We start from the raw sequence: 144,179 nt of genomic DNA, 5'->3' as shown, positions 1-144,179 counted from the left end.
CACTCGAAGCTGAGCTTGTGCAAGCTGCTGACGCAAGCCCCTTTCAGCATGGTCCTGCACGGCACTTATGGCACGGTGCCTATCTCATTCTATTCTTGCTACAGCGACACGGTTGTTTGCTGCGTCCCACTAGAGCATAGCTGTGGACGCCTCAGCATGGGCGGCCTCCAGCTGCTCCTGCAGTCCTGCAAGCAATGCTTGATCATCAGCTCTTGCTTCTTGGGCTGCTGCTCTCTGTTGATCCACTTGCTCCATTTGAGTATGGAGATTGCCCAAAGCTGCATAGGCTTGGTCAGATTCCCATCGGGCTTCACTTGCTGCTTTCTTATGCTTGCGCACATGCTTCTTGAGCTTACGTTGTGCGGCTTCAGCTCTCATGAGCTTGTCCAAGCAAGTGGTGTATGATTCCTGCTAGAAATTTCTGGTGTCCTAGCGTGTACAAAACATCTTCATCACTGCAAACATGGCACTCATAGCGGGACTAGAGCTATTTGCCCACTCATCCTGATCTCGGATCAATGCATTATGGCTGCGTTGTTCCCATATTGCTGTGGATGGATCCACCCGAGGAAACATACCAACGGCACTACCGGTAAGTGCATCCCCATGCTACTGACAGATCTGACTCAAAATCTCAAAGGCCACTACTTGGGTAGCCTCCCAAGGAGTTTTCCCTTCGGATTCCACCTTCCACTCCTGCCAGAAGGGTGCTTGTGTGCGCGCTGGTATGGTTAGCCTCACTTCATACCATGGCTGTCCCTCCAGGTACTCTTCATTCCAATGATAGAGGGGTGGTTCATGATACCCTGCAAAGTGCAAGACTGTCCAAAGCAAAGCAGGAGTTCCGAACACCATCAGGAAATTCTCACATCCAACTAGTGCTGCCATCTATACCATCAACATGTACAACTTTTGTGAGACAAGGCCATAATGGATAAGAGTTACATAACCGAGTAAGAAATTTATAAGGGGAGGAACAATGCAAGTACTGAATAATTATTATCATGATGCATGCACGTTTCGTACGTCCTCACAAACTTAGGAAAAAAATATTTCTAACGACATACACGGTGGCATACATATGTTCTCTCATATATAGTGTAACTAGTCGAGCTACACATTTCGTTGTTAGTGTACCTGCATAAGAGTTTCATTTTAGCCCAAACCCCACAATTATATATGCATAATGTAAATCTAAATACTTCCATATATGTATACCCATACATATACTTTCGTATCAAAGCTACCCGATGATAGTTTATACCCACAATTAAATACGCACCATATACACATGCAAGCATGCATACATAGCCGTACCAAAGCTAACTCTCCCCAACCGCACGCTCACCTCTTACGGTCATGCCACTCATCAACTTACCTTCTTACCTTGGCGTAGAGGCATTTGATCCATACATTACCATTCAAGTGAATGGCATCCATACAACAGCACGTCATATGGACGACAAAAATAAAAACCCCCAAGTTAGTACTTAAATAGCCACCTAATAGTCCTTAATTTGGGCATAATGAAAGTGATCACTAGCACACTTTAGATTTCAAATACCTATTTATATAGCTATTAGTTGCTAGAAAAGGGTTTTGGAAAACAAAAACCTTTGTTTTAAATACACATGTGGCAATTAATGTTGAATCTTGCTCTGATGCCAGCTATCATAGAACCGACCAATTTATAAGAGCACAAGTACAATGGCGGCCTGCAAGCGATCGCACTGTCATACTTGAGCCCATATAAACCCGGTAGTCTATCGAGTACCACGACGGGTCTCGATAAACGATCCACCAACAACCAAGATCGTACATGATTCAACATACATGTCACATATTACATAAAGTTCGTAGATACATTTCCATCATCAGAGTATGAAACAAAGTTATTACAAACCAAGTTTGATAGATAATAGCGGAAGCAAATTAAGTTCGAAATTAGCATTTGCCAACATAGTTTAAGACAGTGCCAACATACAATCACAGTCCATAAAAGCATATAGAGGGATTAGTAAAGAAGATTGCCCAAGGCTTACTCCTCATCCACAGCGGGATAGAAGCAACTCTTGCAATACCCATGATATACTGTGCCATCTGCAACAATGGGAATAAAACCCTAAGTACGAGAAGGTACTCAGTTAGACTTACCTATCATAAACCAGAAATAAATTGACTCCAAGGATTATGCAAGGCTGTATAAGTGGAGGTAGCTTGACAACATTTTGCATAAAAAGCAATTAACTCAGTTATACAATTATAATTCTGTTATCAAGTTAATTATAACTATCCATCTCTAATTTAGCACCTATCCTGTGCCAAACATGTGATACATCATTTTAAGAGCATACAATAGTAACCATAGTAGGTATAGTAATTCCATGTTTACCCAAACCATCAAATTCCATAATACAATTACTATGATGTTGGGACTAGCCAAGTTTCTCACTATTCAGGAGAGACGGTAATTCGAATCGATTTCAACCAGCTAGGAATTTATTCCTAACACAAACCTAGGCAGACCAGATCAATGGTCACCTTTGGTACAACTCAAGTACACATTTCGTGGGTTCGCCCAGCGCTGCACAATCAGGGACAACCAACTGCTAGGACGTTCAGGCCCAGCCTGCCTTTGGGCTCATGTCTAGCTCCCCGCACATTCTTACTACCATCTAGAGTGCACACTTTGACAGAGCGAGGCTCGACCTGAGTTGAGCTACTCGGCTTTATGGCTGGAATGAGTTATCCGGCTAGCTAAGTGTTAGGCATGCGTTCAATCTTGTCAGAAGTGCCAACAACGGTACGGTCCTTAATCAGCACAGACGGAATCATATGAGTCAACCTACACATAGACCCCGCCTAGCCTCGATTTACCTTACCCCATGGTTCTTTTGAACGATAGCAAATATAGTCAACCGTGCTTCGGTATCCACCTATATCTTGCAGGTGACAGGAAATCACCCGACTTCAACCAGTCTAAGCAGGGCTAAGCATATTTTTGATCCTAGGCCTACACAGGGTTAAAGGGATATGTTTGGACAAGGAAATTATATGCATCAAGTGGTTCCAATCAACTCTTATAACCTAATGCATTAATCATAAAGGACTCGAGTAATATTTTATAAAACACTGGGAGATTTATAATGCTCCGGGGCTTGTCTTTCAGAAAAGAAGTGGGGCGGTGGTCAGGGCACTCCAGAAGTTCTTCTAGGGTCTACTTCTCTTCTTTAGGAGCTGTAGCTTGAGGAATCTCCTGCTGGTCCCCTTCCTCTCCTTCGTTGAACTCTAGCAACGTTATTTCCTCTGTCGATCCTATATGCATGAATATGGCATAAGATATTGCGAATGCATATATGCTGACAAGTATAGTATGATGACACATGATGAATGCATTCTTGTAAGTATTCTTAATAGCATGGTGTTAAAGTAATAACAAGTGCATCACATTTTACTGAGTAGGTGCATATCTCTTTTGATTACTTAATCAAATACTTCAACAATTTATTTACTGCACCACAAAATAGTAGCTAATTGTTTTACTCATAACTAAAGTTCTACATGTCCAAATGCTGTGATCTTGGACTTTCTGAAAAGCTTATAAAATTGTCTACAACTCTTATTTAATAACCAAAAGCTAATTCACAATCTATGCTAACCAAAACAGGCAATCAATCCAGTGCTATCTAGAAATTCCAGAGAGCAAGTATTTCGAAATACTAACTTTAAATAGCTATAACTCCTAAACCCTTTGGCCTATTGCCCTGAAATTTTAACATAAGATATATGAAGAAGTTAACTACAACTTTGTTATTAACCATTTTTACTATGCAACATACCAAACCATAGAATCTGTCCGAAAACCCTTCTCACCGAATTATAAAGCAACGATATTTTTTTACTACATATAAACATTCCAAATTTGACCTCACCAAGCATACCAATAGTTCAAGGACATCAAATAAATTCAAGAAAACATAATGTCCAATCCCAAACTATTCATTTAAATGCCTTTATCAATTTAACTAGATAATTAGGTTAAATAATAAACATATACCCAATTTGCATAATAAATTCTCAGAAAATTACAGTGGACTCCTAATGCTCACAATAGGCTACTGTAAAAATTTCATACCATTTACACATGTATAACTTCCTATGCAAAAATGATAAGCTAGCAAGGGTTAATTTAGTGAAAATAGTAAACCCTATAGAAAAGTGTCAAGCAACAGATTATATATTTTTCCTTGCTTCATATTAGTGCCATACCACTGTACAAAAAGTTTTATAGCAATATATTACATATTTTTATCCCTACAAATTTCCTTATAAAATGCCATTTATTAATAAATAAATAGAAAGACCATATTTAAATCACGTTTATAGCAAGCTTATTATTTTTCCTAGCTAGAGAATGTCAATACAACACCCACAAAATTGGAATCACAATTTTTAGAGTTTTCTAGCTCAAGATATCTAATTTACAAAATTGTAAACATACAAAAAGCATTTATCTAAATGCATTTTAATCCTTAATAAAAACATCAGAAACTGTACCTATCATATTTTTATAAAATACTACACTTCCTAAGGAACACTACAAAATTTGGTTCACAAGATTTGGATCTGTATAGCTCAACTTATCATTTTTCAAAGTTGCACCCAAAACTGAAAATAAATGAGCTATCTTTCATGACTGAGTCATTGACAGGCGGTACCCACGCATTAGACGGGCCCATGTGTCAGCGATGGCAAAAACAGAGGAGCGCACAGGACGGCACTATCTCACCAGCGGCAACATCTTCGGCAATGGCACCGGCACTACAGTGACCCCCACAACCTTGCGCACACGATAAGGTATCTAGGTGGACGGATTATCGAAGCGAAGGACGACGGCGACGGTCATGGCAGTGCAGCGGATGCGGTCGACAGCGATATGCCGGAGGTGACCACGATGACTCAAACTAAGGCTCGGCCAAGCGTCTATAGGATATGGTGAACCTATTGTGCCCTCAAACATGGCACTCGGTGGTCGGAGTTGGCCGGATCATGATGACGGACTACGGCGGTGAAGCACCGGCAAAGCTGAATGTGGCATGGAAGCCTCACCGTGTGCGGAGAGCGAGCAAAAGTGGTTGCGGTGGTGCATTGGGAGTACATTGAAGTTACTGCGGTGGTGAACGAGCGAGGTGGAGGGAGCTAGTGTCGGTAATGGCGATGGCGGCACTACTGAGCTGTTGCGGCTGCTGCGCTGCTGCGGACGGCGAAGGAGGAGGCAGGGAAAATGAAAATGTGAGCACGGGGAGGGAGCGGGCGAGTGCTGGGGATGTTGAAGGCGCGCTCTAGCTCGGCGTGGCCTGGCTGGTTAGGGCAACGGCGACGTGCGGCTTCACTTCCTCCACGCGGCGGCCAGCGTCTGTGCGCCGGTCGGCCACCGAAGCCAAGCCGATTCAGTCATCAGCGTTCAACAGCCCGACTGACCATGCAACTTGACAGCGTTCAAACTCCTAATCCAAGGCATATTAGCAAAAACTTCCTAAACTAAAATCATAGACCTATATACCAGCTACAATTCTTATTTAAGGGTCTTGTTCTAAATCTCAACCAATACCGAGTAATATCATCCCAAAGTCGGCACGACAAAACTATAAAAGCATAAAGACTTAGAAATTTTCTAAGTGTTGGAAATCAGTGAATTGTTGATTTTTGTGAGCTCAAAAAGACTAAGCTATGCACATAATTAGTTCATGACCCAAAAATAAAAGTTGTTGCTCTACTCAAATACTACAACTTTGCTTTAGTGACCACATACATGCAAAGTCTCTATCATATGGTTCAAACTAGGTCAAACCTACTACATTCGAATGATGACTAACACTTGAACTATGACTTAGTGACCAAATTACCCCCAGTCATGAATACCAAAGTTGTTCATAATGACATTATAAACCTGTTTGAGCTATGCATAGGGTCACACAAACATTTCCTACATTGGTTACACAATTTACTTTCTAGGTCAACATACATAGCATTACTTAAGAGCTGAATCATGCAAAGTGATCTTCATGAACTGTCGGTGCGGGACCCACAGGATACCCCACAAGGAAGGGAGAAGATCTAGTCTAACTAGGATTCTTCCCCTGTAATCTTAGTAGTAGTATTATTCTATAATCCTACTAGGAACTCTCATTGTAAACCGATTAGAATTCTAACCTCCTGACTATATAAAGGAGGGCAGGGTTCCTATAGACATAATTTTGATGACACAACACTTTACAATCAATCCAACGCAAAGGCTAACGCCGACTGGACGTAGGGCTATTACTCGATCAATGATCAAGGGTCCGAACTAGGATAAATCGACTATCTCTTGCATTAACTATCGAGTTCTGCATACGCTAAAGCCCGAACATACTACCCTAGGTACCCTCGTGGCAGGCTATCGGTGGTCAAACATCGACAGCTGGCACGCCAGGTAGGGGCTTTCGGTGACTTTGCATCCGAGAGCTCGATGGACCTCAACAACATGATCTTCTCGACGGGATCAACCTTCATCTTTGACTCATGGATCTGTGAGGCGGACAACAATGGCAAGCTCCAAGGCCATCTCCTCGAAGATTCGAATCACCAGAAAGACCATTCTATTTCGGCGACTACGATAGGTCAACTCACTGGAAGATTCACGCAACTCACGATGTCCAATTCGATCCAGATCTCGCGACTTTGCGCATCTGACTCAAACTCAGGTTCCACGTCCAAAATGGAGTCTTATCTGAGTTCTTCTGAGAAACCGAGTTCTTATCCGATGGGGCTTAAGAACGCGGCCTTGGTCTATCAAGACTACAACTTGGGGTGCACTCAAAGTCTTTTCAAGAAGTCGGGTCCTCTTCTGTTTGGACTCCATAACATGGCAACATCTTATCAGACATGGCCCAAAGGATCCATCAATCTGGTGCTTAGAATGCCACTGAAAGGAGCCCAGGAAGGTCTCGTGTTAACTATAACATCTCAAGACTACATCGTCCACTGGCCAGGTTCTGTTTCTGAGGATAGCGGCACCCAAATAGTCAACAATGCGACAACAGCATTTCTACCCTACCAAGAAGGAGACTCGATCTGCGACCTTGAAGCCTCTACTAAAGTTATCAACTACTCCGACAGTGTGGAAACCGATGCTGATAGCGGAGCAATTCACACACGAGAAGTATTCATGGTTTGCCGTCCTCGATCACCATTGGTCCCCCTAGAAGCGCCCAACGTCAGGTCATCAAATGAATCTGAGTCCAACATATCACCATTTACCCAAGGGCACGATGGTGAGACCGAGTCAAACAACCAAGAAAAGCCAGAAGCAAAGCACCTACTCGGACAGCCACGCAAAACTACTCTCACCAAGACAACAGTTGGCAAGAAGGGGGCACTGAATCAGAACACACAGAAGCCAGAACGCACAATAGATTCTCCCGTTTTGCAAACAGAATTGCTTCAATACGACTGCCTCACAAGTTCAAGCTGTCCAACCACTCCAAGTATGATGGCAAGACCGAACCAAGGTAGTGGCTCAAGATTTACTCGCAATCGATTGAATTGGTCGGAGGAGACAATGACATCAAGACCTTGTTCTTTCCCATGGCCCTAGAAACCATGGACCTTCAATGGTTTAACAAATTGAATCTAGGATCAATCAGAAATTGGGAGGACTTGCAAAGAGCTTTCTGTGAAAATTTCATAGGTATCATTACACACCCAATCACCCACGCAGAGTTAAAAGGACTCAAGCAGAAAGGAGGTGAATGTCTCAGAAATTACTATCGACGATTTGGCAAACTACGAGCTCAAGTACATGACATCACCCAACAAGAAGTAATCAAAGCTTTCTCTCACGAAATCATGGCTAGGTGGCAATTTTAAGACTTTTGCAAAGAAAACCCAAGAAACAATGAAGAATTCAGACGAACAGTGGAAAAGATGTTTACTGCAGAGGAAAAGACACGAGAAAGGTTCCCAGATAGAAACAACCGAGACAACCTGAACAAGCAAAATCATTGAAACAACAGATATCAGGAAAGAAAACATGGACCAGACATCATAGCAGTGACTAACAAATCAAGGAAGTTTTCCAAGCCCAGAAGGTATGATGACATTGAAAACATGCGTTGCATCTTGCACCCAAAAGGAAATCACACCATCGAAGATTGCTACACCTTCAAAGATCGATACACAAGAAAAGATAGTAAGGAGAATACCAAAGAAGGCAATTAGAAAAAAGAAGACAACCATGAAGACAAGGGATTCCAAAAATCTAGGGGGACAGTAGCAGTAATCTTTGCCAGGGTTCTAGATTCTAGAAGCAAACATCAAGAAAAGCTAGCGTTACAAACCATCATGGCAGCAGAACCGGCTACACCAAGATATCTCAATTGGTCACAATATCCAATCCAATTTTCAAGAGAAGACCAATGGACTAGTGTAGGAAACATAGGCCATTACCCACTGGTTCTAGATCCAACTATTGTTGGTATGACTGTCACAAAAGTACTAATCGACGGGGGAGCCAGACTCAACATCATTTTTTAGAAACTCTAAGGAAGATGGGACTACAACTTGCCGGGATGATTACACCAACAAGCATGCCTTTTTATGGCATAGTACCTAGCAAGGCAGCAATGCCACTTGGACAAATCACTCTACTAGTTACTTTTGGGACTCCCTCGAACTACCATACAGAGTTCATCAAGTTTGAAGTTGCGGACTTCGATTCATCATATCACGCAATCCTCGAGCGCCCAGCACTAGCAAAATTCATGGCGATACCACATTATTCGTACCTATTGCTTCAAATGACAGGGCCTAATGGTGTCCTTTCTCTTCGGAGTGATTAGAAGCATGCTTTTGACTGCGATGTTCAGGCGATCCAAATTGCAGCAAAAGCATAGGCCGCCGATGGAAGAAAAGAAATAGCCACTGTTGCAGCAAAAATGAGCCCAGAAGAGCTAGAGATACCAGCTAAAAAACCAAGCATCCTAGCACCACCAAAAGAAGCCGACGTCGAGCAAATCGACCTGGGCACCGGTGATCCCTCCAAAACGGCAACCATCAGTGTGCACCTCTCGGCAAAATAGGAACTCACACTCACCAACTTTCTTTGGGACAACAAAGATATCTTCGCTTGGAAGCCGGCCGACATGCCAGGTGTCCCAAGAGAGTTGGCTGAGCACACAATTGATATCAATGAAGGCTCCAAGCCTATGAAGCAATGACTATGACGATTCTCACCCGACAAGAAGGCTGCAATTAAAAAAGAAATCACAAAGCTAATGGTAGCCGGATTCATCAGAGAAATACTTCATCCAGGTTGGCTAGCAAACCCAGTTCTAGTACAGAAAAAGAATACGGACGAGTGGCGCATGTGTGTCGACTACACTGATCTCAACAAACACTGGCCGAAAGATCTGTTTGGACTACCATGCATTGATCAGATAGTTGATTCAATAGCAGGATCGGCCCTATTATCCTTCCTTGATTGCTATTCAGGATATCACCAGATTGCATTAAAGGAACAAGACTAGAGCAAGACATCTTTCGTCACTCCATTCAGTGCCTACTGCTACAAAACCATGTCATTTGGACTCAAGAATGTTGGTGCCACTTACAAAGAGCTATCCAAACGTGCCTTGGTGATCAGATCGGTGAAAACGTAGAGGCATATGTGGATGATGTAGTAGTAAAGACAAAGAACCTAGATACACTAATTGAAGACTTAAAGCAAACCTTCGAAAACCTGAAAAGATGGAGGTGGAAATTGAACCCAAACAAGTGTGTATTTGGAGTTCCTTCAGGACAACTACTCGGATTCTTGGTCAGTCATCATAGAATCGAAGCAAGCGCCAAGCAAATTCGAGCCATAACAGAGATGGGCCCTCCTCGAAGTGTCAAAGATGTGCAGAAGCTAACAGGCTACATGGCCGCCCTAAATCATTTCATATCAAGACTCGGCGAAAAAGGGTTACCTTTCTTTAAACTGCTAAAGAAGACAGACAAGTTTGAGTGGATAGAAGAAGCCAATGAAGCTTTCAAGAAGCTCAAGGAATACCTCACTTCCTCGCCTGTTCTCACACCTCCAAAGAAATACGAAGACATTATGCTGTACACTGCGGCAACTTCTACTGTGATCAGCACAGCGATTGTCGTAGAAAGAGAAGAAGAAGGGAGTGTATATAAAGTACAACACCCCGTATACTACATCAGTGAAGTACTATCAGAATAAAAAATCTGGTACCCACATGTGCAAAAACTACTCTACGCCCTCCTGATCACTTCACGCAAGCTTTGCCACTATTTTGAAAGCCACAAGATTACTGTGGTGACAGGTTTCCCACTTGGAGACATCCTACACAACAGAGACGCAATAGGGCGCATATCTAAGTGGGCAGTTGAACTTGGTGCCCTCAATATCGATTTCATCCCACAGAAGGCAATTAAATCTCAAGCCCTGGCCGATTTTGTTGCCGAGTGGATAGAAATTCAACAACCTATGTCAAATACCATCCTTGATCATTGGAAGATGTACTTTAATGGATCACTCAAGCTAGGCAGAGCCGGTGCAGGCGTTCTCCTCATTTCTCCAGATGGAAAACAACTCAAGTACGTCCTTCAGATATTATGGCAAGCTACAAACAATGAAGCAGAATACGAAGCCCTCATCCACGGGCTACGAGTGGCAATTACCCTCGGAATCAAGCGCTTACTCATATACGGTGATTTGGCAGTAGTCATCAATCAAGTCAACAAAGATTGGGACTGCACCAAAGAAAACATGGGCGCTTACTGTGCAGAAATATGAAAGCTCGAAAAACATTTTCAAGGATTATAAATTCTACATGTCCTACGTGATTCTAATATTGCGGCAGACGTCCTCGCCAAGCTCGGATCGGACAGGGCAAAGGTCCCACTCGGTGTATTCATAGAGGAGTTATCAGCTCCCTCTATCAAATAACCCGGTGAGATAACCCCTAAAATCTCAGCTAAAGGCACCCAAATTTTGGTAATCACCACTTCATGGACCTAGGTTTTTATTGATTACATCAAAGAGAATAAGTTGCCAGCGGAAAAAGAGGAAGCTACCTGAGTTGTTCGCAGAAGCAAGAACTACGTCCTAGTGGGAGACAAGCTCTACAGAAGAGCTGCATCATCAGGAGTACTCCTAAAATGTGTCTCATTTGAAGAGGGCAAAGAGATCCTAGACAAAATACACTCAGGTTGCTGTAGAAATCATGCCGCCTCAAGAACACTGGTCGGCAAGGCATTCCACACCGGGTTCTACTAGCCAACTGCTTTGAAAGACGCAGAAGAACATGTCAGAAGATGCAAAGGTTGTCAAATGTTCGCAAGATAAGCTCATGTGCTAGCTCACAATCTCATCTACATCCCACCTGCTTAGCCTTTCTCCTGCTGGGGCTAGATCAAGTAGGACCTCTCAAGAAAGCAAAAGGCGGTTTCGAGTACATCTTCGTAGCAATTGACAAGTTCACCAAGTGGATTGAATACAAACCACTCGCAAAATACAGCGCAGCCAAAGCAATCGAGTTCATCCAAGACATCATGCACCGCTTCGGCATGCCCAATCGAATCATCACAGATTTGGGTTCTCCCTTCATAGCCACAGAATTCCAAAGTTGGGCACAGGACTATGGCTTCAGCATAGATTACGCATTAGTCGCACATCCAGAAGCCAACGGACAGGTAGAAAGGGCTAATGGACTCATACTAGCAGGATTAAAACCAAGACTGTATGAAGAACTAGTGGACTATGGATCAAAATGGATTGAAGAATTACCCAAGGTCGTATGGGGGCTATGGACTCAAATAAGCAAAGCCACCGGATACTCACCTTTCTTCCTAGTTTATGGATCAGAAGCCATACTACCTGCCGACTTGATCTAGACGTCACCAAGGATAGAACAATATGATGAAGGAGAAGCAAAACACACCCGAGCTCGATAGTACAAAAGAAGTCAGAGTAAATGCTACCCTTCAATCAGTGAGATACCTCCAAGGATTAAGATGCCACTACAACAAGAATACACAGCCTCGATCACTACAATTCGGAGACCTAGTACTAAGAAGAATACAAAAAACTGACAGACGCCATAAACTACTCAGTCCATGGGAAGGTCCTTTTATTATCACAAAAGTCACCGGACCAAGCACATACAAGTTGATAACTGAAGACGGAAAAGAAGTCAACAATACATGGCACATTAGCCAGCTAAGAAGATTCTACGCATGAAAACAACTCAAGAAAGAATATATATACAAGCCATAAGAGATCAATGTTCATGATCAATAAAGATGGTGCCCCTCGACAACATATGTACTATTATGACTTATCAATGTTCATGATCAATAAAGATGGTTCATTCTCGACAACATATGTCTTATTATGGCTTTCCCCGAGTTGTTTCCAATGAGCATACCGGCCGAGAGCAAAAGAGCTGAAAAGATGCTTGAGCCCACAGATGAGGGTAGCTAACAAGCTAACATCCGAACCAAAAACCAAAATGGCTAAAAATACGCCTGAGCATACCGGCCGAGAGCAAAAGAGCTAAAAAGATGCTTGAGCCCGCCGATGAGGGTAGCTAACAAGCTAACACCCGAACCAAAAAGCAAAATGGCTAAAAATACGCCTAAGCATACCGGCCGAGAGCAAAAGAGCTGAAAAGATGCTTGAGCCCGCCGATGAGGGTAGCTAATAAGCTAACACCCGAACCAAAAAGTAAAATGGCTAAAATTATGCCTGAGCATACCGGCTGAGAGCAAAAGAGCTGAAAAGATGCTTGAGTCCGCCAATGAGGGTAGCTAACAAGCTAACACCCGAAACAAAAAGCAAAATGGCTAAAAATACGCCTGAACATACCGGCCGAGAGCAAAAGAGCTGAAAAGATGCTTGAGCCCACCGATGAGGGTAGCTAATAAGCTAACACCCGAACCAAAAAGCAAAATGGTTGAAATTATGCCTGAGCATACTGGCTGAGAGCAAAAGAGCTGCAAAGATGCTTGAGCCCGCCAATGAGGGTAGCTAACAAGCTAACACCTGAAACAAAAAGCAAAATGGCTAAAAATACGCCTGAGCATACCAGTCGAGAGCAAAAGAGCTAAAAAGATGCTTAAGCCCGCCGATGAGGGTAGCTAATAAGCTAACACCCGAACCAAAAAGCAAAAGGGCTGAAAATATGCCTGAGCATACCGGCCGAGAGCAAAAGAGCTAAAAAGACGCTTGAGCCCACCGATGAGGGTAGCTAATAGGCTAACACCCAAACCAACAAGCAAAACAACTAAAACTAAGCCTGAGCCTAAATCAGAGCAATTTCAAGACAAGACCCTCTAGCTCCTTGTGCCAAATAGCAAGAGGCTCGAGGGCTACACTCAGAAGATCCTAAGAAGCGCTACATGGTTTTGCTCAGGAAAGCACTTGGACGATGCTTGTTCCTGCTCGGCAGGACCTAAAGGAACAAGACGAGGCTTCTAGAGCTCTACCATGAAGTGCTCGGGGGCATGTCGATCCTAGGATATTTTTGCAACTAGGGAAAGGACCAGATGCTGACCACATCCCAAGTTAAGCTAAAAAGAAGAAGCTGAAGATACTTGAGATCATCGGTGCTAAGTCCTTTCAGTACTAGCAAGAACAGAAAGTCTGTCAAAACAATGATCTACATATACCGAGTTGTTTACATGGCACAAATGAAAGCTAGAAAAGCACTCGACAAATCAAGAAAGTTTGTCAAGACAACAATCTACCTAAACCGGGTTGTTTACAAGACGAAGAAATACAGGCAAAGAAGACATCAACAAAAAATAAAGAATCTTCATTCAATCTTCATTCAAAAAGAAGTTTAGTGTTCTATTATAGAAGCTGGAGCACAAAGGACAATTACATCAAGCATTGTCATCAGGAGAAGAAATATCAATGTTAAGATTATCAACGATCCTTCTGGCTAAATCTTCGACCTCGGGCTCCACCTTCTCAACAGCATCCAGATATTCTTGACTCTCGGCTTCATCAGCAACCTTGGACAAAGGAAACTCTAGAGAAAGAACCCGGACCTGGGCAAGAACATTTCTGGTACACAGTTGGGCGCACCTCTTCATGAACTCCTAGAAACGGGTCGGCACTTGGGGAATAAACTGAGCCCAAGATTGACCATCATCCGCTGAAGTCCAGAGAAGACCGGCTACTGACCGAAAGGATTTCCACAAAGCATTCCAGTTCTCAGTAGCCATCACCAACTTGCCAGTTAGGACTTCGATAGTTTTTTGGGCCTGCACAAGATCCCTGTCAGCTCCATGCCTAATCAACTTAGCAAGCGCGAGTTCTTCTTTAGCTCGAGTAATTACCTCCTCAGCCTTATTGTGGTTAGTACGAATAAGTGTTTTCATCTCCTCGATACCCTCCGAGAGCTTCTGCTTTTTCAACTCGGAGAGCTAGACCAGGCAACAAAAAACAAGTCAGCAAAAAAACAAATTTGAATACAAAAGGAAACGAAAAAGAACTCGTAATACCATGGCACTCTTTCTTTATGGCCTCCACATTTTTCAAGGCCCCCTGGGTAGCTGCATCCCTCTGCTTTTATGCCTCAACCACCCGAGCACGGAGAGCTTTCTCCTCATTCTGATGTGTCTGACGCTCGGTCTCCAACTCAGCCTGACAGAGGTCAAGCTATGCCTTTAGGGTACTCACCTCAGAAGACAACTTTTTCTCAGTTTTAGATGAGAAAAAGAAGCCGGTATGATCATGAGAAAAAGACTGAACAAAGAGAGAGAGAGAGAGAAAACAAGACATAAGGATAGAAGAAAGATGAACATCCAAAGAAAGAACTTCAGAAAAACTTACCTGGAGCTTTTCCCCAAAAGAAGTCACAAAGGTCGACAAGTTTCCACAGGCGGCGGTTAGCTCTAACAACCGATGAGTAGCATCAAATTGATGCAACACATCATCATCCAAACGCGGAGCACCGGTACCAAGAGAGGTAGAAGGAGAAGCCAACGCAGACAAAGAAGGCAAAACTAGGGCCATATCCTAGGAAGCCCCAGCTACCTCCTCAGATGGATCCACTCCCACGGCCACGGTCACCCCCCGAGTTAGTAGATCCGAAGCAGCATGATCACCAGGGGGGCCCATCTCCCTCATAGCCACCTCACCGATCGTACTTTCTGAGTCCTTTGACTCAGTACGCGGGGGCGCACCAGAGGACTGACAAGAGGGCGGCTGAGGAATAAGAGAAGGCAAGGGTCTGCAACATGATAAGAAAACTCAATGATAAGAATATGAGTCAGGAAAAAGAAAATAGAAGCATAACAAGGAATCACTCACTCAACTACCCTCTTCTTTAGAAAACCAACAGAGGACCTAAGAGGGGGAACTATAGCGGCAAAGACATCACCGCCACCCTATGACAGGAGCGGCGTGGCCGGTATTGGAGCCCCAGAAGAACTCAAACCCGATGACTGTAACACCTCTAGTGTTTTGACCTAATACTAAAATTTGACATATCATCATGTGCATTGCAAAGCATTCATATAGTATAAAGTTTTGAATGCATTCACTAAATAAGGTTTATTTCATAATGTTGTTATTTCATGTAATGTGTTTCAAAAACCCTAAATATAGATCATGACCACAAGGGTCAAATTTCATGTGTTCATGTGATGTCATGTGTCATTTGACTCAAATAACCATAATGGGCCATGTTACTGGTCAAAAATCAAAATCTAAGTAAAAGGAAGACAAATCAAATTTGAATTCACATTCAAATTATAAAAGTCCTTTTTGCCCCTTTTAACTAATTCAAAATCCATGAGGAATTTGGGGTTGAGGCAAAAAGCAAAGTTGGAGATTATTTTATAAGGATCAACTTTGGTATTTAAAGTTTTTCAAGTTCACATATAAAATTTGGAGTAATTTTGAAATGATTCAAATGCTCAAATGCACCCCAAATTCAAATTTCAAAATGGAGGCAGAATTTGAAAATATTTCTAGAAGCAAAGTTGTAGAGTTTGAAAAATTGAACAACTTTCATTTTTGGAGATTTTCAACTTCTTTAGAAAATTTGGGAGTAATTTGAAAAATGGAAGCAGTGGCAGTTCTGTAATTATTTCAAAAAAAATCAACTCCACCTCACTGCTTGCCGCCGGCGCCACGTGGGGGTCACCGCCGATCAAATTTCGCCGCTTTCACGCATAGTGACACGCTGCCATCTCCGTGGCGAGCTCACCTGTGTGCTGTCGACACCGCACACCTTCCTTCTCTCTATAAATAGGAACGAGCCACCGTCATTTCGCTGTTTCCTATCGACTGTTCGCCGCCGGTGACATTGCTGCGATCGTCAAATTCATCCTCGTCGGACCACCTCAGGCCAATTGCATTGGCCAGTAGCTCTGCCTCACCTTGCCGCTCATTCCCGACCTGCTCGCCTCGCTTCTAGCCGATCAGCACCACCACGCGACGTCATCTTCTTCGGAGCCGGCCGAAGCTCCACCGCAACCCACCTCACCGTGGTCAGGGCGATTCAGTACGTCTCCGCCTGCACCAAGTACATCATCGTGATCACGGTGAGCTCCTAAGCGTGATGCTCACTCTTCTTTTGACTCTACTGCACCGTAGCCCTAGCTACATCGACCGCCATCGGGTCCGAGCCGCCATGGCCGGAGTAGAGTTCCATCCGGTGTGCCCTTTGTTATTTAGAGGATTGGGATAGATTCGCGACATGGTGTAGATCATGTAGGTGCAGTCCGTCTCACCAGAGAGTCACCACCGACACGTTTTGCTGGCCGGACCTGGCCGTGCCGCCGTGTCTTGTTCCCTGTCGCTGACGCGTGGGGTCAGTCTGTCAGTGAGAAGGGAGAAGAAGAACAGTGAAAATTGTTATTTTCTGATTTTTGAATAGTGCAGCAATTTTTCAATTTTGTAGGAATTTATTTACACATCCAAAAATTCTGAAAATTTGTGGATAGCTTCTGTACATGATCTAGTATGGTTTAAAAATTTGAAACATGAAATTTGAATAAATTTTTAATGATTCAAATATTCAGTCCATTAATTAATAAATGCAATTTCCATGATTTTTGTAAGTCACTATATAACTCCAAAAATTTTGAAATTTGTTTTGGTACACTAATTTGTCATGAGGAAGCTTACATAAAAATTTGAGCTTAATTGGACAAAGTTTATTTTATACCTAATGTAGACTTAATTATTTAATTAATTATTCATTTAATTAATGTTTAATCAATTAGGATTTGTTTGACTTTAGGATTGATTGTTGACCTTGGGTCATTAACTTATAATGATCCTTAGTACCTTAATTAATATTTGAACTCATACCTAATTTGTAATTAGTAAATCTTAATGACATTTCATGTGATAACAAAGGTCATTAACAAGTTAACTCGTCGAAACCCTAAGTGTTTGATTAGTGTTGGATCTTGTTTTGGTCATATTTTGTGACTAGTAGGGTTCCAAGATCCATTTGGTCAAGTCACATGTGTGGTTCTTAATGATAGTGTTGCAGGTTGGTTTTGTTGGCTTGCAACTGTACCATGAAATAAAATCATTTGCGGGTGTTTTTACATTTCATGTACCGTGAAAGCATCATATTTATATTATCATCATGTTAAAGCATATGTTATCATTTTGTGTAGAACCCGAGAATGAAACGATTCTAGTTGAACAAGTTCTGGAAGAATCCCCGGTTGTCGCGGGATTTGATAATTGTGGTACTAACCCGGAACCTAAGATCGTCAACGAAGGCAAGCCCCGGTTTATGCATTAAGCCATTACCTTGTTACTTTGAAAAGTTTATCACCTATGTTACTTATTGCATTAAGTTGATTACTTCAAATGTTACCTACTTGATGCATTACCTACCTTGTTACTTGTTTACCATCCTTGAAGATGTTTTTATTTACAAAGGTGTAGAATGCTTAGTATGCTTTATAGTAGGCTTTCAAAGTAAAAGTTTCAATACAATCAAAGATGGCATACTGGCCAAAGAAAGAAAGAAGGAAGAATGAACTAGAGACTAGTCGGGTGACTTATCTTGAATGTTGGGTAATGTTGCCGACTATGTCGCTTAAAGGCCACTCATTGTGGATCTTCTGAATGAGACACTTTGAAGTACTAGTCACATACTCCGGTAAGCCTACTTTGGCAAATCTGATACTAAGACGAATGCCCACGCACTGGGAGTGGAGAGATGGCGGGAGTAGCGTGTACCCTCATGACTGGAATGTGGCCGAATTTGAGGTGTGCTGTGCTCTCGGGTGGCATGGAGATGGCTTAGTATAGGAGGATCTGGTAGCAAGGTTGATATATGCAAGATTAAGTTCTACATATATCGTGTGATAAGGAATCCCTAGCTGGGACTTGAATCAATTCGAATTGCCGGTGCTCCATGGATATAGAGACTCGATTCATTACAGAAGCAATGCAGGACTGGTGAATTACTAAAATATGAGAAAAAGAATGGAATGAGAAGGAATGGAATATGGGAAATGTATATTTAGTCGAGATAATGAACTAAAAGAACTTAGTGGTAAACTTGAAATTAGAATGAAGAATAGTAAGCTTTTGGCAAAGAACTTTTGAATCTTGCTACATCCTTACCTTGCCCCAAACCCCTGCATCTCTAAAGTCTTACACCCCATTACGTCGGGTTAGTCTTGTTGAGTACTTTCATACTCAGGGTTTGTTAACCCTTGTTGCAGGTGAGTCGCATGCGCAGGCTTGTTTTGGTCCCTGCTGCATGTCTGTGTTTGAAGTCAATGACGATGAGGAGTGATGAATGGCCTTTAGACAAGGCACTAGTTTGTATGATAAATAAAGTTAATGTAATATTATCCCGCTACTATGGTTGTATGACACTTTTTGGTATTGTAAGTTTGAAAACAACTGGTTTGTAACTATGTTATCTTAAGACTTCCGCTATCTTTTACTCTGGTATATATTTGAATAAACTGTTGTAATCTGCAATGACTGTGATTGGGATCCTGTTTGAAAAGAGAAACGTGGATGATTCGGGTCTCCTGAGGACACCCGACAGACCTATTGAGTTGTTGGAAACTCGTGTACGCTATCCGAGGTCTGTTAAGACAACGATAGGTGCATGTGGGCTCGATTCCTTAGGAGGTTCTACCATAGCTGGTATCAGAGCAGTTCCCATCTAAGATCATTGTAGGTTACTTTGGAAAACCTTCAAAATGATTTGGATCAAGGAAAGTAAACATGATATTTTGAAAGTTCAATTTCTTTCTTCTTACCTTTGATCTAGACTCAATCCTGACTTATTTGAAAAGTTTGTGGCGGATAATATGATTAGGTTTGTCCTATGTATTAAAAATCTAGTACTCATGATTATATTAATCTTTTGTACTTAGATTCGTAAGATCGATTCATGCATCATGCTTGAGCACATTGCATAATAATTCCCCTTAATAGTGGTTGGGTAAGTAATGTCAATCCCATTCTTGCTAACCTCCGTTATCCTCAAGCTATTCTTATAGTCCTACCCTAAATTCTTCAGGCTATGGCAAAGACCAAGAAAACCGCACGCAAGTCCACCGGACCTCATGGAGTCCCTCGTCACCAATTGGCACCAAGAAATCACGAGCTTGGTGAAGGAAGTTCCAAGAACCTAGGAGAGGAAGGATCTTCGAGCAACCCCGCCAACATCGAGAACCTTAACAAGGAGCTCAACACTCTTCGTCAAGCTCATGCCAAAGACTAAGAAGAGCTGGCAGAAATGCAAAGGGGCATCACCATGACCATGGAGCTACGGAATGAAGCCTGAACATGAGAAGATGCGGCCAATGAACGCGTCAATGAGTTGGAGTTCTATGTAGAGGACCTAGAGATGGACAATGCCATTCTTCACGAGAATGTCCATATGCTGTATGCTCAACTTCATCCTCCTCATGGGGATGGTGAAGTTACCGATGAAGAAATGATTGTAGCTCCAGGAGAAGTCGAGAATGAAGAAGAGGAGGATCCTAAGGAGTTAATGTACTTCTTAGATGAAGATGAGGTTTCGTCCGATACGGGCACGGATGCCGAAGACTGAAAACTTGGAGTAGTAGTAGTTCCTTTACTGCTTTCCTAGAAAACCAGGGTCATCTTGTGGGATACAAGACATGTAATATAAATAAGAACCCTTTGTAGCATGCAACCTTTTAAAAGCTTTCAATAAAGAATAATGTAAGTAAATGTGTTTCTCTAACAGATGCCTCATCCTATCACCTGAACTGGTGCTAGTGGCTCACATGATGATGATGAGTGCCCAAATCCTCTACCAATGCCCTCGACTATGGCAGATGCCATAGCTGCACTCGTCAACGCAACGGCAGAGAATGCTAGGCTGTTAAGGGAGTTGGCGTAGAACCAGCAGGCACCATACCCTAATCGTGGCCGTCGTAATAATGGAAATGACGAGTCAACCTATGTGGATTTTACTGACACACGTCCACCTGTGTTCTCAAAGGCAGACGAACCTTTAGAAGCAGATAATTGGCTTAGGACAATAGAGCAAAAGTTCGAGCTGATCCACTGTACTGAGGTTCAAAAACCAAGGTTTGCGGCACAGCAACTCCGAGGAGCTACTGGTGCCTGGTGGGCAAATTTGGTAGCAGTACAGCCCGCTGGTCACCAAATCAACTAGAGGGAGTTCAAGGATGCCTTCAGGGCACATTATATTTCGGACGGAGTGATGACCATGAAGTTGGAAGAGTTCTTGGCTCTTAAGCAAGGGGAGCACCCGGTGATGCAGTATGTTGGGTGTTTCAACCACCTGTCGCAGTATGCTATTGAGTATGTGAATACTGACAGGAAGAAAAAGAATCATTTTCTTAGAGGCTTGAACACTAAACTTCAGATAATGATGGCAGCCTGTGGTAATGCAACTTACTATGAGACAATCAACATTGCTATTGCTTCGGAAGAGAATTACCACCGACATAAGGAGGCGAAGAAGAAGAAAATATTTGCTTTTGGATCATCAAGTGGCAAGCATCAGAAGATAGTATACCATCCTCAAAATCATGGCCGTACGCCATTCCGCCCACAACAAGGCCAAAGCAGGCAGCAAATCTTCATTCGCCCTGCCGCTAATATGCCTTATACTCATCAAGCACCGCAGCAGCAGAATAATACAAATAATGCAAACCGCAATGCTACTCCCCAGAATCACAATTTTCCATGCTATAATTGTGGTAAACCCAGACATTTTTCCCGAGAATGTCCGTATCCTAGGAAGAACAGTCCTGATGCACCCAAAGCCCCTGTTAATCAATCTCAGAATCAGTACAAGGGCAATGTTCAGAACCATCAAAAGGGTCTAGCTGAGAAGAAAACTAGAAGGGTATTCTATACGCAAGTGGAATCTATTCCAGATGGAGAACCAGTTATGATGGGTATGTTTCCCATTGCTAAGCATCCTGCAATTACCTTATTTGATTCTGGTGCATCCCATACATTCATCAATCATACATTTGTTATGAAGCATGGGATAGCTATTGGGGAAACAAAAGAACCCTATCATATACAGTCGCCTAGGGGACAAATCTGTACAAGGGAGGTAGTTCAGCATGTACCTATTGATTTGGGAGGTTATGAGTTCCCTACCAATATGCTGATATTAAAGGATCAAGATATAGATGTGATCCTTGGTATGAATTGGTTAACTCAACATGGGGCTATCATAGATGTCCTACGTAGAACCATAAGGGTAAATGCACCTGACAGCAAAACCCAACTTCTCATCCAACTTCCCTTTCCTAAGAGTACAGTGGAGACAGTCTGTGCAACTATTGTTGAAGGAGCCGAGGAAATTTCAGTGGTATGTGAGTTTACGGATGTCTTTCCCGATGACCTGCCTGGTCTGCCACCAGACCGAGACGTAGAGTTCAGAATTGATCTGAAACCAGGGACAGCACCAGTGTCCAGCAGAGCATATAGGATGCCACCGAAAGAATTAGCAGAATTAAAAATGCAACTACAAGAGTTGTTAGACAAGGGTTTCATTCAACCCAGTTCATCACCTTAGGGATGTCCTGCTATTTTCATGAAGAAGGACCAAACCTTAAGGTTATGTGTTGACTATAGGCCCTTAAATGAAGTCACCATCAAGAACAAATACCCCTTACCCTGAATTGATTTACTTTTTGATCAACTTGCGGGAGCTAAGGTATTCTCAAAGATAGACTTAAGATCAGGCTACCACCAGATTAAGATCAGACGTGAAGATGTGCCGAAGACAGCATTTACTACCCGATATGGTTTATATGAGTATCTAGTCATGTCTTTTGGGCTAACCAATGCCCTGGCACATTTCATGTACCTGATGAACTCAGTTTTCATGCCTGAGTTAGATAAGTTTGTCGTGGTGTTCATAGATGACATTCTTATCTATTCCAAGAGCAAAGAGGAACATGCGGAACATCTCCGTATTGTTCTACAAAGGTTAAGAGATCACCAACTATATGCCAAATTCAGCAAATGTGCATTTTGGTTAGAGGAAGTACAATTTCTGGGTCATGTACTATCTGCTGAAGGTATATCTATTGATCCGAGCAAGGTAGAAGAAGTCCTTAACTGGACAGCACCTACAACTATTCATCAAGTTCGTAGTTTCCTAGGGTTGGCAGGGTATTATCATCGGGTTATTCCTGACTTCTCTAGAATTTTGAAGCCAATTACTGGACTGTTGAAAAATCAAACTAAGTTTGTATGGTCAACAGAATGTGAAGAGGCCTTTCAGACATTGAAGAAGTTGCTGACAACTGCACCAGTATTAGCACAACCTAATATCGAGAGGCCATTTGATATCTATTGTGATGCATCTGGAATTGGTATTGGCTGTGTTCTTATGCAAGAAGGCAGAGTCAAAGCATATGCTTCCAGACAACTCAAGAAGCATGAAGAACATTATCCCACCCATGATCTTGAATTAGCTGCTGTTGTCCATTCACTCAAGATTTGGCGACATTATTTATTGGGCAATATATGTCATATCTATACGGACCATAAGAGTCTGAAATACATCTTCACTCAGTCAGAGCTGAATATGAGGCAAAGGAGATGGTTAGAACTTATCAAAGATTATGACTTAGAAGTGCATTATCATCCGGGCAAGGCTAATGTGGTTGCCGATGCCCTGAGTCGCAAGAGTCATTGTCATTACCTAATTGTAGAACCTATGCAGCGAACATTGTGTCAAGAGATGGAGCATCTGGATTTACAAATCATAGAACAAGGTTCCCTGTCCAATATTGTAGTTGAGTCCACTATCAAAGATCAGATCATTGCTGCTCAATAGAAAAGTAAGGGCATAGCCCATATTAAGGATAAAGTCAAATTTGGAAAACCAACATGTTTCAAGATTAATGAATTAGATGTCGTATGGTTCAAGGATAGGTTGGTAGTACCCAAAAATCCGGGGCTACGAAAGCAGATTCTTGATGAAGCTCATTCTACAAGATACTCCATTCATCCGGGTAGCAACAAAATGTATCATGATCGGAGAAAGAGATATTGGTGGACCAAAATGAAAATAGAAATAGCTCAATATGTAGCCAAGTGTGATATTTGTCAAAGAGTCAAAGTAGTTCATATGAAGACTGCAAGTCCATTACATTCGTTGCCAGTTCCATCTTGGAAGTGGGAAGATATTTGTATGGACTTCATCGTGGGATTGCCCAAGACATCTGCAGGCTATAATTCAATATGGGTTATTGTTGATCGTCTAACCAAGATAGCTCATTTCTTACCAGTTAGAGATAAATATCGAGCGGAGCAGTATGCAAAGATTTATCTTGATAGAATCTTCAGTCTGCATGGGGCACCCAAGACCATTGTCTCTGACAGAGGATCATTGTTCATATCCAAGTTTTGGAAAAGTCTACATGAGTCTTTGGGAACTAAACTTATCCGTAGTTCTACTTATCATTCGCAAATAGACGGACAGACTGAAAGGGTAAATCAAATTCTTGAAGATATGTTAAGAGCATGTGTCCTTTCCTTTGGTGCTAAATGGGATGAATGCCTTCCCTTAGCTGAATTCTCGTATAACAATAGCCATCAAGAGAGCATTAAAATGGCACCCTTCGAAGCACTATATGGCCGTAGGTGCCAAACACCTTTAAATTGGTCAGAAGCTAGAGAACGTTGGTTCTTTGGACCGGATGTGGTCAAGAAAGCTGAAGAGAAAGTTAAACTCATACAAGCTAATATGAAGATAGCTCAATCCCGACAAAAAAGCTATGCTGATAAGAGGAGAAGACCGCTAGAATTCAAAGTGGGAGATTATGTCTACCTCAAGGTATCACCGATGAAAGGAGTTCATCGATTTGGGATTCGGGGAAAGTTGGCGCCCCGTTATGTCGGTCCTTTTCAGATCCAACAACGATGTGGACCAGTCGCCTATCGCGTCAAGCTACCAGATCACATGTCAGCGGTGCATGATATCTTTCATATATCTTAGTTAAAGAAGTGTCTTCAAGTACTTGACCAGGAGATTGACTTTGGTGGTGTAGAACTAGAACCTAATTTGACTTATGCCGAGTACCCCATTAGAGTCTTAGATCAGAAAGACCGAGTCACTCGGAGATGTACGATCAAGTTCTACAAAGTACAATGGAATCAACACATTGAAGATGAAGCTACTTGGGAGTCCGAGGATTACTTAGAGGAGAATTTTCCTGACTTCTTCGCTTCTATCTAGTTGCAATACCTTGTCTATATTGTAACTTGTCTCGTTTGTCAGCAAAATGGAAAACCCCCTCGCTCGCCTTTTTGAATAAAGTTCTAATGTGTTAGCTTGACACATTTCCTTTTCCATTACTTAGCCTTAAGTTTTAAATCTTGGGACGAGATTTCTTTAAGGGGGAAGGGTTGTAACACCTCTGGTGTTTTGACCTAATACTAAAATTTGACATATCATCATGTGCATTGCAAAGCATTCATATAGTATAAAGTTTTGAATGCATTCACTAAATAAGGTTTATTTCATAATGTTGTTATTTCATGTAATGTGTTTCAAAAACCCTAAATATAGATCATGACCACAAGGGTCAAATTTCATGTGTTCATGTGATGTCATGTGTCATTTGACTCAAATAACCATAATGGGCCATGTTACTGGTCAAAAATCAAAATCTAAGTAAAAGGAAGACAAATCAAATTTGAATTCACATTCAAATTATAAAAGTCCTTTTTGCCCCTTTTAACTAATTCAAAATCCATGAGGAATTTGGGGTTGAGGCAAAAAGCAAAGTTGGAGATTATTTTATAAGGATCAACTTTGGTATTTAAAGTTTTTCAAGTTTACATATAAAATTTGGAGTAATTTTGAAATGATTCAAATGCTCAAATGCACCCCAAATTCAAATTTCAAAATGGAGGCAGAATTTGAAAATATTTCTAGAAGCAAAGTTGTAGAGTTTGAAAAATTGAACAACTTTCATTTTTGGAGATTTTCAACTTCTTTAGAAAATTTGGGAGTAATTTGAAAAATGAAAGCAGTGGCAGTTCTGTAATTATTTCAAAAAAAATCAACTCCACCTCACTCCTTGCCGCCGGCGTCACGCGGGGGTCACCGCCGATCAAATTTCGCCGCTTTCACGCGTAGTGACACGCTGCCATCTCCGTGGCGAGCTCGCCTGTGTGCTGTCGACACCTCACACCTTGCTTCTCTCTATAAAGAGGAACGAGCCACCGTCATTTCGCTGTTTCTTGTCGACTGTTCGCCGCCGGTGACATTGCCGCGATCGTCAAATTCAACCTCGTCGGACCACCTCAGGCCAACTGCGTTGGCCAGCAGCTCCGCCTCACCTTGCCGCTCATTCCCGACCTGCTCGCCTCGCTTCTAGCCGATCAGCACCACCGCGCGACGTCGTCTTCTTCGGAACCGGCCGAAGCTCCACCGCGACCCACCTCACCGTGGCCAGGGCGATTCAGTACGTCTCCGCCTGCACCAAGTACATCATCGTGATCACGGTGAGCTCCTGAGCGTGATGCTCACTCTTCTTTTGACTCTACTGCACCGTAGCCCTAGCTACATCGACCGCCGTCGGGTCCGAGCCGCCATGGCTGGCGTAGAGTTCCATCCGGTGTGCCCTTTGCTGTTCAGAGGATTGGGATAGATTCACGACATGGTGTAGATCATGTAGGTGCAGTCCGTCTCACCGGAGAGTCACCACCGGCGCGTTTTGCTGGCCGGACCTGGCCGCGCCGCCATGTCTTGTTCCCTATCGCTGACGCGTGGGGTCAGTCTGTCAGTGAGAAGGGAGAAGAAGAACAGTGAAAATTGTTATTTTCTGATTTTTGAATAGTGCAGCAATTTTTCAATTTTGTAGGAATTTATTTACACATCCAAAAATTCTGAAAATTTTTGGATAGCTTCTGTACATGATCTAGTATGGTTTAAAAATTTGAAAGATGAAATTTGAATAAATTTTTAATGATTCAAATATTCAGTCCATTAATTAATAAATGCAATTTCCATGATTTTTGTAAGTCACTATATAACTCCAAAAATTATGAAATTTGTTTTGGTACACTAATTTGTAATGAGGAAGCTTACATAAAAATTTGAGCTTAATTGGACAAAGTTTATTTTATACCTAATGTAGACTTAATTATTTAATTAATTATTCATTTAATTAATGTTTAATCAATTAGGATTTGTTTGACTTTAGGATTAATTGTTGACCTTGGGTCATTAACTTATAATGATCCTTAGTACCTTAATTAGTATTTGAACTCATACCTAATTTGTAATTAGTAAATCTTAATGACATTTCATGTGATAACAAAGGTCATTAACAAGTTAACTCGTCGAAACCCTAAGTGTTTGATTAGTGTTGGATCTTGTTTTGGTCATGTTTTGTGACTAGTAGGGTTCCAAGATCCATTTGGTCAAGTCACATGTGTGGTTCTTAATGATAGTGTTGCAGGTTGGTTTTGTTGGCTTGCAACTGTACCGTGAAATAAAATCGTTTGCGGGTGTTTTTACATTTCATGTACCGTGAAAGCATCATATTTATATTATCATCATGTTAAAGCATATGTTATCATTTCGTGTAGAACCTGAGAACGAAACGATTCTAGTTGAACAAGTTCTGGAAGAATCCTCGGTTGTCGTGGGATTTGATAATTGTGGTACTAACCCGGAACCTGAGATCGTCAACGAAGGCAAGCCCCGATTTATGCATTAAGCCATTACCTTGTTACTTTGAAAAGTTTATCACCTATGTTACTTACTGCATTAAGTTGATTACAGCAAATGTTACCTACTTGATGCATTACCTACCTTGTTACTTGTTTACCATCCTTGAAGATGTTTTTATTTACAAAGGCGTAGAATGCTTAGTATGCTTTATAGTAGGCTTTCAAAGTAAAAGTTTCGATACAATCAAAGATGGCATACTGGCCAAAGAAAGAAAGAAGGGAGAATGAACTAGAGACTAGTCGGGTGACTTATCCTGAATGTTGGGTAATGTTGCCGACTATGTCGCTTAAAGGCCACTCATTGTGGATCTTCTGAACGAGACACTTTGAAGTACTGGTCACATACTCCGGTAAGCCTACTTCGGCAAATTCGATACTAAGACGAATGCCCACGCACTGGGAGTGGAGAGATGGCGGGAGTAGCGTGTACCCTCATGACTGGAATGTGGCCAGATTTGAGGTGTGCTGTGCTCTCGGGTGGCATGGAGACGGCTTAGTATAGGAGGATCCGGTAGCGAGGTTGATATATGCAAGATTAAGTTCTACATATATCGTGTGATAAGGAATCCCCAGCTGGGACTTGAATCAATTCGAATTGCCGGTGCTCCATGGATATGGAGACTCGATTCATTACAGAAGCAATGCAGGACTGGTGAATTACTAAAATATGAGAAAAAGAATGGAATGAGAAGGAATGGAGTATGGGAAATGTATATTTAGTCGAGATAATGAACTAAAAGAACTTAGTGGTAAACTTGAAATTAGAATGAAGAATAGTAAGCTTTTGGCAAAGAACTTTTGAATCTTGCTACATCCTTACCCCCCAAACCCCTGCATCTCTAAAGTCTTACACCCCGTTATGTCGGGTTAGTCTTGTTGAGTACTTTCGTACTCAGGGTTTGTTAACCCTTGTTGCAGGTGAGTTGCATGCGCAGGCTTGTTTTGGTCCCTGCTGCATGTCTGTGTTTGAAGTCAATGACGATGAGGAGTGATGAATGGCCTTTGGACAAGGCACTAGTTTGTATGATAAATAAAGTTAATGTAATATTATCCCGCTACTATGGTTGTATGACACTTTTTGGTATTGTAAGTTTGAAAACAACTGGTTTGTAACTATGTTATCTTAAGACTTCCGCTATCTTTTACTCTGGTATATATTTGAATAAACTGTTGTAATCTGTAATGACTGTGATTGGGATCCTGTTTGAAAAGAGAAACGTGGATGATTTGGGTCTCCCGAGGACACCCGACAGACCTATTGAGTTGTTAGGAACTCGTGTACGCTATCCGAGGTCTGTTAAGACAACGATAGGTGCATGTGGGCCCAATTCCTTAGGAGGTTCTGCCATAATGACCGCTTACTATAAGAGAACAAGACCAAAGTTAAAACAAAGAGAGGGTTTCAACAATAGGAAAACAAGAAAACAACTCACCGACGAGTAACAAGGGCGGCATCGTCATCCTCTTCCTCCTCACTCTCAACCAAGGCCACCATAGCACCAGCTGAAAAAGGACAAAAGTACTCAGCCAAAGATAAAAACAAACAACAAAAGGATAGAGCGTATTAATATGCTCACCTAGGAGCATGCTAGCTACAACTGGAGTACCTGGACGAGTACTCGACTGGCGAGACTTCTTGGCAGCAAGAGCAGAAGAGGAACTATCCGCTCGCCCCCTCTTTCCAAAAGTACAAGGAGCTCGAGGAACTAGATGAGGAACATACTCTACATATACATCAAGGTTTGCAGAAGAAACGCCAGGAAATATTATGGTGGTCTAAAACTTACTGGTCAAGGATGCCACAGCAAGACTACCCCCAGCCTCCACATTTGTAGGGAAATTATCAAGGGGAATTGGATCAGTGAAATTATGCCCTACTTCCTATAAAAGAGTAAAACAACAAGACAAGGAAGATTAAGCAAAAAGTGGATACAACAAAAGACACATAAAAGTACCCGCATAAGAAAAGAACAACTCACAGTAGGGGGTGGGTTGTTAGCACTATAATCAAGGACAGCAAGTGGGACAATGCTTACTCCTTTCAGCATCTTCTGAAGATGCTCGAGCACCTCCTCATCAATCAACTCAAGGGCAGGGACCATACGAGAAGGGTCCTCTGCCCCAGAGTACTCAAAGCCGTAATTTTCTCGCTCCTTCAGAGGTTGAACTCGATGGCGAAGAAAACTATAAATAATCCCGAAGCCGGTCAAGCCTTGCTGTTTCAGAGTACAAATCCTCTCAAGAAATGGCTTGATCGCCTAGACTTCAGCCGTCATCATAGGATTCTTTTCCCATCAGTCATTAACCAAGGGACCAGATCCAGAATGAACAAAAAGAGGAGGAATCAAATTGGTGGCATAAAACCAGTCGGCACGCCAATCCCTCACAAAATCAACTAGGTCATAGTCAAAGAATTTGCTCTTAAGACCCTAGCAAAACTGAATCCCATAGCCACCAAGAACATTGGTGTCATCGCGGCAGGGTTGTGGCTTCAGACAAAAGAAGTAATGAAAGAGAGAAAGAGAAGGAGGAATTCCAAGAAAAGTTTCACAAAGATGAACAAAAATAGATAGATGAAGGACATCATTGGGGGCAAGATGGTTAAGGCCAATCCCAAAATAGCTAAGAAATTGGTGAAGAAAAGCAAAAGCAGGAAGGCAGAGTCTGGCACGGATAAAGGAGACGAAAAGAATAATCTCACTAGGACCTGGAGTAGGGACCCGATGCTCGCCTAGAGCTCTCCAATCAGCAATATCCTTGCTCTGAATCAGACCATCGCTAACGAGCTCGTGAAGCTGATCTTCAGTCGTTGTTGGAGCCGACCAAATCTTCTAAGCAGCCCTCATGGCCATAAACTCTTGATTCTCAATCACGGAAAGTGATGCCTCCTCGTCTACAAAGGCCGACTGGGACTTGCTCACTGATTTCTTCCTACCCATATACTAGTGGGAGCAATAAGGAACTTGGAGGCAATGATGATTTGGACGGCGACACTCAGATGACGGCAACAATGGTGGCAGCGGAAGTTTGAAGACTAGGGTTTCAAGGGAAAATCAGAGCAGTCAAGAAAAAGAAGAGGAATGGCCCTTAAATAGATACACCAGTAAAAATGCGGCCCACCAGACCCGTTTTAACACGGCATGAGGATGCAACGGTCCATTTACTGACACAGCTAAAATGACGGATGGCACAAATCCACACAACGGTACAGTTCAACGGGCAGATTTCAGACTTATCCATCCAGCACCACGATGGAGTTATCATATTACTACAAAAAGAACTCATCAATAATGAAGCAATGAAGGGTTATCCCACAAGGAACGCAACAACTCGGTCCTTATAGAAAGAACTCGGGAATCTCATCAACAACCGAGACATCAAGAGAATAAAGAATGACAACTCAGAAGACAAGATTCTTCCCATTATAAATGGTTTCAAAAAATAGAAGATTACATATCTTACAAGACCCAACGAACTCGGTACTACAACAAGCAAGGTAGCAAAGAGGAACCCGGACACGGCTAGGCTCTGGAATGACTATGTGTTCCAAATTGCTACTCGGTAGAACAAACCGCCCTTGGCTACACTATTTTCTTCAAAGGATGGACGCAGTGCATCCAAGGCAGAAATCAGCAGCATGGCGAGACAACATGGAGCAGAGAAGGCCGGCAGGCATCTGTCTACCCAAGTCCGATGTGATGCTGGATATGGTGTTGATCTGCATCGGACAGTCTCAGGGCAGGCGACGAGGATCAACCCAGAACTACCAGATGAAGGAACGCATCCCACATCACAAGACTCCCTCACTCTACCGCCACGTACTTCCAAGTACAATGCTGCTGCGGGATTAGCCTACCTCTAATCCCTATCACAAGACTCCCTCCAGCTACGGCAACATACACAAGAAATGCAAAATACGCCCAGAGGCTGCTCTACTTCACAAACTACAATATTCATGACTATGGAGACTTCAGACCACGTAACAAAATACTCAATGAATCAAAACAGCACGCAAGGAGGATATTTATAGGCCAAAGAAGCGGTGCACCTGGACCAAGAGCACCAATGGAATAAACCTAACAAATGACACAGTGAAAAGACAGAATTCAATGAAAGAGGACTCGGGCATGAAGGAGCAGTACTCAAGAACGAGCATATTTGGAAGAATATACCAACACTGTACAACTTGTGAACAAACAACATTTACTATCACCCACCACCATACAACTACATCTGACAATAGCAGACTACCAGAGAACATGCCAAGAACCTGTATCCAAGTTCTTTTTGGATAAAAGAACCCAGCAAGAGGCTCAGGGGCTACACTCAGAGAGTGCATTTTTTCCTTCAAAAAAGCGCACATCACACAGAAGACTTCCTCAAGACAGCAGTTTTTCAAACAACATAAGATTCAAGACCCTCCAACTTTTTGTTCCAAATAGCAAGAGGCTCGGGGGCTACACTTAGTGAGTGCACTTTTTCCTTCAAAAAAGCACACATCACTCAGAAGACTTCTTCAAGATAGACCACTTCAAGGCCACACGACAAAAAGAACCCAGGCATAGCTATATCCGAGCTCTTTTTGACAAAGAACCCGGGTATATGCTCAGGAGCCCTTCGATGAAGAATTAGAGCAATTTCAAGAGAAGACCCTCCAGCTCCTTGTGCCAAACAGCAAGAGGCTCAAGGGCTACACCCAAATGGGAGTACTTTTTTCTTCAAAAAGGTACACACCACGCGAAGATCTCATGAAGCGCTACACGGTTTCGCTCAAGAAAGCACTCGGACGATGCTTGTTCTTGCTCGACAAGACCTGAAGGAACAAGATGAGGCTTCCAGAGCTCAACCATGAAGTGCTCGGGGGCTTGTCGATGTGGGACCCACGGGATACCCCGCATGGAAGGGAGAAGATCTAGTCTAACTAAGATTCTTCCCCTGTAATCTTAGTAGTAGTAGTATTCTGTAATCCTACTAGGAACTCTCATTGTAAACCGACTAGGATTCTGACCTCCTGACTATATAAAGGAGAGCAGGGTTCCCAGAGACACGATTTTGACGACACAACACTTTACAATCAATCCAACGCAAAGGCTAATGCCGATGGGACGTAGGGCTATTACTCGATCAACGATCGAGGGTCCGAACCAAGATAAATCGATTGTCTCTTGCGTTAACCGTTGAGTTCCGCATACGCTGAAGCCCGAACATACTGCCCTGGGTACCCCCGTGGTAGGCTATCAGTGGTCAAACATCGACATGAACCATGTTCCATTAGTCATCCTAAGTGTAGCTAAGATGTTTTAGTGACTAACATCAACTATTTACATGTATTCACTCATGATCATATGCATATATACAAGGAAACATAAAATAACAAGCATGTTGCATATGTTTCATTCATATGTTTCAAATGTAAAAGCTTAAATATGAATGCTTGATGCTCATGCTCATGAAATGCAAGTCAAATTATGCAAGCTTAACACCTAGGGTGTTACATGTATATTCCACTCTACATATGTGAGTAAGAATGATTAGTTTCTCCTTTGTTGAAACGATGAATAGTTGCTTTGTCTTATAATTCATCTATGCCTAGTTTATAACTTATTATTCCCCAAAATTTAAGTTTGTTGGCTAAAAAAGTCTCATCCTAAAAACTTGAAAACTTGTGGGTTGCAAACGCGTGATCTTTTCCTAAAGTTGTTGCGAGTTATGATATGGTACAAATGAAATTTGCTATGATTTTATTCTAAGAGAAACTTCACACCCGGAGTTTTATTTTCAAAATGCTAAAAAATGAAAAGTTCCTCAATGATTATAAATTCCTACCAAGGTCATATGACACGATAGAAATGCAAAACCTTAGTCATATGCTGCTTGTATTCACATTGAGCTTTGTCAAACTGTTGTGACCCTTGTTGAGATTCTCGTCATGCACCCATGATCAAGATTCACGTACACCCACAAATAATATGTTGACTCTTACACTGAGAGTTACGCAAAAACATGCTTTTTCCGTCCACCAAAATAAATACTCCATCCATGTATCATGAGTCTCTCTCTCTCTAAAGTTTTTGTATGCCAAAAAGAAAAGTATGGGCTATGCTAAAAAAAGAAAAAAGAAGAAGAGAAAATATCCATGCCAAAAGAACATGAGAGAAAAAAATCCATGCTAAAGAGCATGAATAATCCCATGCTAAAAAGAATGAATAAAAGAAAAAAAAAAGAGAAACATAGCCCATACTTTCAAAATAAAAGGCAATCATCAAAAGAGAGAGAGTCATGTTCAAAGGAGTATAAAAATATTAGGAAGATTTAAAAATTCCACACTTGCACTTCTTGATCAAAGTGTATGACTTGCATCTCCTTGGATCCGGTTTTTGACTTAGCAATACTATGTGATGAAAGTATGCCTCTCTTTCATACCTACCCAAAACTCCACAAAAAGCCTTTAGAAGGAGGATGAAAAGAAAGGCAACCTCAAAAAGCTTTTGGTGAGGAACATACACATTTAAGCGATCGAGTGAATCATTTGAGGAACTTACTTTTTATTTTGCAAAACTCTCAAAACCTCCAAAAGAAAAATTGATTAAGGAGTGAATGATTAGTAATTCTATTATAACCATTCTATCTTGCAACTGCCCAAGAACTTGGAAAAGCAACAAGCCCCACAGGGATCAAGGTAAAGGGTGGATAAAAATGCCAACTTATTTGAATCAAGGAAGAATACTTTGTTATAGACATGGTACTTTAGAATTATAATCAGCATTGTAGCAACTCCTGATCAACAACCAATGACTTAGCTGTTTGCTCAGGACGAGCAAAGGTTAAGCTTGGGGGATCTTGTTGGTGGTGCTTAATCACCAAATCCGATCGCCAATTAGAATGCAAAAACAGGAGAAACTAGCAAAACTTACACGCGTATGTTATTTACATTAACAAAGTTCCACATGTATTTGGAAGACCAATGTTTTGCAGGACATATACACAAATATAGTGGAAAAGAAACCAAAAGGCGCAATCCAGGGAAGCGTAAACATAGATCTACTCAAACAAATAGACGAGAGGCCCACCTATCCTACAAATCTAGCCCCAAACCTACGTGGTTGTGCTCCTGGCCCAATAACAAACTACCATGCGGAAGGCGGTCGTGGGGAGGCCACACCTGGGTGTGGCCGCACCCCTAGGCGCACCGCCCTCCTCCTTCCATGTGGCAACTCCAGGTGGCTCCACCATGACGGTTGCAAGTGGACATGCATGGAATATCTCTCCAAACTGATGTTTCCATGGCTACAAATAGAAGAGGAGGCCTCCCCGCTCACACACACACACACACCATTCAAGAGCCTCTCTCCCTCCACTTGTATTCTTTTTACTGTTTTTAGTAGTTGGAGCTAGGAGAAGCTACCTTGGAGAGCTTGATAACTTGAGCCTTTTGGTATGAATAATATCAAGAGTTTCGTTTTGTACTTGCTCTCATATTATCAATATAGCTATGCTTATGAAATAGAGCTAAGTTCTTATGTTATTAGATTAGCATATAGCACTTTATGCTTAATCTTTCATACAACATACATGTTTAGACCAAGACCTAAGTTGAGGTGGTGAGTTCTACTCTAAGTTAGTTTTGGTCATTATTTTCTTGTAGGTTTGTCGTCCGTCCCCATGGCGGATGCTCTAGTAGAGGATTCTAGATAAAGACAAAAGTTCCTGGCCAACGCTAGAGTAGTAACTAATAGCGTAGACGTGGTGTCTGAGCTAGAAGTTACCTTCGTTTGCCTCATTCCCTACGGTTGAGGGGGTAGATGGCAGGTGGTGATAGCCATGTCCGTCCCATGTAATCCTCCATGTCCAGATTCGGCGTAGAGCCATAGGCCGGCTTGGCAGACCAAGTGTTATCCTGTGCCCGAAGTAAATTTATAGTGACCAAAGCAATCTTAACTTAGAATCTCTAACCTTAGAAACTCATGTATTTGTATGATCATCTGCTCATCTTTGCATAGCTATATAAGATAAGCTTGCTCCAATTTAGGTACATTCTTTTATTCTTTATTCTTTCTTTTATCTTTATCCTTGAGATTGGCTTGAGTGTGTGTGTCACACTATCTAACATTTATCTTGGCTTACCCCTGTCATGAACTTTGGTCCATAAGACAATCATGTTATCTTGACTGTCCCTACTAGAGACTTTTACACAATGCCTTCCTTTGGGAAAATATAAATAAATGATACCTGAATACTTCCAGGTAAAACGCCACAACGATATATCCACGTGCTTGCGGAATATTTTTGTATACGTTCAGAAATATCGTCAAGCTATTTCTGGTGCCATTACTAGGAAACACAAATCCTAGTGGTGACGCTAAGAAATGCCAACAAGCATTTCTGGTGCCGTTGCCAGGGAAGGCACTAGTTAAAAGAATCTATTAGGATATGTTCATGATAATATGCATGTGTAGTAGCCATTGCTCATAATAGGATAACTTTGCTTGTTTCCTCCTATTATGGATGAAAACATGATAGTGTTAGACTAGTTTCGACTTGCCGATGAACTTCACCAAAAACCTAGAGTCATTTCTAAAGAAGGCCCAACTTTGCTGCTCTACCGACAATCGAACCCATCATCCAAGCGCCATCCATACCGAACACCATGGCCAACAAGATGTTGTGCGAGTACTCTGTCCCCACTATTGCCAATGTTCCTGCTAGGCCCGCTGTCAACATGGGCGACACAAACTTTGAACTAAAGACCGGCCTAATCACGATGGTGCGGGCAAATCCGTTCTGTGGATTGCCTAGCGAGGATGCCAACACCCACCTCCGACACTTCCCAAAGCTGTGCAACACCGTCATCATGAAGGATGTCGCACCGGAGATAATCAGACTCCGCTTGTTCCTGTTCTGCCTCCTAGGAAGGGCGAAACAGTGGTCTAGATTCAATACACTCTAATGGACTGCACAGATATCACAGTAGGGCCATAATGTGAACCGACGGTGATAATCTGCTTCACCGCCGGATCTAATGGTGGCCCGCCCATCCATCTAGGCACCGGCGGTGAAAAGCTTGTTATGTCTGCTAGCTTCTTCGCATGTTGGGCATTGGATGAGGAGCCGGCGGTGATAAACGGTCTACCACTTGGCCGGCACACGATCCGGTGGTGAAACCCGGCAATTTGATCACCGCCAGATCATACACTGAGCCGATGGCAAAAACTCTCATTGCCGCTGATTATCGGACCAAAAGGGGGCCCTTAGCCCATGAGCCGGCGGTGATACGTACCACCGCCAGTTGTCTAAAAACCATTGGTGAAAGTTCTAGTGGTGAATAAACTTTTTGTAGTAGTGCAACTTGCTTCCCCTCTTACTTAGATCTATAACCTAGAGACATGTGTTCTTGTATTAATCGATTTTTGTTAGTGAAGGCATGTGGTGCTACGGCTAGCATAAAGGAGCACTTCATTGCGACTCATACATTTACCAAGAAACCTGAAAGAGAGAAATTCCTCACAATGGGAAAACCTGTAGAACACTTCCAGTGGCTAACAATGAAGTATGAATGGATGAACCTTCACATATGTGACAATAGGGTGTCCTTGATCTTTCGGTGAGTGGGGATAAACTCGATTTGGGTGGATTTGACGTTGTGCTGCCCGACTACAACGACCAATAGGAAGTCGATGTAACTATCGCTAAGGCACAGCATCCCTATTGGTCGTTGTAGTCAGGAAACATCGTTTGACTAGGAGCATGGCCCTTGCGAGGACATCGCTTTGCAGGGCTCCATTGAGTATGGATGATCTTCTCGATATCTCAGGAAAAAGATGATGAGGGGCTCCATCGAGTAAGCAGAGCTTCTCGATACCTTGGAAAAACATGACGTGGGAGTTTGCACTCTCTAACCCTTTAATTTTTCACGCTAACTTGTATTCCTTGGTAGCGTGGTTACCTTTCCTAGTCAAGCTTGCTAGGTTTGTTGATAGGATTAGAACCTAATAAGCAAAACACTTTCTAATCCCAATAGTTCAACACATAATAATAAAGATGTCCAAAAAGAAAGAAACCCTAAACCACTGTCTTGAAAGCTGAAGTTGATTATGTTCTAGCAGTTTCTTGCAAAAGGGCCATTCAGGAGGATTATTCCCTCTTACCCATCCGTGCAGAGAACACATTTGTAAATGAGTAAAATGCATCGTAGGTCCATTAACTTTTGGAGAGGTGTCATCTAGGTCAATCAACTTTCAAAGTGTATTTTCGGGTCCTTAAACTTTCTATGTTGTGCATTGCAGGTCCATAACCATTCAGTTGCTTGGTAATTTTTCATTGAACCCCTTCACTTGAATAACTCTGTCTCAAAATAGCCCTCACGAAGAACATCGGTGCCGGCAACCACGCTGTCGCTCAGTGAGTGTGTGGGGCCAGCCACGTCGCCGCGTAGGTCAAGAATGCCATAGCGCCGCAGGCAAGCAGGATGGCGATCGTGCGGGGCCAACCACGCCACCGCCGTTTAAGCGGGACGGGCGGGTAGCTACGAAGCCACGTCGCCGCTGGGTGGGCGGGCAACCACACAGGGCCCGCCACGCCACCGATGGGCCACCACCCTATCCTTTGAGTCACGGATCCTCACACAGAGGAGTACGCACGTGGATGCCCCGAGGAGCGCCTCCATGTTTCACTTGGCGCTCTTCCTCATGTCGTCGTGCAGCGTTGCCTCGAGCGCATTCTGCATAGCCTCACCTCTGCTTGGCGTTCTTCAGCGTGTTCTGCATCCACGACGTCACCTGATCACGAGCGTTCGAATCCTTGTGCGGCTATGCCACTGCCTCCGCCTGTGCATCGTCTCCGCCTGGCACCTCTGCTTTGCGTCGATGAGTCGCATGAAGTAGATAGGGTAGACAACACGTACCGCTACGCTGATATGAACATTCGGGATAGACGGTGTCATTGTTGATGGATGCGTTTGGATACTATCCGCATCGACAAAGTCAGCGTGTCCCCTAGTAGGTCGAGGTCCCCCGTCCCCATGTATGCCACTCCGCCATCGAGGCTGCCTAAGAAGCTGCTGCACTGCTGCAGTAATGTGGATCAAAAAAGCAATCAGCTTGTTGGTTCTAGCGACGGGAAGCAATTAGCTTCAGGGCTGCATACATACGGTGTCATTGTCGCTGGTGATGAGGACATCACCACGCTGGACACACCGACGCCATGGTCTTCCCCAAGATGCAATTCGTTCCCAACTCAGCTGCCACGTCGCCCTCGGATTCAGCAGACACGTCGTCACTATTTCGGTCATAACTTTCTCATACGACATCGAAACGGGCCGTTCTTGGATGCGTTGGAAAGGGGACGACGACGCCGTCGTTTTGGATCTGGTCCCAGCTCCAGAAGATCCATGGATCATTCTGTGTGACCACGGCAAGGTGCTGCGTCACCTATTTGGGCCAACTTGGCCATGTATCGTGTCGGGCCTTAAGCCCAAGTTGTGGGCGCCCAACCCCTGGCCGTCCCCAACCCTAGGTCGAGTCTTAGACTATAAACACAGCCACCGCCGCTGCTACACAATTGGGTTTTGTTTAGAGTTTAGTTTTCCATCGAGAAACTGAATCGTTCATTGTAACTGTGGTGACAAATCCTTTTACAGTGATCTAGGGCCCCCGTTCTTGATCTCCTCCACTGTGTCGATTAGTCCTTTGGAACCGAGTTCTTGAATCCTCTATTGATATTCGCGTCATTCATATTTGCAATTTCAGATTACGTGTTTTACCTTCTTGCTTGTGCTCTTCGATTTGCTTGCAGGAAAAGCCTTCTTGGTGAGGTCAATCAAGTTGTGCTTGGTTGATAACCAACGGAGCAGTGGTGTAACGGTTGCAGGGTTCGAATTGCGTCTGATTTGAAGCCGAATCGCCAACATCGAGATCTCCACAAAATCGAACTTACCGGCTACCTCTCGGAAGATCGGGCCTGTACTCATCAATTGGTATCAGATATTTCAGGTTTACCGCGAGGTATAATCTCGTTTGCCTTAGATTCATATTTGTTCATTACCTAGAGTCCACAAAAAGCCCAAAAATATTTTAATTTCCGCTGTCCTATCGCCCTTTGTGCCTTTGCAATTTTGTTTCAGATTCGTGTTGTTGAGTTTGTGTCCGTGGTCGAGTCTTGTTGCTGGTTTAGGATTGTGTTCGTGGTCGTAGTTCAATCGCCCGTTGATGTGATTTTTGTTTTCCGCCGCTATCCCATCCATCGTTCCCAAACAACAAGTCGAAGCCACCACATTACTCGACATGCCCCGCTAGGCGCCTTGTGTAACTTCTCGCCGCCACGCAAACCCTAGATAGGTTGCCAGCCGCTCTTATTTTGCCTGCATCGCAGCCCTCCTTACATCATCAGGCAAATACCTACTGCTGTTAGTCATAGTGACGATCCTGTGATCGGTGTTAGAGTTTAGGGACACTTTGCCCTAACTGCCGCCGCCATGTTGTGCCTTCCGGAAAACATACCTTGAGATACCTTCGGTAAAACAGGCATAACTTTTCGCTCGTTTATCAGAAAAATCTGAAATTTTTTCAGCAGCTTCTTGACACCATTTGGAGCCAACCCAAACTTGGCTATGCCCTATTTGGTTTCATCAGAATTGCCAAAAAAATTCGGGAAAATATAGAAAAAAAAATTGTCAAAGTTTTTGCACGCTTTTCAGAGAACGTGCTGAATTTCTGTAGACCACATCCCACCTCAATTGTAGGTGCCAATTTTTGTGGTTGCATCTTTTGTGATCCTTGTTCAGAGAAAAGTATATAAAAATAGTGAAAAAAATAAAAAAAAAGTTTGTTTTCTACTAGTGCCTTTTGGAAGAATCTGGTTACATATCTTACAAGACCCAACGAACTCGGTACTACAACAAGCAAGGTAGCAAAGAGGAACCCGGACACGGCTAGGCTCTGGAAACTATGTGTTCCAAATTGCTACTCGGTAGAACAAACCGCCCTTGGCTACACTATTTTCTTCAAAGGATGGACGCAGTGCATCCAAGGCAGAAATCAGCAGCATGGCGAGACAACATGGAGCAGAGAGGCCGGCAGGCATCTGTCTACCCAAGTCCGATGTGATGCTGGATATGGTGTTGATCTGCATCGGACAGTCTCAGGGCAGGCGACGAGGATCAACCCAGAACTACCAGATGAAGGAACGCATCCCACATCACAAGACTCCCTCACTCTACCGCCACGCCACGTACTTCCAAGTACAATGCTGCTGCGGGATTAGCCTACCTCTAATCCCTATCACAAGACTCCCTCCAGCTACGGCAACATACACAAGAAATGCAAATACGCCCAGAGGCTGCTCTACTTCACAAACTACAATATTCATGACTATGGAGACTTCAGACCACGTAACAAAATACTCAATGAATCAAAACAGCACGCAAGGAGGATATTTATAGGCCAAAGAAGCGGTGCACCTGGACCAAGAGCACCAATGGAATAAACCTAACAAATGACACAGTGAAAAGACAGAATTCAATGAAAGAGGACTCGGGCATGAAGGAGCAGTACTCAAGAACGAGCATATTTGGAAGAATATACCAACACTGTACAACTTGTGAACAAACAACATTTACTATCACCCACCACCATACAACTACATCTGACAATAGCAGACTACCAGAGAACATGCCAAGAACCTGTATCCAAGTTCTTTTGGATAAAAGAACCCAGCAAGAGGCTCAGGGGCTACACTCAGAGAGTGCATTTTTTCCTTCAAAAAAGCGCACATCACACAGAAGACTTCCTCAAGACAGCAGTTTTTCAAACAACATAAGATTCAAGACCCTCCAACTTTTTGTTCCAAATAGCAAGAGGCTCGGGGCTACACTTAGTGAGTGCACTTTTTCCTTCAAAAAAGCACACATCACTCAGAAGACTTCTTCAAGATAGACCACTTCAAGGCCACACGACAAAAAGAACCCGGCATAGCTATATCCGAGCTCTTTTTGACAAATGAACCCGGGTATATGCTCAGGAGCCCTTCGATGAAGAATTAGAGCAATTTCAAGAGAAGACCCTCCAGCTCCTTATGCCAAACAGCAAGAGGCTCAAGGGCTACACCCAAATGGGAGTACTTTTTTCTTCAAAAAGGTACACACCACGCGAAGATCTCATGAAGCGCTACACGGTTTCGCTCAAGAAAGCACTCGGACGATGCTTGTTCTTGCTCGACAAGACCTGAAGGAACAAGATGAGGCTTCCAGAGCTCAACCATGAAGTGCTCGGGGGCTTGTCGATGTGGGACCCATGGGATACCCCGCATGGAAGGGAGAAGATCTAGTCTAACTAAGATTCTTCCCCTGTAATCTTAGTAGTAGTAGTATTCTGTAATCCTACTAGGAACTCTCATTGTAAACCGACTAGGATTCTGACCTCCTGACTATATAAAGGAGAGCAGGGTTCCCAGAGACACGATTTTGACGACACAACACTTTACAATCAATCCAACGCAAAGGCTAATGCCGATGGGACGTAGGGCTATTACTCGATCAACGATCGAGGGTCCGAACCAGATAAATCGATTGTCTCTTGCGTTAACCGTTGAGTTCCGCATACGCTGAAGCCCGAACATACTGCCCTGGGTACCCCCGTGGTAGGCTATCAGTGGTCAAACATCGACATGAACCATGTTCCATTAGTCATCCTAAGTGTAGCTAAGATGTTTTAGTGACTAACATCAACTATTTACATGTATTCACTCATGATCATATGCATATATACAAGGAAACATAAAATAACAAGCATGTTGCATATGTTTCATTCATATGTTTCAAATGTAAAAGCTTAAATATGAATGCTTGATGCTCATGCTCATGAAATGCAAGTCAAATTATGCAAGCTTAACACCTAGGGTGTTACATGTATATTCCACTCTACATATGTGAGTAAGAATGATTAGTTTCTCCTTTGTTGAAACGATGAATAGTTGCTTTGTCTTATAATTCATCTATGCCTAGTTTATAACTTATTATTCCCCAAAATTTAAGTTTGTTGGCTAAAAAAGTCTCATCCTAAAAACTTGAAAACTTGTGGGTTGCAAACGCGTGATCTTTTCCTAAAGTTGTTGCGAGTTATGATATGGTACAAATGAAATTTGCTATGATTTTATTCTAAGAGAAACTTCACACCCGGAGTTTTATTTTCAAAATGCTAAAAAATGAAAAGTTCCTCAATGATTATAAATTCCTACCAAGGTCATATGACACGATAGAAATGCAAAACCTTAGTCATATGCTGCTTGTATTCACATTGAGCTTTGTCAAACTGTTGTGACCCTTGTTGAGATTCTCGTCATGCACCCATGATCAAGATTCACGTACACCCACAAATAATATGTTGACTCTTACACTGAGAGTTACGCAAAAACATGCTTTTTCCGTCCACCAAAATAAATACTCCATCCATGTATCATGAGTCTCTCTCTCTCTAAAGTTTTTGTATGCCAAAAAGAAAAGTATGGGCTATGCTAAAAAAAGAAAAAAGAAGAAGAGAAAATATCCATGCCAAAAGAACATGAGAGAAAAAAAATCCATGCTAAAGAGCATGAATAATCCCATGCTAAAAAGAATGAATAAAAGAAAAAAAAAGAGAAACATAGCCCATACTTTCAAAATAAAAGGCAATCATCAAAAGAGAGAGAGTCATGTTCAAAGGAGTATAAAAATATTAGGAAGATTTAAAAATTCCACACTTGCACTTCTTGATCAAAGTGTATGACTTGCATCTCCTTGGATCCGGTTTTTGACTTAGCAATACTATGTGATGAAAGTATGCCTCTCTTTCATACCTACCCAAAACTCCACAAAAAGCCTTTAGAAGGAGGATGAAAAGAAAGGCAACCTCAAAAAGCTTTTGGTGAGGAACATACACATTTAAGCGATCGAGTGAATCATTTGAGGAACTTACTTTTTATTTTGCAAAACTCTCAAAACCTCCAAAAGAAAAATTGATTAAGGAGTGAATGATTAGTAATTCTATTATAACCATTCTATCTTGCAACTGCCCAAGAACTTGGAAAAGCAACAAGCCCCACAGGGATCAAGGTAAAGGGTGGATAAAAATGCCAACTTATTTGAATCAAGGAAGAATACTTGTTATAGACATGGTACTTTAGAATTATAATCAGCATTGTAGCAACTCCTGATCAACAACCAATGACTTAGCTGTTTGCTCAGGACGAGCAAAGGTTAAGCTTGGGGGATCTTGTTGGTGGTGCTTAATCACCAAATCCGATCGCCAATTAGAATGCAAAAACAGGAGAAACTAGCAAAACTTACACGCGTATGTTATTTACATTAACAAAGTTCCACATGTATTTGGAAGACCAATGTTTTGCAGGACATATACACAAATATAGTGGAAAAGAAACCAAAAGGCGCAATCCAGGGAAGCGTAAACATAGATCTACTCAAACAAATAGACGAGAGGCCCACCTATCCTACAAATCTAGCCCCAAACCTACGTGGTTGTGCTCCTGGCCCAATAACAAACTGCCATGCGAAAGGCGGTCGTGGGGAGGCCACACCTGGGTGTGGCCGCACCCCTAGGCGCACCGCCCTCCTCCTTCCATGTGGCAACTCCAGGTGGCTCCACCATGACGGTTGCAAGTGGACATGCATGGAATATCTCTCCAAACTGATGTTTCCATGGCTACAAATAGAAGAGGAGGCCTCCCCGCTCACACACACACACACACCATTCAAGAGCCTCTCTCCCTCCACTTGTATTCTTTTTACTATTTTTAGTAGTTGGAGCTAGGAGAAGCTACCTTGGAGAGCTTGATAACTTGAGCCTTTTGGTATGAATAATATCAAGAGTTTCCTTTTGTACTTGCTCTCATATTATCAATATAGCTATGCTTATGAAATAGAGCTAAGTTCTTATGTTATTAGATTAGCATATAGCACTTTATGCTTAATCTTTCATACAACATACATGTTTAGACCAAAACCTAAGTTGAGGTGGTGAGTTCTACTCTAAGTTAGTTTTGGTCATTATTTTCTTACAGGTTTGTCGTCCGTCCCCATGGCGGATGCTCTAGTAGAGGATTCTAGATAAAGACAGAAGTTCCTGGCCAACGCTAGAGTAGTAACTAATAGCGTAGACGTGGTGTCTGAGCTAGAAGTTACCTTCGTTTGCCTCATTCCCTACGGTTGAGGGGGTAGACGGCAGGTGGTGACAGCCATGTCCGTCCCATGTAATCCTCCATGTCCTGGATTCAGCGTAGAGCCATAGGCCGGCTTGGCAGACCAAGTGTTATCCTGTGCCCGAAGTAAATTTATAGTGATCAAAGCAATCTTAACTTAGAATCTCTAACCTTAGAAACTCATGTATTTGTATGATCATCTGCTCATCTTTGCATAGCTATATAAGATAAGCTTGCTCCAATTTAGGTACATTCTTTTATTCTTTATTCTTTCTTTTATCTTTATCCTTGAGATTGGCTTGAGTGTGTGTGTCACACTATCTAACATTTATCCTGGCTTACCCCTGTCATGAACTTTGGTCCATAAGACAATCATGTTATCTTGACTATGTCCCTACTAGAGACTTTTACACAATGCCTTCCTTTGGGAAAATATAAATAAATGATACCTGAATACTTCCAGGTAAAACGCCACAATGATATATCCACGTGCTTGCGGAATATTTTTGTATATGTTCAGAAATATCATCAAGCTATTTCTGGTGCCATTACTAGGAAACACAAATCCTAGTGGTGACGCTAAGAAATGCCAACAAGCATTTCTGGTGCCGTTGCCAGGGAAGGCACTAGTTAAAAGAATCTATTAGGGATATGTTCATGATAATATGCATGTGTAGTAGCCATTGCTCATAATAGGATAACTTTGCTTATTTCCTCCTATTATGGATGAAAACATGATAGTGTTAGACTGGTTTCGACTTGCCGACGAACTTCACCAAAAACCTAGAGTCATTTCTAAAGAAGGCCCAACTTCGCTGCTCTATCGGCAATCGAACCCATCATCCAAGCGCCATCCATACCGAACACCATGGCCAACAAGATGTTGCGCGAGTACTTTGTCCCCACTATTGCCAATGTTCCTGCTAGGCCCGCTGTCAACATGGGCGACACAAACTTTGAACTAAAGACCGGCCTAATCACGATGGTGCGGGCAAATCCGTTCTGTGGATTGCCTAGCGAGGACTGCCAACACCCACCTCCGACACTTCCCAGAGCTGTGCAACACCGTCATCATGAAGGATGTCGCACCGGAGATAATCAGACTCCGCTTGTTCCTGTTCTGCCTCCTAGGAAGGGCGAAACAGTGGTCTAGATTCAATACACTCTAATGGACCGCACAGATATCACAGTAGGGCCATAATGTGAACCGACGGTGATAATCTGCTTCACCGCTGGATCTAATGGTGGCCTGCCCATCCATCTAGGCACCGACGGTGAAAAGCTTGTTATGTCTGCTAGCTTCTTCATGTGTTGGGCATTGGATGAGGAGCTGGCGGTGATAAACGGTCTACCACTTGGCCAGCACACGATCCGATGGTGAAACCTGGCAATTTGATCCTCGCCAGATCATACACTGAGCCGATGGTGAAAACTCTCATCACCGCTAATTATCGGACCAAAAGGGGCCCCTTAGCCCATGAGCCGGCGATGATACGTACCACCGCCAGTTGTCTAAAAACCATTGGTGAAAGTTCTAGTGGTGAATAAACTTTTTGTAGTAGTGCAACTTGCTTCCCCTCTTACTTAGATCTATAACCTAGAGACATGTGTTCTTGTATTAATCGATTTTTGTTAGTGAAGGCATGTGGTGCTACGGCTAGCACAAAGGAGCACTTCATTGCGACTCATACATTTACCAAGAAACCTGAAAGAGAGAAATTCCTCACAATGGGAAAACCCTGTAGAACACTTCCAGTGGCTAACAATGAAGTATGAATGGATGAACCTTCACATATGTGACAATAGGGTGTCCTTGATCTTTCGGTGAGTGGGGATAAACTCGATGTGGTGGATTTGACGTTGTGCTGCCCGACTACAACGACCAATAGGAAGTCGATGTAACTATCGCTAAGGCACAGCATCCCTATTGGTCGTTGTAGTCAGGAAACATCGTTTGACTAGGAGCATGGCCCTTGCGAGGACATCGCTTTGCAGGGCTCCATTGAGTATGGATGATCTTCTCGATATCTCAGGAAAAAGATGATTAGGGGCTCCATCGAGTAAGCAAGAGCTTCTCGATACCTTGGAAAAACATGACGTGGGAGTTTGCACTCTCTAACCCTTTAATTTTTCACTGCTAACTTGTATTCCTTGGTAGCGTGGTTACCTTTCCTAGTCAAGCTTGCTAGGTTTGTTGATAGGATTAGAACCTAATAAGCAAAACACTTTCTAATCCCAATAGTTCAACACATAATAATAAAGATGTCCAAAAAGAAAGAAACCCTAAACCACTATCTTGAAAGCTAAGTTGATTATGTTCCTAGCAGTTTCTTGCAAAAGGGCCATTCAGGAGGATTATTCCCTCTTACCCATCCGTGCAGAGAACACATTTGTAAATGAGTAAAATGCATCGTAGGTCCATTAACTTTTGGAGAGGTGTCATCTAGGGTCAATCAACTTTCAAAGTGTATTTTGGGTCCTTAAACTTTCTATGTTGTGCATTGCAGGTCCATAACCATTCAGTTGCTTGGTAATTTTTCATTGAACCCCTTCACTTGAATAACTCTGTCTCAAAATAGCCCTCACGAAGAACATCGGTGCCGGCAACCACGTTGTCGCTCAGTGAGTGTGTGGGGCCAGCCACATCGCCGCGTAGGTCAAGAATGCCATAGCGCCGCAGGCAAGCAGGATGGCGGATCGTGCGGGGCCAACCATGCCACCGCCGTTTAAGCGGGACGGGCGGGTAGCTGCGAAGCCACATCGCCGCTGGGTGGGCAGGCAACCACACAGGGGCCCGCCACGCCACCGATGGGCCACCACCCTATCCTTTGAGTCACGGATCCTCACACAGAGGAGTACGCACGTGGATGCCCCGAGGAGCGCCTCCATGTTTCACTTGGCGCTCTTCCTCACTGTCGTCGTGCAGCGTTGCCTCGAGCGCATTCTGCATAGCCTCACCTCTGCTTGGCGTTCTTCAGTGTGTTCTGCATCCACGACGTCACCTGATCATGAGCGTCCGAATCCTTGTGTGGCTATGCCATTGCCTCCGCCTATGCATCGTCTCTGCCTGGCACCTCTGCTTTGCGTCGATGAGCTGCATGAAGTAGATAGGGTAGACAACACGTACCACTACGCTGATATGAACATTCGGGATAGACGGTGTCATTGTTGATGGATGCGTTTGGATACTGTCCGCATTGACAAAGTTGGCATGTCCCCTAGCAGGTCGAGGTCCCCCATCCCCATGTATGCCACTCCGCCATCGAGGCTGCCTAAGAAGCTGCTGCATTGCTGTAGTAATGTGGATCAAAAAAGCAATCAGCTTGTTGGTTCTAGCGACGGGAAGCAATTAGCTTCAGGGCTACATACGGTGTCATTGTCGCTGGTGATGAGGACATCGCCACGCTGGACACACCGACGCCATGGTCTTCCCCAAGATGCAATTCGTTCCCAACTCAGCTGCCACGTCGCCCTTGGATTCAGCAGACACGTCATCACTGTTTCGGTCATAACTTTCTCATACGACATCGAAATGGGCCGTTCTTGGATGCGTTGGAAAGGGGATGACGACGCCGTCGTTTTGGATCTGGTCCTAGCTCCAGAAGGTCCGTGGATCATTCTGTGTGACCACGGCAAGGTGCTGCATCACCTATTTGGGCCAACTTGGCCATGTATCGTGTCGGGCCTTAAGCCCAAGTTGTGGGCGCCCAACCCTGGCCGTCCCCAACCCTAGGTCGAGTCTTAGACTATAAACACAGCCACCGCCGCTGCTACACAATTGGGTTTTATTTAGAGTTTAGTTTTCCATCGAGAAACTGAATCATTCATTGTAACTATGGTGACAAATCCTTTTACAGTGATCTAGGGCCCCCGTTCTTGATCTCCTCCACTATGTCGATTAGTCCTTTGGAACCGAGTTCTTGAATCCTCTATTGATATTCGCGTCATTCATATTTACAATTTCAGATTGTGTGTTTTACCTTCTTGCTTGTGCTCTTCGATTCGCTTGCAGGAAAAGCCTTCTTGGCAAGGTCAATCAAGTTGTGCTTGGTTGATAACCAACGTAGCAGTGGTGTAATGGTTGCAGGGTTCGAATCGCGTCTTATTTGAAGCCGGATCGCCAACGTCGAGATCTCCACAAAATTGAACTTACCGGCTACCTCTCAGAAGATCGGGCCTATACTCATCAATTGGTATCAGATATTTCAGGTTTACCGCGAGGTATAATCTTGTTTGCCTTAGATTCATATTTATTCATTACCTAGAGTCCACAAAAAGCCCAAAAATATTTCAATTTCCGTTGTCCTATCGCCCTTTGTGCCTTTGCAATTTTGTTTCAGATTCATGTTGTTGACTTTGTGTCCGTGGTCGAGTATTGTTGCTGGTTTAGGATTGTGTTCGTGGTCGTAGTTCAATCGCCCGTTGATGTGATTTTTGTTTTCCACCGCTATCCCATCCACCGTTCCCAAACAACAAGTCGAAGCCACCACATTACTCGACTTGCCCCGCTAGCCGCCTTGTGTAACTTCTCACCGCCGCGCAAACCCTAGATAGGTTGCCAGCCGCTCTTATTTTGCCTGCATCGCTGCCCTCCTTACATCATCAGGCAAATACCTACTGTTGTTAGTCACAGTGATGATCCTGTGATCAGTGTTAGAGTTTAGGGATGCTTTGCCCTAACTGCCGCCGCCGTGTTGTGCCTTTCGGAAAACATACCTTGAGATACCTTCGGTAAAACAGGCATAACTTTTCGCTCGTTTATCAGAAAAATCTGAAATTTTTTCAGCAGCTTCTTGACACCATTTGGAGCCGACCCAAACTTGGCTACGCCCTGTTTGGTTTCATCAGAATTGCCAAAAAAATTTGGGAAAATATAGAAAAAAAAATTGTCAAAGTTTTTGCACGCTTTTCAGAGAACGTGCTGAATTTCTGTAGACCACATCCCACCTCAGTTGTAGGTGCCAATTTTTGTGGTTGCATCTTTTGTGATCCTTGTTCAGAGAAAAGTATATAAAAATAGTGAAAAAAAAAATAAAAAAAGAGTTTGTTTCCTACTAGTGCCTTTTGGAAGAATCTGGGAAAAAAATTCAGAAAAAACGGAGAAGTCTGGGCTATTTGCTTGTTCTGTGAGTCCTTTCGATCGTCCTTTGTTTTCACCTTGTTGCGCTATGTCTCAACACGTCTTAGCCAGCACCTGTGATTTGTACTTTGGATCCGGATTGAACAATCGTTACTCTACACTCGTTAATTGCTAATCCTTGCTGTCATATTGTGTGCCTACCCATAGCTCCTACATATTCTTCTGTCAGCACAGGTTCATCATGCAACTGTTACCCACGCTCAACAACAGATTGCTTCGCCACTTTGGTTTTGCTCCTGTTTGGCGTTCGTAAGAATACTGGCAAGACGGTGGTAAGCCGCTTGTGATTTTGCATTCCACTTTCACCACCATCACCACCACCACCACTTCTTTCCTTTCAGTTGATAGGGATAATACTTTGGTGTTGTCTTTTTCTATCTTCTAACCATGGCAGGAACTCCGACGAACTTCAATGAGTGCTGTGTCCAAGGGCGAGCTTACAACCTTCATGACTAAACAACGCAATCTTATGACCGAGCTAATGCGCAACGTGAACAATCTGGTCACCCGCATTGAACAGCTTGAGCAACGCCCTCCACCTTATCAGTGCTGATGATGAAGATATGGATGCTTTTGGTGATGAAGATGCGTATGCTGACGGTGGTGCCCGTCGCCGCCTCAACTTCAATCGTCGCAGTATGGAAGGTAATAATCATGGTAATAATGATCCTTTTGCTAAAATTAAATTTAGTCTACCTCCTTTTGCTGGTAATGTTGATCCAGAGGCATATTTAGATTGGGAGCTTGCTGTTCAACAAAAATTTGATTCTCATAATGTTCCTGCTGAGCATAGAGTTAGACTTGCTACTAGTGAGTTTACTAATTTTGCTTTGTTCTGGTGGAGTGATCTTTGCAATGCCAATAATGCTGCTGCTGTGCCTCAAACTTAGAATGTTTTAAAGCAACGTATGAAATCTCGTTTTGTTCCTCCTTATTACCAACGTGATTTACGTTTGAAACTACAAACTTTAAAACGAGGTGATAAAGGAGTAGAAGCATACTATTAAGAATTGTTTATTGGTTTAGCACGTTGTGGTATAAATGAAGATGATCATGATGCTAGTGCTAGATTTTTTGGTGGTTTAAACCATGATATACAGAACATACTTGATTACAAAGAATGGCGCAATTTTTCCCAATTGTATCATCTTGCTATTAAGGTAGAACGAGAAGTACAGGGATGCAAACAACACCAGCCTTTCAGGTCTAACAATGGGAGGAAATTTTCAGCAGCATTCCGAGCCGGAGACGCCCAAGCTTCCTGTTGCACCACAGCCATCTACACCTCCATTTTCTTCCGGGGTAAGTAAATTGTCTAATGTGCAGTTTCCACAGCTGAAGAAAGGTGGCACTCCGGGTGCTTCTACTAGCTCCTCCTCGTCTAGCTCTAAAATCATTTGCCACCGATGCAAAGGCATGGGACATGTCATGAAGGAATGCCCCAGTCGTCACGCTTTCATTGCTACCGAGGATGGATATGTAAGTGCTAGTGATGTTGAAGATGATTTAGCCCTTGCTGCTAACATTGATGTAGATCCCACCGAGGGCGATCAAGACAAGGAGGCCATCACCATTGACTCCGTGGCTGCTGCCGTGGACTACCCTAGCCTTCTTGTGCAGCGTGTGTTGAGTACACATGTGGGACATGAAGAAGAGATGAAGATCCAACGCCACAATTTGTTCCGCATGTATCTCATTGTGCAGGGTTGTCGTGTTCTCACTATCATTGATAGTGGGAGTTGCAACAACTTGGTGAGTTCAGATTTGGTTGACAAGCTTGGCTTGACCACACGACAACATTCGTATCCATATAAACTTCAATGGTTCAATAATAGTGGTAAGACTAAGGTAACTTAATCAGCACGCATTAGCTTTTTCACAGGCTCTTATCATGATACTGCTGATTTTGATGTTGTCCCTATGCAAGCTTGCTCCATTTTGTTAGGTCGCCCATGGGAATTTGATAATGATGCTTTACACCATGGTAGAACTAATACATACACTATCATACATAAGGACAAGAAAATTACATTGCTGCCTTTGTCTCCTATGGATATTATTGAACATGCTAATGAGATCAAAAATAAACCTCCAACAGACATTGCTAAAAATAATGGGATTAAGTTAAAAGGAGGTGCTTTTCTTGCTACAACTTCTGCTACTGCTGAGTTATGTGATAATCCTGATGCACCATGTTATACTATGTTTTATCAACCTTTTATGTCTGGTGCATTGCCTACTGTCACTAACCTTTTGCAGGAGTTCGCTGATGATGGGATGGAGTCGAGGACGACTCCAAATCTAGAAGGAGGGGATGATGAGGACATCGCCAAGATGGAGTCGAGGATGACTCCAATTCGAGAAGGGGAGGATGATGAGGACATCGCCATGCTAGACACAACGACGCCATGGTCTTCCCCAAGTTGCAATTCATTCCCAACTCAGCTGCCACGTCGCCCTCGGATTCAGCAGACACGTCGTCACTGTTTCGGTCATAACTTTCTCATACGACATCGAAACGGGCCGTTCTTGGACGCATTGGAAAGGGGACGACGACGCCGTCGTTTTGGATCTAGTCCCAGCTCCAAAAGGTCCGTGGATCATTCTGTGTGACCACGGCAAGGTGCTGCGTCACCTATTTGGGACCAACTTGGCCATGTATCGTGTCGGGCCTTAAGCCCAAGTTGTGGGCACCCAACCCCTGGTCGTCCCTAACCCTAGGTCGAGTCTTAGACTATAAACACAGCCGCCGCTGCTGCTACACAATTGGGTTTTGTTTAGAGTTCAGTTTTCCATCGAGAAACTGAATCGTTCATTGTAACTGTGGTGACAAATCCTTTTACAGTGATCCAGGGCCCCCATTCTTGATCTCCTCCACTGTATCGATTAGTCCTTTGGAACCGAGTTCTTGAATCCTCTATTGATATTCGCGTCATTCATATTTGCAATTTCAGATTGCGTGTTTTACCTTCTTGCTTGTGCTCTTCGATTCGCTTGCAGGAAAAGCCTTCTTGGCGAGGTCAATCAAGTTGTGCTTGGTTGATAACCAACGGAGCAGTGGTGTAATGGTTGCAGGGTTCGAATCGCGTCTTATTTGAAGCTGGATCGCCAACGTCGAGATCTCCACAAAATTGAACTTACCGGCTACCTCTTAGAAGATCGGGCCTGTACTCATCAATTGGTATCAGATATTTCAGGTTTACCGCGAGGTATAATCTCGTTTGCCTTAGATTCATATTTGTTCATTACCTAGAGTCCACAAAAAGCCCAAAAATATTTCAATTTCCGCTGTCCTATCGCCCTTTGTGCCTTTGCAATTTTGTTTCAGATTCATGTTGTTGAGTTTGTGTCTGTGGTCGAGTATTGTTGCTGATTTAGGATTGTGTTCGTGGTCGTAGTTCAATCGCCCGTTGATGTGATTTTTGTTTTCCGCCGCTATCCCATCCACCGTTCCCAAACAACAAGTCGAAGCCACCACATTACTCGACTTGCCCCGCTAGCCGCCTTGTGTAACTTCTCGCCGCCGCGCAAACCCTAGATAGGTTGCCAACCGCTCTTATTTTGCCTGCATCGCTGCCCTCCTTACATCATCAGGCAAATACCTACTGCTATTAGTCACAGTGACGATCCTGTGATCGGTGTTAGAGTTTAGGGACGCTTTGCCCTAACTACCGCCGCCATGTTGTGCCTTCCGGAAAACATACCTTGAGATACCTTCGGTAAAACAGGCATAACTTTTCGCTCGTTTATCAGAAAAATCTGAATTTTTTTCAGCAGCTTCTTGACACCATTTGGAGCCAACCCAAACTTGGCTATGCCCTGTTTGGTTTCATCAGAATTGCCAAAAAAATTCAGGAAAATATAGAAAAAAAATTGTTAAAGTTTTTGCACGCTTTTCAGAGAACGTGCTGAATTTTTGTAGACCACATCCCACCTCAGTTGTAGGTGCCAATTTTTGTGGTTGCATCTTTTGTGATCCTTGTTCAGAGAAAAGTATATAAAAATAGTGAAAAAAATAAAAAAAAAAGTTTGTTTCCTACTAGTGCCTTTTGGAAGAATTCGGGAAAAAAATTCAGGAAAAACGGAGAAGTCTGGGCTATTTGCTTGTTCTGAGTCCTTTCGATCGTCCTTTGTTTTCACCTTGTTGCGCTATGTCTCAACACGTCTTAGCCAGCACCTGTGATTTGTACTTTGGATCCGGATTGAACAATCGTTACTCTGCACTCGTTAATTGCTAATCCTTGCTGTCATATTGTGTGCCTACCCATAGCTCCACATATTCTTTTGTCAGCACAGGTTCATCATGCAACTGTTACCCACGCTCAACAATAGATTGCTTCGCCACTTTGGTTTTGCTCCTGTTTGGCGTTCGTAAGAATACTGGCAAGACGGTGGTAAGCCGCTTGTGATTTTGCATTCCACTTTCACCACCATCACCACCACCACCACTTCTTTCCTTTTAGTTGATAGGGATAATACTTTGGTGTTGTCTTTTTCTATCTTCTAACCATGGCAGGAACTCCGACGGACTTCAATGAGTGCGTGTCCAAGGGCGAGCTTACAACGTTCATAACTGAACAATGCAATCTTATGACCGAGCTGACGCGCAACGTGAACAATCTGGTCACCCGCATTGAACAGCTTGAGCAACGCCCTCCACCTTATCGTGCTGATGATGAAGATATGGATGCTTTTGGTGATGAAGATGCGTATGCTGACGGTGGTGCCCGTCGCCGCCTCAACTTCAATCGTCGCGGTATGGAAGGTAATAATCATGGTAATAATGATCCTTTTGCTAAAATTAAATTTAGTCTACCTTCTTTTGCTGGTAATGTTGATCCAGAGGCATATTTAGATTGGGAGCTTGCTGTTCAACAAAAATTTGATTCTCATAATGTTCCTGCTGAGCATAGAGTTAGACTTGCTACTAGTGAGTTTACTAATTTTGCTTTGTTCTGGTGGAGTGATCTTTGCAATGCCAATAATGCTGCTGCTGTGCCTCAAACTTGGAATGTTTTAAAGCAACGTATGAAATCTCGTTTTCTTCCTCCTTATTACCAACGTGATTTACGTTTGAAACTACAAACTTTAAAACAAGGTGATAAAGGAGTAGAAGCATACTATCAAGAATTGCTTATTGGTTTAGCACGTTGTGGTATAAATGAAGATGATCATGATGCTAGTGCTAGATTTTTTGGTGGTTTAAACCATGATATACAGAACATACTTGATTACAAAGAATGGTGCAATTTTTCTCAATTGTATCATCTTGCTATTAAGGCAGAACGAGAAGTATAGGGACGCAAACAACACCAGCCTTTCAGGTCTAACAATGGGAGGAATTTTCAGCAGCGTTTCGAGCCGGAGACGCCAAAGCTTCCTATTGCACCACAGCCATCTACACCTCCATTTTCTTCCGGGGTAAGTACATTGTCTAATGTGCAGTTTCCACAGCTGAAGAAAGGTGGCACTCCGGGTGCTTCTACTAGCTCCTCCTTGTCTAGCTCTAAAATCATTTGCCACCGATGCAAAGGCATGGGACATGTCATGAAGGAATGCCCCAGTCGTCACGCTTTCATTGCTACCGAGGATGGATATGTAAGTGCTAGTGATGTTGAAGATGATTTAGCCCTTGCTGCTAACATTGATGCAGATCCCACCGAGGGCGATCAAGACAAGGAGGCCATCACCATTGACTCCGTGGCTGCTGCCGTGGACTACCCTAGCCTTCTTGTGCAGCGTGTGTTGAGTACACATGTGGGACATGAAGAGATGAAGATCCAACGCCACAATTTGTTCCACATGTATCTCATTGTGCAGGGTTGTCGTGTTCTCACTATCATTGATAGCGGGAGTTGCAACAACTTGGTGAGTTCAGATTTGGTTGACAAGCTTGGCTTGACCACACGACAACATTCGTATCCATATAAACTTCAATGGTTCAATAATAGTGGTAAGACTAAGGTAATTAAATCAGCACGCATTAGCTTTTTCACAGGCTCTTATCATGATACTACTGATTTTGATGTTGTCCCTATGCAAGCTTGCTCCATTTTGTTAGGTCGCCCATGGGAATTTGATAATGATGCTTTACACCATGGTAGAACTAATACATACACTATCATACATAAGGACAAGAAAATTACATTGCTGCCTTTGTCTCCTACGAATATTATTAAACATGTTAATGAGATCAAAAATAAACCTCCAACAGACATTGCTAAAAATAATGGGATTAAGTTAAAAGGAGGTGCTTTTCTTGCTACAACTTCTGCTACTGCTGAGTTATGTGATAATCCTGATGCACCATGTTATACTATGTTTTGTCAACCTTTTATGTCTGGTGCATTGCCTGCTGTCACTAACCTTTTGCAGGAGTTCGCTGATGATGGGATGGAGTCGAGGACGACTCCAAATCTAGAAGGAGGGGATGATGAGGACATCGCCAAGATGGAGTCGAGGACGACTCCAATTCGAGAAGGGGAGGATGATGAGGACATCACCACGCTGGACACACCGACGCCATGGTCTTCCCCAAGTTGCAATTCGTTCCCAACTCAGCTGCCACGTCGCCCTCGGATTCAGCAGACACGTCGTCACTATTTCGGTCATAACTTTCTCATACGACATCAAAACGGGCCGTTCTTGGATGCGTTGGAAAGGGGACGACGACGCCGTCGTTTTGGATCTGGTCCTAGCTCCAGAAGATCCGTGGATCATTCTGTGTGACCACGGCAAGGTGCTGCGTCACCTATTTGGGCCAACTTGGCCATGTATCGTGTCGGGCCTTAAGCCCAAGTTGTGGGCGCCCAACCTAATGGAGATGGGGATCCCGATCTTCCGTCAGGTGATGGTAACTATCATTGTGGCGGAGAATGACACACCGATCCGGCTTCAGATCGAAAGATCGAACCCTGCAATCTTAGCACCACAGCTCCTCTGGTTATCAACCGAGTCATGGACCAGATTGACCTCGCCAAGAAGGCTAATCCCTGCCTGCGCAACGAAGAACACAAGTAAGAACAAGAAAGATCGCAACCAAATTGCAGATGTATGATTAATCTCACGAGTTGGGGTCTCACAAACCGAAGAACGGCGAAACTGTTTCTTGACAGAATAATCTAAGCAAAATCCAAACCCTAAAGTAGGTGGTGGCTACTAATTATATAGCCTAAGGGATGTCCAAGGATCCCTCTTCACGTCCTAAAAGGTGTCCCAACACGTTACAAGGCCCAACGGCCCAAAAGAAGATGTCGCAGCACCCTGATAGATTCTGGATGCTGACTTGTTTCAACGATTCCCGTTGATTCCGAAGAGCTTTTGATGTGAAACCACTTGGATTGGCTTCCTTATCAAATTATCTTTCCATCCATATGTGGATCATCGAAAACGGAGTTCGGATGCGTCTAGAGCATCCATTTTATTGTAGACTGGTCCTCATGGCCGAGACAGACTCGAACTCGGATTAGACTGGGCCTCTGGCTTGGCTTGGACGTCCTTGCTGGCCTCCTAAGGTGGTGGCCAAGGAGGAGGACGTCTCAGGCCATCTCTTAGGTGTTCTCCATCTTCTTGGGGCGTGCTCCAACTTGGGCCAGGGTCCCAAGGATGTCTAACAAGCCCATGACGATAGTGTAGCTCCCACCAGAAATAGCGACAGAATATATTAGTAATTTGGAGGCCTTGCCAACGTGATATTGAGATGGGACCAGATCTATTTGAAAGCTTATCAAACAAGCTTTCCATCAAGTGCTCATTGACCTCGATCGTACTCCGGATGGATGAGTTATGGCCTTCCCAATGAGGCACTGTCGGGCTGCCGACGAACCGAAAGTTCAACTTTGATGAACTTCCATTATGAAACACATTTGAACCTACCATCAAATAGTGACATGTACATGTGGAACCAAGTGAATTATAACCAAAGCCACTATGCAAATGTAGGAATGAGCGCACCTTATAATCATTGTTCGTATCCGAAGGTGCCATGTCCTCATCATCCTCCCCTTCTTGACAACAAACCGTCCTCGGTTTGGGATTAGATGAAGAAAACATTGTTGGTAGTAGCCAACATTGCTCCCCTTCTTGAAATTTAACATGTTTCTTTATAACAAAACTAGGGGAACTCGACATGACAAGATTATAGCAATTGCAATCCTTTGGTTGATCATACTTTTGCACAATATAAGGAGATTTTAGATTTGAACAAATATAGACACGATGCACCATATACTCTCCTTTACAATTATATTTTCCAATAAAATGATATGTATGTCTAGAGAACCATGGCAAATCAGCATATGCATAAAGTTTTTCCTCTAAAGAACTAAGATTACACGGAACATCAAATTCAATGTAACCCAAAGTATTTAAAGAAGACAATAATTTCAGCTCATCAACTTCACTAGCATTATGAATAACAAGTCTATTTTCAGCACAAGTACTCATTTTCAGCACACATATAGCGTGATCATTCTTCAATGATTGCATGGGTATAACATAAATATCATCATGCAAGTTATCTTTGTCACAAGAAATATCACGCAAATCATCTTGTGACAAAGGTAAATCAAGCGAAGGCTCCACTAAAATTTGCTCTATCATAGCATGATTGGTGGAAAAATTTAGCACATCAAGAGAACTCTCACCTTCTATGAGTTTGGCATCATGGGCATTACCTTTGCTCTCATGTTCAGCATGGGTAATAGTTGATGGTTCTGAATTTTCACATGAGGCTGTGAGCTTCTTATTTTCTATCACTTCATCCTTGCTCTTTTCTACATTGTCCTGCAAAAGGTTAGGTATAGTAGGAGGAATAACAACAGACTCTTCCTCTAAATGGTGCACCTCATCATATGAAGTCAAAATAGAAGGTGGATTAACAAAGGTTTCTCGCATAAGAAGTTTCATATCATTCCAAGTTTGAGGCTTATCAGAAGGATCTAAAGACTCCCACCAAGATAAAGCAGAATGTCGCAAAACACTAACTGCATTTTTTACCTTCCTCCTTGGACACATAAAGCGAGTAGTAAATATGTTATCGATGGCAATTTTCCACTCCATGTACTCATCAGCACCTATACCATCATAAGTCGGTGGATATGAACAACCTGTCATTGTAAACACAAAAACAAGGAACAAACAGTGAAGGTTATCCCTAATAATCCTACTACGCAGGTGGAGTGGTGCTGCCTCTCAAGATCACAGCAAAAGGAAATACCTTATCAAGCTCTTACAAGGTTCTTACCAACACAAAGCAGTGGACGGTACAACTGGTGGCTGGTACGTGATACCTATGAGGGTGTGACACCAAGATTGCAAGGGTCTTTTTCTGTACCGATCTGAAGTATATGTGGAGCTTGGGAGGCACATAAAAGAACAAATATGTATATGTGGCACACAAGTCAGTGACAGACAGCAATATTGAATAAATGTCCAGAGCACTTGTCCTAGTTGCTGGCCTATACGTGTTCCTATCACCAGTTGTGATAAACAAGAGAGGAAACAAGGATGAAAGGAAACAAGTATCAAAGGTAGCAACGGATGTGAACAAGGCAAAAGGTACCACAAACAATAGAGCTATTGAGTGTTTCTTATATGCTCCTTTTTGATATCTTCTATTCTCTTTTACTATTTTTTTTCTTTTATTTTTTTTGTCCAATCTTTTTTTTCTTGCTTTTTCTTTTTTGATATTTTTTTCTCAGCAAGGAGCACACAAGAATAAACCACAAAAAATTTGAGCTCAATTGAATAAAAGATGTGGCCTATAGAAAATTAGGACTATGCTCTAAAAAGCATACCAAAACTTGTGGGTCCAGAAACTCAATTTTCCTAATCGAATTTCGCAAATCTAATTTTTGCGAACCCAGCCATGCTGGGATGAAATAGATCTAAAATTTTCTGGCGTTCTCCGTAGATATAAAATTTTTCCCGTTTCGAGTTCGGATGCAAAAGTTATGACTGTTTTAAGGAAGCTGCTCGAATCAGGGATTTAATGGACACAAGATGCAAACCGATGGTGATACGAAATAGCGGCGGGTGAAGGAATCAACACAAACTAGAAAAGAACACAATCTAAACCAGCAACAAGACTTTGACCTAGGACATAAACTCAATAAAGCGAACTCTGAAACTGAAATATGCAAAGGCTATGGCGCGGAAGGTTCTAGGATAGAAAATAAAAGTATGGCACTGGACTATAGGACGAATGCGAAACTCTCAAACTAGGGAATAAAAGTGAACCTGACGGTATACCTTAGCTCTGATTACCACTTAATGGAGACGGGGATCCCTATCTTCCGTCAGGTGATGGTAACTATCGTTGTGACGGAGAATGACACACCGATCCGGCTTCAGATCGAAAGATCGAACCCTGCAATCTTAGCACCACAGCTCCTCTGGTTATCAACCGAGTCACGGACCAGATTGACCTCGCCAAGAAGGCTAATCCCTGCCTGCGCAACGAAGAACACAAGCAAGAACAAGAAAGATCGCAACCAAATTGCAGATGTATGATTAATCTCACGAGTTGGGGTCTCACAAACCGAAGAACGACGAAACTGTTTCTTGACAGAATAATCTAAGCAAAACCCAAACCCTAAAGTAGGTGGTGGCTACTAATTATATAGCCTAAGGGATGTCCAAGGATTCCTCTTCACGTCCTAAAAGGTGTCCCAACACGTTACAAGGCCCAACGGCCCAAAAGAAGATGTCGCAGCACCCTGACAGATTCTGGATGCTGACTTGTTTCAACGATTCCCGTTGATTCCGAAGAGCTTTTGATGTGAAACCACTTGGATTGGCTTCCTTATCAAATTATCTTTCCATCCATATGTGGATCATCGAAAACGGAGTTCGGATGCGTCCGGAGCATCCATTTTATTGTAGACTAGTCCTCATGGCCGAGACAGACTCGAACTTGGATTGGACTGGGCCTCTGGCTTGGCTTGGACGTCCTTGCTGGCCTCCTAAGGTGGTGGCCAAGGAGGAGGACGTCTAAGGCCATCTCTTAGGTGTTCTCCATCTTCTTGGGGCGTGCTCCAACTTGGGCCGGGGTCCCAAGGATGTCTAACAAGCCCATGACGATAGTGTAGCTCCCACCAGAAATAGCGACAGAATATATTAATAATTTGGAGGCCTTGCCGACGTGATATTGAGATGGGACCAGATCTATTTGAAAGCTTATCAAACAAGCTTTCCATCAAGTGCTCATTGACCTCGATCGTACTCCGGATGGATGAGTTATGGCCTTCCCAATGAGGCACTGTCGGGCTGCCGACGAACCGAAAGTTCAACTTTGATGAACTTCCATTATGAAACACATTTGAACCTACCATCAAATAGTGACATGTACATGTGGAACCAAGTGAATTATAACCAAAGCCACTATGCAAATGTAGGAATGAGCGCACCTTATAATCATTGTTCGTATCCGAAGGTGCCATGTCCTCATCACAACCCCTGGCCGTCCCCAACCCTAGGTCGAGTCTTAGACTATAAACACAGCCGCCACCGCTGATACACAATTGGGTTTTGTTTAGAGTTTAGTTTTCCATCAAGAAACTGAATCGTTCATTGTAACTGTGGTGACAAATCCTTTTACAGTGATCCAGGGCCCCCATTCTTGATCTCCTCCACTGTGTCGATTAGTCCTTTGGAACCGAGTTCTTGAATTCTCTATTGATATTCGCGTCATTCATATTTGCAATTTCAGATTGCGTGTTTTACCTTCTTGCTTGTGCTCTTCGATTCGCTTGCAGGAAAAGCCTTCTTGGCGAGGTCAATCAAGTTGTGCTTAGTTGATAACCAACGGAGCAGTGGTGTAACGGTTGCAGGGTTCGAATCGCGTCTGATTTGAAGCCGGATCGCCAACGTCGAGATCTCCACAAAATCGAACTTACCGGCTACCTCTCGGAAGATCGGGCCTGTACTCATCAGCTGGCCACCCATTGGCACTGTTAGTCCTGGAACGGCGGTGAACGCCGACTGCGACGACAGGACGCCAGAGACGAAGGAGTCAAGCTCACAAACTCACACAAACACAACGCGAACTCGTGTAACACTTAGGTGTTTTGGTGCTGCGATGAAGCGGTAGCTTTTCTGTTCTTCTATTCTTCCTTTTATTGGGAATTACAGCAAAGTCATGCCTGGCCAGTGGCGGCGTGGCTGTCCGGCTGAGCAGCCCACCCATCCGGGCTCCCGCTCGCCTAGCTGTGGTGTAGTAGGCCCGGCCTAGTGGCGCGCGTGGCTGGCCGGTGCGAACAACTGCCCGGCCGCTAGCAAGGCAGTGCCGTGGCAGCCCACGCGGCCGGCTGCCCACTTGCCTAGCGGCAGCGTGGCACAAGTGCCTGCCCGGTCCCATGGCGTTGTTGGCCTGGTGCGGCGGTGTGGCTGGCCTGTGCGACCGCCTGCACGCTCACTGAGGAACTGCGTGGCTCCCATCGTCGATGCATGCTCATGTTCCATGAGACTATTTTGGAATAGAGTTATTGAAGTGAAGGGATTCAATGAAAAATTACCAAGCAATTAAACAGTTATGGACCTACAATACACAACATAGAAAGTTTAGGGACCCAAAAATACACTTTGAAAATTGATGGATCTAGATGACACCCCTGCACAAGTTAATGGACTTATGGTGCATTTTACTCTTTGTTTCTTGTATTTAGTCAATCTTTTAACAACCAAAGAAAGGATTTGTGCTTGCACTGAGACGATTTCAAAAGCCAAATGAAAGCCAAGCATTGTCGGTTAATTTATAAGCTGCTTATGGCTAAAATAAAAGGAGATTGAAAGCCAAACGACATACTTTTTTACTTTTTATAGCCACGCTTCTTCCACAACACCCATTTCTACTAGTGCGCTGAAGCTAGGCCCAGCTTATTTTGACCACTCTTTTGCTCTATTTGTGTAGCTTTTTAGAGAAACGCCTTTTTGACTGATCTACCAAATAGGGCCAAAGATTCTTCTAGCTCCTGCTGTTGCGTGAAGGCCTCCCCCCCAAGATTGCAAGATTAAAGAGTTCACTGAGAGAGTCCAAGGAGCAAGCATTTCCAACTGAAATAGATGGGTTTTTTAGTAAAGGAGTAAAGCTCTGGGTACTGCAGTTTAGGAATACATCCGTTCAACAGATCATTGAAATCAGAGCTCTCTTAAAAATAGAAAGGAAAGTGGGAAGCAAAGGAAAGACTGTAAACACGACTAATACAAGCAAAACGGAACGCCTTGTCATCAGCACGGCAAACATTTTTTTCTCTACATTGCAGTTGAGTACTCTAAGATACGATGAAATACATTAAAAAATCACTGCCACAGACATGTTGTCAAAATACCAATTTATTCAATGTTTTTCATCTAGTAAGTAGGGGAGTTAAAGGACACCAGTACATGTAAAACTAACCAAGAAACGGCTGTAACAAAAGTACAGCCACATGTATATACTGCCCGGTGCATGTGACAGCTTAGTTTTGCTCGCTGTAACGCATGATCCCATAGACATCAACGATGCCAGGAGGAAACACCGGATCTGTCGCTGCTCTCACAGCGACCTTCCCCACGGAAGCAACACTCACAGGAGGAGTCAATAGCGGCCCAATAAGTGGTAATCTAGTCAATGGTTTTGCATTTTGGAGCACCTGCAGAGATAGATCACTTTCATTCTAAATCAAGTCACATGGGAAGAAATTGATAACCAAATATATCATATAATACTATGCCAATAATAGTCTGCATAAAGCTTTACAAAAGAATAACCACAATAATCAATAGTTTCTGCCAGTAATCTCTAATTAGCAATAAATCAAAAAGAGCCCAGTTAGATTGGACGAGTGAAAGAGTTAATATATAATAAATCATAGATGTAATAATTCAGATAATGAAATAAAAAATAACCATGAAAGTTGCCACCAATTTCCTTCGGGGTATAAGGCACGAAAGTTACATTTCTGTATGGCAGTAAATCAATGGATTGTATGTGAACTGTGTAGACTTTGAGAAACCTTTGATGCCAACTAAATCCACCCATTATCTTTTGGAAAGGAAAATAGGGAGTGAAGGAGGGTGGTCTGGGTCAATGACCTTGCTCAATTAAGTGGATTGGAAACTTCATTTTTCCAATGAAGTTCACTAGACCAATAAACATGTGGGGAAAATTGCAAATTTTCTGCCCTTTAGGTCCATTCTGCTGTAATGGATGCATCCAACTTCGCCCTCGAACCAAACGCACCCTAAATCATCATGCGACCAAGACCAAATTATATCTCCAACAGATTACCAAAAGCCTCCCCAATACCAAAAAAACTGCCATTTAGGAGATTTGGAATGCTCCAACAGATTCCCTAAGCCATCACCAATACCTAAATTTTTTGAGTAATCACCAAAACACACCCCGTCCCCGTCAAATGAAGGGGATGGATGCATCTCCCCTATCCAGCGGTTATAGCTGGCGCCACAAAATTTCACGTGTACAACAGAGACCATCCCTTGCCGGCGGCATCGATGGCATTGACGAGCAGCACCAGCGGTCAAACAGATCTGGACAAGCCAAACTAGAAATATGTACCAATGAGCAGCGGGGAAGAGGGGGACAAGCCGAGGGCAGAACTGGAGCTACCGGCGAGGTGTGCGTGGCCGCCTCCGTTGAGCCCGCCCCCTCCAGCACCGCCTCCACCGAGCCTGCCATCTAGACTGCAGTCTACAGCGGCAGTGATGCAGCCTAGAGGAGCGGTGGCGGTGATGCAACCGAGGTCCTCGTCATGGAGCACCAGGGCTGGGGCAGGGGCAGGGGCGGGGGCGGGCACCTAGTCAGGCCGGGACAAGGGAGAAAATCAAAGTTGGAGAAAATAGGAAATAACTGCTAAACAGCATGTATGGTTCACAGATTGAGCTCATTTGGCACGAGTTCCTCCAGCGTGCAAGTGGAATGTGTTCGTCCGTCTCTTTTCTCGGAACGGACCAATCCCGCTGAATCGCCTAGTCATTGCCTCGTGGAAGCAATGTGAGGAACAGATCAAACTCGTACTCCAAACCAAATATCACAGCAAGGTTCGGTCTCTGCATCGGATGATTCCGAATGGAGTCATGTCATGAACAAAATGCACTGTAAATAAATATGGTGCTGACAGGTGGGCCCACATGTAAGGACGGATATAGATTGGTTATGGTAGTCTGTTGGAGAAGGAACAAAACTAGATTGAGTTACTTATACAACCTATAGAGGATTGGGGAAAGGTAATCTAGTACATCCAGTTCATGCCAAATGGTAAAATCTAGGGTGCGTTTGGTTAGATCGGTATCCCTGGATAGGATATGGCCATCAATTGATAGGTGCTATTTGGTTCATGGGCAAGTTAGATAACAGGAGAATATTCTTCGAGATGCTAGATATCCTTGCCACCAAAAAATTGTTAGGCGAGCTCATTCATGTTTTCTAATCTTTGTCATTAGCAAATAAATTAAGGATTATTAGTATGTTTATCACTAGTAATTATGATAAGGGGCGTACCCAGTGCAGAGAGTTCCCGCTCTGTCCGGGGTCTAGGGAAGGGTGTCAGTGGCAAGCCTTACCCTCGCCTATGCAATGCGAGGAGACCGCGACTCGAACCCGGGACCTTCCGGTCACAGGCGGTAAGACTCTACCGCTTGCACCAGGCCCGCCCTTCATCACTAGTAATTATGATGGCAATATCAATTTCGACAGTGCTAATATGTTGACTAGTGTATGTTTTGTCGGCCTATTTAGGTAGTAGCAGTGCTAATTAACATATTTTACTTTTAATTAGTGATTATCATAACAAAATTAGTGTTAGTGCATATTATTAGTGTATAATTCCGGCGGGTCGCTAGCGCTGCCCCCTGCCCTACAGGTCCGGTGCTCTCGGAGGCTAAGAAGAGGGTGATGCGACAACTTGGCTTTGAAGAAAGGGAGATTATTCAGCCGAATACTCAAGATAATTATAGTTAGCTATTCAGGCCATTCCTCTCTGACTCCCATGTTTGTGGTTTAGCTGCTATTTCTGGTTGGGAAGTTGGAGATGGTGAGCAGGTGCGGGCTGCGGATGTCTTTACAATGATGTAAGGATTTGGTTCTTTGTCGGGGTTGTTTTATTTCTTGGGTCAGATGAATCCTTCGTCTATTTTAATCTAGAACGTGCGAGGCCTGAATCAAAGGGATCGCTGGAATTCTGTCATAGGTTATTCTATCCAGCAACGCTGACATTGTCTGGTTGCAAGAAACTAAGGTTGCCAACATGTCCCAGCATTTGTTTCTCTCGGTCTTTGGGTCTGTGTATGATAACTTCATCGCTGCTCCCAGCCAATGGGACTAGAGGAGGGCTTCTGATTGCTTGGAAAGGGTGTTCTTGCCAGGCAGTGGCTTCAAGGGTAGATACTTATTCTGCTTCTGTTCTGTTTTCGGAACAAGAAGGTCGCAATTGGTGGTTCACTGGTGTCTATGGGCCACAAGAAGATGATGAGAAGGTGATGTTTCTGCAAGAGCTAAGAAATATCAGGGCCCTGTGCAATGGAGCTTGGCTTCTAGGGGGAGATTTTAATTTAATTTATCAAGCTGCCGACAAGAACAATGCTAATTTGGACTAGAGCAATGATGGGAAGATTTCGGCGTTTTCTAGATGACATGGATCTCAAGGAGATCCCGCTCTTGGGCCGAAAATATACTTGGTCCAACGAGAGGAGATCGCCTACTCTGGTCAGGCTGGATTGAGCTTTCTGTTGTGGTGATTGGGACAATATTTTTCCTGATGCTGTCCTGCAAAGCACAGCAGCTGGTGTATCGGATCACTGCCCTCTCATTCTAGGTTTGAAAGTGAGCACTAGCGGCAAGCGGCGATTCCATTTTGAGAGCTTCTGGACCAAAATCCCTGGTTTTCTCGATGTTGTTAAACTGAATTGGGAGGCTCCGGTACAATCTAATTGTGCTGTAGAGTGCCTATTCATTAAACTACAGCGCCTCAGTAAGGGACTACAAAAATGGGGGCAGCGGATAATAGGGAACATTAAAGCTCAGCTTGAGCTGGCCAGGGAGATTCTTCACCGCTTGGAAATAGAGAGAGATTCAAGGGCACTCTCTGAGCGCGAGGAATGGCTGAGAAAGAAACTCAAACTGCATTGTCTCGGTTTGGCTTCTCTAGAGCGAACCATTGCACGGCTGCGCTCTAGGATACTGTATCTTCAAGAAGGAGATGCCAATACTGTTTTATTCCATCAACAAGCTAGATACAAGAAGAAGAACTTCATCCCAAAACTGCAAGTTGGTAATCAGGTGGTCGTTTCGCAGGAGGAAAAACAGAAGGCAGTGGATGATTTTTATGAGAACATTCTTGGCAGTGCTGAAGTAAGGGACTATACTCTTAACTTAGATGAGTTAGATATGCAGCACCATGATCTTTCCGATCTTGATGCCCCATTCTCTGAGGAGGAAGTCTGGGCTACCATAAAAGACATGCACCTGGACAAGGCCCCTGGGCCTGGATGGTTTCACAGGGAGGTTCTACAAATCATGTTGGAGCATTATTAAGGGGGATGTGCTGATGGCGTTGGACGCCATCCATCGCGGCCATGTATTCAAATTTAGGCTATTGAATACGGCCTATGTTACCCTACTGCCTAAGAAAGTAGATGCAGTTGAAGTGAAGGATTTTCGTCCTATAAGCCTGATTCATAGCTTTGCCAAGTTGGTGACTAAGATTTTGGCTAATCAGCTAGCACCGCTGTTACCTTCCTTAATCTCTGCAAACCAAAGTGCTTTTGTGCGGGGAAGGAAGATTCATGACAACTTTATGCTGGTCCAACAGATGGTGAAATCTCTGCATAAGAAGGAGGAGGCGCATATCCTTCTTAAACTAGACATCTCCAAGGCGTTTGATTCTGTCTCTTGGTCGTTTCTCCTGGAAGTCATGTGCAAGGTAGGGTTCGGTCAGCGGTGGTGAGACCTTATTTGCTTGATCCTGTTCACCTCCTCGACACAAGTACTGGTTAATGGAGTGCCTGGAGACACTATTTTGCATCACCGTGGTCTTAGACAGGGAGACCCCCTGTCACCAATGTTGTTTATCCTCGTTATGGATGTCCTCAATTCCCTGGTCAATTTTGCTACTCTAGGCGGGTTTGATGCAGCCGCTAGCCATTCAGCAAGCACGGCACAGGGTCTCCTGCTATGCTGATGATGCAGTCATATTCTTGAGACCCCACAACTTGGATCTGGTCACTGTCAGACAGCTCCTGGAATTGTTTGGACACGCCTCCGGTCTTAGAACCAACCTGTCCAAGAGTTCGGTTTCCCCTATTCATTGTACTGATGAGGAATTGGCACTCACTGCAAGCGTCCTCTCTTGTTCAATAAAGGCCTTCCCCTGTACGTACCTTGGCCTCCCACTCTCACTTGGAAAACCAACTAAGGAGGTGTTGCTGCCTTTAGTAGATAAGGTGTCAGAATATCTCCCTGGTTGGAAGGCCTCTCTAATGAACAGGGCTGGGCGGTTAGTCATGGTGAAGGTTGTGCTGACTGTTGTCCCTATATATATCTTAATAGCCCTGGACCTTCCTAAATGGGTGCTTAAGGCTATTGACAAAAAGCGGCAGGGGCTTCCTTTGGAAGGGTCACCAACATGCCAATGGAGGCAATTGCCTGGTAGCCTGGGAAAAGGTACAGAGACCAGTTGAATATGGAGGCCTTGGGATCCATAATCTTGAGCTCCTTGGTTGGGCACTTAGGATTCGGTGGTTGTGGGCGCAAAAGACAAATGCTGAAAGGCCTTGGGCTGGTCTTTCTATCGCTGTTCCGCACAAAGCTCGGGCCGTCTTTAATGTTGCAGTTGATGCCATAGTTGGAAATGGAGAGGAAATATTGTTCTGGACAGATAGATGGCTGCATGGGCATACCGTGGCTGAAATAGCGCCTAACCTGTTCAATGTGGTTCAAAAATGATTAGCTAAAAGAAGGACCGTGGCCCAAGCTCTGCATAACAGAAGCTAGGTTCAAGATATTAGGGGAGCTCGTACAGTAGAGGTATTGCCTGATTACCTCCACATTTGGGATATGGTGGACGGAATTATTTTGCATCCAGAGATCCCGGACAGATATAATTGGAAGTTAACGCAGGATGGTTCCTATAGTAGCAAGTCTGCCTATATAGCATTCTTTCTTGGATCCATCAAGGATCTGGAAAACCTGGGCGCCCCCCCCCCCCCCCCCCCCCCCCCCCCCCCCGCTGTAAGTTTTTCATTTGGTTGGTGTTTCACAACCGGGTTTGGACAGCTGATCGACTAGCAAAGAGGAATCTGCCCCATCCTGAGTCTTGCCCCTTATGTGATCAAGAGGATGAAACAATAAATCATTTGCTAGTGGGCTGTGTCTTCGCTCGACAGGTCTGGTCCCTGGTTTTGCATCAGTTTGGGCTGCTACATTTGGCACCACAGTCTGCTGTAACTCGTTTCTCAGGGTGGTGGAAGAGGTCTACTGCTGCTGTCCCCAAAGAAGCGCGTAAAGGCCTCAATTCCTTGATAATCCTGGTGGCCTTGGGAGATTTGGAAGCACCGCAACACTTGTGTCTTTGATAATAAGAGGCCAAGTGTTCAGGAGGTCCTTAGGTCCATTAGCGCGGAGGGGGGGCTTTGGTGCTCGGCTGGGGCTTCCAAACTCCAGGAGCTTGTTATCAGGTCGCTGCCTGCTGTAGCTTAATGCTCGGAGGCTTTTGGTCGTTCTTGATCTTTGGGTGGCAAGTCTGTATCTTAGTGTCTAGGGTGTGGGGTGTGTGAGTTGGGGTGTGTGTTGGGTCTCTAACCCTTGTAACATTTCTTCTACCTTAATGAAATGACGGGCAGTTCTCCTACGCTGTTCGAGAAAAAAAAAATTAGTGTATAATTAGTTTATCATTATTTTTAAATAATAGATACAATTAGTCAACTATTCCCATCCCATCGACTCTAATCCATATAAACAAATAGAAAAATGGCTTGTCCTATCCATCCAACCAAACAGTAAGCATATGGATAAGCCCACCCTAAAATCCATCGCATCCAACTTTGCCCTCCAATCAAATGCACCCATGGCCATTCCAGTTCACAGCTGCCTGGCTCGTACATGGCATTTGTTATGCAGCAAACAAACATTATCCTTATAGTGAAAAAAAACTATCAAATGCGATTTTACAATCAGATTACAGATAAACACAAAATGTTTTTTTTTCTCTTCTAGACAACTTGGTTGTGCCAAATGGTTATCTCATCGAGATGGAAAACAGGAATTGCGTGCACTTGTCAGGAAATACTATAAACAAAAACCTTCATTGCCACGAGGGACAAGGACAGATCCTAGAAGCATTTAACTGCTCTCCTATTAGAAAACAAAAATATTCAGTTCTACCACCTTAAACTCGATTGCATTTGGCATGCAGTGGCTTCTCATAAAGGTATTTTACTATAATATGTTTTTTAATTTATTCACTTGCAAGTTCACTGCTAACTAATTTCAAAATAGCAGTTATGATTTCAGAAGTGGCATTATTGAAGATTTGTCATCCAAGTCTGAAACTGCAAATCTGGCACCGAGACTATTTCAATTAAGTTTGATTTCTCTTACATGAAAAAACACACAAAACCATGGGAAAGGATCTACTACAACCGATTTTAGGTGCATTGTTGCAGCTACATCACTGACAATAGCTGAAAACCAAAATATGTATATCACCCATAATAACAGGGCTTCACTTATTGTTTAAATGAACTGAAAGAAGTAAGGAGAGAGAAACATCACCATCTGCATAGGAGAACCGACAAGACCAAGAGGTATCTTTACACTGCCCACTCGACGAGTTCCATGAATAAAACCAGGCCTCAGTATCACTCCTAAAGAAAACAAGAAAAAGAATATAAAATCATCATGCAAGTGTCACATAGATTCTGAGCATGAAAAACACGAAATGAGAGATAACATGTTAGTCGCTGAATTCGCACTCTTGGTAGTAGCAGAATTCATACTCTCATCGAGAGAGGATAACACTAGGGGTTGGGCAATTTTCTGGTTTATTTCTCAATGCCATACCAACCCGAGGGGTTGGGGATACATATTTATAGGCTGCTAGTCAGCCAAGCATATGCCAAGATGCTAGTCTAAGATGTTGTCCTAGATGCTAAGATATTGTCCTCTAGATGCTAGTCTAAGATGCTGTCCTAGATGTTGTCCTCTAGTCTAAGATGTTGTCCTATGCTGTCCTAAAAACACAAAGACCACAACAGCCCCACAAAGACCACAACAGCCAGGCTTATCCATCATTCTCCCCCTAAATCTTGTGCGTCGTCTTGTGGGAAAGTTGAACCATCCCGGTCCTGCAGCAGAGCTTAAGGAACTTGATCCTCCCAAGGGGCTTGGTGAGCAGATCCGCAAGCTGGTCCTTGGTGTTGATGTAGCTCGCCTTGATGCTCCCTTCCTCAAGACAACCTCGGATGAAGTGGTACCTCACCCGGATGTGCTTGCTGCGTTCATGGAAGACGGGGTTCTTTGCCAGGGCCAGAGCAGACTTGCTGTCCACCATGAGCTCCACCGTTCTAGTGTCTCTACCGAGGAGATCACCAAGCAGTCGAGCGAGCCAGAGCGCCTGAGTCGAAGCGGTGGAGGCCGCTATGTACTCAGCCTCGCAGCTGGACAGGGCCACCACCTGCTGCTTGATCGACTGCCAGCTAACGAGGCACTTACCGAGGAAGAAGAGGATCCCGCTCTAGCTGGTGTCGATGTCGCCGGCGTGGTCGCTGTCGCTGTACCCGACGAAGTGTGCCGCCCCAGGGCACCTAGGGTAGTAGAGGCCGTGGTCGAGAGTCCCCGCAACGTAGCGGATGTTCCTCTTCACAGCCTGCTGGTGCTCCGTTGTCGGTCACTGCATGAACCGACTAACGTAGCCGACGGAGAATGCCATGTCCGGCCGTGTGTGGGCGAGGTAGCGAAGGCTCCCCACAAGGCGCCGGTACTGCGTAGCATCCACCTCCTCCGTCGTGCTGTCGCGGCTCAGCTTCAGCCTCTCCTCCATCGGAGTGAGAGCTGGGTTGCAATCGATGAGCCCAGCTAGCTCAACGACGCGCTTGGCGTAGGCGGTCTGTTGAAGCGTGATCCCGGAATCATCCTGATGCACCTCGATTCCCAGGTAGAAGGAGAGAGGCCCCATGTCACTCATCTGGAAGGCGGCCTTCATCTCTTCCTTGAATGCCGCCACCTCCGCATCCTTGGTGCCGGTGATCACCAAGTTGTCGACGTAGACACCCACCAGCAGAGCATTACCTCCACTGCCCCGTCGGTTGATGGCCGCCTCGTGCGGGCTTTGCTCGAAGCCCATCCCCTTTAGCGTGGAATCCAACTTGGCATTCCACGCCCTCGGTGCCTGCCGCAAGCCATAGAGGGCCTTGCGCAGGCGGAGCACCTTGCCCTCCTTGCCGGGGATCGCAAATCCCGGCGGCTGGTGCACGTAGACCTCCTCCTTCAAGTCGCCGTTAAGGAACGCCAACTTGACGCCCATGTGATGAACACGCCAGCCCTCCTGGGCAGCTAACGCAAGGAGTCACACGGACTCCATCCGTGCCACGGGAGCAAAGGCATCGTCGAAGTCGACCCCCTCCTGCTGCACGAAACCTCGTGCCACCAAGCGAGCCTTGTGCTTGACGATGGCACCGGCTTCATCCCTCTTCAGCTTGTACACCCACTTAAGGGTGATCGCGCGGTGACCACGAGGAAGGTCAGCAAGCTCCCAGGTGCGGTTCTTCTCAACCGCATCCATCTCCAACTGCATCGCGGCGCGCCATACCGCGTGTCTCTCGGCCTCTGCAAACGACCGAGGCTCGCCGTCGTACACGCAAGGTGCAACTGCGCCTCCAGGTCGTGAGGCACCGGTCCCAGCACCGGCTGGTCGCCGAGAAGGTTCTCCATCGTACGGTACCGCAACGGCTCGCCGTGGTGGTACGCGTCGACACGCTCCTCGTCGTGAGAGAGCGGAGTAGCGAGCTCAACCGGGCCGTGCTCGACATGAGCTGGTGGTGTAAACGTGCCCAGAGTGGTGCCTGTCGGTGCTAGAGTGCGTGGCGTTGCCGGCTGTGGTGGAGCCGGCGAAGAACTCACATCGCAGCCGAGGTCCTGGCTGGAGAGCGTGGTGCTGTCGGAGTAGCAGGCGCCGGGATCGGTGGAGGCTCGGGGACTAGGGTAGACGCGCTCGCCGAAGAAGAGCCGCCTACTCCCCCAGCTCCCTCGAAGTGGACGTACTCGACAGTGAAGTCGTCGTACGTCGGAGCCGAGCCGTCGTCCACCGCCTTGTCCCACGCCCATCCTCGCCCTTCGTCGAACACAACGTCGCGCGCCGTGCGCACATGCTGTGTCTTCGGGTCGAGGATGCGGTAGGCCTTCGAGCCCTCCGCGTAGCCGATGAACACTCCCGGAGAGCTCCTGTCGTCGAGCTTGCTGATGTGGCCAAGCTCCTTGGCGAACGCGAGGCAGCCGAAGACCCGCAAGTGGGAGACCGCCGGCTTGCGCCCATGCCAAGCCTCGTACGGCGTCCTGCCATCGAGCGCCTTGGTAGGCGAGCGGTTGAGGATGTAGACAACCATCACCACCGCCTCTCCCCAGAAGACAGCCAACATCCCCCTCTGCTTGAGGGCCCGGGCCATCCCCACAACCGTCTGGTTGCGCCACTCGACGACGTCGTTCTGCTGCGGGCTGTACGGCGCGGAGTAGTGGCGCTGAATGCCCTCGTCAGCGCAGTACGACGCGAATTCAGCCGCCGTGAATTCCCCGCCGTTGTCGGTGCGCAGCACGCGCAGCTTGCGGCCGCACTCCGCCTCCGCAGCAGCCTGCGCGCCCCTGATGGCGTCCGCAGCCTCTCCATTGCTGCCGAGGACCATCACCCACATGTAGCGGGAGAGGTCGTCGACGAGCAACAGGAAGTAGAGTCGTCCTCCCGGTGTGGCCGGTGTCACCGGGCCACACATCCCCGTGCACAAGCTCGAGCCTCTCCTTGGCTCGAAAGCTAGCCCGCTGTGAAAAGGGGAGTCGCCTCTGCTTCGTCAACACGCAGACGTCGCAGAGCTGCTCCACATGGTCGAGGCACGACAGGCCTCGCACCATCTCCGTGGCACTGAGCCGCTTCAGGGCCTCAAAGTGAAGGTGCCCGAAACGCTCGTGCCACTGCCATGCCTCGTCGTCCCGACGAGCAGCGAGACAGAGGGGTTGTGCCACCTGCACGTTAAGGACGTAGAGTTGATTTGCGCTTCAGGATACCGTGGCAAGAAGGCGACGATGACGATCCCAAATTCCCATGACTCCGTCCTCAACCACCACGCGCGAACCGTTCTCATCCAGCTGTCCCAAGCTAATGATGGAGTTCCTCAACGCGGGGATGTAGTAGACTCCGGTGAGCAGCCTGTGCTCACTAGACATGGTGGTGAAGATGACGGAGCCGACGCCCTTGATCTCTACGCCGGAGGCATCCCCAAACTTGACGGAGCCTCGGACGCTAGAGTCAAGCTCGATGAAAAACTCCCATCGACCGGTCATGTGATGGGTGGCGCCGGTGTCAAGGCACCACCCGTCAGTCTTGTCGTTGCCGGAGCTGTCGCCGAGGAGGGCGTGTGCTTTTGGCTCGTCGAGGTGGAGAGCCACTGCGGCCGGTGCCCCTTGAGGTAGCTCAATGCTTGCATGTGCCATGAACAGAGTCGGCTCCTCCACCTGTGCGACGTGGGCCTGGCCACGTCGTGGCTGTCGGCAGTCCTTGGCCCAATGGCCGAGCTGGCCGCAGTTGCGGCAGGCATCGTCTCGTGCCGGCTTGTGCCTGCCGGCGGCGCCGCCCTGGGCGCCTCCGCGGGCATCACCCTCGGCACGTCATCGTGCCCCGGCCTGGGCGTCTCTGTGCGCCTTGCCACGCTTACGGCCGCCTGTCGCGGAAGAAGGCTCCCCCTTCTTCCGATCACCTTGGCTGGCAAGTCACTGCTCCCAAGTGAGAAGGAGCTTCCCGCCAGTGGTGATGGGCCCCGAGAGAGACTGTGGCTCATCGCTGTCGACGACCTTGAGGCGACCTATCGCCTCCTCGATCGACATCGTGGAGAGATCCAGCAGAGACTCGATCGAGCGAGCCATCTATTTGTACTTCTCGGGGACGCAGTGAAAGAGCTTTTCAACAGCTCTCCTCGCCGTAGGTGTCATCGCCGAACTGCACCATCTTCTGCAACAGAGTGTTGAGACGGAGAGCAAAGTCATCAACGTCCTCACCTGGCTTGAAGGCCAGGTTCTCCCACTCCTTACGAAGTGCCTGCAGTGTGGACTTGCGGGCGCGGTCGCTGCCGATGCGTGCCGCAGCGATGGCGTCCCAAGCCTCTTTGGCAGTCCGCTTGTTGGTAAGCGAGAACTGCATCCCGGGCGGGACTGCAGCGATGAGGGCATCCAGCGCCCGTCGATCTAGGTCGTAGTCGACGTCGCCGTATCGGACTGCCTCCCACATGTGCCGCACCTGGAGCTTTACCCTCATCACCGCAGCCCACTCGACATAGTTGGTCTTGGTGAGGGTAGGCCACGCACCGCCGGGACCGGCGTCCCTGACAACAGCCTGGAGCCTGTGGTAACCACGGTACCGATCCGGGGAGAGAGAGCCACGCTGCCTGTGAAGGCCGCGCTCTCCATCGACCCGTCCGCCACCGTTGCCGTGCGCGCCTCCTCCAGGAGCGCCACCGGCGCGTCCGTGCCTATCTGGGCTGCCGCCGCGCTCGTGGGCATGCATGGCTGCCCCAGGAGCCCCAGGAGCGCTACATGGAATCAGCAAGGCCCTTAATAGCTTGTAGGCAATTACCTTCTTTAGGAAAGGAGAATGTGTGGAGGCATAAGTTAATAGCCTATTGCTCAGACAAGCAATTCACCCAACTATAACACTACTTAAGGCAAGTTGAAGAAGGATCCTATGACTTATTTAACCAAATGAAATTGCCAACAATCAAAGATGACTTACCTCCATATGTAAACTTCGACAACAATTCAGCTTCAGAAGCTCTCTGAACCAAAATAAATTAATACATTAATAAATTAAAAAAATAAATTGTTGCCAACAACATAGGCACACAGGGGACACAAACTATAATGTGATGGCACAATGATATCTTAGAGGCTCACACCCTCAGCTTCCTAATACTTAGAACTTTGGATTAGCTAACACAACTAGGCAATCAGTTTTAGATAGAAGAGGACTCAAATGGTGCCCTAACTGTTAGTCGTTGAATTATCACTCTTGGTAGTAGGAGAATTCTTACTTTCATCGAGAGAGGATGACACTAGGAGTTGGAACAATTTTCTTGTCTATTTCTCACACAAACTCACACAAATGTCATACCAACCTGAGGGGTTGGGGTTACATACTTATAGGCTGCTAGCCAGCCAAGCATATGCCAAGATGCTAGTCTAAGATGCTAATATGCTGTCCTAGCTAAGATGCTGTCCTCTAGTCTAAGATGCTGTCATCTAGTCTAAGATGTTGTCCTAAAAACAGAAAAACAGCCACAAGGACTATGTGAGCAGCACAACCCCACAAAGACCAGCCAAACATGAGACTTATCCATCATTCTCCCCCTAAGTTTTGTGTGTCGTCTTGTGGGAGAGTTGAACCATCCCGGTCCTGGAGCAGAGCTCAAGGAACTTGATCCTCCCAAGGGGCTTGGTGAGCAGGTCCGCAAGCTGGTCCTTGGTGTTGATGTAGCTCGCCTTGATGCTCCCTTCCTCCAAACAGCCTCAGATGAAGTGGTACCTCACCCGGATGTGCTTGCTGCGTTCGTAGAACACGGGGTTCTTTGCCAGGGCCAGAGCGGACTTGCTGTCCACCCTGAGCTCCACCGCTCTAGTGTCTCTGCCGAGGAGATCACCAAGCACTCGAGCAAGCCAGAGCGCCTGAGTCGAAGCGGTGGAGGCCGCTATGTACTTGGCCTCGCAGCTGGACAGGGCCACCACCTGCTGCTTGACCGACTGCCAGCTAACGAGGCACTTGCCGAGGAAGAAAAGGATCCCGCTCGTGCTCTTGCTGGTGTCGATGTCGCTGGCGTGGTCGCTGTCGCTGTACCCGACGAAGTGTGCCGCCCCAGGGCACCTCGGGTAGTAGAGGCCGTGGTCAAGAGTTCCCGCAACGTAGCGGATGATCCTCTTCACAGCCTGCTGGTGCTCCGTCGTCGGTCGCTGCATGAACCGACTAACGTAGCCGACGGAGAATGCCAAGTCCGGCCGTGTGTGGGCGAGGTAGCGAAGGCTCCCCACAAGACGCCGGTACTGCGTAGCGTCCACCTCCTCCGTCGTGCTGTCGCGGCTCAGCTTCAGCCTCTCCACCATCAGAGTGAGAGCTGGGTTGCAGTCGGTGAGCCCAGCTAGCTCAACGACGCGCTTGGCGTAGGCGGTCTGTCGAAGCGTGATCCCAGAGTCATCTTGGTGCACCTCGATTCCCAGGTAGAAGGAGAGAGGCCCCAGGTCACTCATCTGGAAGGTGGCCTTCATCTCTTCCTTGAATGACGCCACCTCCGCATCTTTGGTGCCAGTGATCACCAAGTCGTCGACGTAGACACCCACCAATAGGGCATTTCCTCCATTGCCCTGTCGGCAGATGGCCACCTCGTGCGGGCTTTGCTCGAAGCCCATCCCCTTTAGCGTGGAATCCAACTTGGCATTCCACGCCCTCGGTGCCTGCCGCAAGCCATAGAGAGCCTTGCGCAGGCGAAGTACCTTGCCCTCCTTGTCGGGGATCGCAAATCCCGGCGGCTGGTGCACGTAGACCTTCTCCTTCAAGTCGCCGTTAAGGAACGCCGACTTGACGTCCATGTGATGAACACGCCAGCCCTCCAGGGCAGCTAGCGCAAGGAGGAGTCGCACGAACTCCATTCATGCCACGGGAGAAAAGGCGTCGTCAAAGTCGACCCCCTCCTACTGCACGAAACCTCGTGCCACCAAACGAGCCTTGTGCTTGACGATGGCGCCGGCTTCATCCCTCTTCAGCTTGTACACCCACTTAAGGGTGATCGCGCGGTGACCACGAGGAAGGTCAGCAAGTTCCCAGGTGCGGTTCTTCTCAACCGCATCCATCTCCAACTGCATCGCGGCGCGCCATGCCACGTCTCTCGGCCTCTACATATGACCGAGGCTCGCCGTCGTCACACGCTAGGTGCAACTGCGCCTCCAGGTCGTGAGGCACCGGTCTCGGCACCGGCTGGTCACCAAGAAGGTTCTCCATCGTACGGTATCGCAATAGCTCGCCGTCGTGGTACGCGTCGATGCGCTCCTCGTCGTGAGAGAGCGGAGTAGCGAGCTCAACCGGGCTGTGCTCGACACGAGCTGGAGTAGACGTGCCCGGAGAGGTGCCTGTCGATGCTGGAGTGCGTGGCGTTGCCGGCTCTGGTGGAGCCGGCGAAGAACTCATCGCAGCCGAGGTCCTGGCTGGAGAGCGTGGTGCTGTCGGAGTAGCAGGCGCTGGGGTCGGTGGAGGTTCGAGGACTGGGGTAGACGCGCTTGTCGAAGAAGAGCTGCCTACTCCCCCAGCTCCCTCGAAGTGGACGTACTCGACAGTGAAGTCTTCGTACGTCGGAGCCGAGCCATCGTCCACCGCCTTGTCCCACGCCCATCCTCGCCCTTCGTCGAACACAACGTCGCGCGCCGTGCGCACACGCTGTGTCTTCGGGTCAAGGATGCGGTAGGCCTCCGAGCCTTCCGTGTAGCCAATGAACACTCCCAGAGTGCTCCTGTCGTCGAGCTTGCTGATGTGGCCAAGCTCCTTGGCGAACGCGAGGCAGCCGAAGACCCGCAAGTGGGAGACCACCGGCTTACGCCCATGCCAAGCCTCGTACGGCGTCCTGCCGTCGTGCGCCTTGGTAGACGAGCGGTTGAGGATGTAGACGGCCGTCACCACCGCCTCCCCAGAAGACAGCCGGCATCCCCCTCTGCTTGAGGAGGGCCCGAGCCATCCCCACAACCGTCTGGTTGCGCCGCTCGACGACGTCGTTCTGCCGCGGGCTGTACGGCGCGGAGTAGTGGCGCTGAATGCCCTCGTCAGCGCAGTACGACGCGAATTCAGCCGCCGTGAATTCGCCGCCGTTGTCGGTGCGCAGCACGCGCAGCTTGCGGCCGCACTCCGCCTTCGCAGCAGCCTGCGCGCGCGTAATGGCGTCCGCAGCCTCTCCCTTGCTGCCGAGGACCATCACCCACATGTAGCGGGAGAGGTCGTCGACGAGCAGCAGGAAGTAGCGTCGTCCTCCCGGTGTGGCCGGTGTCACCGGGCCACACAAGTCCCCGTGCACAAGCTCGAGCCTCTCCTTGGCTCGAAAGCTAGCCCGCTGTGGAAAGGGGAGTCACCTCTGCTTCGTCAACACGCAGACGTCGCAGAGCTGCTCCACATGGTCGAGGCACGGCAGGCCTCGCACCATCTCCGTGGCACTGAGCCGCTTTAGGGCCTCAAAGTGAAGGTGCCCGAAACGCTCGTGCCACTGCCACGCCTCGTCGTCCCGACGAGCAGCGAGACAGAGGGGTTGTGCCACCTGCACGTTAAGGGCGTAGAGTCGATTTGCGCTTCTGGATACCTTGGCAAGAAGGCGACGACGACGATCACAAATCCTCATGACTCCGTACTCAACCACCACGTGCGAACCGTTCTCATCCAGCTGTCCCAAGCTGATGATGGAGTTCCTCAACACGGGGATGTAATAGACTCCGGTGAGCAGTCTGTGCTCACCAGACACGGTGGTGAAGATGACGGAGCCGACGCCCTTGATCTTCACGCCGGAGGCATCCCCAAACTTGATGGAGCCTCGGACGCTAGAGTCAAGCTCGGTGAAGAACTCCCGTCGACCGGTCATGTGATGGGTGGCGCCGGTGTCGAGGCACCACCCGTCAGTCTTGTCGTTGCCGGAGCTGTCGCCGAGGAGGGCATGTGCTTTTGGCTCGTCAAGGTGGAGGAGAGCCGCTGCGGCCGGTGCCGCTGGAGGTAGCTCGATGCTGACATGTGCCATGAACAGAGCCGGCACCTCCTCCGCCTGTGCGACATGGGCCTGGCCGCATCGTGGCTGTCGACAGTCCTTGGCCCAATGGCCAAGCTGGCCGCAGTTGCGGCAGGTGTCATCTCGTGCCGGCTTGTGCCTGCCGGCGGCGCCGCCTTGGGCGCCTCCGCGGGCATCACCCTCGGCACGTCCTCGCGCCCTGGCCTGGGCGTCTCTGCGCGCCTTGTGCGGCTTGCCACGCTTGCGGCCGCTTGTCGCGGAAGAAGGCTCCCCCTTCCTCCGGTCACCTTGGCTGGCAAGCCACTGCTCCCGAGTGAGAAGGAGCTTCCCGCCAGTGGTGATGGGCCCCGAGAGGGACTGTGGCTCATCGCTGTCGACGACCTATCGCCTCCTCGATCGACATCGTGGAGAGATCCAACAGAGACTCGATTGAGCGAGCCATCTGCTTGTACTTCTCGGGGACGCAGCGGAAGAGCTTTTCGACAGCTCTCTCCTCGCCGTAGGTGTCGTCGCCGAACTGCACCATCTTCTGCAACAGACTGTTGAGACGAAGAGCAAAGTCGTCAACGTCCTCACCTGGCTTGAAGGCCAGGTTCTCCCACTTCTTGCGAAGTGCCTGCAGTGTGGACTTGCGGGCGCGGTCGCTACCGATGCGTGCCGCAGCGATGGCGTCCCAAGCCTTCTTGGCAGTCCGCTTACTGGTAAGCGAGAACTGCATCTCGGGCGGGACTACAGCGATGAGAGCATCCAGCGCCCGTATATCTAGGTCGTAGTCGACGTCGCCGTACCGAACTGCCTCCCACATGTGCCGCACCTGGAGCTTTACCCTCATCACCGCAGCCCACTCGACGTAGTTGGTCTTGGTGAGGGTAGGCCACCCACCGCCGGGACCGACGTCCCTGACAACAGCCTGGAGCCCGTGGTAACCACGGTACCGATCCGAGGAGAAAGAGCCACGCTGCCTGTGAAGGCCGCGCTCTCCATCGACCCATCGGTACCGATCCGGGGAGAGAGAGCCACGCTGCCTGTGAAGGCCGCGCTCTCCATCGACCCGTCCGCCACCGTTGCCGTGCGCGCCTCCTCCAGGAGCGCCGCCGCCGTGCGCGCCTCCTCCAGGAGCGCCGCCAGCGCGTCCGTGCCTGTCTGGGCTACCGCCGCGCTCGTGGGCGTGCGCGGCTGCCCCAGGAGCGCCACCGCCTTGTGCGCCTCCTCCAGGAGCGCCGCCAGCGCGTCCGCGCCTGTCTGGGCTACCGCCACGCTCGTGGGCGTGCGCGGCTGCCCACTGCTTCGCCCGCGCTCGCACTGCCTCCCTCTCTAGCAGCTCGAGGTCCGCGTCGGCAGTGTCATCAGCGGAAATGGAGCTGCCGATGCTGCCGCGCAGAGCCTCGACCTCCGCTGCCACCGCACGCGCTGCATTCGCCGCCACCGCTGCTTCCGCCTCCACTCTGGCTGCTGCCAGCTCCGCCGCTGCCAGCCTCGACGCCCTTGCCGCCGCTGCAGCGGTCTCTGCCGCTGCTCGCTCGCGTTCCTCTGCCGCGGCAAGTTCGGCCTCCTGCCGACGCCGCGTGCTCGAGGCGACCGAGCGCTGAGACTGCCCTGCGGACATGACGCGCTACCGGGGGGCTGCTGCGTCTGCGCGGGGGAGGAGTGAGCAGGAGCGGCCGGAGCTGCTGCTCGTAGCTGGGGCTGTTGTGTGGCTAGGAGAGGAGATGAGCAGGAGATGCTCAGGCTACAGGATAATACGGCTCTGATACCAGTTGTTAGTCGTTGAATTCTCACTCTTAGTAGTAGGAGAATTCTTACTCTCATCGAGAGAAGATAACACTAGGAGTTGGGGGCAATTTTTTTGTCTATTTCTCACACAAACTCACACAAATGCCATACCAACCTGAGGGGTTGGGGTTACATACTTATAGGCTGCTAGCCAGCCAAGCATATGGCAAGATGCTAGTCTAAGATGCTAATATGTTGTCCTAGCTAAGATGCTGTCCTCTAGTCTAAGATGTTGTCCTCTAGTCTAAGATGCTATCCTAAAAACAGAAAAACAGCCACAAGGACCATGTGAGCAGTACAACCCCACAAAGACCAGCCACACATGAGACTTATCCATCACTAACAAGGTGGTACGGAGTACTGTACAGGTTTTAACAAGGCCATATGGGAACATTTACAAGGATCGGCAAGGTGCCAAGTAAAAGAAGATGGATTAGCATCTGTATATTCTCATAATCAGAGATTAGTTGTAGGGTACATCTTATAGAGAGACTTAAGGCTAAGAAATAAAGAGGCAATACACCAGGGAGAGATCCTAGGCAGCATGCCAAGAACAGAAGCAGCACGATGGGCTAGTCCACAAGCGACACGCTGGAAAGACATTAAACTAACACATTAATTCTAACACCCCCCACAGTCAAAACTTCGGTAGTGTAGACATTGAGACTGTATCTGGAATCTTCAAAGAACAAGGTTGGGAGCCCTTTGGTGAAGATATCAGCAAACTGTGATGTTGTTGGAATATGAAGAACATGAGCATAACCAATGGCAACCTTTTCGCGGATGAAATGAACATCAATCTCAACATGCTTGGTGCGTTGGTGTTGCACCGGATTGGTGGAGAGATACACATCACTGACATTGTCACAATATACAAGAGTGTTGCGGGATAGCGGTTGGTGAAGTTCATGCAGAAGTTGGCGCAACACAGGCTTCTGCAATACCGTTGCAGCACTGGAGCAGGAAACACTATCCTGCCATTTGGAGGACCAAGATACAAGATTGTCTCCAAGAAACACAACAAAACCAAAGGTAGACTTGGGGTGTCCGGACAGCCAGCCCAATCTGCAATCAGTGTAAACCACAAGAGTAGAGGGAGTGGTCGGCCGTAGAAGAAGACCATGGGAAGGAGTGCCCTGGAGATAGCGCAGAATACGCTTCATAGCAGACAACCGGAGCTCATGGGGATCATGCATATGGAGGCAAACTTGCTGCACCGCAGAGGCAATGTCAGGCCTAGTGAAAGTGAGGTACTGAAGTGCCCCAGCAATACTCCGTTAATGAGTAGGGTCAGTGACAGGGGTGCCATCCACTGCTGAAACTTTGGCGTGGGTGTCACAGTCAGCCATATTAGCACACTGTGTATACTGCTGTTGGGAGAAGAGGCCATGTGGGCGTTGCTGAACAGAAATGCAAAAAAAAATTATGTAGAGGACCGAGGTCTTTCATTGAGAACTCTTGCTCCATTGCAGAGATGGTGCGGTGGAGGACATCACTAAACGCAGTGAGCACTGTCACCCACATAAAGCAGGTAAATTGTCTCAGAGTCGCGATGGTAAATAAACAAGGAAATCCAAGTTTGAGAAGGTATGTAGCAAAGCAATTGTACCATGCCCGAGGGACCTGTCTAAGGCCATAGGGAGACTTGCTGAGATGGCAAACATGGTGAAACTGGAGTTTATAAAACCAGTGGGCTGGCAACAATAGACTGTTTCTAAGAGGATCCCGTGGAGAGAAGCATTTTTTACATCGAGCTGACCATTGCTGAGAAAGAGCCAAAGTAAGAACTGCCCAAACTGTAGCAGGCTTAACCACAGGGTTAAAAGTTTCGTCATAGTCCATGCCGGGACATTGTGTGAAACCACAGAGAACCCAGCGAGCTTTGTAGTAATCTAAAGAAACATCAGCATGAAACTTGTGGCGAAAGATCCACTTATCAGTTACTACATTGGCGAAAAAGATCCCATGTGTTATTTTCCTGGAGAGCAGCAAATTCTTCCTCCATAGCGGCCTGCCAGATGGAATCAACAAGAGCGCTGCGATATGCCTACGCATAGAAGAAAGAGACTCAGTGTGATAGCAGGCGGGCTGGCGGAAACCAAGCGTCCCTCTGGTGGCCATTGAGTGATTGTTGACCACTCGAGAAACATGAACAACACCCGACCATAAGGTTCTGGACTAGGAGGACTAGGAACCAATGAAGAGCTCGGTGAAGACTAGGCCACCGCTGGTGCAGGGCGGTGATGGGTGTAGACTTGAGTAATGTATCGTGCCCAAGGTATGTACACTTGGGCTGGCGTGGTGGGGGCAGCACGAGGCGCATCCATGGTTGCGCGAGGCGCGACCTGAGGCAACACAGAGCCCAATGAGGCGCACCTGGGGCTCAAACTCAACAAGAAAATCAAAATCATCAGTGGGGGGAGGCGACCGTGACTTGGCAAAGGGGAAGCTGGTTTCATCAAAGGTGACATGGCGAGCAACAATGACTCTGTTTGAGGAGAGATCAAGGCCCCGGAAACCTTTGTGGTCTGAGAAGTAGCCAAGAAAAACACAAAGGGTGGAGCGAGGGGAAAGTTTGTGGGGCGCGGTGGAGGACAGGTTGGGGTAGCACGCACAACCAAAGACACAGAGGTGCAGACCAAAGAGGGTGAAGTAAGTAGTAGTAGAGGCTAAAGTTTTGGTGGGAAGGCGGTTGAGAAGATAAGTGGCAGTGTGGAGACCCTCAACCCAGTAGGAAGCCGGAAGGGGAACCTGAAAAAAGGAGGGAGCGCGCAACGTTGTTGGTAGAACGAGTGATGCGCTCAGCCTTGCCATTCAGTTGGGAGGTATAGGGATGACATCCGAAGGAGAACACCATGGGCGAGGAAGAAGGACCGGGAGGACAAGTCATCAAACTCATGGCCATTGTCACACTGAACACTTTTAATGGTCCAACCAAATTGAGTGGAGACATAGGTAAAGAAGTGTGCTAATGTGGGGAAGGTTTCAGACTTGAGACGTAGGGGAAAAGTCCAGAGAAATGTGAGCAGTCATCAAGAATAACAAGATAATACTTGTAGACAGACACATTTGCGGCAGGACAGGTCCATAAATCACAATGAATTACTACCTCCATTTTCTTTTGTTAGGCGTGAAGAGTGTAATTCCAGATACCAAGAAACCAAATAGAATGAAGCCGAACATTAAAAAGCGTCGAACACCGCCCTCCTGTCAGCTTAAAAATGCCACGTCGATTAGTTCCCTTCCCTTTTGCATGCAGCCATGCATTTGGTTTTATCTACCCAGGCTTTGAATCTGGTGTCTAATTAATTGCCGAACAACTCTATAGGCTGCCGCTTGAAGTCCTCGCTAACGTACTACTCGAATTTCTCTACCACGCCTAACAAATGGATAATTATGTGAAACGCTATGGCGCCCAACAAAAGATAATGGAGGTAGTAAATAAAAGTTTTTGAGTGCTCGAGACGTAGAAACAAGGGGTAGACGAATGTGATGTCCCAATTGACAAGCATGACATAAAGATTCACTACTGGAAGGATGATGAATACAAGAAATTGCAGCTCTACAAGAGAGCTGTAATGGGGCTTCATGTCCAGGATGTTCGAGGCGCCAATGAGGCTGATGAAGGTGCCGGGGGAGGCATGGTATAGAGGGGCCCAGAGCACCCGATGACCACGTTCCTGGATCGAAGACCCTTCACAGAGAGGCCAAAAGGATCAAATTCAACAGAACAGTGATTATCGGAGGTAAATTGGGGAACGGATATAAGGTTCTTAATAATATAAGGAGCAACAAGCATATTATTAAGGTAAAATGGACCGGATAAAACAGTGTTGCCAGTGGAGGTAACAAGCAAAGTAGTACCATTGCCAACATGAAGATGAAGGATGGGAAGAAAGAGATGGTGGAAACAAGGAAATATTACCAGCATCTGATGGCATTTGATTGGAGGTGCCGGAATCCATAACCCAGTTCGTGACAGCAGGAGGAGTAAGAGTCATGGTGTTGAAAGAGTTGCCAACGACTGCTGGTCCCAATTGCCGGTCCAGAGTGAAGGAGGTGTCTCGAGGCGGTTGGGGAGTAGGAGGCTACTGGTGAAGTGGGTGCTCTATCGAAGGAAAACCCGGTGGCAGCAGGAGGGCGCCATAAGGGGAGGGAGCACCCTCCTTGTCACTGCTGCCCCGGAACTGCTGGTGTTGCTGGGTGTAGAGGAGGGCCAAGACGCGCCACCTTTGCCTCCAGTTCCGCGACGGAGGCATCGATTGCCCAGTTTGGAGCAGGGCCGCTGTCGGCACCACAATTGGAGCCACCACCGCTTGCAGGAGTGGAAAAGAGACAGACAGCCTACAGAAGGGGCGCAGCAGGCGTCTTCCGCATGGCGAGGAGCAGCGTCAACAGCTGCGACGTAGGCTGATTCATGGTGAGCTCCTCAAGGACAAGATCATTATGGACCTCACTAAACGTCGGAAAGGGGCAGAGCGCTTAGGAAGAGCCTTCATGTGATCGTACTTGCTATTGAGGCCACGGAGAACATTGAGTACCAAGGTCCGATCATGGATGACTTCACCAAGGTCACCAAGAGCAGCGGCCATACATCTTGCGGCAGTAATCATCGACAGAAAGATCGCCCTAGACGAACATGCAGAACTCCGCATCAAGGTGGAGAGCACGAGTTTTGCGGTTGCCCAGGAACTGTTGTTCGATGCCGAGCCAGGTGGCGCGCCCCGTGTCGCCGTGGACACGAATGGAGTCCTAGAGCTCGACAGTGACAGTACCGAACAGCCAAGAGAGGAGGTCACACTCCATCCGGCTCTAGGACGGTATGTCAGGCGAGGTACATCGGAGAGCACGTCATACTCAAGGGCGTAGCACTCAAAAGTCAGCAAAACGAGGTCGTGCAATCCATTGTAGTGGGAAGACATAGGATCGGGGATGACCAGAACAAGGGAGCAAATATTTTGAACCGGCGCAGCCTGGGCGTGGAGATTGGTGATGGAGGCCGCTTCATAGGAGGTGGCGGCATCAACATCACTGTAATCATCATCATGGACAGAGCCACCGCCATCCAGTGGAGGCAGAGAAGCACGGGCCGCGGTAGCCTCACGTTCAAGGGCTGCAACGATGGCGCGCTCTTGATCGAGGGCCCGAGGGCAAGGTGGACGCGCTCCTCGGCATCAGCGACGGCACACGATGCGGTCGTCACGGCTTCCTCCACTACGGCCTTCTCCTTGGCTGCGAGGGCAGCAGCAGCCTCGCGGTCGTGACAGCGGCAGCAGCCAACTGCACTCCTTGGCTGCGACAGCAGCGGAGGGAGAGGAAGGAGCCATAACAGGGACGGCTAGGGAAAGAGCGGAAGCAAGAGGCCACAGAGGAATGTGAATCCCTTTTTTGATACTATGAAAGAAAAATTAATTAGCATCTGTGTATTCTCATAATCAAAGATTGGTTGCAGGGTACATCTTATAGAGAGACTTTAAGGCTAAGAAATAAAGAGGCAATACACCAGGGAGAGATCCCAAGCGGCATGCCAAGAAACGAGGCAATAAACTAACACATTATTTCTAACACCAAGTATTTGAAAACAAAGTTTTTGGTCCAACTAGACAAACATTTAGAAACAGATATATACAAACAAACAAATGTGGCACATGTTTATTGTTGTTTGAACTTGCAAAGCCAAAGTAGCAGACGCTATTTATGCGAACCCTTTATACATGATTGTAATTATTTCATTTGCTAAATAGCGTACAACATAGAATATATAAAATTCTTAACATATATACTTATTCTGAACCTGTTCATGGAAAAGGGACAGCACGAGGATACTAAAAAAAGTACTATGCAATTTTTTAAAAGAGTTTAAAAAAATAAAGAGCGCAGCGCCTACTATAAGGCAGCAGTAGTCAACAGCACAAATAAATGCTATTATGAATACACCATAAAGCTAACACAAATATTCACTCTATACATTTATTGTTCAACCTGTTCACAGGAAATTTATCCTATTATAAAACCACTTAGTAATATGCAATTCCTGAAAATATTCTGATAGCTAATTTAAATATGGCATGCAATGGCACAAATAAATGATACCATGAATATTTCATGGAACAAATAAACTATTAGAAGACAATATAAACACCTTTTTCTCGAAAAACATTGGTAACAGTATAGAAATGCACACCATTAAGGCTAATCATATATTCCCCCTGTAGTTCAAAGTATAAGTTGTTTTATGGCTCTTGTTGCTCTAAATTTCTATTGCTGCGATGCTCAATATATAAGAAATTATGTACATTGATCATATGAAATGAAACCACTAGATTTCTTGTCTTTCAAAAAAGACCACTAGATTTATTATAGAAAATACATTTATAATAACTAAACTTGGTTGAATGAACATAATTTCATACAAATTGCTAGTCCAAGTGTCATCTTGGAGACCATTGAGATACTTGAATGACTTGCTTTTTGGGGACTGGATGGAGCAAAAATTAATTTTAAAATATGCATGGCATGTCAATAATCTCAATAAGTCACCTTGCCCTCGTAGTAGCCTTGCAATAAATAATTCAGTAAACCAAAGTCTGCAGCTGACACATATACAAATCTCTTTACACCTGTAGATAGAAAACAAGTAAATTAACAAGCAGAACCAAATTTTCCCAAATAAACTAGATTCCATTTGCCATCTTTTTCTTGCTAATAAAATATCAAACAATGGAATTTTAAGAACCCCTTGGACTATTACATCAAATTAAACAGTTGCATGCCTACAAAGCAAATATATTAACTGCACCATATCTACAAGAAGTAATAGGTTGCACTGTATATTTTTTGGACGTTGATAAGTGTCAACCTGAATGAGTCCACCTGTCTCAAACAAAAATCTGGAATGGAAATTGTTTCCCAGACATAGAATTTGCTTCCAATGTCCACCTCAAACATGGTATGGTATAGTATATTCAGAACAAAAAATATGGACATGACACTTGTTCGTCCACAGGCTTGTCTTGATACTGGTGTGATGGTGTCCAGGTATCACTAATTGCAATTAAATCAGGCATCATGCAAATAAACAGCAACGATAGCGAGGGATGTAAATTTAAAGGTTGAACTGCATATGACTTAAAGTGTACGTGCAGCTCAATAAACCCTCCAACCCACAGTTGGCACATAGCGGCATGGCGCCCATCGTTGTACCTGTATATCAACTATCAAGTTTGGCAGTACATTTTTGTATATCACATTGTATGACAGCGAGATTGTAGGAAGACTAGCCAGAAAAGTCTCTTGCCACTACTTAGCCTGCACCCTTCTTCCTCTTTTCTTTTGTAAATATTTCTCCATCAAATCAAGTCTATTCGTGACTGACAGCTTTATAAGCATGCCTTCACAGTGCTTTTTTTTAAACGTAGGAGAGATGCGTTTCATTGTATTATAGAGATGAAAAAATAGGAGGGGGGGTCCCCAACAGGATCCTCCTCACTCATACAGGGACCAGATATGAGTGAGGCGATTGCCTTCACAATGCTAACTAAAACATTTATAACACATTCAATGTATATCTGCATATTTACCATGCCAGAGTGTCTACTTAAGGTTGGATCAAGCACTCTAATATAGCATTATATATCCATGATTTTCCTCTTTAATGAATTGAAATGCGGCTGTCCAGCATCATTCGAGAATAAGAATATATCTTCAATTCATATCCTCTTTGCAAATACTCTTCCTAATGTTTTTCTTCTTACTTTTAAAAAAAATTACTTCTTTTCTAGCTCGTTGGGGTTCATGATTACCCTACTGTGGGGGTATGACCCCCGGTACCCACAGGACAAGACATGGGCCGCACCATCAGAGGTGGCCCAGCCCACAAGATCAAGGCGTGCGGCGCACAACACTAGTCAGCGTGCACCGCAAGGCTACAAGAAGATTTGATTTATTAAAAATTGTATAATATCAAATAGGATACTTTGCTTGTAACCCTACCCCTCCAGAGCATATAAGGAGGGGCAGGGGTCCCCTAGTCGACATCCCCATACGGATCCCAGGCTTAGCCTAAAGCATCTCATCTCTCATAATACAATACACAAAGACACAGGACGTAGGGTATTACGTCAAGCTGACGGCCTGAACCTGTCTAATCGTTGTCTCTTGAGTTCTGTGTCACCATCCATTTCCCTCACGCGCACCTCCATCGATTCATCTACTACCGTGGGCATACCCCTCGGTAGACTGCCGGACGTATTTCGTCGACACCTACCCACTTTCTTGGGATAAAAGGCTTTATTGTTGTATCAAGTATTTGTGGTCTGGAACGAGTTGAGAAAGCTGTAATCAAGAACAGCCAACATTCACTCCATGAAATAACACTTCTATAAGCCATTAAGTTGTACCTTATCCCATAGAGTCATGTTGTGAGTACAAAACACTTGGCCATGGTGAGAAAACATGTCTTCTAATTTATCAAGGAAATGAGAAAGGAATAAAATCAAAATGATGTTGAAAAGCATACAAACATCATTTTAATGTTAGCAAGTTGTTATTCTAAACATGAATTGATATTTCTAGAATCTTTGCAGACTGAGGATCAGTTTAGTGTACTGAAGGATCACTTTAGTATCCTAAATAATATGACAGATATAAACCAGAAAAACACAATTAGAATTTGACAGGAGGAAGGTCAATTCACTAAAATAACTATGCACAGTAATTCAGTATAGCAGGCAAGGAAAAGTGGATGTCTTGATGTCAGAAACTGCAATCGTAATAACAGAGAAAAAAGAAAAAGAATCCATATTTGCCATTGGCATAAATCTAAACCCTGCATCCTGATGGGATAAGTCTCTGTGGTCATTGTGGGGCTGCAGCAGTCCTTGTGGGGCTGGTCTTGCTGCCCAGCATCTTGACTGGACAGCAGCATGGGACTGGACAGCAGCACTGCCCAGCATCTTGACTGGAGACTGGAGACTGGACAGCAGCACTGCCCAGCATCTTGACTGGAGACTGGACAGCAGCAGCGCTTGACTGGACAGCAGCTTCAGCAGCTTAGAGGCATCTTAGGACAGCATCTTAGAGGTGTTAGGAAATAGAATATCCCCTGCTAATTATGGATATCATAGACATAATTAGCAGCTGTAAATCAGGGATCAGTTGCTATAGTTAGCTGATGTAAATCAGGGAGATTACCCCCTGCCTTGTAAAGCAAGGCCAGCCGGCCATATAATAGAAGGCGCCCCCCTCACATTGAGGTGTGGCCAATTGCCCCAAACTCTATTCTTCTACATGGTATCAGAGAACCAGGCCTTGATCTGATTTCCCACCTCCCACGCCGCCCCTCCTCCTCTTCCCATGGGAACTGCCTCAGACCTCACCTCTGCCACCAGTGGCACCCTAGGGGCTACTTCTGCCCCGACCATCTGCCCCTTTGCCACTATCAATGTCAAGCTGCACGTTCCCATGGTCCTCGAGTTGAAGCCCTCCAACTTCACCAAGTGGTCGATGGCTTTCCGCGCCATGTGCGGGAAGTTTGGCCTACTGCAACACCTCGACACTGCCTCCCCTGCGCGCCCCACCGACGAAGCATGGCAGCAGGCTGACTTCTGCGTCCGCGGATGGATGTACAGCACCGCCTCCGACTCAGTCCTCAACCTCGCCATGACCAACACTCAGCAGACGGCATGCGCGCTGTGGCAGGCCATCGACGACGTGTTCCAGGCGAACAAAGCGCCTCGTGCCATCTTCCTCAATCACGAGTTCCACTCGATGATTCAAGGGGACTCCTCCATCGACGACTACTGCGTCCGCATGAAGGCGAAGGCCGACGAACTGCGTGACGTTGGCCAGACCGTCCTCGAGAGCACCCTCGTCCTCAACCTTCTGCGCGGCCTCAACGAGGTCTACTCTACGGTCGCCGACAACATCGCCGGGCAACAGCCCCTCACCTTCTCCTCCGCTCGCCATCAGCTTCTCCTCAAGGAACTGCGGCTGCAGAATGACGAGAAGGTACGTGCTGCCTCGGCGCTCTTCACTGCTGCCTCCTTTCCTGCTGGTGGCCAGCAGCAGCAGCAGCAGGACAACCGGCGCCCCAACAGCAAGAAGGGCAGCCAGCAGCCCTCCACCTCTGGCGGCCACAACCCCAACCGGCGCCTACCCTGGGGCTTTAACCCCTGGACCGGCGAACGCGTGGCTCTTGGTGAGCGGGTCACCCCTCCTGGACAACGCCGCCATAGTGGCTTCGGCGGGTCTGGTGGCCCCAACGCCCAGTCTGGGCGCCAGCAGGGCCTCCTCGGGCCTGCTCCCCAGGCACACACAGCCTTCGCTCCTGCGGCAACCTCCGGCAACTCCAGCAGCTCCACCTGGGATGCAGCCGGCCTCATCGCCACCCTACAGGCCATGAACATGCAGGGCGCCTCACCCTGGGTCGTCGATTCCGGCGCCTCAACACATATGACGTCCTCGGATGGTATGATTACCCAGCACCTACCCCCTTCCATCTCCTCAATAACAGTAGGTAATGGCACTACCATTCCAGTCACATCTAGAGGTCACTCCGTCCTACCCACTCCCACATCTAATTTTATTCTTAAAAATATCCTTGTCGCACCATCTATAGTTCGTAACCTGCTCTCTGTTCGTCAATTCACTCGCGACAATAGCTGTTCATTTGAATTTGACGCTCATGGTTTTTCTATCAAGGATCTCCGAACGGGACGCGTGACTCTCCGCTGTAACAGCGACGGGGACCTCTACACCATGCCCGTCTCCACCCCTGTCGCCCTCTTGGCTGCTTCGTCGACCCTATGGCATCAACGTCTCGGTCATCCATCACCTGCTGCCTTAGCGCACCTTAATAAAATTCATGCTGTTGCCTGTAAAACAGTAGATCGCTCCCTCTGCCATTCATGTCAGTTAGGCAAGCACACACGTCTACCTTTCAGTTCTTCGCATTCCACAACTCATGCGCCCTTTGAACTCGTTCACTGTGATGTATGGACATCACCTATCAACAGTCTGTCTGGTTTTTCCTACTATTTGGTGTGTCTGGATGATTACAGTCATTTTTGTTGGGTTTTTCCTCTCCGCAAAAAGTCCGATGTTCACCAACATTTAGTTGAGCTCGCTGCCCTCGCCCAAACTCAGTTCAGCCTACCTATCAAATGTGTTCAGGCTGATAATGGCACTGAATTCCTTAACACCACCACCACCCAATTCCTTGCCGCTCGCGGCACTGACCTCCGCCTCTCCTGCCCCTACACATCCCCCCAAAACGGCAAGGCCGAACGTATAATCCGCACCCTTAATAATTCCGTTCGCACCATGCTCCTCCATGCCTCCCTGCCACCCACCTACTGGGCCGAGGCCCTCCTGACAGCATGCTACCTACTTAACCGACGTCCATCCTCCTCCATCCAGCATGCCGTTCCCTTCACTCGCCTGCATAAATAGCCACCCACCTACAACCATATGCGTGTCTTTGGGTGCCTCTGTTACCCAAATCTGCAGGCCACTTCCAAACACAAGCTCGCACCTCGCTCCGCGGCATGCGTCTTCCTTGGATATCCACCCTCTCACAAAGGGTACCGCTGCCTCGACCTCTCGACCCGTCGCATAATCATCTCCCGTCATGTCATCTTCGACGAGTCCAACCCCAGCCGCCCCATCCCCCACCTCCCTAGATTTCCTCTTAGACGACGATATGGTTTCGGTGCCCTGTCCTACTGTTATTGCAGGTGGAACTCCTCCCTCGACGCCCGTGGTCGCTCCATCCATCTCGGATGTCGAGCAGCCGCACACCGACGCCGCACCTACATCACCAGCAGCCGGATCAGCTTCTCCGGCACCGGGCGGGCGCCCTCCTGTGGTTCCCTTTCCACGGGTCTACGTCCGACAACCCCGCGCGGCGTCCGCCCCTGCCCCGTCACCGGCTGCCCCGGCGCCTCCAGTTGCGCCGGCACCGCCTCCGGTTGCACCGGCGCCACCCGCGCCTTCGACAACACCGCCACCTCCGCCGCGGGTCACGCGCACCATGACTGGTGTCATCCCTCGCGTCAGCTATGAAGGGCTGACGGCCACATCATCCTCGACCTCGCCTCTCCCGACGAACTATCGCAGCGCGTTGGCCGATGCCAACTGGCGCGCAGCGATGACGGATGAGTACCAGGCTCTTGTCAACAACAACACCTGGCAACTCGTCCCGCGTCCCCCCGGTGCCAACATCGTGACGGGAAAATGGCTCTTCCGACACAAGTTCCACGCCGATGGATCTCTTGCCCGCCACAAAGCTCGCTGGGTGGTCCGCGGTTTCTCTCAGCGCGAGGGCATCGACTACGACGAGACCTTCAGCCCGGTGGTCAAACCGGCCACCATTCGGACCGTCCTCAGCATCGCCGCATCTCGCGCCTGGCCGATCCACCAGTTGGACGTGAAGAATGCTTTCCTTCACGGTCATCTCGAGGAGACTGTCTACTGCCAGCAGCCACCAGGCTTCGTCGACCCTGGCGCCCCCGACAGCGTCTGCCTCCTGCAGAAGTCCTTGTACGGACTGAAGCAGGCTCCGCGGGCCTGGCACCAGCGCTTCTCCACCTTCGTCCGGCAGCTCGGCTTTGTCGCCTCCGCCTCCGACGCGTCCCTCTTTGTTCTCCAAGAGGGGACGCACCTCGCCTACCTACTGCTGTACGTCGACGACATCGTCCTCACCGCCTCATCCACAGCTCTCCTTCAGTGCATCACGGCCCAGCTGAGCTCTGAATTCGCCATGACGGATCTTGGCAAGCTTCATCACTTCCTCGGCATCGCCGTCACACGCTCCTCCGACGGCCTATTCCTGTCTCAGCGCCAGTACGCCGTCGATCTCCTTCAGCGTGCGGGCATGGCTGAGTGTCATCCTACGGCGACACCTGTTGACACTCAGGCCAAGCTCTCCGCACATAACGGGGACCTCCTGTCAGAGAAGGACGCCTCCGAGTATAGGAGCCTGGCTGGGGCGCTCCAGTACTACACTCTGACTCGTCCTGAACTGGCTTATGCTGTCCAGCAGGTGTGTCTCTTCATGCACGCTCCCCGAGAGCCGCACCGTGCGCTGATCAAACGCATCCTGCGCTATGTGAAGGGCACCCTCTCCTCGGGTCTACACATCGGCGCCGGGCCCGTTGACAAGCTGACGGCTTACTCCGACGCCGACTGGGCAGGCTGTCCTGACTCCCGACGCTCTACCTCCGGCTACTGTGTATACCTCGGTGACACTCTGGTCTCCTGGTCCTCCAAACGCCAAACCACAGTGTCACGTTCCAGCGCCGAGGCGGAGTATCGTGCTGTGGCCCATGTGGTGGCCGAATGTTCTTGGCTCCGACAGCTCCTCCAGGAGCTCCACCTACAGCTACCCTCTGCCACTGTTGTCTTCTGTGACAATGTCAGCGCCATCTACATGACGGCCAATCCCGTCCACCACAAGCGAACGAAGCACATCGAGATCGACATACACTTCGTCCGCGAGAAGGTGGCCCTTGGTGCGATTCGGGTACTCCATGTGCCCTCTTCTCATCAGTTCGCCGACATCATGACTAAAGGGCTTCCGACGGCATTGTTTCTAGACTTTCGATCCAGTCTTTGCGTCCGGGAGCCTCCCGCTGCGACTGCGGGCGGGTGTTAGGAAATAGAATATCCCCTGCTAATTATGGATATCATAGACATAATTAGCAGCTGTAAATCAGGGATCAGTTGCTATAGTTAGCTGATGTAAATCAGGGAGATTACCCCCTGCCTTGTAAAGCAAGGCCAGCCGGCCATATAATAGAAGGCGCCCCCCTCACATTGAGGTGTGGCCAATTGCCCCAAACTCTATTCTTCTACAAGAGGCATCTTAGGACAGTATCTTAGAGGACAGCATATTAGGATCTTAGACTAGCATCTTAGACTAGCATCTTGGCATATGCTTGGCTGGCTAGCAGCCTATAAATATGTATCCCCAACCCCTTGGGTTGGCATGGCATTTGTGTGAGCTTGTGTGAGAAATAGACAAGAAAATTGCCCCAACTCCTAGTGTCATCCTCTCTCGATGAGAGTAAGAATTCTCCTACTACCAAGAGTGAGAATTCAGCGACTAACAACTGGTATCAGAGCCGTATTATCCTGTAGCCTAAGCATCTCTTGCTCATCTTCTCTCCCAGCCCCACAACAGCCCTAGCTGTTGGCAGCAGCAGCTCCTTCGGCCGCTCCTGTTCACTCCTCTCCTAGCTCGTCTGAAGCAGCCCTCTCCCCACGCAGCAGCCCCCTGGTAGCGCGTCATGTCCGCAGGGCAGTCTCAGCGCTCGGTCGGCTCGAGCACGCGGCGTCGGCAGGAGGCCGAACTTGCCGCAGCAGAGGAACGCGAGCGAGCGGCGGCAGAGACCGCTGCGGCGGCGGCAAGGGCGTCGAGGCTAGCAGCGGCGGAGCTGGCAGCAGCCAGAGCGAAGGCGGAGGCAGCGGCGGCGGCGAATGCAGCGCGTGCGGCGGCAGCGGAGGTCGAGGCTCTGCGCGGCAACATCGGCAGCTCCATTTCCGCTGACGACACCGCCGACGCAGACCTCGAGCTGCTAGGGAGGGAGGCAGCGCGAGCGCGGGCGGCGCAGTGGGCAGCCGCGCACGTCCACGAGCGTGGCGGTAGCCCAGACAGGCGCGGACGCGGCGGCGGCGCTCCTGGAGGAGGCGCGCACGGCAACGGTGGCGGACGGGTCGATGGAGAGCACGGCCTTCACAGGCAGCGTGGCTCTCTCTCCCCGGATCGGTACCGACGGGTCGATGGAGAGCGCGGCCTTCACAGGCAGCGTGGCTCTCTCTCCCCGGATCGGTACCGTAGTTACCACGGGCTCCAGGCTGTTGTCAGGGACGTCGGTCCCGGCGGTGGGTGGCCTACCCTCACCAAGACCAACTACGTCGAGTGGGCTGCGGTGATGAGGGTAAAGCTTCAGGTGCGGCACATGTGGGAGGCAGTCCGGTATGGCGACGTCGACTACGACCTAGATCGACGAGCGCTGGATGCTCTCATCGCTGCAGTCCCGCCCGAGATGCAGTTCTCGCTTACCAGCAAGCGGACTGCCAAGGAGGCTTGGGACGCCATCGCTGCGGCACGCATCGGCAGCGACCGCGCCCGCAAGTCCACACTGCAGGCACTTCGCAAGGAGTGGGAGAACCTGGCCTTCAAGCCAGGTGAGGACGTTGATGACTTTGCTCTCCGTCTCAACACTCTGTTGCAGAAGATGGTGCAGTTCGGCGACGACACTTACGGCGAGGAGAGAGTTGTCGAAAAGCTCTTCCGCTGCGTCCCCGAGAAGTACAAGCAGATGGCTCGCTCGATCGAGTCTCTGCTGGATCTCTCCACGATGTCGATCGAGAAGGCGATAGGTCGCCTCAAGGTCGTCGACAGCGATGAGCCACAGTCCCTCTCGGGGCCCATCACCACTGGCGGGAAGCTCCTCCTCACTCGGGAGCAGTGGCTTGCCAGCCAAGGTGACCGGAGGAAGGGGGAGCCTTCTTCCGCGATAGGCGGCCGCAAGCGTGGCAAGCCACGCAAGGCGCGCAGAGACGCCCAGGCCAGGGCGCGAGGACGTGCCGAGGGTGATGCCCGCGGAGGCGCCCAGGGCGGCGCCGCCGACAGGCACAAGCCGGCACGAGACGACGCCTGCCGCAACTGCGGCCAGCTTGGTCATTGGGCCAAGGACTGTCGACAGCCACGACGCGGCCAGGCCCACGTCGCACAGGCGGAGGAGGAGCCGGCTCTGTTCATGGCACATGCCAGCATCGAGCTACCTCCAGCGGCACCGGCCGCAGCGGCTCTCCTCCACCTTGACGAGCCAAAAGCACACGCCCTCCTCGACGACAGCTCCGGCAACGACAAGACTGACGGGTGGTGCCTCGACACCGGCGCCACCCATCACATGACCGGTCGACGGGAGTTCTTCACCGAGCTTGACTCTAGCGTCCGAGGCTCCGTCAAGTTTGGGGATGCCTCCGGCGTGGAGATCAAGGGCGTCGGTTCCATCATCTTCACCGCCGTGTCTGGTGAGCACAGGCTGCTCACCGGAGTCTACTACATCCCCGCGTTGAGGAACTCCATCATCAGCTTGGGACAGCTGGATGAGAACGGTTCGCGCGTGGTGGTTGAGGACGGAGTCATGAGGATTTGGGATCGTCGTCGTCGCCTTCTTGCCAAGGTATCCAGAAGCGCAAATCGACTCTACGTCCTTAACGTGCAGGTGGCACAACCCCTCTGTCTCGCTGCTCGTCCGGACGACGAGGCGTGGCAGTGGCACGAGCGTTTCGGGCACCTTCACTTTGAGGCCCTGAAGCGGCTCAGTGCCACGGAGATGGTGCGAGGCCTGCCGTGCCTCGACCATGTGGAGCAGCTCTGCGACGTCTGCGTGTTGACGAAGCAGAGGCGACTACCTTTTCCCCAGCGGGCGAGCTTTCGAGCCAAGGAGAGGCTCGAGCTCGTGCACGGGGACTTGTGTGGCCCGGTGACACCGGCCACACCAGGAGGACGACGCTACTTCCTGCTGCTCGTCGACGACCTCTCCCGCTACATGTGGGTGATGGTCCTCGGCAGCAAGGGAGAGGCTGCGGACGCCATCAGACGCGCGTAGGCTGCTGCAGAGGCGGAGTGCGGCCGCAAGCTGCGCGTGCTGCGCACCGACAACGGCGGCGAATTCACGGCGGCTGAATTCGCGTCGTACTATGCTGACGAGGGCATTCAGCGCCACTACTCCGCGCTGTACAGCCCGCAGCAGAACGGCGTCGTCGAGCGGCGCAACCAGACGGTTGTGGGGATGGCTCGGGCCCTCCTCAAGCAGAGGGGGATGCCGGCTGTCTTCTGGGGAGAGGCGGTGGTGACGGCCGTCTACATCCTCAACCGCTCGCCTACCAAGGCGCTCGACGGCAGGACGCCATACGAGGCTTAGCATGGGCGCAAGCCGGCTGTCTCCCACTTGCGGGTCTTCGGCTGCCTCGCGTTCGCCAAGGAGCTTGGCCACATCAGCAAGCTCGACGACAGGAGCACTCCGGGAGTGTTCATCGGCTATGCGGAGGGCTCGAAGGCCTACCGCATCCTCGACCCGAAGACACAGCGTGTGCACACGGCGCGCGACGTTGTGTTCGACGAAGGGCGAGGATGGGCGTGGGACAAGGCAGTGGACGACAGCTCGGCTCCGACGTACGACGACTTCACTGTCGAGTACGTCCACTTCGAGGGAGCTGGGGGAGTAGGCAGTTCTTCGGTGAGCGCGTCTACCCCAGTCTTCGAGCCTCCACCGACCCCGGCACCTGCTACTCCGACAGCACCACGCTCTCCAGCCAGGACCTCGGCTGCGATGAGCTCTTCGCCGGCTCCACCACAGCCGGCAACGCCACGCACTCCAGCACCGACAGGCACCACTCCGGGCACGTCTACTCCACCACCAGCTCGTGTCGAGCACGGCCCGGTTGAGCTCGCTACTCCGCTCTCTCACGACGAGGAGCGTGTCGACGCGTACCACGACGGCGAGCCGTTGCGGTACCGTACGGTGGAGAACCTTCTCGACGACCAGCCGGTGCCGGGACCGGTGCCTCACGACCTGGAGGCGCAGTTGCACCTTGCGTGTGACGACGGCGAGCCTCGGTCGTTTGCAGAGGCCGAGAGACACGCAGCATGGCGCGCCGCGATGCAGTTGGAAATGGATGCGGTTGAGAAGAACCGCACCTGGGAGCTTGCTGACCTTCCTCGTGGTCACCGCGCGATCACCCTTAAGTGGGTGTACAAGTTGAAGAGGGATGAAGCCGGCGCCATCGTCAAGCACAAGGCTCGCTTGGTGGCACGAGGTTTCGTGCAGCAGGAGGGGGTCGACTTCGACGACGCCTTTGCTCCCGTGGCACGGATGGAGTCCGTGCAACTCCTCCTTGCGCTAGCTGCCCAGGAGGGCTGGCGTGTTCATCACATGGATGTCAAGTCAGCGTTCCTTAACGGCGACTTGAAGGAGGAGGTCTACGTGCACCAGCCACCGGGATTTGCGATCCCCGGCAAGGAGGGCAAGGTGCTCCGCCTGCGCAAGGCCCTCTATGGCTTGCGGCAAGCACCGAGGGCGTGAAATGCCAAGCTGGATTCCACGCTAAAGGGGATGGGCTTCGAGCAAAGCCCGCACGAGGCGGCCATCTACCGACGGGGCAATGGAGGTAATGCCCTACTGGTGGGTGTCTACGTCGACGGCTTGGTGATCACCAGCACCAAGGATGCGGAGGTGGTGGCATTCAAGGAAGAGATGAAGGCCACCTTCCAGATGAGTGACCTGGGGCCTCTCTCCTTCTACCTGGGAATCGAGGTGCACCAGGATGACTCCGGGATCACGCTTCGACAGACCGCCTACGCCAAGCGCGTCGTTGAGCTAGCTAGGCTCACCGACTGCAATCCAGCTCTCACTCCGATGGAGGAGAGGCTGAAGCTGAGCCGCGACAGCACGACGGAGGAGGTGGACGCTACGCAGTACCGGCGTCTTGTGGGGAGCCTTCGCTACCTCGCCCACACACGGCCGGACTTGGCATTCTCCGTCGGCTACGTTAGTCGGTTCATGCAGCGACCGACGACGGAGCACCAACAGGCTGTGAAGAGGATCATCCGCTACGTTGCGGGGACTCTCGACCACGGCCTCTACTACCCGAGGTGCCCTGGGGCGGCACACTTCGTTGGGTACAGCGACAGCGACCACGCCGGCGACATCGACACCAGCAAGAGCACGAGCGGGATCCTCTTCTTCCTCGGCAAGTGCCTCGTTAGCTGGCAATCGGTCAAGCAGCATGTTGTGGCCCTGTCCAGCTGCGAGGCCGAGTACATAGCGGCCTCCACCGCTTCGACTCAGGCGCTCTGGCTCGCTCGGCTGCTTGGTGATCTCCTCGGCAGAGACACTCGAGCGGTGGAGCTCAGGGTGGACAGCAAGTCCGCTTTGGCCCTGGCAAAGAACCCCGTGTTCCACGAACGCAGCAAGCACATCCGGGTGAGGTATCACTTCATCCGAGGCTGTTTGGAGGAAGGGAGCATCAAGGCGAGCTACATCAACACCAAGGACCAGCTTGCGGACCTGCTCACCAAGCCCCTTGGGAGGATCAAGTTCCTTGAGCTCTGCTCCAGGACCGGGATGGTTCAACTTTCCCACAAAACGACGCACAAGGCTTAGGGGGAGAATGATGGGATAAGTCTCTGTGGTCATTGTGGGGCTGCAGCAGTCCTTGTGGGGCTGGTCTTGCTGCCCAGCATCTTGACTGGAGACTGGACAGCAACACTGCCCAGCATCTTGACTGGAGACTGGACAGTAGCAGCGCTTGACTGGACAGCAGCTTCAGCAGCTTAGAGGCATCTTAGGACAGCATCTTATAGGCATCTTAGGACAGCATCTTAGAGGACAGCATATTAGGATCTTAGACTAGCATCTTTGCATATGCTTGGCTGGCTAGCAGCCTATAAATATATATCCCCAACCCCTTGGGTTGGCATGGCATTTGTGTGAGCTTGTGTGAGAAATAGACAAGAAAATTGCCCCAACTCCTAGTGTCATCCTCTCTCGATGAGAGTAAGAATTCTCCTACTACCAAGAGTGAGAATTCAGCGACTAACACATCCGCCACCTAAAAAACTCTATTCCCTTATATGCAACCAACCTTAAACTTTAATCTGTTCCATGCCACTGGTGCTGCCTCCATTAGCATCAATCGACTCAGACGCGGCACCGTCAGAGAACATAATGCAGCCACTGCTTTTGTTCCGGTTTTAGTTTTTCACCAACACTTGCTCGTCTTATTCTTGATTCGGAGTTGTTTGAGAAGGTATGCCACGCAAAATAGTTGTTGTATTCATCCAATGGTATGGATATACATACATATGGTCCTCAACATCGAGAGGTGGAGGCACATGAGCGGCGGAGGCCTCTTGTTCTAGGCGCGCCTACACGTCACGCTCACGCTGGAGGGCGCTTTCGGCCTCGCACACGCGCTCTAGGGCAGAGGCAGAGGTGGCGATTACAGCGGCGTCCTCGGCGGCCTAAGCCGCGGCCTCCTCTTTCTTCTGGGCATCTTCAGCGGCGGCACGCAGCCGGGCGGCGTCCAGCCGGCAGAGGTGGCAGCGAGATCCTGGTCAGAAGGCATGAGGGTGGCGGCGGCAGGCTAGGGTTGAGCGGAAGCGGTGTAGGTCAAGGGACAAAGATGGCGATAGATACCATGTTAGAGAAGGTAAGCCAAGCAAAATAGTTGTATTCAGCGTCGTGCGTGGCACAGGGGCACCGGCCCTAGGTGGAGGCGCAGCCCTGGGTGGCTTGGGCTGCAAGAAAAGGGCCCAAGCCCAACTACAAATACAAAGCCCAATAGGGCTGTACAAGTTAATTCTAACAGGAGTGTTGACCGGCTCGTCCTTTGCCTCAACTGCTTCTAGATTAGGCTCAAAAAGAGCATCAAGCCAGTACCATTGGTTGTGAACAAGGAGGATGCATTGGCCTGAACCTTTGACTTTTTCCTCCAATCATAAGTCTTGGTGTCCAAATCCAGTTAATAATTGGTAATGTTACTGATTGAATTGCGCTTCCTCTCAAATATATCAGTCCAATTCAGTTAATATCTTTAATTTCGATGTTGCAGTTGTAACAATCATTGGTGCTTTTTCCAGCGTGGACTGATGCTTGTTAGTTGAATAAACTACCACCCAAGACTATATGTTAGAATTTGTAACCATATTCATATGCAATCCACTTATTTTTAGTTTGTGGCAAAATAAACAATTGTGGCCAACCCAAGAGAAGGATAAATGGGTCATTGTGCCATGTCCACTGGCAAAACTACTGGAATATAGTCAATAATGTTGTGAAAGAGATTAAAATTTTAGGGAGGTGGCATTGGTGGGATACGAGTTTTTAAGTGGCAGACTGGGGATACAACGTTTAGCCAATGGCATATACAAAAATTTCACGAGAAAAAAACAAGATATACCACAATAATGGCATGAATGCTGAATAGCATTGCACCTTTCTCAGCTGCAGCCCTAATGGCATTGATGTTTGCAGTCCCATTAATCTTATACATGAAAGAATTTGATCCAAAACCTCCAACACAAGATACCTGCAATAATTTTTTCTCCGTTAGTGGTACTTCAGGAATTATCAATGCATGCTTGGATACCTCATGTAGCAGATACATTCTGACTTACCTAAGTCTTGCTACATAGTTAAGAAATGCTTGATATTTCAGGTATAAAGCCATACATATGCACTAACAGAACACACATATAAACCATACATACAAACAGGGCCTAAATCGAAGAACAGGCCAACACTACCAGGGTCACCTACATCATCAGCACAATACAAGCAACATTCAGTGATGCCTATTGGAGTGCCAGTCAAAATCTTTGTCTATAGCTCTGGTGTCAAATTTGAGAACTACTCCCCTTGTGCCAAAATATAATGACTTCATATTCTAAATTTCACCAAACTTATAGAGAAGACTATTAACATCTACCACATCGAAAGAGTAAAATATGAAAATATATTACATAGTGAATCTAATGATGCTTGTTGGAAATCCTACAAGTCATAAGTATTAGAGATATGTATAGTCTAACACATGTGTCGGTGTTTTGGACCAACAGGCCCTCAACCAATTAGTGAAAATGTACTGCGTGCCCCTAATCCCGGATGGTGATGCAAAGAGACACAAGGTTTATACTAGTTCAAGCAAGAGGTGCCCTACGTCCAGTCTGAAAGATCGATCTTTTATTCCTTGCACCGAAGTGCTTGTAGTAGGGGGTTACAAGCAGGGCGAGAGAGGGAGCTAGTCTCAGGTCTCTACATGGAGTGGTGTGAATTGCTTGAGATGTTGATCTCAGGCAGCAGGGAAGCGTGCGTGTTACAGAGTGTTGCTTGCGCGCGAGTGAGCGAGTTTGTCTGTCCGTGTTCGTGCCCGTCCATAGAAACAGCCCCGGTCTCTCCCTTTTATAGTTGAAGGGGGGACAAGGGTGATACATGTGTTTGCTACGCGGCATCTTGTAAGCGGAGATGGCGTGTCCGAGCCCTGTAGCCTGTCACTGTGGCAGCATGGTTGACGGAGTGGTCCTGTCCTTGATGCACTGGTGCAACGCGTCGGTCACACCCGATCCTGTGCGACGTGGGAGCTCCAGTGATAGCTTGACGCAGGGCATGGCGGACGACGTGCCGGTCGCTATGTGTTGACAGTGTAAAGAGCCGAGGCTCAGTTGGTGCCGAGGCCGAGCCATCGTGGGGCTCGGCGGGCGCGAAACCCCAGGCTGCCGAGACCCTGAAGTGGATTGCCGAGGCTCGGAGGGAGCAGTTCGTCCTGTACACTGATTCCGAGGCTACAGGTACCCGGACTTGACTCCCCACGCAGCGCTATCCTCGGAGCAGGGGTTAGGTAGCATAGTGCAGTACAGGCGTCAATCGTGGGCACAGTGCCGAGCACAGCGACCGGTAACCCCTGCCCTGTCCTGTCCCGGGCGGCATGGTGTTGATGCGACTCCCATCTCGTTGGTTACTCCGCTGTGTCGAGTCGTCGTCCGGCTGACATCGCGAGAGTGGTTGGTCGCGTTAGTTGGACGTGACGTTCTGTCAGGGAAATCGGTCGAGGCGGAGGCGACGGGGCTGTTGCCGAACCGGCCTCGAGCGAGACGGAGAATTGATACCTCGTCCGAGGCCTTACGCGCGGGGCCTCGAGCAAGATGGAGAATTGATACCCCGTCCTAGGCCTTACGTGCGAGGCTTCGAGCGAGACGGAGAGTTGGTAGGCTGTCCGAGGCCTTTCGTGCGAGGCCTCGAGTGAGGCGGAGAGTCGGTACCCTTGGACAAGGCCGGGGGTTAGCCAATAGTTGTCTCTTGGCTTTGATTTTGACAGGGTCTAACCAATTTTTTCGGTTTTCGCTTAGGGGACCCCTTTTTATGGTACCCAACAGTAGCCCCCGAGCCTCAGGGAGAGTGTGAGCGCTCTCCCTGAGGTTTTGACGAGACTCGGTTCGCGGCAGCTCCTGGCGGGATGGTGTTTCGTACTCGAGGCCTCGGTGGGTGCGCGCGAGCGCACCAGCCGGGTGTAGCCCTCGAGGCCCTGGAGGAGTGGATTTATTCCTCCAGGAGCTTTTCTCACGTCGTGCGAGGGGTTTCATTGCGTTTGTTGAGCCCATGAGTGCGAGTTCGGGTCACTGGATCTTCGGCTTGGTTGCAGGAAGGGCCCCCGAGCCTCTGCGCGGAGCAAGAGGGTCCCTGTCTTTTTTGAGCGACCCTCGCGCATCCTTTTCGTTCGGAAGAAGGGGTGGAGCATGCCAGGCTACCCTCGGCGGGCGCGAGCTGTGACACCTCCAGTGAGCTGTTATCGGGTAAGTCCGAGTAGAGGCCCGTGCCCCATTCGATAGGGGTCGGCTAGCGGTCCACAGACGCATTCCAAAAGTACCAGAGGGCTTCTCTAGTAGGTCCCAGGGCCGTTCGATTGGCCCCGGGGGCTCAATGCCTCCCTACGGTGGGATCCGATTCGGAGACCTCCCTGCCGGTCTCGAACACGACTTAGGGCATCCCGAGCGATCGTTTGCTCGGGCCTCGGCCATGTACGGGCTCGCCCATAGTTGTCCTTGACTCTGTTGTCCTGGGGAGGCTGTCAAGACCCTCGGGGGCCCAGCCTTCGAACCCCTGGACCGTAACGGGCTCGGTGCCCTTTGTCGCGTTTTGCCGAGCCTCCGAGTGCGAGCTTGGGTTGCTTGTCTTCGTCCTGATTGCAGGAAGAGCCCCCGAGCCTCCGCACGGAGCGAGAGGGCGGTCAGGAGTTCCCCTGACTTTTTGTGCGACTCTCGCGCATCCTTTTTGTTTAGAAGGAGGGGTTGTTTGCCGGGCCCTCGAGTGCGAGCCTAGGTCGCTGGGTTTCGGCATGGTTGCAGGAAGAGCCCCTGAGCCTCTGCGCGGAGTAAGAGGGCGATCAGGAGTTCCCCTGGCTTTTTGTGCGACCCTCGCGTATCCTTTTCGTTCGGAAGGAGGGGTTGTTTGCCGAACCCTCGAGTGCGAGCCTAGGTCGCTGGGTCTCGGCATGTTTGCAGGAAGAGCCCCCGAGCCTCTGCACGGAGCGAGAGGGCGATCAGGAGTTCCCCTGGCTTTTTGTGCGACCCTCGCGCATCCTTTTCGTTCGGAAGGAGGGGTGGAATATGTCAGGCTACCCTCGGTGGGCGCGAGCGGTGACACTTCCGGTGAGCTGTTATCGGGTAACTCCGAGTGGAGGCCCGTGCCCCATTCGATAGGGTTCGGCTAGCAGTCTAGAGACGCACTCCAAAAGTACCAGAGGGCTTCTCTAGTGGGTCCCAGGGCCGTTCGATTGGCCCCGGGGGCTCGATGCCTCCCTACGGTGGGATCCCATTCGGAGACCTCTCTGCCGGTCTCGAACACGACTTAGGGCATCCCGAGCGATCGCTTGCTCGAGCCTCGGCCATGTACGGGCTCGCCCATAGTTGTCCCTGACTCTGTTGTCCTGGGGTGGTTGTCAAGACCCTCGGGGGCCCAGCCTTCGAACCCTTGGGAACCATTGGACCGTAACGGGCTCGGTGCCCAGTTCCTTCGTCTGAAAGGAATCGGGTGGTGGATATTCCCCTCCCATCGGCTGACAACGGCAGGTGCGCCTTTTGAGGCGGTTTTCTCGGGGAGGCGGAACAGCGCCTGCCGCTGCTGCGGTCGGATGCGACGCGGTGTCAACGGATGGGACATAACTATGCGTGCGATTAATAAGGAAAAGGTGGGCGCGTGGGCGGTAAAATCGGATCTGGATTAACTGTATCAGATTTGAGGGAAACTTCCCCAATTTCGTCGCCCGTCCGTTTCGCCCCCTTCCTGCATAAATACGTAACGAGCCTCGCCCCTCCCCTCCTTACCTTGCCTGCATTCGCCCTTGCTGCCCTCGAGCCGTTGCTAGGAACAGAGAGCGCCGGGGAGAAGAAGGGAGAAGGGAGAGGGAGAGAGAGAGGCAGAGCGAGGTTTACTGCCGTAGCCGCATTCTCCACCGCGCAATGGCCGGCGGCCCTGTTATTCTCCAGGCGGATCCTTGGGGTCCGTCCGACGTGACCGTGGAGACGCTGCAGTCGCTTGTCGATGACGGCCTCCTCCGCCCGGTTACCGACCCCAACATGCCGGAGTCGATTGCTCCGGGGGCGAGCCGGAGCCGAGGCCACACGACGGCTACATCGTGAGCTTCATGTCCTTCCACGAGCGCGGTCTCGGCCTGCCGGCAGACCAGTTCATGCGGGCGCTCCCGTACTACTACGGCGTAGAGCTTCACAACTTCAACCCCAACTCTATCGCGCAGGCGGCCATCTTCGTCGCCGTCTGTGAGGGGTACCTAGGCATTGCCCCCATTGGGAGCTGTGGCTCCACCTCTTCCGAGCGGGGCATACCACCAAGCCGACGGGCACGACGGGCACGAGGAAGGCGATGAGGGCCGGCAGCTGCACCCTCCAAGTGCGCTAAGACCGGCAGCACCTTTACATCCCGGCCCAGCTCGCATCATCCAATCGCCGCTGGTACACCAGCTGGTTCTACCTCCACAACGACGACGGCGGACTTCCCCCCTACACCGGGCGGATCGTGGAGAGCCAGCCGGAGAAGTGGAGGTACGGCGTCCCGCTGGTCGACCAGCCCAAGCTGCAGCCGCTCCTGGAGGGGCTAGAGAGGCTGCGCAGCCGCAACCTTACGGCGGCTGTGGTCGTGGCGGCCTTCCACCGCCGGAGGGTGCTGCCGCTGATGGCTCGGCGGCGGCACCTGTTCGACATGTCACCGGATGAGCAGATCGAGGGCATCCGGATGTCCGCCGTCGCCCTCTCCGACGAGGAGATTCTACGTCGGGTGAGAGAGACGGTGGAGGGGCGGCTGAGGATCGGTGGTCTGACCCCATTCGCGATGCGCCCATCGCGGAGGTACCTCTCTCTGGTAAGGCACGCGCTGCTGCGGCCCCCGAGGCCTCCTCGTTCCTCACCGTTTCCTGTTCCCTTATTTGTGTTCGTCGTTCCTGCAGGGGATGAGGGACGTGCGAGCCTCCCCGCCGCCCGTTCCCAAGGACGCAGAGCGGCAGGCGGTGAACCGGGCGCACACCGAGGCGCAGAAGAAGCGGAAGGACGCCGAGGAGGCAAAGCGCAAAAGGAAGATCCTTGAGCGCGAGGAGTTGGAGAAGCGCCGCCGGCAGAAGAGGCAGGACGGTGATGATGCATCGGCTAAGACCTGAGATTTAATTACCTGCGTGCAAGTCCCAAAGTAGGGCTTGACCTGCCTCGGTGGTGATGCATCGTTGAAGGACGCCAGATGGGCTTCGCCTGTACAACTCGCCGTTGCTGAGGACGTACGTCTTGGCTCGCCGAGCAAGCCGTCGGGCTTCGGTCCTGTCTACGGGAAGCTCTCCTCGAACGAGGCAATCGAGGAGCGGGACCCGCCAGTCCATGCCCTGGTTGGCCTTGGGAGGCTCCGCGTTGACTTCCATGACCTCGGGCTCGGTCGGAGGGGTCTCGGTGACAGAGGGGCCTCGGGCCCTGCGGTGAGCTCGACCGGTGGGCCCTCTTCCGTCGTCGAGGCGTAGTCGATGGAAGGCTTGTGGAGGTCTGGCGAAGACGTTCGAGGGGACCGGGGCCTGTGCCGGCGCCATCTTTGTCAGTTCGTCCGCGGCTTCGTTAAATTTCCACACGATGTGGTTGAGTTCGAGACCGTCGACTTGTCTTCTAGGCCACGTACCAACTTGCAGTACACCTCCATTTTGGGGTCACGGTAGTTCGACTCCTTCATCACTTGGTCGACAACGAGCTGCGAATCGTCCTGTACGTCGAGACGCCATACTCCAAGTTCGATGGTGACCTACAAGCCGTTGACAAGGGCTTCGTACTCGGCTGCATTGTTGGAGGCGGCGAAGTGGAGCCGAATCATGTAGCGCATGTGCACTCCGAGGAGTGAGATGAAGAGCAGACCCGCGCCTGCCCCGGTCTTCATTAGGGACCCGTCGAAGTACATGGTCCAGCATTCCGCCTGGACTTGAGCAGGTGGCAGTTGGGTGTCGGTCCACTCAGCCACAAAATCGGCCAAGACTTGAGATTTAATTACCTTTTGAGGCGCAAAAGACAGGACTTCCCCCATGAGTTCGACGGCCCACTTGGCTATCCTACCCGAGGCCTCCCGGTTATGGATTCTCTCTCCCAGGGGGAAAGATGACACCACGGTCACCGGGTGGGACTCGAAGTAGTGACGCAGCTTGCGTCGAGCCAAGACTACGACGTAGATCAGTTTCTAGATGTGGGGGGTAGCGTGTCTTAGTCTCGAAGAGCACTTCGCTAATGAAGTAAACAGGTCATTGGATGGGTAGGGCATGCCCTTCTTCCTGCCTCTCAACCACCACGGTCGCGCTGACCACCTAGGTCGTTGCGGCGACGTAGAGTAAGAGGGCCTTGCCCTTGGCTGGCGGTACCAGGACGGGAAGGTTGGTGAGCAATGCCTTGAGCTTGGCGAGGGCTTCTTCGGCCTCGGGGGTCCAAGAAAAGCGTTCCAATTTCCTCAAGAGACGGTACAGAGGTAAGCCTTTCTCGCCAAGGCGCGAGATGAAGCGGCTCAGGGCCGCGAGGCATCCCATAACCCTCTGTACTCCCTTGAGGTCTCGGATCGGTCCCATGTTGGTCACAGCCGAGATCTTCTCCGGGTTGGCCTTGATGCCGCGTTCCGAGACTATGAATCCCAAGAGCATGCCTCGGGGGACCCCGAAGACACACTTTTCGGGGTTGAGTTTGATACCCTTCTCTCTGAGGCATTTGAAGGCTATCTCCAAATCATTGACGAGATCACTGGTCTTCCTGGACTTGACCACGATGTCGTCCACGTAGGCCTCGACGGTTCGCCCGATGTGCTCACCAAAGACCTGGGTCATGCACCGCTGGTACGTGGCCCCTGCGTTTCTAAGGTCGAACGGCATAGTCACATAGCAGTACATGTCGAATGGTATGATGAAAGAAGTCGCGAGCTGGTCGGATTCTTTCATCTTTATTTGATGGTAACCGGAATACACATCAAGGAAGGATAGGGTTTCACATCCCGCAGTGGAGTCAATGATTTGATCGATTCGAGGTAATGGAAAAGGGACTTTTGGACATGCTTTATTCAAACCAGTGTAGTCCACACACATTCTCCACTTCCCATTTTTCTTCTTAACTAATACAGGATTAGCTAACCACTCCGGATAGGACACCTCCTTGATGAATCCGGCCGCCAAAAGCTTATGCACCTCCTCACCGATGGCCCTGCGCTTTTCCTCGTCGAATCGGCGCAGGCGCTGCTTCACCGGTCTGGAGCCGGCCCGGATGTCCAAGGCGTGCTCAGCGACTTCCCTCGGTATGCCCGGCATGTCCGAGGGACTCCACGCGAATACATCGGCATTCGCGCGAAGAAAGTCGACGAGCACGGCTTCCTATTTGATGTCGAGGGTGGCGCTGATCCTCAGCGCCCGGTCGTCAGGGCAGATGGGGTCGACCGGGACAAGCTTGACGGCCTCCGTGGGCTCGAAAGTCCCGGCGCGACGCTTGGAGTCAGGCGCCTCGCTACCAAGTCGGTCGAGGTTGACGATGAGGGTCTCGGCCTCCACGAGAGCCTCGGTGTACTCGATGCATTCGACGTCCGAGTCGTATGCATGCTCGTACGTGGACTCGACAATGATGACGCCGTTGGGGCCCGGCATCTTGAGCTTGAGGTAGGTGTAGTTGGGGACCGCCATGAACTTGGCGTAGCACGGCCGCCCCAGGATGGCGTGGTACGTTCCCTTGAACCCAACCACCTCGAAGGTGAGGACCTCCTTGCGGTAGTTGGAGGGAGTACCGAAGCAGACGGGCAGGTCGATGCGCCCGAGGGGTCGCGTGCGTTTTCCCAGCACGATGTCGTGGAAAGGCGCTGCGTCACCCCGGAGCTGCGACTAGTCGAGCTCCAGGAGCTCTGACAGGTCGAGCTCTAGGAGCTCCAGGGTGTTGGCGTAGAGGATGTTGAGGCCGCTGCCTCCATCCATCAACACCTTGGTGAGCCGGGTGTTGCCGATGATCGGGTCGACGACAAGTGGGTACTGCCCGAGGTTCGGAACATAATCGGGGTGGTCGTCCTGATCAAAGGTGATCGCCTCCCGAGACCAGTTGAGGTACCAGGGAGTGGCCACCTTAACCGAGAAGACCTCCCGGCGTTCCCTTTTCCGCTGGCGCGCCGTGAGGCACGCTGAAGGCCCGCCGAAGATCACGAAGGCGTTGCGTACCTCGGGGAACCCGTCATCCTTGTCGTTGTCCCTATCGCCGGCGTCCCTCATCTTGGCATCGTCGCCGGGGAGCCCGAGCTTGGCGTAGTAACGCCGGAGCATGGTGCACTCTTCGAGGGTGTGCTTCACCGGGCCCTGGTGGTAAGGGCAGGGTTTCTTAAGCATATCGTCGAAGAGCCCGGGGCCTCTAGGGCCTCAGGGATTCTTGCGCTCTGCGGCCGCGACTAGGCCGGCCTCGAGGACTTCTTGCTTCCCCTGGAGACCCTTCTTTTTCTTGGGGAGGTGGGGAGCCGAGGCCTCGGGGGCCTCGTCCCTCCGCTTCCCCTTGGCTTCGTTGTCGGGGAAGATGGCTCCGACAGCCTCTTCGCCCGAGGCGAAGTTGGTGCCGATGTCGAGGAGCGCGGCAGCCGAGGTCGGCACGTTCCGGCCTAACTCTCGGACCAGGTCTCGGCAGGTGGTGCCAGAGAGGAAAGCCTGGACAATTTTCGAGTCGCCGACGCTTGACAACTCGGTGCATTTTTGGAGAAGCGTCGGATGAAATCTCGGAGAGACTCGTCCGGTCCCTGGCGACAACTCTTGAGGTCCCAAGAGTTCCCAGGGTGTACGTATGTGCCCTGAAAATTCCCGACGAAGACCCTTACCAAGTCGTGCCAGCTGTGGATTTGGAAGGGAGGGAGGTGTTCGAGCCAGGCTCGTGCCGAGTCTAACAGGAACAACAGGAGGTTGCGGCTGATGAGCAGGTCATCGTCCGCGCCACCTAGCTGACAAGCCAGGCGGTAATCGGCTAGCCAAAGTTCGGGATTGGTCTCGCCACTGTACTTCGTGAGATTGGCCGGTTGCCGAAACCGGGCCGGGAAATGAGCAGCGCGGATAGCTCTGCTAAAGACTCGAGGGTTAGGCGGCTCAGGAAAAGGACTGCGGTCCTCCCCACTGTCGTAGCGGCCACCTCGGTGCGGATGGTAGCCTCAGGCGGGCCCCTCGTTGTCGTGGCGCCGTCGCCTGCTGACCACATCATGGTCGCCTTGCGCCTCGCGTCGGTCGCCGGGGCGGTCATGCACCGAGGGGACCCTATTGGCCGTCGGGGCCTGAGCAGGCTCGGGACGAACCGAGGCCTCCCTATCCTGCCGAGGCGGTGCCGTGGGAAGTTCCGAGGCGCCTCCGCGCCGTCGAGAGGCGGAACTTTCGGCTTGCTGCACCGCGGCAGTCTCAAGGAGGTCTCAGAGCTCGCGTGAGCCCGTCGCCCCTCCGTGGTAAAGGGCTCGGGCATCGTCCGGAGCAGCATTGCCGCCGCCGCGACGTTCTGGCTAGCGCGGTTGAAGATAGGGGGTTGCTCGCCCCCTTCGTCGTTGTTGATGCAGCGGTTGACGTCGCGAGCCCTCTGCCGGGCTACTCCGCCATCACCGCGACCTCGCTGCTCTTGCTCGAGAGTGTCTCGGAGCTGCTGCAGCAGGAGTCGGTCTTGTTCGACCTTGGCCTGAAGCTCACGGAGCTTCTCTAGGTCCGGGCGTCGAAGTTGCTCGGGGGCAAGGTTCTCATTCCGCGCTGCTCGAGGCTCGATGCGTGGACGTGCGACGCCGCCCGCCCCCTCGGGGGGTGGGGAGCGAGAACCCGCCCCTTCGTCCTCATCGCCCGGGGCGGGGAGCGAGAACCCGCCCCTTCGTCCTCATCGCCCGTGCTCGGCATCCCAAGCTCGACGTGGAAGCATTCATGAGTGGGGTCGTAAGTGCCTTCGTCATCGGAGTTGGAGTAGCCGAAGCAGTAGTTGCTCGCGGCCAGGAAGCGGCACATGGCTTCAGGGTCGCGGAGCCCGGACAAGTCCGCTCAGGCCCACGCCTCGTCCTCCTCCGAGTCAGCATGGGTGTGGGTCGAGGTCGTGGCGTCGAGGTCGAGGGCGAAGCGTTGGTGGCATCCTGAGGGTTCCGCGTGAGCGGAAGCGTAGGCGGAAGCATAGGTGGCGGCGGCATTCCTTAACCCGAAGGGGTACGGGGATGGTGCCATCGCCGGGCTTTGCTCCGCCGGAGTCGACTCCTCAGGAGGTGGCGGGGCAGAGCTTGATGACGGGGCGTCGCTGCGTGCCGCCGGCGCCTTTCCCCTGTCCAAGCTCATGCTAGACAGGTCCCCATCCAGGGACCTTGTGCCAACAGCTGGGCAGGGGATACCGGCGGAGCGCGGCGCGTCGCCCTGAGCTTGCGCGGGGTCGAGGTGGTCCCGCCCGTGCCGTGCCTGGCGAGCGCGATGAGAGCGGCGGCCTGGGCGCCGCCTACGCCTAGGCTGCTGGGGCGTGACGTCGTCTACGGTTGGTGGGGCTCGGGGTGAGAGGAATACCATATCGTACTCATGTCCTAGAGACATGAACTCTAGGCTCCCAAACCAGATTATCGTGCCGAGACGCAGTGGTCGCGCGGGGTCTGCCATCCGGAACTTGTCGGGATGACGACGATGACACGCAGTAATGCCCCTAACTGGCGCGCCAACTGTCGGTGTTTTGGACCGGCGGGCCCTCAACCAACTAGTGAAATTGTACTGTGTGCCCCTAATCCCGGATGGTGATGCAAAGAGACACAAGGTTTATACTAGTTCAGGCAAGAGGTGCCCTACGTCCAGTCTGAGAGATCGATCTTGTATTCCTTGCACCGAAGTGCTTGTAGTAGGGAGTTACAAGCAGGGCGAGAGAAGGAGCTAGTCCCAGGTCTCTGCGTGGAGTGGTGTGAATTGCTTGAGACGTTGGTCTCAGGCAGCGGGGAAGCGTGCGTGTTACAGAATGTTGCTTGCGCGCGAGTGAGCGAGTTTGTCTGTCCGTGTTCGTGCCCGTCCCTTGAAACGGCCCCGGTCTCTCCCTTTTATAGTTGAAGGGGAGACAAGGGTGATACATGTGTTTGCTACGCGGCATCTTGTAAGCGGAGATGGCGTGTCCGAGCCCTGTAGCCTGTCACTGTGGCGGCATGGTTGACGGAGTGGTCCTGTCCTTGATGCACTGGTGCAACGCGTCGGTCACACCCGATCCTGTGCGACGTGGGAGCTCCAGTGATAGCTTGACGCAGGGCATGGCGGACGACGTGCCGGTCGCTGTGTGTTGACAGTGTAAAGAGCCGAGGCTCAGTTGGTGCCGAGGCCGAGCCATCGTGGGGCTCAGCGGGCGCGAATCCCGAGGCTGCCGAGACCCTGAAGTGGATTGCCGAGGCTCGGAGGGAGCAGTTGGTCCTGTACACTGATTCCGAGGCTACAGGTACCCGGACTTGACTCCCCACGCAGCGTTGTCCTCGGAGCAGGGGTTAGGTAGCATAGTGCAGTACGGGCGTCAGTCGTGGGCACAGTACCGAACACAGCGACCGGTAACCCCTGCCCTGTCCTGTCCCGAGCGGCATGGTGTAGTTGCGACTCCCATTTCGTTGGTCACTCCGCTGTGTCGAGCCGTCGTCCGGCTGACATCGCGGGAGTGGTTGGTCGCGTTAGTTGGACGTAACGTTCTGTCAGGGAAATCAGTCGAGGCGGAGGCGATGGGGCTGTTGCCGAGCCGGCCTCGAGCGAGACGGAGAATTAATACCTCGTTCGAGGCCTTACGCGCAGGGCCTCGAGCGAGACGGAGAATTGATACCCCGTCCGAGGCCTTACGTGCGAGGCCTCGAGCGAGACGGAGAGTCGGTAGGCCGTCCGAGGCCTTTCGTGCGAGGCCTCGAGCGAGGCGGAGAGTCGGTAGCCTCGGACAAGGCCGGGGCTTAGCCAATAGTTGTCTCTTGGCTTTGATTTTGACAGGGTCTAAGCGATTTTTTCGGTTTTCGCTTAGGGTACCCCTTTTTATGGTACCCGACAACATGTATATCATGTTACTTGTACTCAACGAACCTCTAGTCCATCTGGTTAGAGAGTCTCAGCGGCATTCCACAGGTCCTGGGTTCAACTCCCCGTGGGAGCAAATTTCAGGTTGTGGTTAAGAAAATCCCCTCGTCTATCCCATGGCCAAAGCACATGTCAAAAGTCCCGGCCCAGTTCTCACAGGGCAACGGTGCCCCTATGTCAGGGTGGGGCAAGGGATCGTGGTTTTCTCAACCTGCGTGAGAAGGTCTTCTCTATCACAACAATGACCGGGGGGTGGTCTTAACCCCTGCAGGTCGAGTTTTTTTTTAAGTTGTACTTGACTATATATACGAATATGAAAGTCACCCCCTCCTAATTGGGTGTGAGGTGTTCCCTAATTCTCTCTACATGGTATCAATTGCCCGGGTTTTCTTTCCTCTGCCCTAGCCTCTCCCTCCCACGGCGCCGATTCCACGCCGCGTGTCCACCACACCTCGCGCCGCCTCCACGTCCACGCACGCGACCTCACCCGCGAGCCTCCTCTGCTCCCACGTCCGCCCGAGTGCACGCCTCTCGTCCGCGGTGACCTTGCTCGCGTGCCTTCTCTGCTCGCGCGCATCCTCCCAACACTCCCCATTGCTCACACACGTCCGCCGATCCCGCTGGTCCCTCGCACGGTCTTCCCTCGCGCCCGCCTTTGCTTCGGTGTGCCGCCGCCTCCTCCCACGCTCGCACGCGTCCCCGTTCGTCCCATGTGCGCCTTTGCTTCCGCACCCGCCCAATAAGAAGTCAAAGAATAAAATATCTACGTCTTTGAGTAACGGAAAGTTCTGATTACACATAATCTTTATTCATTTCCTTTCTTGGGTAAAACATACATGCATTAAAGAAAGAAATTTGTCCCATGTTAGGCGCTCGCCTGGGCGCGCCTTTGCGCTGGGCAGCGGGGTGCCGCCTTGCCTAGGGGGTAGGCGGTACCCTAGGTGGCACTAGCCCGGCGGCAGCGATATGCACGTAGATCCAGCCAAGGCAGGGAGCGTGCGGGCGACGCTGATGTCGGGTGGACGCCGGTGGGGAAGGAGCAACGTCGGGCAGAACGGCGGGCGCATGCTTGTTCAGCAGTTGAGCGAGAGAGATGCCGGATAGGGAGAGGAATCAGCGGCTGCGGAAGCGGACTGAGAGAGAGATGCGGCCATGCGGGAGAAAGAGAGATGCGGCCATGCGGGAGAGAAAAGAGAGATGCGGCCATGCGGGAGACGCTGGGTCCGTGTGCAGCTGGGTGGGAGGCGAAGGGGATAAGGTGTACGTGGCTGGGTGAAATGAGGCGAATGGATAGAGGATAAGGTGGGCTGGGCCTTTTTGATGGGCCTTTCTTCCAACTTTAGGTCCACAAGTCTCCTATTTCTTCGTTTACTTAAGGTAATTTAAAGTGATATATGTATGTATGTAAAAATATTAAAACGCCTAGAAAAACGCCTTGAAACGCCTAGGCTCGCTTAGACTTGCCTAGGCTCTAGGCTATGGGTCAGCGCCTAGAAACCGCCAAGCGCCTTCTTCAACTTTGCACCTGCCTCTGCTCCATGTATACGGCCTCGCATCCTCTGCTCCCAATGACGACCGACTCTTCCACCTCCTCAGACACCAACGGCTGTGCCACCAGCGGCACCATGGGCTCTATCTCCGCCGTCCCGATCGTTGCACCCTATGCCACGATCACCGACCGCTCTCACGTCCTTGTCCTCAAGCTAAAGCATCCGGACATCCACAAGTGGGCGCCCTTCTTCAAGTCTCTCCTGGCTCGCCTATTGGAGTCCCCGCCGACCTCGGGGTGGGTCATGGACGATGCCTGCGTCCATAGTTGGCTCCTCAGGTCCGTCGCCCCCGACGTCCAGGACCTCGCCATTGACGGCAAACAGTCAATGCGCTAGCTCTGGTCACCATCGAGGGCCTCTTCCTATCCAACAAGGAGCCCCATGCCGTCTTCCTGCACGAGTTCTCCATGAGGCAGGGGGGCCTCTCCACCAACGACTAGTGCCAGCGCATGAAGACCGTGGCCGATGCCCTGAGCGATGTCGGCCATGCTATTTCGCCGTCCCAGGTGGCCCTCAACCTCCTTCGCGGTCTCAACCCGCACATCTCTAGCACGGCAGACAACATCGCGGATACCACACCAATGCCCGACTTCAACACCACGCGCCCAAAGCTCGTCCTCAAGGAACTTCGCCTAGCTAATGAAGGCAAGGTTTCCACTGAGACCGACCGCCCTTCACGCCTCTGGCTCCTCTTCCTACGGCTCTACGTGTCACCCTGCCTCTGCATGCTTTGGCACAGCATAGGGACAAGGCGGTCATGCCCCTACCAACGGCGTTGGCGCAGCACTTCTAACCGCAACAACAAGGGCGGCCTTGGCAGTGGCAGCAGTGGTGGCGGATGGCAGCAGCAGCACGTTGATGGCAACAACAGCAAGGTGGTCAGCACCCCTCCTCCGTCTGGCCCGTGGGTCTGTTATGGCTGACTGCCCGGCCAGCAGTAGCAGCCGCCCTAGTTCCGTCTGCAGCCACAGTTCATCATCGTCGCACAAAGCACATTGAGATTGACATCCACTTTGTTCGTGAGAAGGTGGCTTTGGGGCAGTTCAGAGTACTCCATGTCCCCTTAGCTCATCAGTTCGCGGACATTATGACTACGGGACTGCCTGTACAGCTGTTCAATGACTTTAGGTCTAGTCTCTGCGTCCAGTTCCCACCCGCTGTGACTGCGAGCGTGTCGGTGTTTGATGCCCGGCAACACGTCACAGGGTTACCCGGGACCGTGATTGAAGGGCTTCGGCGTATGCAGAACTCAACGGTAAACGCGAAGACAGCTGGTTCAGGCCGCTGAATAGTGTAATACCCTAGTCCAGTTAGGTGTGATGCCTTTGCGTTGGGTTGTTGTCTATGATTGATTGTACAAGGGGTGACGCTCCCGCCTCTCTTTATATCATCTAGAGGGCAGGACATATTGGTCTAGTCCTAGTCGGTTAAAATAGAAAAGTCATAGTTCTATTACAGAAACGATCTTTCCTAGTAATCCGACTAAGTCGGTCCTTTATGACTTGGAGATCACGCCACCTTGTTCCGTGTCTTCAAGCAGACCGTGGACCGTCCCAAGCCTATGGCGGGCAGTCGGCCCTATAGGGAACCCTTAGGTTCCTGGTCCGTCAGGGCAGGTATTAGAGATATGTACAGTCTAATACATGTATACCATGTTACTTGTACTCCAAGTTGTACTTGACTATATATATGAAAGTCACCCCCCTAATTGGGTGTGAGGTGTTCCCTAATTACCTCTACAATAAGTCCTTAGAGTTTGGGACATAGGGAGTGGGGGACAGACACAAAGCTTGACATTAAACTTGTGCATGGCCCGAATAAGTTGATATAGGATATAGCTATGAAACATGTACTCAAAGCAATTGTTACAAATAAGATGTTAGCTATGAAACATCTACTCGAAGTAGTTGGTATAAATAAAACAAACACTAATTCATGTTTAGGAACTTTGCACATGAGATAATTTTAGCCAAGATCCTTATGTTATGGGTTGGGGTGTTGGTGGTTCATGATGGCGAAGGAACAACTGAGGGAGGGAGGGAGGGAGGGAGGGAGAGAGAGGGAGAGGGGCCTCCTGGTTGCCTCAGCTGCTGCTCCTTATAATGAGATGGGCTACTGCAACAAACCAAATCTCTTATATCCTAACAAGCAACTATGGCTTCATCCTTATTCGAGTTCCAATGAACCTAGGATTTCCGTTATGCCTAGTAATGGTAGACGGTGCAGCAAGACAAAAAAAATCTCAAACACACACGAGAGCTACGTATCATTATATTAAGAAGAAAAAGGGGTAAGAACCCATACAAGAAACCTTACGCACGCACAACACAACCCACTACCATCCTAAACAAACAGTCGCGCCTTTAACCAAAGATGGAGACGACCACTACCACAATCAATTCACAAACAGCCTCTAGGCAAGGAGGTGATTGATACCTCTTGCCCTAGCAAAAGCCCAAAAATGAAGCACCTCACTAGCAAGCAAAAATGGTCTCGCTAGTTTAGGACATTCAACAATCAGTGATTACAAAGATTCCACAATGTCCAGGCCCCTAAGATAATGATGGAATTGAGACCCTTTCTTAAGTGATCAGGCACCCTCCTTGAGCTTCTGTCCCACCAATCATCAAAGGAGATCTCATCAGATAGGGGAGTGAGACTATGTAAGCCGACTCAACATAGAAGGAAAAACCAAAATTCTCGTGCAAATACGCATGTCGATAGCAAGTGGTTAGTATTCTCCTCCTCTTGGTCACAAAGGGGGCAACAGGAAGGGTGAGGAAGCCCTCTCCGTGTCAACCGGTCAGCCATCCAGCACCTTTCATGGACCACTAGCCACATGAAAAAACGGCATTTCCCAGGGGCGAAGTTTTCAAATCCTCTCAAAAGGACTGAGAAGTACCGTACCAAGAAACAGGCTTTCATAGGCGGATTTTGCTGAGTAATGCCCATCACCAGAGAACCTCCAAACGTGTCTTCCACCTCTGGTTGTAGTACCACTTCTGAGATGTGATCCCACAGGGCGAAATACTCTGAAAAAAAATCAGCAGATAAGGCGCCCTGAATATCCCTAACCCAGGTAAGGTCAGTTAAAGCTTCCAGATCTGTTCTCTCGTTCCTTTTCCTTTTGGGAACTGATGCCAAAACTTGAGGAGCGAGATCAGCTATGCCCTGGCCATAAATCCACCTGTCAGTTAAAACAAAGTTGCAGCACCATTACCAATTTCTGAGACCACAGTAGAGAAGAATGCTTGGACACACTAATGGACCGGCACATGAAAATTTGTCCAAGGACGAGTAGAATCTGTTTTCTTCAACCCCAGCCATCGGAACCGAAGAGACCAGCAAGGTTTTGGAGATTAGAAATTCCAAGACCACCAAGCTCTATAGGGAGGCACACTTTGGTCCAGGCCACTAGACAGTGGCCCCCCTAGGCCTCTTTCCTTCCTCTCCACAAAAAACCTCTTCTTAATCTGTCAATAGCCTTGATGGCCAAGGGAGGAATATCAATGGCCATAGCAATATAGACCACCATGGATGTAAGAACATGCTGCACCAGTATATGCCGCCCTTCTTTAATTAATGGGCTGCAGCTGTGCCTTTGTCAATTTCCTCAAAGAAAGCAGGAATCTGAGGTATTGACAAGGAAAGTTCAAGAGCTCGCAAGGCAAATGATCCTGAACAAATGTCATGTCATTCTCTGAGCCTTGAACAGGGAACACATTACTTTTTTGCACATTTGTTTTCAGACCAGAAGCTTCACCAAATAAATTGAGGACGTCAAGAGAAAGGTCAATATCACTCGCAAGCGGCCGGAGGAAAAGGACAACATCATCCGCATAAATGGAGATTCGGTGATGCAGTGCTCTGGAACATAGGGGGCTGCAGCAAGCCGTTCTCTCCGGCATTAGAAATCATGTGGCTCAGCACGTCCATCAATAAGATAAAGAGCATTGGTGATAACGGATCACTCTGTCGCAGCCCTCTCTGATTAAAGATGGTTGCACCAGGAACACCATTGAGGGACATGCGAAGAAGAGGAAGCAAGGAGATCACTAAGAATGTCATGCCAGAAGAGGTCCAAAACCCAGTTTTTGCAGCATTTCCAATAGAAAACTACAGGAAACCAAATCAAAAGCTTTTGATATATCTAGCTTGAGCAGTAAACAGGACTGTCCTTGTCATTGTAAACATCTTTCAGTCTGCTGTACCAGCATAAAATTGTCTTGTATGAACCTTTCTTTGATGAAAGCACTTTGATTGTGTGAGACTAACCCATGAAGCTGACCTGCCAATCTAGTAGCGAAAATTTTTGTTGCAAGTTTGGCGAAGCTATGCACCAAACTTATCGGTCCGAAGTCCTTGACATGGAGCGCTTCATCTCTTTTAGGCAGGAGGGTGATAAAGGCTCAAAGTTCCTGAAGCGTCTACCCCAAGCTGCAGAGACTGCAGCCATGATGTCTTTTTTTATAAGAGACCAACACATTTGATAGAAACAACCTGTAAAACCGTCATGGCCAGGTATTATTCCTTCACGAGTGTATTACTAAGAAGTTGTCTAATTGATAATAAAAGACGTCATGGCATTTGGTTTGGACATGTGCAACGGAGATCTCCAGATGCACCGGTGCGTAGCGGAATCCTAAGTCAGGATAGTAACGTGAAGAGAGGCAGAGGAAGACCGAAGTTGACTTGGGTAGAGGCAATAAAAGGAGACTTGAAAGGATGGAATATACCCAAAGACTTAGCCTTAGATAGGAGTGCTTGGAAGACAGCTATTCACATGCCTGAACCTTGATTGCTTCTGATGGGTTTCAACTCTAGCCTACCCCAACTTGTTTGGGACTTAAAGGCTTTATTGTTGTTGTTGTTGTTGATGGCATTCATGTTGTGGCTAGATTGTCCTTTGACCAAAAACATCCTTGCCCATCGATGGATATCCGCTGGACAGACATTTACTTCGCTAGTATTGCGGCATGTGTCACAAAAACATGTAGCAATTGTTAGTAAAAAAATGAACCCCATTTGAAATCACAAGAAATTTGGAAGATCAAATTATGGTCACTAGTAATTGTGCCCATGCGTTGCAATGGAACAGATAGCTTGTGGCGTGGTCGCCTGGACAAATTGCGACTTAAGAGATTTGTTCAACAGTCTCGTCATCTATTCCAATACATATTGGAGTCCGATTCCGACGATTGCTTGATGTGTCTTAGAGTTAGACTTTGCACCGTCATTTGATGCGCGTTATTCTAACTCGTGTGAACATGGACCGTGAGTACCGATCACATGCGGGACAGGGAGATTCCGTACCGTTGTTGGACAGGTGTTGGGTCGTGAGTCCGAATCACGGACGGGGCAGAGAGAAGCGCGAGGGTATTCTGGGAAGTAAAAAAAAGACGGTTGGAATAATCCCTTCACTCTTTAATATTAGGTAAATAGGTGTAGAGTATAAATATGGATAAAGGTATAGATATATATTGGATAACAAACTGGTCAAGATTTCAGTATACAGCTTGATTAATTAGACTGTCAGTTGATCTAGGTTCTAATAAGAATAAGTTCCATTTCTAATCAAAACTACATTACATTGGGCTGGACGAATAGTGGCAGAAATTTTGGCCCTTTAATATTAGGTATAGATAGATATATGGTGTTGAACAGGCAAAGTTTACGAACATAACATAACATAGGACAAAATCTTTCAGCAGTAGTGAGGGGACCAATGGGTGACCGAGTGCGACAAAGCGTCCCCACCCCGTCCGCGCCGGAGGCCACAATACCACCATCCTCCAGCAACCCGACAAATTCATGCCCCAGCACCTAAGGCCCCCACCAATCTACAATCTCCACCCTCCCTAGCCCCAAAACGTGTTATGTCATGCTCCCAGATCCTATTTCCGTGCGGCGGTGGCCCACAACTTCCACGCTGCTCGACATTGAGGTTGTGCCTCAAATCCATCATCATGGGACCATCCTCGATGTCTGTTGGCTTGTCGTTTCCCGCTCCTACTGCCTGCATCCCACGCCGGTTCTGGTACAAGTAAAAGGGTCCAGATCAAATTCCTTGCTTCCCCAACCTCCAACGCTACGAGCAGTGTTACCTCATATCCACTTTTACTGCTTCCCCAACCTCCAACACTACAAGCAGTGTTGCCTCATATCCACTTTTACTGCTTCCCTTGCTTCCCACTCACCACTTCACACTCAGTGGCCTCACCACTTGGCTTGGCTACCATGACTGCAGCTGCAACCACGAGGGCCACATCAGCCGTGCTGGTTGAAGACAATGCTAAGGGTGTGCAGCAATGCACATCGACCCGAGATAAAGGCAAGCCATTTTCCTCATGGGATCGTCTACCACAGGCGCACAAGGCCTGCACTACGTGAACGGTGAACTCCCTGGGCTCCTGTCATCTTTACTTCAAAAAAAAATCTTTCAGCTTACCTTGCATTCGGAGTGGAAAACTCTTGGTATTTTGGTATTACATCACCACCCCATAAACTACTCTGTATAACATTAATGATACTCAAACAAAAACGAAATCAAACTGTAATAAAAGAAATGTGTCAAACACTAAGTACAGAAACATATTTAGCTCAAATGGATTCGGTAAGTTTACCACTGCAGAAACATTATCCATAGCATCCTTCAATGAAGCCGGTTCAAGGAGGTTGCCTGTCCAATAGAAGGTAGATATTAACTACATTACCATTGACAGAACAAAGTTAACCTCAGTAGCAAGCAACCTTGGTTCCATATAACTTTGTCAGCCCAAGGTTCATTTAAGGATGGCTTTCCAGATCTAATGACAAAAGAATAACATTGGTAAGAATAAGAAACACAGAATGCATAAAAAGGAGAAAGTGAATTTTAAGTACAAAAAGGTTCATTTTAGTACTATTAACTATTCGTTTAACCCATCGTATAAAACGCTGATTCGATTTACTCCCCCAAACTATTCAAACTGGATAAAATCATCCCCAGAAGAAATTTGATTTTTTAACTCTGCTCAAGTCCTCATACAAGTGTGTTGGTTTCTTGGATTCAATTTTTGTGGGGTAACAGTTGGCATTGCACACTATGTTACAAAAACAATTCAGATCTTTTCATAATGGTTGGGAGCATTTGATAGTACATTAACCTTTGAGATAATCAATGAAAATGACCATAAAAGTTATCAAAGTTTCTAGAACAGTGATGTCCTGTATTATCTCAAAATTTGAAACCAAGTATAACTTGAACAGGGAGAAACAGAAAAGATAAATTCCATAATTTGGGGCAATAAATCAAGTCAATGTTTTGCATAGGGGGTCAAACAGAGTGAATTGTTCAGGGTAGAAAATTGGAACTTTTCGTTTGAAATGTCTATGTATTCAGAAACAGAAACTACATTCTTTAATTTGGACTAAGAAAAATTCTCGAAGCATACTAAATTGCCCCATCCTCGGTTTGTGTTATTTGATTCTGCTTTCCAATTCTATACTGGGTCTGCAAATTGTCCTAGTTCTGGACTCTAGTTTTGTACTGATTGCTGTTCATACTAATAATCTGAAGCCGTTTGCTCCTAATTTTGCTGTTTGAACAAGAAAGTGGGAACAAGATCATGGACCATCAGTTTCTTTAGGTTGATCCACATAACAAATAGTCCTCACAGCAGTAAATGGTGGCTAGAACAGCACAACCAAAGACAAAAGGATGAGAGGTTATCACTAATGCTAAGGCCCCAAAAGAAATCAATAGAAACTTGATCGAATACAAATTATTTGAGGATCAGAGTCCGTTATAGTTTTCCATGTATATCTGAATAAAGCTATGTGATGAATTAGTTGACACCCTAGTTAAGTAGAAATTTATTGTCATTTCAATGTTTTTAGCCTATTCTACAATAGTTTTAGCATCATATAAACAAATCTAGCAAGTCTTAATAGAATAGAAAGTCCGAACCGATAGTAAAGTACGAAAATAAGAGAATAAATTAGCTGACGGAGTTACCTATTAAGACTAGAGACAACTAATCCTTTGTCCAAAGCCTCTTTGCAAACATGCGATCCAACAAAACCACTTCCTCCTAGAACCAGTAGCTATATCAAGATAGATGTCAGAAGCAGCTCAGTAATTTTCATAAACATGAATTCAAAAAATTAAGAAAAGAATGACAGCAAGCATATCTTGAGCTGAAAATCCCGTACATTTGTTAGCTATAAAAGCTATAATTCCTTTCCATCATTGCAAATTAATTGATTAACATATAAGATAACTATCACATGTAAAAAAGCATTCCATGAAAAGTATATATCTTTATTCTCATGCCTCTGAAATATAGCAGTCGTGTTACAATAAACTAGATGCTCAGAATATCAATATTCAGACCATGTTCCCTAAATTGACCCCTCTGCACTATAAAAAAAACTGTGTTTTCTTATTTGTATGCATGGATAAATTGGTTTAGCAGCATATGGGTCGGGACAGGGTGAACATACGAAGCTGTACAAGCTTCAACATCAAACTAGATTCGACATGGAAAACACATTTCCACCATGCCAGAGGTAAACTAGAATATACTAGAATCTCTTATCTTCCAAGGCACCATTACCTTCTCTGGAGAAGATTTTGTCGCATTCACAGGTTCTGCCTCCTTCACCTTAAAAGGTTCCTCAATGTGCTTCCGATCACTGGGTGTGGCATTAAAAGGCTCCTCAATGTGCTTCTGATCACTGGGTGTGGCATTGCTGAAGAATGCATTGCCACTTTTCAGCAAGATTGACGACGAGCTGCTGGCACCCCAATACACAGGAGAATTAGCAATCCCACAAAGCAGAAGCCACAGTGCATAGAAGCAAGGTAGCGATCTAAGAATATGCCGGAAACAGGCCCAGCCCTGGGCCCCTGGGCATCGCGAATGGAGAAACCACCCTGGAACCCATGGTACAGGACTGTCCCTGTCTGATTGGTTTAGGACTAACGGTAGTATTTGTATGCCTACTAATTCAAGTAAAGCACCCTTGTTACTCACAGTGCAAGTATAACTTGAAGTACTCATAGCTAGCTCCTGGCTATCTGCTCCTTGCCTAGGTAGTGATGTGCGACCATCCTATTAATTGAGCACCAGCATTCTCGCTTGTGTTTCAGTAATTTCTCATTTTCTGCTTGTTCACTCTGTAACAACTAACAAGCATTTTGGTGGTTCTTCAATTTTGAGGTGGTTCACTGATAGCTAGATACACCGGTGAGTCATTCTTGTTATGGTTAGCAGGCAAGCGGTTATTGTGCTATGTGCAATGACAACGATTAAAGCTATTGCCATAATAGATTGAAAAGGCAATACATTGGGCCATCTCAAATTTCACACAATGGTTCTGCTATCTAGAACATATCAATATCTACATTTCCACTTTACAACAACAACAAAAAAAAGCCTTTCAGTCCCAAGCAAGTTGGGGTAGGCTAGAGTTGAAACCCAACAAGAGCCCATAGTCACGGTTCAAGCACGTCAATCTACATTTCCACTTTGGTTTAGAAAAAATAAACTAGTCATATCGTACAAAAATGTCTTAATATAGCATAAGACATGTAGCGAGGTCTACAAGGAAGCAAACATTTGAATTCTTTTATTATATAAAATGTTTTATTATTCTTATTTTAGCGATGATCAAAATGAAAATTATAGTTAGTATCCATAGTATATATCAGCTGTAAACATCTCAAAATTTGAGTAAGCGTTGCATAACATCAAACTCAAATTTTGTATCAAATTTTGACACAAATAATAAATTAATTAATAATCAATATGTAGTAGTACTTCGGAACCACAGTCCACATTTCACATTTTTGTAATAAATGTGAAAATGTAAACAGGAGAAAAAATTGCATAAATGTAATAAAAGGGACTAAGCGTCTCATCCTTCTATTTCGCCCCAGGCCTACCAAATATCAGGACCGGCCCTAGCCGGAACTGTTATCAAATGGCAGTTTGTTCTCCAATCGATTTGCTCTAAGTAGAATAAATTCCCTTCGCGCCTGATTGCCAGGATAGCCCACCCATCGCAATGCCAAATCTTGCTGGAAACTTAACCTTTCCTTCCAGGAACATGTCCGCCGAGACAACTGCAGACGCGCATGACACGAGGGGCGGTGGGCGGGAGCTCTCACCTGAGACGGGAGGGCGAGGCAGAGGAGGAGCCAATCAGGCGGGCCACGGCCGACCTCATCGCCACCGCACCTGTACTAACGATCTCAACAAGAGCAGAGCGCGGAGCCGGCGAAGGAACGTGGGGATCGCGCGGGGAGGCACGGGCACGGAGCGAGGGGGGAGGGCTCTTGAGGTGGGGCCGCCTCTGGTGGAACCGTGGAAGCGAGAACGTGCCGCAGCTTGGGGTGCGCCACGTCCCAAATCCAATTCGGTGGGCGACCGCTCCTTTCCGTTTTTTTTTTAACGTTCACAAAAAAAAGAACAGGAATTTTTTATTTTTATTAATCGTTTTATAAAAGAATTTTTAAAACTAATTCCAGCTGATTTTTTATTTTTCAGAACGGCACAGCTAGCACCTGAACCTCCGGTCACGCTACTTCGCACTGTCCATTTGCAACGAGGGGTCTTCCACGTGACTTCCTCCCGCAACAGGAGCATCATAAGCAACCTAGAAACGGTACACCAATCATTACAAAAACAAGACATAAAGTTTTAAAACACTTAGGGCCTGTAACTATGATCGTTCAGCGCAAAAACAACTAAACATAGCTACAAAATAAAGGGCATGAAAGATCAAAGGTAGAAGCTAGAAGGTTCGGTACATGATAGGAATGGAATAAACATGATGGGTACGGTCTAAGTTTGAAGATTTATAGAGCACAAGGATCTATTGATGAAAATGTAGATGATTAATGGTTTGTATAAGATGGACATGACATTGAGAATGATGAAGTGAAGATAAGTGAGTCTAGATCATATTTGAGGGGATGACAATGCTAAGCTTGGTGGAGAAGAGCATATATGTGTTGATGGACAAGTGTGAGATGATGTGCTCATGACCATGCTGGGGTGAATGATCAAGGTTCATAACTAGAACAATCATTTGTGGTGGTGATGGTGATGGTGAGTTGGTATTACACAGCTTGCATAGGAGAAGTGGATAGGTTGATGATTAGTTCATGAAAGATTGTCATACCAAATAGGGGTAGCTAGCATGTAACCCATTAATTCGATCAGATCGAGCATCTGATGACAAAATGATTCAGTGAAAACATGTGCAACATACCGAGATATGATACGGTCAAATGGAATGTAGATCAAATATGTGATTATGATATAACAACCTTGCTATTCGTTGGTTGGCCAACTGTTGCACATCGGTGTTTCCAGCACGTGCACGTCGGTGGACAGCTAGCACTTCGACCATCGCAAAACAGGGTCATTGTTGCACCAATTGGTGATACCTTTTGAAGGATTGCTAGGCACTATGATACAGAGGTTTTGGTCTAGGGTCATGATTTTTAGAGCAATGGTTCATAGGGGAACGTGAGAGCAAAACAGGTTGCATAGCTAATTTCTAGACAGCAGGGGTAGCGGATACCATGGCCTCAATATCTCAACCATTATGGCATCTATGGCCAAGCCAACTTGCTAAGATATGTGCAAGGATACGATGGATATGTTGGATGAAGGGTTTGGTGGTTTGGACAGTGGATTAGCGGGGAATGCCAATGCCATGCAGAGGGATGTAGCAGCTAAGGCAGCAGAGTAGGGAACACGGAGACAATGATTTCTCCGGCATCCAAACTCTTATAGCAAAGGCATTTTACAGAGGCATGTGGAAGGATATGAAACACATTGTGGTGAAGGACATGGGCATTGGAGCAATGAAACAACAAGAACGTGCATGCAAACTAGCAGCAGCGTGACTACGAGGCAATAGGGACTAGCCAGTACAAGACTGATAATATCTCTTTCGTCATGGATTATCTAGCCATGAATTTTTGCATAGGCATGTGCAAGTTAATGAACAACATCATGATCAAAGGGCTCAAGGACCAGAGGTTAGGAACTCAAGGAACGTGCATGCCAATCAGCAATGGTGCTGCTGAAAGGATGCAGGAGCAACAAGCATGATTGCATCAAAATCATCAGCGTCGTGGCTCCTCTGGCCAAATAAAATTTTAGGGATGTGGGCAAATATATGATACACATGTGGATCAAAGGAATTGCGAAATGGAGATGTAGATTGTCGGGAATGTACTTGACAACAAGCAGCTACGCTGCTGCCCACGAAGGACACCAATACATTCACGGTGAAAATTGCACCGCAAATCTATCCCACTTGAATTAAGATGACAAAACTCTGATATAGATCAACATATAAGATCCTGTGTGGTTCTCACATTAGGGTTAGGAATAGTTGGAGATGAAGGTGATGGTAGACGGGTCGAGGAGGGGTGATGATAAAGCTGGCGATCAACATAGCAACCCAAATCTACTTTGGGGATCATCCATGCCTCGCGATAGATCAAAGAGATGCATGAGTTGAGAATAGGAAGCAAGATCAGAGGGGGTGAGGGAGGGACGACCTCACCATGGAAGCAGCAGTGATGGCGGTCAATGGGGTTCTACTATAGGTTAGGGGAGGTGGCAACACACATTGGGGTGACCTTCGTGAAGCGCTGTCAGCATCAGTGGCTTTCCTTGAGAGGTCATAATAGAGAGGGACATGATGAACATGAGTTTGATAGTGAAGATCAGAGAAGTTCATGACCCTTACTATAGCATGATACGAAGGATTCTAGGATTCCAAGTGATGGGGAAGAGACGTCTAGCAGCAAACGAATTCGTCGTAGCAAGGGCTCTTCAATTTAATGGAGAAGAGGGAGAGGGATGTAGAGGAAAAGAAGAGGGCGTCCATGGTAGATGGAGGCAGGAAGGGGAGGAGATGACCATGCTCCTTCATAGGTACTTGCGTATAGGAATGGAAGAGAGAGGGAGGGAAAGCAATTAGGCAATAGTAAGGGGAAATAAACAGGGGCTTGTAAATGGAATCAAGTGTGCAATATGGGCTGCTGTTATTCTGGATGAGGGAGAGAGGAGGCGCCATGGGGAAGAGAGGAATAGTGGAGAGGAGGCATCCATCTGGTTTGTGTGTGAGGGAAGGAGAGAGGAGGAGATATGGCTGATATCAAGAGAGAGTTAGAGAAGGGGAATTAGTTGTAGGAATTGTGGTGCTTGTTGAGATAGGTCCAAGGGGTTAAAGGAAGATGCATTAGTGTTGCTTTTATTTCTACATGAGACAATGGAGGTTGAGCAAGGGGAAAGAGAGAGGGAGAGGCACGACTGCCATTGCATGCACTTGTTTAGAGGTGAAATATATTGATGGAGTCATGGAAATTAAGTGAGGAATTATGTTTGCTTGAGGATGAGAGGGAAGAGGCGTGGGAGTAGCACAAGTTTGTCGCCCATGGTCTTTTCCACTTGTAGTGAAGATAAATAATGTGGAATTGAAAATAAGGCATTAATGAGGAATTAGATGATGCAGTTTGTGCATGTGGGGATGGGATGAGGTGTCCAGGTGCATCCACTAGATGGGCGGAGGCATTGCATAAGGGGAGGGCAACACATAGATGCGTGAGGGAGGAGTGGGCTTCTATTTTTTAAGTAAAAGAGTAGAGGATCGTCTAGGAGGTGGGAGAGAAAGAGTGGACTGGTTTGGACTTGGCCTAAAGCAAGAGAAGGGTCTCGACTTGATCCATTAGCGAAAATGATACATGTTGTGCTGCTATTCAAGATGGAAAAGAGAGTGGATTGGGTTAGGATCAACCCAAATCAAGATGGATTTTGATTAGATGGAAAGAATGAAGGAAAAGGCATGGTCCAAATTGATAATGATATAGAGCTGAGAAAAACAAAGAAAGGAAGAGAATGGTGAAACATGGTTTGGCTAGGATAAATAGGCTTTTTGCAGAGATTCATTAAAGGTTTTATGAATTTCCATAGATTGGTCAAGTTTTTTAGGAACAAAAGATTTGAGATTATTGACTTCGGTTATCGGGATATAAGATTTGGTTCAAAACCTAGGCGCATTTGAAAACATTTGAATTCATTTTACATACATAAATACTATGTAGAGACATGAATGCAATAAATAATTATATTGAATTGCAAAAAATTTAGAAACTTGCATTTTTTACACTGTCTAAATTGTCAACAACTTAACTAAAGTTGGGAAATTTTAGAAAACGATAAAAATCTTTTGTTTTGTTTTGTGTTTTCTAGTCACATCGCAAAACAGAAATTTTTGGGGTGTGACAAACTACCCCCCTTAACAGGAATCTCGTCCCGAGATTCACTGAAGCTACACTCATTACAAAGAGCCAAATCGCACATAAACATAATAACAAAACAATGAACCATGAAAGAGCACACTAACATGATAGGGGTCCTTATGAAAGCACACTAGCACTCAAGTTAGCATCGTTGCTATCGTAAAAGTGCTTAGGAATAACAACTTCCTAAATGGCATTAGGGTGGACGAGCTTCAACTCTTGAGCCTTGGAGGTGTTTCTCTTCTTCTCGATGTAGAAACTTCATCTTCCCATACATCTTCTTAGATCTTGGAGAAGTGAGGGGCTTTCGGTAAAATGTTTTATTTTTCTTTTACAAACATCAAGGAGGCAGAAGACAAGATCATTTTTACCAAAAATAACTTTATAAATGACCATTTCTAACTAGGTTGAGCGCCTACAGTCAATATAGCTCTGATACCATTCTGTCGCACCCGGTTTTCTAAAGAATACCCAGCGTTAACTATATGTGTGCCCAGGATGTCCACACGACACATATAGCGACAAATATGGAGAATATCAAGAACAATGCTTTATTATATATCAAAACATAGTTACAACAAGACTTACATCTATTACAAAGCATAGCAGAAACTATTCTATATATTCTCTTCGGATCTCCATACTCCACAGGGATAGTTGACTGGGGGAGCACTCGCTTAGTACTCATGGAACCTCTCGGGTAACTCATCACTTGAACCACCATTTGTTACCCATTTGGGATTTTTTTATTGTAAAGCAAGTGTGAGTGCACCATACTCAACAAGTATAACAAAGGGGTTCATGAAGGCTGAAAGGCTTGACACTATTTGACTGTGGTTAGCAATTTTAGTTGGTTATATTTTTTTAAACCTGAGTCACTACTTTAGTGATAAACCAACCCAAGTGAAAGTAATATTAGTCAATATTTGATCATACCCAAACCATCCAAGTAACCACTAATCAAGAAGGATCTAGGGCGCTCTTATCTATGAGCACGACTAATATATCAGTTCAAAGAATTATGCAGAATTGGTACAACTTTACCCCTAAGCCATGATTCCCATATGCTAGGGGTCCATCGACCCCATATCACATCTACCAAGGATGTGCGGCAGTGTTTTCACTAAGTAACCTTTCACTAGACACCCTAACTAGTTAGTAGCCACAGGTGTTTCAGTGTCAAGTGTGCATAGATGTCCTCCTCTGAGAGGCACATGTGGCCATGGCACTGTACACACCAAGACAGGAAAACAACTATACACCATGAGGCACCCCCTCTTGTGCCTTTCAGTAAGCACTAACAAGCTAGAGACGTACTAGTTACTTGATTAAGATCAGAGCCATGTGATACTCGTGGTTGTACGATACCTCCTGGGTGGCCTGCTTCATGATTAAGTCTTTAGGGAGAGAAATCTAGAGCACTCAAAACTCATGCTTCCAGCCTCCTGGTCCATGTTGCTAAATTGCACCATTTTATCACATTGCATATATCATTAATCAAGTTAAATTATTAGCTTTGGTTCTGCGCAGCAGCAACTATCCAACATGCATATCAACCCATAGGAAACAAGGATATGTGGTACAAGAATCATCTAGGTAATGTCCTTATAGGCATTCAAAATTGACGCATGCATATGTATGAATTAAACATTGTTCATAGGTACAAGGAAGCCTTTGTTACACTTGACTTCCAAACACTTGTTGAAAGTTTTGCTTCTAAAAGATCTGCTCCTCATGTAGCTCCACTCTAACGTCAGCAGCAACCAAAACAAGCACCAATCATTACAAAAACAAGACATAAAGGTTTAAAACACTTAGGTCTTATAACTATGATTGTTCAGCACAAAAACAACTAAACAGAGCTACAAAATAAAGGGCATGAAAGATCAAAGGTAGAAGCTAGAAGGTTTTGTAGATGTTAGGAATGGAATAAACATGATGGGTATGGTCTAAGTTTGAAGATTTATAGAGCACAAGGATCTATAGATGAAAATGTAGATGATTAATGGTTTGTATAAGATGGACAGGACATTGAGAAGGATGAAGTGAAGATAAGTGAGGCTAGATCACATTTGAGGGGATGACAATGCTAGGCTTGGTGGAGAAGAGCTTGTATGTGTTGATGGACATGAGTGAGATGATGTGCTCATGACCATGCCTAGGGTGAATGGTCAAGGTTCATAACTAGAACAATCATTTGTAGTGGTGATGGTGAGTTGATATTACACAGCTTGCATAGGAGAAGTGGATAGATTGATGATTAGTTCGTGAAAGATTGTCATACCAAATAGGGGTAGCTAGCATGTAACCCATTATTCGATCAGATCGAGCATCTGATGACAAAATGATTTAGTGAGGATGTGTGCAACATATCGAGGTATGATACGGTCAAATGGAATGTAGATCGAATATGTGATTATGATAGAACAACCTTGCTATCCTTTGGTTGGCCAACTATTGCACATCAGTGTTTCTAGGACTGTGCACATCGGTGGACAGCGGGCACTTCGACCATCGCAAAATAGGGTCTTTACTACACCAATTGGTGATACCTTTTGGAGGATTGCTAGGCACTATGATACAAAGGTTTTTGTCTAGGGTCATGATTTTTAGAGTAATGGTTCATAGGGGAACATGAGATCAAAACGGGTTGCATAGCTAATTACTAGATGGCAGGAGTAGTGGACACTATGGCCTCAATATCTTGGCCATTGTGGAATCTATGGCCAAGTCAACTTGCTGAGATATGTGCAAGCATACAATGGATATGTTGGATGAAGGGTTTGGTGGTTTGGATAGTGGATTAGCGGGGAACTGCCTAATGCCATGTAGATGAGTGTAGCAGCCACGACAACAGAGCAGGGAACGGGGAGATGATGATTTCTCTGGCATCCAAACTCTTATAGCAAAGGCATTTTACAGAGGCATGTGGAAGGATATGACACACATTGTGGTTGATGGACATGGGCACTGGAGCAATGAAACAACAAGAACATGCAAGCAAACCAGCAGCAGCAGTGGCTAGGAGGCAACAGGGACAACAAGCACAAGGCTGATGATATCTCTTTCATCATGGATTCTCTGGCCATGAATTTTTGTAGAGGCATGTGCAAGTTAATGAACAACATCATGATAAAAAGGATCGATGATCGGAGGGCAAAAACTCAAGGAACATGCATGCCAATTAGCAATGGTGCTGCTGAAAGGATGCAGCAGTAGCAAGCATGATTGCATCAAAATCTTCAGCGTCGTGGCTCCTCTAGCCAAATAAATTTTTAGGGATGTGTGCAAGTATATGATACACATGTGGATCAAAGGAATTGCGAAATGGAGATGCAAATTGCTAGGAACATACTTGACAACCAGTAGCAACACTGCTGCCTGCGAAAGACAGCAATATGTTCATGGCAAAAACTACGCCGTAGATCTATCCCACTTGAATTAAGATGACAAAACTGTAATATAGATCAAGATATAAGATAGAGGGGAACATGTGGTTCTCACATTGGGGTTAGGAATAGTTGGAGATGAAGGTGATGGTAGCCGGTGTTGATGAGGGGTGATGATAAAGCTGGTGATCAACATAGCAGCGCCAAATCCACTTTGGGGATCATCTAAGCCTCATGATAGATCAAAGAGATGCATGAGTTGGGAAATAAGAAGCAAGATCAGAGAAGGGTGAGGGAGGGATGACCTCACCATGGCATATATACAGAAGCAACAGTGATGGCGGTCGACTGGTGTTCTGCTGTAGGTTTAGGGAGACGGCAACACACATTGGGGTGACCTTCGTGGGGTGACCTTTATGAAGCGCTGTAGCACCATGGCTTTCCTTGAGAGGTCACAATAGAGAGGGACATGATGAACATGAGTTTGATATTGAATATCAGAGAAGTTCATGACCCTTACTGCAGCATGATGCAAAGGATTCTAGGATTCCGATGATGGGGAGAGGCTGTGCAACAACAAACGGATTCGTCGCAACGACGACTCTCCAATTTAATGGAGAAGAGGGAGAGGGATGTAGAGGAAAAGAAGAGGGCATCCATGGTGGATGGAGGATGAAGGGGAGGAGATGATGATGCTCCTTCACTAGTGCTTGCATACAGGAATGGAAGAGAGAGGGAGGGAATGAAATTGGGCATTAGTAAGGGAAAATAAAGAGGGGCTTGTAAATGGAATCAAGTGTGCATTATGTTTTGACTGTTATTCTAGGATGAGGGAGAGAGGCGGTGCCCATGGGGAAGAGAGGAATAGTGGAGAGGAGGCATCCATCTGGTTTGTGTGTGAGGGAAGGAGAGAGGAGATATGGCTGCTATTATGTGCATGCATGCAATTGAATAGAGGAGACAATTTGATGGAGAGATTATGGAGGGGCATGCAAAGGAGGGGAACCAATGGATTAAGTGCTGCTGTTATTTGCATGAGGGGGAAGAGGAGGAGCATGAGAGCATCAGGTGGGTGTGGCCGGCCATTGGAATGTTCCATTCTTTATTTTGTACATCAAGAGAGAGTTAGAGAAGGGGAATTAGGTGGAGGAATTGTGGTGCTTATTAAGATTGGTCAAAGGGGTTAAAGGAGGATGCATTAGTGTTGCTTTTATTTCTGCATGAGGGAATGGAGGTTGAGCAAGGGGAAAGAGAGAGGGAGAGGCATGACTGCCACTGCATGCACTTGTTTAGAGGTGAAATATATTGATGGAGTCATGGAAATTAAGTGAGGAATTATGTTTGCATGAGGAAGAGAGGGAAGAGGCGTGGGAGCAGCACAAGTTTGAGGGCCATGGTCTTTTCCACATGTAGTGAAGATAAATAATGTGGAATTGAAAATGAGGCATTAAGGAGGAATTAGATGATGTAGTTTGTGCATGTGGGGAGGGGATGAGGTGTCCAGGTGCATCCAATAGTGGGGAGGAGGCACTGCACAAGGGGAGGGCAACACAAAGATGCATGAGGGGGGAGAGGGACTTCTATTTTTTAAGTAAAAGAGGAGTAGGGGATCGTCTAGGAGTTTAGAAAGAATGAGTGGGCTGATTTGGACTTGGCCCAAAGCAAGAGAAGGGTCTCGACTTGATCCATTAGTGAAAACAATACATGTTGTGCTGCTATTCAAGATGGAAAAGAGTCTGGATTGGGTTAGGATCAACCCAAATCAAGATGGATTTTGATTAGATGGAAAGAATGAAGGAAAAGGCATGGTCCAAACTGATAATGATATAGAGCTGAGAAAAAGAAAGAAAGGAAGAGAATGGTGAAACATGGTTTGGCTAGGATAAATAGGCTTTTAGCGGAAGATTCATTAAAGGTTTTAAGAATTTCCATAGATTGGTCAAGTTTTTTTTGGAACTAAAAATTTGAGATTATTGACTTCAGGTTGTCGGGATATAAGATTTGGTTCAAAACCTAGGCGCATATGAAAACATTAGAATTCATTTTACATACATAAATACTATGTAGAGGTTTGAATGCAACAAACAATTATATTGAATTGCAAAATTTTAGAAACTTCATTTTTTACACTGTCTAAATTGTCATCAACTTAACTAAAGTTGGGAAATTTTAGAAAATGACAAAAATCTTTTGTTTTATTTAGTGTTTTCTAGTCACATTCCAAAAAAATAGGAATTTTTGGGGTCTGACAGTCAGTCCTGGCTCGCTCCATCCTAGTAGCAGAACCGACCAATTTATAAGAGCACAAGTACAATGGTAGCCTAGAAGCGGTCGCACTGTCATACTTGAGCCCATATAAACCCAGTAGTCCATCGAGTACCACGAAGGGGCTCGATTAACCTATCAACATACAACCAAGATCGTACATGATTCAACATACATGTCACATGTTACATAAGGTTCACAAATATAGTTCATCCATCAGAGTATGAATTTAGGTTATTACAAACCAAGTTTAAGTAAAAATAGTAGCGGAAGCAAATTAAAAGTTTGAAAACCAACATCTAGGACAACTAGCTGCCAGGATGTTCAGGCCCCGCCTGCCTTTGGGCTCATGTCTGGCTCCCTACACATCATTACTACCATCTAGAGTGCGCACTTTTTTAGAACTAGGGTCTGGCCTGAGTTGAGCTACTCGGCTTCATGGTCAGAACGAGTTATCCGACCAGCTAAGTGAGAGACATGCGTTCAATCTCAACAAAAGTGCCAACAATGGTATGGTCCTTAATCAGCATAGATGGAATCATATGAGTCAACCTACACATAGACTCCGCTCGGCCTCCATTTACATTACCCCATGGTTCTTTTCCACGATAGCAAATATAGCCAACCGTGTTTCGGTATCCACCTATATCTCGTAGGTGATAGGAAATCACCCGACTTCTATCGGTCTAAGTATGGCTAAGCTACATATTCGATCCTAGACCTACATAGGGTTAAAGGTATATGTATATGGATAAGGTAGTTCTATGTATCAAGTGTTTTCAATCAACTCTTATAACCTAATGCATCAAACATAAAGAACTCAAGTGATATTTTGTAAAACATTAGGAGACTTAGAATGCTCCGGGGCTAGCCTTTGAGGAAAGAGGTTGGCCAGGTGATCTAGGCACTCAGGGAGGTCCTCGAGAGTTTTCTCCTCTTCTCCTAGAGCTACTGGCCTAAGGCGTCTCCTGCTGATCCTCCTCTTCTTCCTCATTGAACTCCAAAAGTGTTATCTCTTCGGATGATCCTATATGCATGAGCATGAAATAAGATATCACGAATACATGTATGATGACATAGATAATATGATATGATGTGATGAATGCATCCTCATAAGTGTTTTCAACAGCATTGCATTATGGGATAACAAGTTACATTTTTTTACCGAGTAGGTGCATCTCTTCTCTAGTAACTAAACAAATTCTCATCTAAGCAATTTTCTAGACTACAAGATAGCAACCAATTATTTTGATCATAACTGGAGTTATACTCATAAAAATAATATGGTTGTGGACCTTTTGGAAAGCTTATCAAATTTTCTACAACTTTATTTTAATCATCTTAATGTGATTCAGCAGTTATCTAGGTCAAACAAATCAATGTTTTAGATCTGTCCTAGAGAGCAAGCATTTCTGGTAGCAGAATTCTAACAACTATAATTCTGTAAACCATAAGTCCTATGACTATGAAAATTTTATACAAGGTATATAAGTAAGTTATCTACAACTTTGTTATTAACTATCTTTACAAAAAAGATCATTATCATCATGAAATCATCACCATAATAGAAACTATACATGCAACCATCTATTTGAATTATAAAGCGATAATTAACTAGTTGCATACAACCAATTACTTCTAAGCTTAACTAATAAAATCAACATATCATATGCATCACAAGCACCACAGAAAACATCTTGGTTAAATATAACTAAATTATTTATATTCATTTACTAATTTCCTTAGATAATAAGGAGATTTAAAGGATAAATATTTCCAATGCTTAATAAATTATTAGAAAATTATAGTAGCCTACAAATGACCCTAGTAGTCTACTATACAAATGTCATGCCATTTGGATAAGTGTAGCTACCTCTACAAAAATGACAAGTTATATAGGCTTATTTTTGCAAAAATAGTTTAGCATAGTGAAAAGTGCCAAACAACAGATTTAATATTTTTCTTACTTTCCCCCTAGCATAAGAATACTGTATAAAAATGTGCATGATCATATATTTTGTATTTTTACCCCAATTAATTTCGCTAGAAACTAGCAATTAATTAGGATTAAATATGAAGACCATATTTCAAGTATGCTTACTATAGGTTTAGTATTTTTTCTATCTAGTGAATGTCAACACAAGACCAATGAAATTGGAATCACAATTTTATCACCTTCCTAGGTCAAGTTATGCATTTTACAAGATATAAACTACTTTAAAAGCACTTATCTTGATCAATTTAATTCACCCAGAAAATACACTAAATAGTAGATTTCATATTTTTATCAAATAGTACACTTCATGATGAAATGAACAAAATTTGATTCACCCCATTTGGACACTCCTAGCTCTAGATTTGAATTTTTGAAGTTTGTATTCAAATTAGTGAAAATAATTCTAGAAAAACAAATTTCAAATCAGGGCGCTACAGCTAGGTGCACTCGGTGCATACACCCCGCTGTGACTGACGACTGGTCCTGTGATCAACTCGGTCCCACATGACAGAGAGACAGAGCAGAGGCGCGGCTTGACCAGGCAAAAAGCTCACCGACGGCGAGGTCACTGGTGGTAGCGTCACCACCGACATGTTCGCCAACTTAGGCCACACCTACTGGTACCCTCGATTTGCTCGGTGGATCACCAGAGCTAGCTTGTCGGTGAGCATGGTGGCTCACACGGCGGCACTGCGGTGGTGCTCTAGCCATCTCCATCAATGGTAGCACTAGGCGAGCGTGGCTACGGCATATACAAATCTTAGCGAAGCTCTACGACGTGGATCGAGTCACGGTGGAAGCGAAGCTTGGCCACGTGCATGGCTGGCACGACTGGCGCGAGCACTAATGTCGATACGGTGGAGTTCTGCTCCGATGAGGCTGACATTGGCCTTAGGCTCTTGCCTTGAGTTAGACCTAGCTCTAACCTAACCCCTAGCTGTCTAGAAGCGCACTAAGGAAGAAAACCGGGCATGCACAGCCATGATGGCGTGCATGGCGGACAGCGCTCTCAGCTCATAGCGGTGCAGCTCGCGTTTCGGCACCTACCACACTGGTAGCAGCTCAACGAGCTATGGCTATAGATTCTAGGACCTACGACGATGATGTAGCACGAGAGAGAGAGATAGAAGGAGTGGTGGATAGGGCTGGCCACGACGAGCTTGGAGCTCGGCGGTGCTATGTGAACATGGCAGTGACAGCGACATAAAATGCAGCCTTACCCTTGCTCGAATGGTGGTGCTAGCAGGTCGGCAAGGTGGAGGAGGTGGTGGCAAAGCTGTGAGCGAGATGGATTGGACGGTGGTGCAGTGTCGATTGTGTGCGAGCTCGGTGGAGGTGCGACGGCGACGGTGGCACTACGGTTTTGCTTAGGTACGGCGAAGGCGAGGCAGAGAGAGGGTGAGAGAGCAAGAGTGAGTGAGCACGATGGCTTGGCCTCTCTTATTCCCCCCTGTTGGCCATGACACATGCTTGCCTCGGCCGGTTTTAGGCCGACAATAGACGACTGACAGAGCAAGTTCATGTACATGTAACTCCTAATCCATGGTGAATTTTTGAAAACTTGCTTAATTACAATTGTAGCGCTATGTGAGATCTCTAACTTTGCTTTAGGAACCATCATCTAATTCTCACTAGTTTACAAACTACATTGCTCCAAAGTGAGGTACTTTGAAACTGAAAACAGTTTCAACACTTAGAAAATTTCTTAAGTCACAAAACAACATTTTGTTGATACTTGTGAGCTCTATTTGACCATGTTAGACACTGAATTATCTCATGACCCTTAAATAAAGTTTGTTACCCATGACAAGAACTACAACTTTTATTTAGGTCACATAGCCGTGCAAAATAGTCTAAGCTATTGTTCAACTTTAGTCAAACTAGGATCATGAAAATGGCATTTCAAATGAAACCAACACTTAGAAGCAAAATTGGTCTATGTCATGAATATAAACATTGTTCCATTTACCATCCTAGATATGTCTAAGGTGTTTTCATGACCCCACAACCATCTCATACATTTGTCATACATGATTGCAAGCATAAGCATATATATAAATCAACATTTCATGTGACAATGTATAAGAATGTGATGAAATTTCATATGCTCATGTTCATGAATGCTTGGATGATGCTTATGCTCATGAAATGCAAGTGCCAAATGCAAAGCTTAACATAGGGGTGTTACAATTTGTCCTGACCTTATTCGCTCGGGGGCTTCCAGTTGTGGCCTTCCTTCAGGGAAAAGGAGCAACAGTTCAATTAGTCAGTTGTTCCTTCGATGCAGCCAAGCATCTGCTAAAGTCACTCAGGAAGAGGAAAGTAGTAATGAAGTAGGGGCAGCAGAAGGGTTGGGAGAGTGAGACTTATCTTGAGTTTTGTTGTTGAAGAGGTAGGCCGGCGAAGGAGGTCGGCAGGCGCGTTGTGGCTCGGGAGGCCGAGCTACTAGGTGTGATGGAACCGTCCAATTTATACAAGATCAAGTACAGCTATTGTGACAGAACCGCCCAATTTATATAAGATCAAGTATGGCTAGTCCCCGCTAACACGTTAACACATGTATACTTTCACTTATACAAACCCAGTAGTCCGCTGAGTGTCATGAAGGACCTCGGTAAATCAACATCACAACCAAGATCATGTGATTAAGCAAATACACATCACATACGCAGAGTTGCAGCAGAAATAATATTACAATTGGGTTCACAAATAATAGTACAAGTTTGGGTTTTAAAACCGATTAGAGAAAACAACATAGCTTTCAAATGATTACATTAATATAAGTTCCAAATACATTGCTAGCATAAGTGACATCCTCTAATAAAAGCATATAGGTGAGAAGTAAATATAGAGTCACTGAGCCCACCGGCGGTTAGCCAACATCTTCCGTAGGCCAAGAACTTCACCTGCAACATGGTGGGATAAACCCTGAGTACTCGAATGTACTCAGCCAGACTTACCCGTCTTAAACCAAAATAAAGCGACACCAAGGATTATGCAAGGCTTTCTTTTATGGGCTAGGCTAACTCGTTTGCGAAAAGCATAAGCTATCATGAAGGAGCCATTTTAAGTACTTTGCATCATCTTTATTATAACCTATCCATCTAGGTAAGCACCTATACTATAGCAATCACTTGATTAACCAATAACATCCAGTTACCAATTTAGATTTAGCATATCCCATACCATCCAGATAACCATCATTGTTCCATAATAATTACTACGATGCCGTAGCTCGAGTCAAGTGCTCACTATCCAGGAGCGATGACAATTCGAATCGATTCCTAACCAGCTGGTGATTTATTCCTCACACAAACCATGCTTCCCCTGCCATGGTAGCTTAGATCACCAAGGACACTATTAGGTAGCCGCGGGACAATCTAGAGTAGCAGTACCCAGGGACCGCCCGACTGTCAGGAATCAGGGCGCACATACCCTTGGGCTCACTCTTCGCGTCCCTGTCATACCCCCATCAGCACCAATACGTGCACCCGTGTAGATCTCAGCCCGAATAGTGCCACTAGCTTCGCGGTCGGAACGACTTATCCGACTAGCTAAATGTGAGGCATGCGTTCAACATGACAAGAGGGACGAGCAACGATGGGTCCTTAATCGACACAGACAGGAAAACTAACAGCACCCCTAGAACCCTGTCTGGTTACCTCCAACTTTTTTCGTCCTGGTCTCCAATTATCCATCACACATGGTTAATTCCTAGGATATCATTTTTTCCATAGCTAAATTCTTCCAATACCCACCTATAAGTGTAGGTGACTGGAAATCACCGATCGCTACCGGTCTAAGCAAGGCTAAGTAGTTATTCGATCCCGACCTAACAGGGTAAAAAGGTAATAAGGTAGTCAAGGATAGTAATAAATGCATCAATGGTTTCAATCAACTCCTACAACTTAATGCAATAATATATAAACTCATATATAGGAATAATTGCTTTTATAAAGTAGGAGACTTAGAATGCTCCGGGGCTTGCCTAGGAATCCAACACTAGGTTAGTGTTAGTTAGACGACACTCGCTAAGTGAGCATCTCCCGTCCTAGCACTTGTCCAGTCCTTCCACCTTTGGGATAGGTCCACCATACATCGTCTTCGGGTTTGGCTCCAACATCATGTCCTTCATGTGGTTCATCTAGTGCACCTAGATGAGATGCAAGATGCAAGTGCATGAATATGAAGAATGGTAATACAAGAGGCATCACATAAACATTCAAGATAAACATAAGATTATGCAAGACATAGACACCAATAGCTATTTAACTAACATCACACAACTAACTATAGAGAGCAAGCACATCAAGCATGACACAAGTTTAACAAGGTCACAAGTATCATAACTTGACCATCAATAAGGGCATACGCCACACTTAGCAACACATGGAGTAAACAACCACAACTAGCATATGTCTATTTCTGGACTAGAAACAACAGCTTCATGTTTGGATCATAACTAGAGTTATACAAATCCAATAGCCATGCAACAAGACATTCAGGAAAGCTTATGAAATTCTCTACATTTCATCTATAACCATCATAGCATGATTCACAAGTTAAGTGGGTTGAAATTATATATTTATAGAAACTGGTCTAAACAAGACAGAGAGCAATCAATTCTATAACCCAACTTTAAACAGCTGTAACTCTTAAACTACTTAGCCAAATGACACTAAATTTTAACAGAAGCTAGATACATGAATTATCTACAACTTTTGTATAAACAAGTTTCACAACAAAACACATTATCACAAAGAACTTTGCTAAGTTCCTAGATCTAGTCCATAAACCACATCGGCAAGAAAATAATTATTACTTATGTTGCAAACACATAATCGGGCAAAACCAACCTTACCAACATTTCACACATGACTAAAGAACACCAGAAAGCATGGTGCTCACCTCTAAATAAATTTTCTTAAAGCATTTCTTAATTTATTTAGACATCAAGGTGTATTTATGAACATATACCAAAAATGCACAATAACTTATACAAAAATTATAGTAGCTCACATATCCTCTCAATAGTCTACTATACAAATTTCATACTATTTGCATAAGTATAGCTGCCTCTACGAAAAAGACAATTTGCTATTGCAAGAAATCATGTGAGAGCGAGATAAACCAATAACTCACTCATACTTATCCAATACTCATGAAATTTTACCACACATCAACTATCATATGAGTAGCATGCCACAAAAATTTCATTTCATTTGGAGCTCTAGATATGCAGTTATGGAAAATAACAAATTCAACTAGTATTACAACCTTACTGCACAAATCTATTTTTGCAGCTAAAACTTTAAACTAAAACATGCCATATTATAGATCTACTACATAGATAATTTCATAAGGATTCCAAAAAGTCCTCATTTACTATTTTACGATTTTTCTACTAATTACTACACATTTTCAAAGTTTCAGCCATAAAAGAAAAACAGATCTTGCATCGAGGATCCTATACTTCTTACTAATACAGATCCTAGTGAACCAGTCCTTAGGAGCACTATTCACATGAGTCACAACTTCACAGCAAGATCCTTCCCTTTTCCCTTATTTGAGCGTGACGTCCTTCATCTTCATCCTTACGATGGTAGAGCAGGGAGCGGCCGGGCTCGTCCAGCGAGAGCTTATAGCAGCGCAGAGGGGCCGGCCTGGCTTGTCCGCGGCTGCGCCTGGCCAACGACATGGCTAGCTATAGCCCGTGGCCCTCCTGGCCACATGTGCGGATGGCATGCCACGGCGGCGGCCTATAGCGATAGCAAGGCAACGGCAATGACGGCGAAGGGAGCTGATGGGGTGGAGGCGGCGGTGCAAACCGAAGAAGTCAAAGGTGTTGTCGGCCTGAGCAAAGGAAGACTAGAGGCAAGGGAACAGCGGCAGCGATGGAGCTCCAGTAGCAGCAGTGTTGATGGTAGCGATAGGTGCCGGCTTGGAGAGAGCAGGAGAAGGAAGGGGAAGGGAGAGGGAGAGAGTGGAGAGGGTCTCTGTACTTATGCACAGCAAGGAGGCGAGCTAGCAGCCATGCAAGCAGCGAGGGCGAGCGAGCGCAACACGCGGACTGCAGCGCCTAAGTACGGTCGGCCATGCAGCTGCTTCTGCTAACTGAAGGAAAAATCTAATACTACCTCAAACATACCACTGAAACCCAAACTTCGTACCTCCGTAACTCCTAAACCATGA

General features: G+C 47.4%; 1 protein-coding gene across 2 annotated transcripts; it reads right to left on the bottom strand.

Moving 5' to 3' along the window:
* Nucleotides 1-62,825: 62,825 nt before the first annotated feature.
* LOC136456070 (uncharacterized protein At1g32220, chloroplastic) lies at nucleotides 62,826-126,381 on the bottom strand. 2 transcript variants are annotated; one of them, XM_066455828.1, is made up of 10 exons: nucleotides 126,180-126,381; nucleotides 124,624-124,804; nucleotides 124,023-124,111; nucleotides 122,777-122,832; nucleotides 122,650-122,705; nucleotides 102,374-102,467; nucleotides 87,903-87,982; nucleotides 75,581-75,623; nucleotides 70,366-70,457; nucleotides 62,826-63,229 (listed from the first exon to the last, which is right to left on the bottom strand). In XM_066455828.1, exons 1-10 carry the CDS (start codon nucleotides 126,236-126,238, stop codon nucleotides 63,056-63,058), a joined length of 924 nt encoding a protein of 307 aa, XP_066311925.1. In that variant the 5' UTR covers nucleotides 126,239-126,381; the 3' UTR covers nucleotides 62,826-63,055. The 2 variants fall into 2 exon arrangements, with proteins under 2 accessions (XP_066311925.1, XP_066311927.1); XM_066455830.1 differs by having other exon boundaries at nucleotides 124,624-124,801.
* Between the last annotated feature and the right edge of the window lie 17,798 nt (nucleotides 126,382-144,179).

This window comes from Miscanthus floridulus, chromosome 6, assembly GCF_019320115.1.
Source record: "Miscanthus floridulus cultivar M001 chromosome 6, ASM1932011v1, whole genome shotgun sequence".
NCBI lineage: Eukaryota > Viridiplantae > Streptophyta > Magnoliopsida > Poales > Poaceae > Miscanthus > Miscanthus floridulus.
Note: the sequence above shows the minus strand (reverse complement) of the source record. Positions and strands in the feature narration are given on the sequence as shown.

Coding starts and splice junctions, on each gene's coding strand:
- LOC136456070 (XM_066455828.1), bottom strand. CDS start 126,238: ATGAGGTCGGCCGTGGCCCGCCTGATTGGCTCCTCCTCTGCCTCGCCC. Junction 122,833..124,022: donor GTTGTCTCTAGTCTTAATAG/GTAACTCCGTCA, acceptor TTTTGTCATTAG/ATCTGGAAAGCCATCCTTAA. Junction 122,706..122,776: donor CAAAGTTATATGGAACCAAG/GTTGCTTGCTAC, acceptor TCTATTGGACAG/GCAACCTCCTTGAACCGGCT.